At 41.3% G+C, this 144179-nt stretch overlaps 3 protein-coding genes across 5 annotated transcripts in view; all 3 read right to left on the reverse strand.

The window, feature by feature from the left end:
• Positions 1 to 9786: 9786 nt before the first annotated feature.
• Positions 9787 to 16769, reverse strand: THEM5 (thioesterase superfamily member 5). Its single transcript, XM_068537574.1, has 6 exons — positions 16647 to 16769; positions 15522 to 15723; positions 14162 to 14293; positions 10569 to 10686; positions 10152 to 10276; positions 9787 to 9833 (listed from the first exon to the last, which is right to left on the reverse strand). The coding sequence occupies exons 1-6, from the start codon at positions 16767 to 16769 to the stop codon at positions 9787 to 9789; spliced, it is 747 nt and encodes a 248-aa protein (XP_068393675.1).
• Positions 16770 to 27639: 10870 nt separating this feature from the next.
• THEM4 (thioesterase superfamily member 4) lies at positions 27640 to 73039 on the reverse strand. Of its 3 annotated transcripts, XR_011073413.1 has the most exons (7): positions 72822 to 73039; positions 64280 to 64421; positions 44614 to 44770; positions 43908 to 44018; positions 31469 to 31593; positions 30058 to 30255; positions 27640 to 28088 (listed from the first exon to the last, which is right to left on the reverse strand). XR_011073413.1 is itself a non-coding variant. In XM_068538200.1 (6 exons), exons 1-6 carry the CDS (start codon positions 72918 to 72920, stop codon positions 28048 to 28050), a joined length of 675 nt encoding a protein of 224 aa, XP_068394301.1. In that variant the 5' UTR covers positions 72921 to 73039; the 3' UTR covers positions 27640 to 28047. The 3 variants fall into 3 exon arrangements, 1 of the variants encoding a protein (XP_068394301.1); XM_068538200.1 differs by lacking the exon at positions 30058 to 30255; XR_011073414.1 differs by lacking the exons at positions 27640 to 28088; positions 30058 to 30255 and adding an exon at positions 31694 to 31908 and having other exon boundaries at positions 31467 to 31593.
• Positions 73040 to 142032: 68993 nt separating this feature from the next.
• The window catches only part of S100A10 (S100 calcium binding protein A10), a 10389-nt gene continuing 8242 nt past the window's right edge, over positions 142033 to 144179 (reverse strand). Inside the window, exon 3 of the mRNA XM_068540828.1 lies at positions 142033 to 142445. Coding sequence (XP_068396929.1) covers positions 142284 to 142445 — 162 coding nt within the window. The 3' untranslated portion in view covers positions 142033 to 142283. The remainder of the gene's footprint in view (positions 142446 to 144179) is intronic.

A 144179-nucleotide genomic window follows, 5' to 3' on the forward strand; every position in this document is an offset into this window, starting at 1 on the left:
CTCCTAAAGCCCTGACTGTTCCGCTCCCTGCGTCCCAGCCCTACAGCATCCCGAGTTCTGCAGCGCGGGCCCAGCCGTTGGGCCGCCCCTCCCACTCTCCACTCCCTTTCTCCCTAGGAAACCAGTGAGCACAAAGGCAGCATTGATCCTCTGCCACCCCCTGAGCTGACTCCGGGAGGCCCCAACGCCAGCGCGCGCTTACCGCAACCCCTCGCCGCACCTCAGGGAGCGCGATGTTCCGACTTTCTGCCTGGGAGTCTGAGCCCACGGCAGCAGGCTCGGTCAGGCGCCCAGAGTGCAGGCCTCACCGGTGGGCCGGCGACGTTCAGAGCCCGGAGGCGAGCAGCTTCCTCTCCAGCCTGCTACCCCAGCCCAGTCCTGGGAGGAGCTGGCAGGGGCCTCCGTTGCCTACGTACGACCTCTTTTCCTGGGTAAACACAGCTCTGTCTTTGCGGCCATCAGCCCGTCCTTCTTAACTCCTTCTTTCAGGTTGCTAGCAGCAAGCCAGCCCTGTGCCCTGGGGCCTTCTCTGCTGGGCCCTGGCTGCTTGGGAGTTGGGGAGGGCTGCAGTGAAAAGGGAGACAGCCATTAGTGGGCAGTGGCCTCCATCCCTTAATGCTACACTGGCCCCACCCAGCCCTCCTAGGTGAAAGCCACAGCCACTGCCACACAAGTGGTAACTTCTGCAAAGCCCTCCTTGCTGGAATCCTGCCTTGGCCCCCATTGTTCAGTTTTGGAGACATTCCAATTGCTCCCAGACAGAGTTATCTGTAGTGACTGGTTCTCTCAGTTACACTGGATCAGGGAAAAGGGACCAAGCTCGAAATTTCTGGACATGGAGACACTGAGGACAGAGCTGTTTCCATCAGCGAGTCAAAGTCAGGCTGTGCCCACCCGCCCCCCATCCTTGTCAGAAGTGTGTTAAACTGCAAACATGGAGGATGTCTCCCCCTTCCTTCCCCTCCTTGAAGGCAGATCCTAGGAAACACAGACCACCACTGACAAGATGAGACCATCAGCTGTACTCCAGGCACACTCACTATCCTTCATTCACTCCTTAGGATGTTTGCATAAGCTATTTCCTCTTCTAGGACCACTTCCCCTTCACCCTTCAGATCTGGAGGCCCTCACTGACACGCTCCCATTGAAATTAGGGGGTTCTCTTGTCTACTTTCACAGCATCCCATACTTTTCCTTTGTGGTACTGTTCACAGTTCTGTTTTGTTTTTGTTTGTTTCTGTGATTTATTTCTGTGATTATTTAATGTCCTCCTCCCTTAGCAGACTGTAAGCATCACAAAGACAGTGCTTAGAACAAGGCAGGTGCTCAATCAGGATTGTTGAATGGATGAATGGTATTAAGCAGAATTGTGTCCGAATTAGTTCATTTATCCCTTCATTGTGCTAAGTGCTGGGGAGACATAGAATGGGGAAGCAGACAGGCAATAATGACAGCAACAAGACAAATTGTGAAATTCAGGAAACAAGATGATTATTTTGACATCTGATACTTGAGGGTTTTGGGGGAGCAAATGTTTCTTTTATGGAGATCCCTGGCGGCACGCAGACCCTCCAGTCCTGTGGCTGCTGACTCAGCTCAGCCCTGGTGTCATTTCTGGGGAGGGTGGTCTGTGTGGAGTGCTGCAACCAAGAACTCACAGCTGTGGCATCAGTCAGGTGGGTTGGGGATCTGAGCTCTGGGACTTACTAGCTGTGTGACCTCTGGCCTGTAACGTAATCTCTCTGGGGTTCACCTTTCCCATCTGAAAAATGGAGAGAAAATACCTAACTCTCAGAGTTGGCATGAAGATTAAATAAGATCACAAGTGCGCATCAGTTAGGCTGACTTCTGCTAAAAGTACATGAAAAGAGAAACCCCACTTCAATCTGACTTGACAATAAGGACATTTTTGTCTTCTATGATAAGCAGTCCAGAGGAAGGGTAGGATTTAAGGAAGTTTGATTCTGTGGCTTCATTCATTCATTCATCCATAGTTATTGACTACTTACTATGTGCCAGGCACTGTATACTGCACTCTGGGGATATAGCAGTGAGAAAGCAGAGAAATCTGGCTAGATGGAGTTTATACTTTAGTGGGGGAAGAATGACCACAGACAAAAATAACTGGGTAAAAAATACAGTTTATTAGATGGAAATCACTGTTGGGGAGAAAATTAAATTAGGGGAGGATCGTAGAGGGTGTCAGGAGAGCATGCAATTTTAAATAGTGTGGTCAAAGATGGCCACCTTGAGAATGTAACATTTCAGTAGTGATATGAAGGAAGGAGGAAGGATATCTGAGGGAAAAGCATTCTAGGCAGAAGCAATGAAAATGCAAAGGCCCTGAGGCAGAAGTGTGCCTGGAGTGTTCAAGGAGGCAAAGAGGCCGGTGTAGCTGGAGCAGAAGGAGTGATGGGGAAGTGAGGTCAGAGAGAGCAGGGCCAGACTCTGTGGGGGCTTGTAGCATTTGTAACAATTTTAGCTTCTCCTTGTGGTGAGCTGAGGAGTGATATGACTTGACTTACGCATTAAAAGGGTTGCTCTGGTGGCTGCGTTGAGAATAGAATAAAAGGGGTAAGGCCATAAGTAGGGAACTCAGACAGGAGAATATTGAAATAATCTTGGCACAAGATGATTGGGGCATGGATCTGTGTTGTGGTAGTCAGTTTCTGGATATATTCTGTAGATAGAGTCAGTAGGATTTCCCGATGGATCCATCCCCATTTAAGAGAAAGAATTATCCAAGGTTTTTGGCCTAAACAACTGGAAGAATGGAGTTGCCATTTACTGAGAGGGGGAAATATCAGGAGCTCAGTTTTAGATCTATTAAACGAGATGTCTGTTAGACATCTAAATGGAGATGTTGAGTAAGCAGTTGGATATACGAATCCGGACCTCAGAGGAGAGGCCCAGACTGGAAGCATAAATGTGGGCACCAAGAGCAATGTAGATGGAATTTAAAGTCACAAGATTTGATGAACTGAAGGTAGAAAAGAGAAAGGATCCAAAGACCGAGTACTGAGTGCCCAACAGTTAGAGTGGGAGAGGAGGAGGAACCAGCTGTGCCAGATGCTGTGGGAAGGTCCAATAAAATAAGGACTGAGAGTTGACCATTGGATTTAGCACTGCAGAGTCATTAGTGACTTTGACAAGACCAGTTTCAATGGAGTGGTGAAGGCAAAAGCCTGATTGGAGTGGGCTTGAGAAAGAATAGAAGGACGAGAGCAAAGACAACTCTCTGGAAGAGTTTGCTAAAAGAGTAGGGAGAAGTGGGGCAGTGGCCAGAGAGGGAGTAGAATCAAGTGAAAAAATTTTAAATGACAGAAATATGGTATGTTTGCTGATGGGAAAAATCAAATAGGAAAGGAAAACTGATAATGCAGAAGAGAGAAAGGAGAATATTTGGAGCAATATTGCCAAGTAGACTAGAAGAAATAGGTGTCACGCATAAGAAATAGAGCTAAGGATGGTCCCCTGCCTGCTGTGTGAACAGTTCACCCACAGCTACTGGAGGGGAAGTAGAATAAATTGGTAGAGGTAGTAGGTGGAGAGATGTGGTAGTGGGAGCTTGCTCTTTCTGAATGCTTCTAATTTCTCAGTGAAACAGGAAGCAAGGTCTTTAACTGAGAGTGATGATGGGGGAGGAGGTGGTGCTAGGCGTTTGAGTAGAGAGGACCAGGAATGAAACAGTCACCTAGGAAAGCAGGAGAGTGAATGATCTAGGAAACTGCAGGATGACTGCTGGGCAGTATCACTAGGATGACTGCAGGGCAGTATTATGGGCCCACTTTAGGATAGCGATCTAGACTTTAAAGTGAGACCGGACAGCAAGGTTGTGTGGGTTTTCTCCAGCTGTGTTCAGCTGTGCAGTGCGCTGGGGGAAAATGGGCAGAGATTTGGATTTAGCCAGGATTATGCTCAATCTTTGACAGTTCATTTTCCTCCTTTCTCTTGCCTTCCATTTCCTTCTCTTGGTGGATATTAAATTAAGGATGCACATAAGGGTGTACAGCAGTGGGATTGAAAACTGACTGCAGATAATCCACAACCTGGCTGTATTAGTTGGGGTCTGGTGAGGAAAACAGCAGTTGCTAGATGGTTCAACAGAGGGAGTTTAACACAGGGAATTTGTTACCAAGGTGGTGGAAGAACAAAAAAGGCAAATAGGTAAGGCAATTATACTTCAATAAAGATGTTTAAAAAAAAAAAGCAAATAGGAAGGTGAAGGCTGTCTAGCAGGATCTGTAACCATGGAGACACAGCCACTACTTGAGTTGCCTCCCAAAACAGAGAAGGGGAGAAATACCCTTACATCTCTTTATTTCCCACCTTCCAGTCTGCCACCAGAGCCTTCCAAAGCCAGATGACAAAGGAGGCTGGGAAATGTAGATTGTAAGCACTAGCCCTCTGCAGTCTAAGGCAGAGTAGGGGAAGGGTGGGGATCTGAGAGCAATCAAGCAAATGACTGACACACTGGGTAGCCAAACAATGACATCAGACCAGGAACTTGGAGATCACCTCATCTACTCTTTCATTTTTATAGAGCAGGAAACAGACCCAAAAAGAAATGATGGCCAAACAGTAGCAGAGTTGAGACTAGAACCCAGATCTTCTATCTTAAAGAGCACTGTTCTTTCTTGTACCCCAGGGGTCTTCATAATTGAGCAGAGCTTCTCCCTTGAATGAGGACCCGGGATGTGGCCTCCTCACCTCTTCCAGCACCATTGCTGCCACTCAAGAACTATGTAGGTGGGCTTCCCTGGTGGCACAGTGGTTTAAGAATCTGCCTGCCAATGCAGGGGACACGGTTTGAGCCCTGGTCCGGGAAGATCCCACATGCTGCGGAGCAACTAAGCTCGTGCGCCACAACTACTGAGCCTGTGCTCTAGAGCCCGCAAGCCACAACTACTGAGCCCGCATGCTACAACTACTGAAGCCCGTGCGCCTAGAGCCTGTGCTCCCAAACAAGAGAAGCCACCGCAATGAGAAGCCCACACACTGCAACGAAGACCCAATGCAGCCAAAAATAAATAAATAAAATTTACTTTAAAAAAAAGAAAAAGAGAAAGAACTATGTAGGTGACCCATGGCCTTGACCTCCTTTTTCTCGCCAGTGCCATTGTAGAGGGACACTTAGAGGACTGGGCAGTACCGAGTGCTTTCCTGGGTTCAAGCCAGATGAAGAGACACAGAGGGGACAGACCTTTCCTCCAGGTCAGCAGGCAACTGCTACAAGACTCCCTGGGCTTTTCGGCTAAATTGTCCTGTGTCTTTGAGCGGTGGCCTCAGGCAGCATGACTTGGCCACCAATGCTCACTGCAGGTGCTGGCAGGTGATAGGGTTGGTGATATACTGTGTCTTGCAGCTCTGGCTCCTCACCTAGGACCCGTGATAAATGACCTAACTCTGCGGTCTTAGTTTCAGGAAGACCTTAGGGGCCCCTTCTTTAAGAGCTGGTATGAACTATTGATGTCCCTTGCCTTCTGGAACTGGTTGGTCTTACAATTGCCTTATTCACTCTTTGGTTTCTCTTGGCACTTGATTCAGACATTTGGAGAACACATATCCTTCAAGCAGAATAAGCTGATTCAAGCAGAATAAGCTGTCACATTTGCCTGGATGGCCTGTTGGATTCTACCCCATCTACCTATGTAGTAGCTGTATTCCAGATGAATGCACTACACATGGAATTGGTTTTTAAAGTGTGGAGGCAGAAACTCCCCTTGTTTCTGCCTAGAAAGCTGCAATACTTGGCCTCCTGGGAGAAGAGAGGCATCTGTCAAAGCCCTCGACACTAGAGAAGTATTCCAGCAGCTGATGACCTCATTCCCCTTACCAAGATCCCTGCCTGCCCACTTGGCCTTCTCCAGTCAAGGCTGACACTCCCAGCCTGGCTGTGGGGCCTTGACTGAGAGCCTCCTACCTCTGTAGATTTCCAGCTTTTGCCTGTTTCTGTTAGAAGCTGGCCCCAGTAGAGAAGTGACAGTGTGCATCCAACCTCTGAAATCCTCAACACATGACTTCCAAAGTCATCCTGGGTGTTGACATCCAGTTTCCAGACGAGAGAAGAGGGAAGCAAGCTGTACCTGAATTTCCAAGTACCACTGTTTTGGTTTCCTTCCTTTTTTTGACTGCATAGGAAGGATAGAACATATTTCCCTTCTTCTCTTGGAAGTGTTTAAATGAAGATTAGGTCCTTTTTGACCATGAATAAAGGACAATATGTTTTTGGTATGCACTGATTTAGACTCTGGGCTTAATAGGTTATCAAAGGCAACTGTGAAAGCACAGGAGAAAGAGTTTTTCTGTGAGTATATGGGGGAGGGCATAGTTGGCTGCCACAAGATTTCTGGCTATGGGCTCTAGTAAGTCTCCCATTTTTGGAGGGCACTGGATCAAGTGCCTTCAAATCCATGTCAACCAATCTTTTGCTTGTTATTCAAGACTGATGGCTTAGGAAGTGTGTGGTCTAGTTACTAGAAAGAGAACCTGATCCACCCACCTCTCCACCACTGCTGAATTTGTGTCCAACCCTCTGACCCTGTTCCATGCCACAAAAACTTCCTTCTCTCTGATCCCCTGAATCCCCAGCCCCGGTCCCAGGTCCTGGAATCTTAGCTGAGGCCTGAACTTGAATTCTTCACTTGTTAGGATGAGGGTTTGGACACAGACCCATCCCTCCTCTGCCTATCCTCCTTTCAAACTGAGGCAGTGGCTGCTAGCTACTTACCAAACCTATTTCTCTCTCTTTTTTTAAAAATTAATTAATTAATTTTTGGCTGTGTTGGGTCTTTGTTTCTGCGCGAGGGCTTTCTCTAGTTGTGGTGAGCGGGGGCCACTCTTCATCACGGTGCGCGGGCCTCTCACTATCGTGGCCTCTCTTGTTGCGGAGCACAGGCTCCAGACGCGCAGGCTCAGTAGTTGTGGCTCACGGGCCTAGTTGCTCCGCGGCATGTGGGATCTTCCCAGACCAGGGCTCGAACCTGTGTCCCCTGCATTGGCAGGCAGATTCTCAGCCACTGCGCCACCAGGGAAGCCCCAAACCTATTTCTCTTTCTTCTGCAACATATAGTTAGATCATATTTTCCAGCCAACCTCCCTTGCAGTTTGGTGGAGTCTTGTGACTGAGGAAACACTTTGAGGTTTGGCCCCCTAAACCTCCCTTGTTATTCTCTCTTCTGGCAACTGGATGTCAACACCCAGGATGACTTTGGAAATCATGTGTTGAATCATGCTTGTCAGTCAGGTTCCTGAATGACTGCTAGACACCAAAAATTGGACTTTGTGTGAGTGAAAAGTACAGTCTATTTAAGATACAGGTTAGATTATGGAGACGTAAAGGTTTATCTGTTTCAGCATTTGGCATTACCATACCTAATAATAAAATCCTTTATGACATGTCACTTGGAGCTCTCACTCTTTGGTAAAACTCCTCTAACCTTTGACCTCTTCCTGAACATCCCCTCCACCTACTGGCCTTGATGGAATCCTGCCTATCCCTGTGGAAGCTGCTCAGTTTCCCAGCCCTCTCCTCTGCAGGCCCAGAGGAGGTACAGGCTTCTCCTGGGTGGCCATTGCCTCCTCCAGTCCATTGTTCTTCCCCCTCACATCAAACCTTTCCTCCTTAGAAATGTGCACCAGCCATATTGCTCTTTTCCCTCCTTTACCACTGTGCTCACCTGACTCGTCCGCCATTGCCCTTGGGTCTTGCTGGCTGGTTCACACCTTGCTTTCACTCCAGGTTGGTGCCACTCCAGATACCTGCTTTTCACCAGCACCTGGGCCTTCAGCATGCCTCAGCCCACATGTACTTGGTCAGTTTGTTTTCCTGACCCCCACCGTGGCTTATCCAAATCATTGCCCTTCCTCCGGACCTCTTTCCCCACTGATGGCCTTGCCTCTTATTTCGCTGAGGAAGTCGAGGTGCTCTGGCATAAATCCCGGCAACTTTCCATCCTGCTCTGTACCCCCCACTTCTTCCTTTTGGTCTCAGAGTCATGTTGATGCTGTCTTGTGACTCCTGTCTCCACTTGTGCTCTGGATCCATCTCTAAGACCAGATAGCTGTTCTATTGGATGACACCTCTCTCTCTCCTAGGGTTTCAGCCTCTCTCCACTGGCTCCTTCCAAAGCAATTTATAAATATACTCAAATCTCTTTCTTTAAATAACATAACAACAACAACAACAACAAAATTCCTAGAAAGAATCATCTAGCTTCACTTTGTCATTCCCATTCATTTTTTCATCTACCATAGTCTGGATTTTGTTCCCACCTCCTGGCAAAGAAGACCACCACCTTCCTCTCTGCCAAGTCCAAAGGCCTCTTTTTAGTTCCCATCTACTTTGCCTTCTATTTAGCATTTGATACTGTTGACCTCGCCTTCTTAAGGATGGTCCATCCTGTCCTATTCTTGGCTTCTTTAGTGGGTTTTTGATTCTCTGCCCCAGCTTTAAGCCTTAGTGTGACCAAAGGTTCTGTCTTTGACCCCTTTCCCTGTCCTTCCTTTCTCTCCCACCCTGTCACTCTCACACCCCTTGCCTCCTCTTCACTTTCATTCTGCATAATCCACTCCCAGGGATTGCATGTCAGATTTTATATTGATGACTTACAAATCGAGTCAGTATGTCATCAATTCTGAGTTCCAAATTACAATATCCAGGGTCCTGCTGGTGATCACCATGTGATGGAAGTTCCATGGGCACTTCAAGCTCAATGCATGTGAAACTGAACTCATTATCTTCCCCCACCTCAAACCTGCTCCCCTGTGTTCCCAATGATGCCACCTGGAACCACCAAGCTGGAAACTTGGAGTCAACCTTGAAAGCTCCCCTTCACAGATCCACTACATACAATTAGTGGCAAAGTTCTGTACTCTTTTGTTTGCAACATTTTCCATATCTCTCATCTTCATGGCTTTGAACCATGTCAGGTCCTTCCTATCTCTAGTTTGGAGCCCTGCAAGGGTCTCCTAACCAGTGCTCCCACCTTCAGTCTTGCTGACCTCTTATTGCCACCAGAGTCATCTTTTGAAAAAACAAAACTTTATGTCACTCCCTAGCCCAAACACTTTAAAGGCTCCCTGTTGCCTACAAGACAAAGTTCAAGCTCCATTGCAGGGTTTAAGGAGCCTTCCATGGCCTGCACCTGCCCTGCCCCCTTCTTTTCCCTAGACTCCTGCCCCACTCAACACTTTTCTGTTCTCCAAAGTCGCTGTTGCTCTTTCATCCCTTTGTGCCTTTGCTCGCAATAGTCCCTCTGTTTCGAATAGTCCCCTGCCTGCCCGGTGGACACCACTTAACTTCTGAGACTCAGTTCAAGCACAGCTTCTTCTAGAAAGCCCTCTAGAAAGCCTTCTTTGATCGCTTTCCTAGAGTATAATTGAGCGCCCCCCCCCCTTGTGTCTGCACTGCACCCATAACCAGAGCCACGGTGGGGTGGGAGGAGCTGCTCCCGGCCCACAGTTGTGCATCTCAAGGCCAGGGGCCCTGTCTTTCATCGCTGTGTGCTTGGTGCCTCACCCAGTGCCTGGTCCCTGGCAGATCTCAGTACATCGCTTCTATGGTGCTGGATGGGAAGGTGGGTATGTGGAAGGCACTGGAAGGATTTTGATTGCCAACTGCAGAAGGGTCTTGGACTGCAAACAGGGCTGTGAGACTTTATTTATGCAAAGGAAAGTGCCTTCTCCCTCACTTCACCAGTTACTTCCCGGACACCCCTCGCTGCTCTGGGGTATGTCCCAGGTAGGCAAGGCGGTTGGCAGTAGGCTCTCCTGAAGGCATAGTGTCTAGTATTGAGATGAATCCTCTTCCAGCTGCAGCTGGAGGAAAGTGCCTGCAAGAGCAGGGGGAGCCAAGTGGTAGGAGCCAGAGCACAGATGGTAGGAGCTTGATGGGGTGCTCAGAGCATTTGGACCCCGTTACTCAGTACCTGGGTCCTCTCCTGTCGTACAGGTTGGGCCACTCACACATAGAAAAAAAAAATCCTAGTTGGGTTTTCCCTCACTTTGTCTGTGTCTCCTGCAAGTACCCAACCCCACTCTAAAAAGCTGGACCCCGGCTTGGGAGTGGATCCTTAACATTCCCCTTCTATTTGTTCTGGGTGTTGCGGTGGCAGGACAGGGCCTGGGGCTGAGGCTGAGGACCTTTCTACCTGAAGCTTTGGTGTAAACTGTCTGCTGATCCGCGCTCTGGGCGACACAGGATATGTAAAGCTTCTGGTCCTCAATCTTTTCCACGTCAACGTTCAGCACAGCCAGAGAGCCCACGTGGATCAAGCTGGGAGAGGAGGCGGCTTAGCCCCTCCCTCACATGAACCCCTGGCCGCCATCCCTTTACCTCTCTGTCCCCCCATCCTTCTCTTCATCCGACCCTGCCTCGAGGACTAAAGTGGCTCTGGGCTCAGGGCCCATCTGCCAGCAACCAGAGTCTGACAGCAGAGGTTGTATCCCGGCCGGGAACCAGAGGACCGCGTGGCTGGGGAAGGAGAGTGACAGGCAGGACTTCTACACCTCAACTGCCACGCATGGCTGTCCCCTCAACGGCCAACACCCCAAGGATCCGTACTTACTTTTTGAACGTGATATTGAGATTTAGTGTGAACAGCCCCTCTCCAGCCAGGTAAGCAGTTTTAGAGAAGGTCTCGTCTATCATGGCTGCCAGTGACCCTCTGTGGGCAAACCTAGGGGTGGGGGCAGGGAGCAAGGCCACAGCTGGAACCACCCCACCTCCATCTTTCCCCAGGAAAGGAAAGGAAACAGATCTGGATCCCGTCTGATCAAACCAGTCAAAATCAACTGATTTTTCTTCCACGTTGCTACAGCGTGTGTTAGCAACCACTGATACCGTGATTTTATTTCACCAGGAAAAACACTTTTTTTGCTGTTAGAGTTAATGGAAAAACCTTTTTCAGATTCATCAGCTAATTACTGGTGGCAACTACCGTAATTTGGAAAGGTGCACTCCTACAGGGAATGGAAAAGCCCCTGAACTTTTGGGCTTTAGTCTCTAAACCATGACCTTGGGCCAGCTCTCACCTCACCAGTCACTATGGCCAGTGCTGAGCCCACATTTTCAAGGTGGGTAAACGTGGAACTTAACTTAGGACCTATAAAGTGCTGATGAGATGATAGACTCCCGAGCAGTGCTGCCGGTGGAAAGCCGAGAGCCGGCTTCAGCAGGATGATGCCAACACGTGCTTTATGTACGGCACATAAAACTCTCATTCTCACTTGTGTAAGCTGACCTTCATGCCAAAGCTCCATTGCTGGCCAAGCTGGGGACAATAGAAAGGCACCCAGCTGGGGGCCATGCGACCACACCCACCTGGTTTGACTCCTTGCCTCCACCTTCACTACATGTTTGATCTTGTGCAAGTTGCTAAACCTTTCTGAGCTTTAGTTTTCTCACTGTGAATTGTGAATAAAAATAATTTCTATCTCATCAGATCAAATGAGGTAATGTTTACAAAACTTCTTGTACGCTTCTAGTCACCTCCCTCCCCATATTGCTTGAAGGAGGGGAAGAGTTGTTGCCAAAGAACCCTAAGCCTGCTCTTCCCTTGTTGTCCTCGCTGGCCAGGCAGGAAACCCATCCGCAAGTGTGTAGGTGCTGCAGGGTAGCTCTTGGTCAGCCAGAAGCCTACCCCGCCTCATTGCCTAGGGGCTGGGTGGGTACTTGTCAAGATAGTAGAAAATACAAATATTGGTCTCTGCCCCTGATTCCTGGCACAGAGTTTCTGAAACCCTCTATTTCCTGGGTGATAGGAGTGTCTTTTGTTCTAATGAGGTGACTCCGGGCCGGCTCCTGGTTGAGGGCTGGTCACCAGAAAGACCAAGCCATGATTGGAAGCTTGGAATTTTCAGTCCTGCCCCTGCCCCACCCCCAATTCTCTTGAGAAGAGAGAAGGGCTGAAAATGGAGTTAATGATTGATCATACCTATGTGTTGAAGCCTCCATAAGAATTCCAATTAGTATGGGGCTCAGAGAGCTACCAGGTTGGCGAACACACCCACACTAGAAGAGTGACGCACCCCAACTCCGCAGGGACGGGAGCTCCTGTGCTTGGGATTCTCCCAGACCTTACCTTATGGGTTTCTTCCACCTGGATGTTCATCCTTTATCATATCTTTAATAAACTGGTAAATATAAGTGTTTCTCTGAGTTCTGTGAGTGGTTCTAGTAAATTAATCCAACCACAGGAGAGGGTTCTGGGAACCACCAATTGTAGCCAAATCAGACAGAAGTTGTGGGTAACCTGGGGACTTACACTTGCCATTGGCACCTGAAGAAGGGTGGGAGCAGTCTTGTGGGACTGAGATTTTAACCTGTGGGATCTGACACTACCTCTAGGTAGACAGTGTCAGAATGTAGTTAAATTGTAGGACACCCAGCTGGTGTCACAGAGCATTGCTTGTTGTGGGGAAAAATCTGTGAACATTTGGTGACCAGAAGTGTCGGAAGGGAAGTGTTCTATATGAGAGTAAAGGAGACTCTCAGGAAAGACAGACGTAGCAGGGAAAAACTGGGTTTTTCCTTACCCAGGAGATAGACTGAACTGGGTTTTTCTAATTGGGCACTAATTTCTTCTCTGGACCCCCTCAGTCCTCTGGCCTCAGTGTTGGGTGGTCCTCCTCTGACTCCACTGCCCCACCTCCATGAGGCCCTAAATAAAGTCAGCCACACTCTGCCCTATCCCTGCCTTCTTGGGGGTTTTCCTCTTCAGAAGGGAGGGGACCCATGGCCTGGGTAGAGCTCTGACCTAGTCCCCCAGTGTCTGCCCGCACTAGTGTGGGAATCAGTGTCCCCACGGAAGATACTTTAAGGATGGCCAAGGTGACAAAGAGCTGCAGTCTGAATCCATGGCCTGTAGAGGTGCTGACATCTATTAAGCTCTTTGAATTCTGTTTAACTGCAATTGAGTCTCTCTCAGGCCTTGGGACCCTAAAGCTTCTCCTTCCCCCTCCTCCCTCTTCTCCCTTGCAGGAATTCTGACACCAACAATAGCATTCAGTGAGTGTCTAAAGCAGGAACAAGGATGGAGAAGGCAGACAACCGTGGACATGGTGACCCAGTATTCTCGGGCAAGAAGCTCAGGGCCAGCCTGATTTCCCTCGTGAATATATTTATGTCCAGTGTGAGTTCTTTCTTGGGTCTGTTCCCAGTTTGGAGGCAATGGAGTACAGTGGAAGAAGCAACGGACTTGGAGTCCCAGCTCCTGGATTAGAGTCCTGGTCCTGACCTTGATTGCCTGTGCTACCTTGGGCAAGATAACTTACCTCTGTGTGCCTCAGTTTGCCCATGGATAGAAGGTGAAGTTTGGATAGATGCCCTGATAGCTATATTGTGCTTTATGGTTTATGAGCACATACATATAGGCCCATAATATCATATCTATCAGCTATTCTGGAAGGTAGATATTATTGCATCAAGATTTAGGTAAGGAGGGCTTCCCTGGTGGCGCAGTGGTTGAAAATCTGCCTGCCAATGCAGGGGACACGGGTTCGAGCCCTGGTCTGGGAAGATCCCACATGCCACGGAGCGACTAGGCCCGTGAGCCACAATTGCTGAGCCTGCACGTCTGGAGCCTGTGCTCCGCAACGAGAGAGGCCGCGATAGTGAGAGGCCCGCGCACCGCGATGAAGAGTGGCCCCCACTTGCCACAACTAGAGAAAGCCCTCGCACAGAAACGAAGACCCAACACAGCCATAAATAAATAAATAAATAAATAAAATTAAAAAAAAAAAAAAAAAGATTTAGGTAAGGAGACCGAAGGCTAGAGGTTAAATTGCTTGCTCGGTGTCTCCAAGCAAGCCTGACAGAGCAGGACTGGAAGCCTGGCTCCTCATTCCAGATCCTGTCTTCTTCCAAGTCCAACACATCCTTCTCAAAGTGGCTTCTAAGACCCCTTCTTAGGGGAAAATTCCCAGACCTGAATAAGGAGGCTCTTTATTATCTGCACAGTGGGGACTGGACCAGATGACAGAATATCCTTCCAAGTCTGATACTGTGAGACTGGAGCCCAGAGCCTCCCACTCCCAACCCAGCTCCTTAGAGAGAGGTACAGATCCCAGAGCCTGGCTGCACCCAGTCCGTCTCCTGAGCCAAGCCCAGGAAGCAGCAAAGATGTCCCCACCCCGGGCCTGCCTGTGGCCTTACCCTGGGGGCCCTCCAGGTAGGGGCCTGGTTGGAAAAGACAGACGGACTTCTTCTTGGATGGGTGGAAAAAGATGACATACTCGTAGCCTTGTCCTTCCGTTTCGATACACCTGGTGAAGATGCGACAGTCACTTTTGTCTGGGGAGAGATGGGGAGTGACACAGCTGAAGAAAGGAGTGCGTGAGGGCATGGGGCCCAGTCAGGATGAAGGGCCAGTGGTTCAGCAGCATGGATGGAGCCCGGCCTCAGGTATAGGGTTGAGGAGAGAACCAGAGGACATACAGGCTCTGCTCTCAGGGAGCCTTCAATTGGAGAGCAAGGCACAGACCTGTCCTCAGGGCCCTCGGTCTGAGGGGGACACAGCCCTGTCCTCAAGGAGCCCTCAGTCTGAAGGGGATACAGCCCTGTCCTCAGGGAGCCCTGAGTCTGTGGGGACACAGCTCTGTCCTCAGGGAGCCCTGGGTCTTGAGGAAGAAACGCTCATGAAGTTCCCTGGCTGAGAGTAGATGTAGGGTCAGGGGCAGGTCAGACTTGAAGAGACCTTAAACATTGAAAATTAAAGTGTATGGCATTTAATTCACATATAATTCAAAATAACAATACTGAACAGAAAAATAAGTGCAGAAGAGTCCCCCAAAGTTCTGATTATTTTTCTCAAGGCGACTATAAGAACTATATCCTTTTTGGATGGAATCCAAAGTCTTCAAAAAATTTTGGTGCGCCTGCTTTGTTTTTTCCCTAAACCCAATGTACCACCCATTCATCGCTGGGCTGGAAGAACACATATGTGAATGAGAGAGACAAGTTAACACACACACGTGCTCACACGCACGCACACGCAGAGAGATCAAAGTGGAAAACTCTGTCACTCCGATCCGTGGGTGTTTCAGGAGAGCCTCTGGGCCTAGCAGAGCAGGGATGGTGTGCCGAGGTCTGCAGTGGGCAAGGGGGAGTCCTCAGACCTTTGTGGGGTGGGGAGGAGGACTTGGGATAAGGCTTGACAGTAAGGGAAGCAGCCCGGGTGAGAAGGCAGCGGGGCAGGGAGCTGAGTCAGCAGTTCTCCTGGGTGCAGTTCACCCAGAGTGGGTGCACTCTGGGCTGGGAGCAGAGGCAGCTGCTAGGGTGTGCTCTCTTCCCCTGGGAGGAAGGGAGCCAGGGGCCTGAGAGGATGCTTTTCTCATCCACCTGCCTGGGGCTGCAGTGGGAGGGGTGGAGTTAGCAGAAAAAACTTCTGGCTGAGAACTGGCCCAGAGCTTGTGAATTTCCTTCTTGAGCAACTCTGACCACAGGGAAAGGGGCTGGCTGATCTGACCCTGGTGGGCTGGGGTGTATGTGTGCCGATGGGCCCTCTCCGGCCAGGCCTTACCTGAGGTAACTGTTAACGCTAATGGGAGCTTGAGCCCCTGGATGTGGTTTCTGTTGGACTTGAAGGAGGGCAGTCTGATCCAGCCATCGGCCTTAGTCTTCTCCAGAAATTCGTGGTACAGGTTCAGCATGTCTGGACACCAGCTGGCATTGGGCAGGGTGTAATTCTTCAAATCTGTCTTCTCCTGACAGAATCTTGAGACCTGGGCAGGAAAAATCAGGGAGACTAGACAGCTTCCTGGGAGGTGGGCTGCTGCTTGGGCTTCGGGACCTGTGGGTAGTGTGCTCCTGGGTTCTTGGGCTCCTTAATCCCTTCCGCCAGTGTTGACTTGAGGGAAATGGCCCTTGGGGACTCCTGTGGGGTGACCAGGGAAGGGGACACTAATGTGCAAAGGAAGGGAAGGAAAGGCATGGGGGCTGACAGTTAGAGGCATGCTGCTCTGTGGTGGCGCATTAAAATTGTCCTGTTTTAAAGCCTGTGAGCTATTCTTTGAGGCTGAGAACGGCTAGTATTAGCCCCACCTTCCAGATGGGGAAACTGAAGAAACACGGCTAAGGTTGCCAAGCTTGTGAGTGTGCGAGCTGATGGTCAGACTAGAGCTCATCCTGAGACACTGTCTACCCTGGGGGTGTGACCACAGGTGAGGATCACTGCTACCACCCCCTCACCTCAGGGGCTACTCCAGCTCTGTCCATAGCCGTGGGCCTGCCCGGGGAAGGGGGGCTCCTTTGAAACCTGTTCTGGGCGCCCACAGTGGTGCGGTACCTTCTGTGGGATGAGGAGGAGTCCTTTGTGATGCCGGATGCTCACGCACCAAATGCACCCATGGGTCGGCCACACACAGGGTCCTTTGTCTGGGGGTGTCGCAACTCAGCTGCAACGGTCTGAGTCCCGTAGGAGGAAAGTGAGTGGTGGCCACACAAGATTCAGATCGGGAGGAAAGTCACCTGGTAGTCTTAGTTGTGGATCTGGGCTACTTGGTTTCCTTTGCCAAATCAAATAGCTCCCAACAAACTGCTCGCCTGCCCCGGCCACAGTCTGGGAAGAGGAGATTCAGGGTGCTCCCTACACCCGCGGCCCCCAGGAGAAGGGCTGCGCATCTGGCTGAGCGGGGCACTCACTCACCAGGGAGTCCATGGAGGATCCGAATGCTGAGGCAGGGCTGAACCTGGGCAGGATGTAGGGGCCACCAGGGAGGGCTCCGTGGTGGCCAAGTCTCGCTGCCACCTGGAAGCCTCTTCTTATCATGGCTGAGCGCTGGGATTGGGGTCGGCAGGGCTGCGGCAGCGAGGTGAGTGAGCCCTTTTCAGCTGCACCTTGGGGCTGTCAGGCCAGCCACCTCTCAGACAAGCCTCACTCTTCTCTGTCACAAGGCTTTCATTAGCAAGCTGCCACCGCAGATGATTAGGCAAGGCTGGGCTGGTTTGATACAACACCCATAGATGCTTGGGGACTTTACCTGGTCCAGAGTCCCACCCAGCACTTGGGGAGGGGCAGATGCTGCTTGGGCATGAATGCATAGCAGGACTGGCCCGAGTTCAGAAAGAAATATTTATTAAAGGAGCAAAAAAGTACATAATGAAATAGTATAGCGTATAGGAAGCTTTGGAGAGTTGCCCTGGAGTTTTTCTGGGGAGAGCCCAGTAATATTCCCAGAAAGATAAGGGAGGTCTAATCCTTGATTGGAGGCTACTGGTGGAGTGTCTGTGTGTGTTGGTGGAGTGTCTGTGGCAGGTGCTCTGCGGCAAGGCTCTGAAAGCTCTGGTATGATCCTGGGACTCAGAAAACCAACTCACAGCCCTCAGCCACTCCCTTCTTCTATCTCATACAGAGGGAAGCCCAGGCAAGCCTCCACCTGCTGGTCCCTGGTGAGGACTGGGTGGGGAGGAGTGGGGGGGGGGAGGAGGCCTTGGAAGGGGAGGCCAGAAAATCATTCAGGGAGGAAGCAGCTTAGCAAGGGCATTCTGTGCTTTGGGAACCCCAGGGAGGGGGTGATGGCAGCAGACAATGCTGGGAGTGAGGCGGGGAGTGGGGCAGAGGAGGCTTTGCTGATGACGAGCTTGGAAAAGAGCCAGCTTTGAGTGGGGGAGTGGGGAGGAGTGCTCAGTCAGCATCTGCGAGGGTGCGGACTCTTTTTGGTGGTGGTATTTCTTGCACTGAATTAAAACTGCCAGTTTTCAGCTAAAAGTCCCAGATTTTAATTCACTAGAATAAAGCTTATTCTAAAGGTCAGAACTATGCAAAGATGGAATTATAATGATGATGATGAGTTTGGTAGGTTCTGAAAGATCGTACTGATTTAATATGGAAATTTAAAGATTTTATCCCACCTTCTGTAGTTAGCTGCCCTAGAAGACGAGGATATAAATATTTTCCTCATCTCTTGTCAAGGTTCGAAGGAAACTTCTTCAAGGACTGGGGGAACCCAGTTTTTTGGTTGATTTAGTCTCTGGGTCTAATCATAAATATCTGAGTTAGTTGCCAACATTTAAAAACAGGGAGTTGGGACTTCCCTAGTGGTCCAGTGGTTAAGAATCCACCTTCCAATGCGGGAGACGTGGGTTCCGTCCCTGGTCTGGGAACTAAGATCCCACATACCATGGGGCGACTAAGCCCGTGCGCTGCAACTAGAGAGAAGCCCTCGCACCGCAACTAGAGAGGAGCCTGTGTGCCACAACAAAAGATCCCACGTGCCGCAACTGAGACCCAATGCAGCCAAAAATAATACTCTGGTGCCCACAGTGGGCCCTTTGGAAAGGAAAATATGTTGGAACTGATGAATCATTTGGCTCTACGCTGCTTCAGGGTTTTTGCTTTATCCAGTTTCTAAGGTTCTTGGTCTTTGCTGTGGGTGGGAAGTGTTAATGGGAGGCTGGGCCTCAGACTGGCCAAACAGGAGAAAAGGCTGTCTTCACCAAACCTGGGGCACCGGGTGGAGTTAAAAGGAGATGTTGCTAAGTACTCTGCCCAGAGGGGCTCTGGGTGGGCTGCTGGGATGCTCACCTGGGAGAAGAATAACACAGGGAGGGCAGGGCTGTGGCAGAAGACCCCATGCCCAGGGGAGCTGAGCAGCTGATAGGCAGCTGCTGGCTCCAAGTGCTGCTGCCTGGTATGGCCACTGGGCTGAAGGAGGGGGTCCCCCCGGCAGAGTACAGAGTCAGGGAACTAGGCCAGCCGAGGGAAACCTGAGCTCCTCCCAGAAATGCGAGAGCTCGCCCAACTCCTCAGCTGGAACTGATTTCCTATTTGTGAAATGCGAAGAGGCAGAGAAAGGCAGGATCTCTAAGCTCAGAAAGTGACAAATCCTGAAGGGGTGTGTGTGTGTGTGTGTGAGTGTGCACATGTGCGCTCATAGGCCTGGCCAGGCCTGCAGCTGAAATTCCCCCTTTCTCATACCCAATCCCTTGAGAGATGGTACCTTCAAAACCAATGGGACAGTCACATCTGTTTTCCAAGCATGGGGTACAAAGTAAGGTCACATTCATTTTATTTATTTATTTATTTAACATTTATTTATTTATTTGGCTGCGCCAGGTCTTAGTTGCAGCCCGTGAGATCTTCGTTGCCACGTGCGGGACCTTTAGTTGTGGCATGTGAACTCTTAGTTGTGGCGTGCGGGATCTAGTTCTCTGTCCAGGGATCGAAACTGGGCCCCCTGCATTGGGAGCACAGAGTCTTAACCTCCTGGTGGCACAGTGGTTAAGAATCCGCCTGCCAATGCAGGGGACACGGGTTTGAGCCCTGGTCTGGGAAGATCCCACATGCCGCGGAGCAACTAAGCCCGTGCGCCACAACTACTGAGCCTGCACTCTAGAGCCCGTGAGCCACAACTACTGAGCCTGCGTGCCACAACTACTGAGCCTGCACTCTAGAGCCCGTGAGCCACAACTACTGAGCCTGTGTCCCACAACTACTGAAGCCCGCCTGCCTAGAGCCCATGCTCTGCAACAAGAGAAGCCACAGCAATGAGAGGCCCGTGCACCGCAACGGAGAGTAGCCCCCGCTCGCCGCAACTAGAGAAAGCCCACACCCAGCAACGAAGACCCAACACAGCCAAAAATAAATAAATAAATTTTCAAAAAAGCATATTTAATGACTAACACCTGCCCCCATGATATCCCGAGCCCCTTTCTCCCCTGAAAACTCTGAAATAGGGTTTTGTTAACTGTTGAACTGGCTCAGGGGCCAAGTTCATGAGCCCTCCAAGTATAGGTGATGGTGACATCACCAACTGCTGCTAGGTGCCCAGGACTCCTGCTCTCTTCCTCAGGGCCATGGGCATCCTGGGGCTGGAGTATGTCCACACAGGATAATCAGATGGGTATGGAGTCAAGTCCCACGGCCCTGATGAGGTGGGGCGAGGGCCGGGTGAGAGCCATGAGGGCAAGTCCTCTTCAGGTTCCCAGGAGGAACCATGTCAAGCCCTGGGGCTAGGTGGAGGGAGACGCTCACTAGGTGATTCGGCTCCCAAGTGGCTCCTGGAGGAGGTTTTGAACACTGTCCTTCGCAGGGGAGCCTCCCAAGACTCTGCCACCTCCAGCCTCCATCCCTGTGCTTCCCAAACAAGGAGGCCTCACCTTTGTTGGGCCATTTCCCCTGCTACCCCCACCCCATAACCACCCTCTCCACCTCCTCTATCCCCAGCCAGCCCTCCAGACCTCCACGTAGTCGGGCAGGAGGCCCCTTTCTTCTCTGAATTCTTCCCTCTTTCACAAGAGTTCCCAGAGCTCTCAAAACCCAGCCAGAATGATTAGCATCCAAAAAAACCTGGTTCTTACTTCCCTGGGGGCTGGTAGGGCTCTGTCTTCACACTTCCGGGGGACTGAGGGGAAACACTGGCATTCCATTGTCTGAGTGCTGTGAAAAGATCAAGTTTCATATTAAACTGGCCTGACCATGGATTCCATCCTCGAAGCCAGGTTGTCCAGGAGCATCTGGCTCTGGGGCTCTGCCCTAGATTCTGTCTATTAAGACAGAGAAAAGGACCTATTGGGAGGTCTCTTCCTTCCTGTTGCTGTGGTTCCTGGCCTAAAGCAAGGCGGGGCAGCTTGGGACATGTGGCCTCCTCTCCTATCCACAGCTGGGCACCAGGCACTTGACACACGGTGTGACCACTGTTCCTTGGTGGCCCCGTCAGCAAAGAACAATGTTGTTACAACTCTGGTGTAGAGTTCCTTGGTGCAGAGAAAGCCTTTCTCCCTCCCCAGTGCCCTCTGCTAGGCTGAGCTGGCCTGGCTCCTGGACACTGTGGACCCCAGTGCTTTACTCCCCGCCCCGACCTTCGGCAACTACAGTTCCAGAGTTACCTGGCTCTTTTAGTGCCTGCACAGGCACACACACAGAGGCACGCACACGCACTCACAAACATACTATGCATGCCCACACGTACTAACATTCACATGCACACTCACACTCATACACGGATGTGGACATGCGTGTATATACTCATGCACACAACACACACATGAGTTTATGTGCACACATATATACATTTACACACATGCATGCATACTCGTATGCATGTATATACATTACTTGTATGCGTGTATTGTATATACAATACACACAGGTGTACACACGCAGCCTCACAAAAACACAAATATGAGCACACTCACATGCACATAGAGACACAAATGCACGTGCATGCATACACATGGCATAAGTATCCACATTCGCATACATGCATGCTCACTCACACACTGACTCACATAAATATCACACATGTACACGTATGCACATACACTCACCCGTTTACATATTGTGATATTGAGAGTTATTGCCCCACACATTGCTCATCATGGTTTAACGTTTTGCTTCTCCTTTAAAATGTGAAGATTCCAGCGAAGAGCCACTTCACTGGAGTGGCTCTTCAAAGAGCTTACTAACTGTAAGCAGTTAGTTATTTTACTACTTAGTTTAAGTGGGATCCTGAAAGTAGGTTTTGATAAGGAGAAGGAGAACAACCTTGAGTCTGAGTTTATGGAAGCAAAATTTCCCTGGATGCACAATTTTTTCAGGTACCCCCTCCCTGAAAGGGTGTGGCTGGACCAGACAGACTGACTTCTTCCTAGGTGAAGTTCAGAGAACCCTCAGACTATCTGAGTCTGGAGGTGCCTCTAAAGAGCCTTTGGTCTAATCCCCTCATCTTATAGACGAGGAAACTCAAATTCATTGAGATTAACCAGCTTCATTGATTGTACTTCCAAAGTATATTTTAATCCGCTTCCCTCCTCCATAGAATCAGATGAAACCTGGAAGGGCCATCTGCCAAGTCAGCATAGTTCTTTTACCAGAAGACAAGGAGGAAGGGATGATGGACAGACAAAAAACAACTGACATCCATGGCTGTATCTTAGCAGTAGTCCAGAAGTTTTTGCTCCAGAGATGAATAGAAGTAAACAAAGAGGTCAGTCATGATGGGGAAGGGTGGCCGAGGAGGCATGTCCCCAGTATGAAGATTGGTTTGGGGAGAGAAGGGATGAAATGGAGCCAAAGTAAAAGAAAGGAGGAGTAAAAGTGGCTCTCTCTCTACTGAGGCTCATTTAGAAGCACTACAGTTCAGAGGTTGTAACTCCAGAGTTCTTCAGAAATGTGGGAAAGTTTGTGGGGCACGTCACAAATGGCTGAGGATGTGGGTGACTTTATGGAAGCATTTCCACCCCCCCCCCCCACATTTTAGATATGGGTGAGGTAGATATTATTCCTGGGTCTTAATTTCAGTACTTTTCCTTTTATCACATTTATCCTTATCTGTGCAGGATTTATTTTTTTCCTGAGAACAATAAGTTACTTCAGAGGGAATCGACAGCTGGCCGAGTGCTTCTCCTTAGAAAATTTATTTCATTTGCATTCCTGAGTCAGCTAATGTGCATTTAGAGACAGTTAGCTACAACTCTATAACGTCTGTCCCCAGTCCTCTACACTTTTACTTACTTATTATTGTCATTATTTTAGAGGTTGTTATTTCTCTTATCCTAAATGGAAACTAATGATATCTACTATTAAATTTTGCCCTATTATTAAATTTTAACCAATTTCTTGATTGGGGTATTTATAAAGTATAAAGTTTTCAAAAATTCATATTTGAAAACTCTGGCCTTCAGACATAAAAGAAATGTCTCTTCCACCTCTGCCTTCTCCAGGATCTCTCACCAGGGCCTAGCACTTACTCCATCACACTTCTACACACTTCAGTGCCCAAGTCAGTAATCACAGGGGACAATAAATCCCAGTGTTGGAAGCTTGGGGATCTGGTCTGGAGTCAGGAGGACCCGGATGCAAATCCCAGGTTTGCTTCAGCTTCCTCATCTGTAAAACGGGAATAATCAGAGTATCTATTTCATAGGGTGGCGGTGTGATTTTGGGAAATTTACTTAACCTCACACAGTTTGCTGACCTGTAAAATAAGGCCATCAGTAGCATCTAAGAAGGAAAGGGGGTGAGGTAAATAATGTGTTTACACAATGCCTGGAAAATTGTAATTTTAAGAAATAGCTACTACTTTTTTTTCTTTTTACAATACTTGTACTGCAGTAGGCTTGAACCACTCTGGAGGAGACTTATGGGCCAATTCACCTTCGTTCACTCATGAATACAACCTCTTCATAGGCAGCCTCTGCTTGTCATCTTGAACATTGCTTCTCCCCTGTGGCAACTCAGGACACCATCAGCTGAGGAGGGCAAAAGCCTTGCATTAAAATCTGTTGTACATGTGCTTGTAAAGATTCTTTAAGGCCAGTGTAAATCACTGCCACCTGGAAGTTGACAGCCCTTAGCTTCTGACTCTCTTCCTTCTCCCTCCCCATTTGTACTTGGCTAGATTGCCATGCACCGGAAGCAAAAGACTGAGGGCATAAAAGGAGGTGAGTGAACTATCACAGCTCAAGTCCCGCTCTATCCAGCCCCAGAGGTGAATCATCCTTTTGTCTGCCGTATCCTACGTGTTAGTTACTTAGCCATTTCCCTAAGATTCACTGCCACAGTATCGCAGTGCTTGTGTTCCAGTAACCCTTATTTTATTTAAGAATGGCCCCAAAGCACAAGAGTAGTGATGTTGGCAATTCAGATATGCCCAAGAGAATTGCCAAAGAGACAGTCCTCTTTTAAGTGAAAAGGTGAAAGTTCTCAACTTAAAAAGGAAAGAAAAAAAATTGTATGCCGAGGTTGCTAAGATCTGCGGTAAGAATGAATCTTCTATCCGTGAAATTGTGAAGAAGGAAAAAGAAATTCATACTAGTTTGCTGTTGCACCTCAAACTGCAAAAGTTATGGCCACAGTGCATGGTAAGTGCTTAGTTAAGATGGAAAAGGCATTAAATTTATACAATAAGATATTTTGAGAGAAGGATATCACATTCACATAACTTTATTACAATATATTGTTATAACTGTTCTATTTATTATTAGTTACTGTTCTCTTACTGTGTCTAATTTATAAATTAAACTTTATCATAGGTATGTATGCAGAGGAAGAAACATAGTATATATAGGGTTCAGTACTATCCGAGGTTTTAGGCATCTACTGGGGGTCTTGGAATGTATCCCCCACAGATAAGGACTAGTGCTTATTATCTGTGACTGCTTTTGTGCTACAATGTCACAGTTGTGACAGACTGTATGACCTACGAGCTTAAATATTTATCATCTAGTTCTTTAAGATAAAGTTTGCTGACTTCTGCCCTGTTTAAATAACAGAATTGACTAGATAGAGTTGTATAAAGACGTTAAAGAAAAAAAAAAAAAAGACCAGTTTGTTCCTATTCCATAATTCCCTTCCTTCAGGGAAAGGGTTTAAATAGTTTTATTAAGATTTTGAGGTTAAGACGTCAGTGGGAAAACTTTCTGATTTCTTATTACTTTGTCAGATAACTAGGCAATTTGGTAAGATTCAGGTCATAGTACTGAAAGGTTTTTGAGAGTTAAAGATAAGTGGAATGCGTTTGAAAAATCTCTGCTATTGAGAATGGCTGTAGCCTAGGAAGAACCTGGCCGAGAAGGAGTAGAAGAAAAGTTTCATCTTAGAAGAAAACTTTGAAGTCTCTTGCTTGGGCAATTTTGATTTCCTCTGAGCAATAAATTAAACAAGATCTGCAAAATAAACACATCACAAACACAAAATTGATACATTTTCCAGCCCACTTAATTTTTAAACAATTAAAATAATTTTAATTTTATTATCAGTACAAATCATATTTTTGCTTTTACTAGAAACACCTTATTATAATAGTATTTTAAATGAGATCAATGAAACAGAATACGTCAGTCAGTTTTATCCTTGTAATGTGACTGACAAAGGACTCCTGGAATCTAAGTGACAGCTCTGCTGTTTTCTTGTGTTTGCTCTTCAAAAGTTTGCTTTATTCAAATTTGATTTTACAAAAGACCTATATTAGTACCTGTTTTCACTAACTGAAAGATACCTGAAGAGGATTTTCGCTTTTACGAAAAAAGTTGAAAAGCAAAAATAGCATTCAGCATTTTACAGCCAGCCTTTTATTTGTTTTGTTTTTAAAAATTTTCTTGGCTGCCGTGCTGCGCGGCATATGGGATTTTAGCTCCCCGGCCGGGGATTGAACCCATGCCCCCTTGCACTGGAAGCGCGGAGTCTTAACCACTGGACCGCCAGGGAAGTCCCTACAGCAAGTCTTTTAGATGCAGTGGGTACCCTGAGCAGCAGCGAGAGTGGCACTGCCAACTCCTTCCCAGGGAACTACACTCAGCATCCCAGCAACAAGCAGCCACAGCTTTGAACTGTGTCTGTGAGCATCTGTGCTTTATCTTAATTTATTAGCAAGATGTGTCCTTAGGTAATTGCTTCTTTGCTTTACACTATTTCAGTTTATGAAAGGTTTCATAGGAACATTATACTTTGGGATAATGGGGGAAACATGTACTTGCATTTTTAAAAATTATTAAAAAAAAATTATTTATTTGGTTGCACCGGCTCTTAGTTGTGGCAGGCAGGCTCCTTAGTTGCGGCATGCAAACTCTTAGTTGAGGTATGCGTATGGGATCTAGTTCCCTGACCAGGGATTGAACCCAGGCCTCCTGCATTGGGAGCACAGAGCCTTAACCACTGCGCCACCAGGGAAGTCCCTGTACTTGCATTTTTAGTATTACCTTTTTTAACAGCTTTGTTGAGATAAAATTTATTTAACATACAATTCGCACGTTAAAGTATATAATTCAATGCTTTCTGTATATTACATTAAATTTTAAAAGTTGTGGTAAAAAAATATAACATAAAACTAGCCAGTTTAAACACTTTCAAGTGTACAACTCAGTGGCATTAATTACATCCACAATATTGTGTAACTATCACTATTTCCAAAACTTTTTCATCATCCCGAAAAATTCTGTACCTATTAAACAATAACTCCCTATTCCTCCCTCTCCCCAGCCCCCTTTTAACCTCTATTTTCTGTCTCTATGAATTTGCCTACTCAAGATACTTCACGCAAGTAGAATCATACAACATTTGTCCTCTTCTGTCTGGTATATTTTGCTTAGCTTGTTTTCAAGGTTCATCCATGTTGTAGCATGTGACAGAATTTCCTTCCTTTTAATGGCTGAATAATATTCTATTTTATGGATTTTGCTTACCCATTCATCTGCTGATGGACACTTGGATTGCTTCTACCTTTTGGCCATTGTGAATAATACTGCAATGAACACTGGCATATAAGTACCTGTTTGAGTCCCTCTTTTCAATGCCTTGGGAATGGCTGGGTCATATGGTAATTTTATGTTTAGCTTTTCGAGGAACTGCCAAACTGTTTTCCATAGTGGTCGCACCATTTTATATTCCCACTAGCATTGTCTGAGGGTTATGTCAACACTTGTTATTTTACACTTGGGTTGTTTCCACCTTTTGGTTATTATGAATAATGCTGCTATAAACTTTTTTGTACAAGTTTCTGTGTGGACATATGTTTTCATTTTTCTTGGACATATACCTAGGAGTAGAATTCCTGGGCCATATAGTAATTCTATGTTTAACCTTTTGAGGAACCACCAAACTGTCTTCCATAGCAGCTGCATCATTTTATATTCTGACCAACAATGTAGGAGGGTTCCCATTTCTTCATATTCTCGTTGACACTTGTTATTTTCCATTAAAAAATTATAGTCGTCTCAGTGAGTATGAAGTATGGTTTTGATATGTATTTCCTTAATGACCAATGATGTTGAACATCTTTTCATGTGCTTGTTGGCAATTTGTATACCTTCTTTGGAGAAATGTCTAATCAAGTCCTTTGCTCATTTTTAAATTGTGGGCTTTTTTTGGGTTGAGCTTTAAGAATTTTTTATATATTCTGGATACTAAACCCTTATCAGATATATGATTTGCAAATATTTTCTCCCATTCTATAGGTTGCCTTTCTACTTTCTTGATAATGTCCTTTGATGCACAAAAGTTTAAAATTTTTATGAAGTCTTGTATGCTGCAACTTTGCTGAATTCGTTTATTAGCTTTAGTTTTTTTGTAGGTTCTTTGGGATTATCTACATATAGACCTTGCCCCCCCACAACCCAGCCCAATTCATATGTTGAAATCCTAATGCCCAGTGTGATGGTATTAGTAGGTGGGGCTTTGGGGAAGTGCTTAAGGTGGAGCCCTCATGAATGGGATTAGTGTCCTTATAAAAAAGGATCCAGAGAGATCTCGAGCTCCTTCCATCAAATAAGGACACGGTGAGAAGGTACTAGATATGAACCAGTAAGTGGGCCCTCACCAGAAGGTGACCATGTTGGCATCTTGATCCTGGATTTTCCATTTTAACTGTGAGCAATAAATTTCTGTTTTTTATAAGCTACCTGGTCTGTGGTATTTTGTTACAGAAGTCCAAATGGATTAAAACACTTAGGAAATGAATACAGGCTCCTTCCAGTGATGATATTACCAATACTGTGCTATTGGTAAGATACAATAACACAGCCTATGTTAAAATGGCACAGTAGTTTAATCCGTAGAATCCAAGACAACAGATGTGAGGTATCCAATCCTATAGGAACTAGTTGTGTTTCCTACTGTAGCCAAAAAGATTTGTTTAGATACAACAAAGCTGGTTTTGTAATTTATAATGCACACACACACAACACATACACATACACACATATTCGTGCACTCACATATTTATTCCTTCCTTTGGTTTTCTGGCATTTCCAAGTTTGTGGTAAAAGTTTCAACATGATTTTTTTCTCCAGAATGCAATGGATCAGACATCACACCTATGCAAACTTAAGGAGCCTATTCAAATTTTAGGAGAACCAGACACTTATCCAAAGGAGACAGAAAGAACTGCTGATACTCTCACAGGGAGTGTCTCTGTGTAAAAAAGTTTGGAAGGTGGAAATGGAGCTCCTGGAATTGTATTCAAAAGACTTGTTTAGGAAGGTCCGTGTTAGCAGGCTTCACCCGATGGGGGATTTAACAGTGGATGAGTAGAACAGGACTGAAGACAACTGCTTCTTCTGGAGGAGGGACAGCCTTACGCAGATTGGTGTGGAATTCACCAGAAGCTCTTTTATGTCAAACTTTTTTCAGGATCCAGCTTTATAAATAAGCCTAAACAACAAAGTAACAGAAGACGATTATAAGTCAACTGACTTCAATGTGATGGGACTTCTCTAAGTAGAAATACATATATACACACACAAAAGCACTTTGATTCATATTGGTACCTTCAGGATATCTGCCCACTCTCATTTTTCAGCCAAATTAAGAATCAACTTTTGGGGACTTCCCTGGTGGTCCAGTGGTTAAGAATCTGCCTTCCAATGCAGGGGACGCGGGTTTGATCCCTGGTTGGAGAACTAAGATCCCACATGCCACAGGGCAACTGAGCCCACGTGCCTCAACTATTGAGCACGCAGGCCACAACTAGAGAGCCCACGTACAGCAACTACACAGCCCACGTGCTCTGGAGCCTGTGTGACACAACTAGAGAGAAGCCCCGCTCCACACTGAGGAGCCTGCGCACCACAGGGGAGGGTCCCGCGTGCTGCAGTGAAGATCCTGTGTGCCCCAACCAAGACCCGGCACAGCCAAAAACAAATAAAATAAAAACAATAGAATTAAAAAAAAGAAAAGAACCTTAAGAAAATTTATAAAAAAAAAAAAAAAAAAGAATCAACTTTTGATTCTCACAATACTGTATTAGCTCTCCTGGGTAACCAGGTCCTCTGCCACTTGGTCATTTCATGGTTCATTACCACTCCCATTAGAGATAGTCAAGGAAGTGAAAGGAAGTAAAATTACAACTGAGCCGTCTGTTACCTTTATGATACTGAAAGGTTTAGTGAGACAGAAAGTATAAACCACAGCCTGGAATAGGATTTTTAAATTGACTGTGGATTCAAATTATTCATGATCTTCCTCCTGCTTCTTTTATCTATCATTCCTGCAAACAGCTGACACTTAAGGGAAAAATGAATTTCTTAAACAAGACACAAGAAGCTTTAACCATAAAGGAAAAAATTTAATAAATGTGATTACATTTACATTAAAAACTTCTGTTAATATAAAAGATAACTTAAAGCAAATAAAAGACAACTTATATACTAGAAGGAGATATGTGCAACTTATATAGCCAACAAAAAGATTCGTTTTATAAAAAATAAAAAATTCCTATAAATCAGTAAAAAAAAAAAAGAGGAAAAAAACCAATAAAAGAGGCTGAGAAATCAGGAATTTCACAGAATAGGGAACAAATATGGTCAATAAATATATGAAGAGATGCTCAGCTCCATAGGTAATCAGGGAAATGCAACTTTAGATCACACTGAAATACCATTTTATAACCATCTGATTGGCAAAAATCAAGAAATTTGACTTTACCAATTGCTAGAAAAGATAGGGATCAACAGAATATCATATATTGCTGGTGGGAATGTAATTCGGTACAGCTTTAGAAAACAATCTGGCATTTCCCTGTAAGGCTGAACACTCTTATACCCTCCAACCCAGAAATTCCACTCCTAAGTATATGCCAAGCTCTTGCCCATATACACCAGCAGGAGACATGAATAAGAATGTTCATAATAGCGCCATTCATAATAGTCAGAGGTCCACCATTAGAGGAAGAGATAAATCCATTGTGGTATAGTCACACAATGGAATATTATACTGCAGTAAATGAGCAAACTTCATAGCCAACAACATGGGTGAACTTCAGTAACATGAAGCTGGGTAGAAAAAAAAATATCAAGTCCCAGAAAAGCACATATAGCACAATCTCTTTTCTACAAAGTTCAAAAACAAACAACTAAACAATATATTACTTAGGCACAAATATATTCTTAATCAAACTTAAAAAAAAACCAATAAGGTATAAAGGAATGAAAATCACAAAATTCTAGATCAGTTACCTCTGAAGGAAAAACAGGAGGATGAGGTGCGGAAAAGTAATTAGGTAGGGATATAATATTATTAAGATTCTGGTTCTTGTTTGATTGTAGGTTTCAGGATGTTTATTATTAAATTAGAAAAATAATACATTAGTGAATGAGTAAGTAAAAGATGACCATTCACGTACCAATAATGGCTGTGTATCCTAAATCAAGGATTCTGAGTAACCGAAACATGTGCATCTGAGGTCCATTAAAATAAAAAATAAAAACAACAAAAAGGGACTTCCCTCGTGGTCCAGTGGTTAAGACTCCATGCTCCCAAAGCAGGGGGCCGGGTTCGATCCCTGGTCAGGGAACTAGATCCTGCATGCTGCAACTAAGACCTGGAGCAGCCAGATTAAATAAATAAATAAATAAATAAATAAATAAATCAAACAAAACAAAAAGCATTGGATATCTAAATTAGCTTGTCTAAGTCTGAAGCTACTGAAGGTGAGGCTTCCAGGACCCCTCACTTGCAAATGCCCTGTGACAGCTGACGATATACAAAGTTACTCATTACAACAGTATTTGCAAGAGCAAAAGACTGAGAAAATATCCATGTCCAGCCTCTCCAACTCCAATCCAACACAACAGGGCTCATTCTTGTTAACTCTTTTTCCATATCTGGAACTCCTCTGATGTGAGAAACCTGGCTCCCGTCACGGCTGCCAGCCTGTGCAGACGCCACCCTCTCCCTGTGGGCTCTGACACCCACGCTGCTCCCCATGTGGACTCCTTCCTTCCCATAGTTGGGCTCTGACATCCTATGCTGGGCCACTCCCCTGTGCAGACACCCTCCACTCCACTCAGGCTCCCAGACAGCAATGGGCTGTTGTAGCCACCCCTCCCTGTGGCTTCCCCCTTAACCCCCAGCCTACCATGCCCGACTCTACCTAATAGTTTTAGAAATATTTAGGAAGGAAGGAAGGGGTGAAATGGAAGGAAGAAGAAAAAGGCAAGAGAATGGGAAGAACCTCTCTATTTTTTCTACACTGATGATAAACACATTCACTGTCCTGTAGCTTGTGTTTTTCATTCAATATATAGTAATGATAAATAGCTCCATACCATACAAAAAGAGTTTCCTTATTCTTATTTATGGCACCACAATATTCCACAATATTTTTTATGGCACACACAATATAGTTTATGGATGAACTGTAGTCTCTTTACCTAGTCTCCTTTTGATAGATATCTATGTTTTGCCAATCTTTTGCTAGTCCAAATAACATTGCATGAGTAGCACAATTACTGGAACCCTAGAGCAACCTTACACGTTGTAATGTTGCACACATGTTAGCATACCTATGGGATAAAATCCTGAAAATGGGTCAAAAGGTACATGACTATAATTTTGAGAGATATACCAGCTCTCTACCAGCAATGAGTAAGAATACCTTTTAACTTGTTCTTTGCATGCAGGGAAATTCTTTGCAAGAATTTCTTGGCATGTATAGGTTATAAAACCAAACCAAAACAAAACAAAAAACCCCAAAACAAAAAAACCCAAAATAAATTAAACCAAACCTAAAATAGAAAGTGGCAGCTTCTTACCTGTTGCCTCTGAGTACAGGATCTTCTCATCAACACTTCGAACATTACAAGAAAGAAACAATTTCCTCCCCTCAATTTTATCAAGTTGGCTATTTATCACAACAACAGAACAAAGAGGGATAGGTCTGCAGAAAAAAAAAAAAAAAGAAAAAATCCAGCTTTTATCAGATTTATGTAGCATTGAGAGATGATCAAGTTAATGACAGGGGTGGAAATTTATGATACCTGGTATCAGCGGGTGCTGTTTTAGATAAAATGCTCCTAAAAGGGGTTGACACCACCAGTTGCTCACACCCCCTTCCTCCCAAGCACCATTGCTCTCAGGCGGCTCCTGGGCACCTGGTCCAGAGACTGCTGTTGTGGGTTAGGTTCAAAGAAATCACCAGATGATTCCAGCTCTGCGATGGCAGAGGCTGTCCCATCTGAAGGGAGCTGAAATCCTTTAAAGAAATGAAAACAGGACCATGGGATGGTCCCAGTCAGCTTCTCTCATTTTCTCTGTCATAATTGAAATTTCTCACCCAATCCCCTTTAGAGTAGCTGTCACTAGAAAGACACCGAATAACAAACTCCTGGTAACAGCTTAATGTGCTAAGTCAGTGCTGTCCAACAGAACTTTCTGTGATGACAAAAATGTTCCACAGCTGAGCTGTCCAATATGGTAGCCACAGATGCCTACTGAGCACTCAAAATGTAGTTATTGCAAATGACAAACTGAATCTTTACATTTATTTAATTTCTATTAATTTCTATTTAAATTTATATAGCTATATGTATCTAGTGGTTACAGTCACCTCCGGGAATCTTAGAGATATAGTACTATAATGAAAAAGGTATCTCTTTAAAGGTATAATTTTAGTTGGTAGAAACATAATGTAGAGTAGGGAGATGTGTTTTATGTTCCTATAGTACCATCATGTGGGTGAAGGAACTACTCCATGTGGAAAGGAAATTAACACTCTGATTACCCCTCTGTCCAGTTTTTGCTCCCAGTAGATTTTCCTGAACTTCTCGATGGAACAACTGAGCTTTGCCAATCCAGGATTTACTAAGACCCAGGGGACATTAGGTGTTCTTGCCTGCTCAGCATCTCCCTTTCCTACTAACACTGCGTCTTTCATTTATCCATCTGTCCTACCCCTCACCACACTCTCTCATTCACACACTTACATTCCCCTTTCTTTGGGGAATCACCTCAATTTTCAGCCCATGTAGGTTAACTAGAGTTGACAGCTGACTCTTACCCCCCATGCCCCCTGCCCCCCCCCCCCCCCAGTGACTGGTTGTGCAGGTGGACATGGGTTGAAACTGTCAATCCTGGAGCTTGTGCTGGAGCCCTTGGGGCTGGGTTCTTTTTCTGCTGGAGTTGCTAGGATTGCAAGATACAAGCCTGCCTGGTAGCTGTGGCACTACACTGGGAAAGGCTACCAGAGGATGAAGAAGACCTAAAGGAAACGTGTGGCTGAGACACAGGCACACATTCCTAATGGCATCATTGAATACCTGCACCCAGCCATAACTGTCTTCTCAACCATGTAAGCCAATATGTTCCTTTTTTCCTTAAGCTATTGTGAATTAAGAGATCTATCCCTGGGACTTCCCTGGTGGTCCAGTGGTTAAGAATCTGCCTTCCAACGCAGGGGACACTGGTTCGATCCCTGGTTGGGGAACTAAGATCCCACATGCCATGGGGCAACTAAGTCCACGCGCCACAACTACTGAGCCCGCACGCTTCAACTAGAGAGCCCGCGTGCTGCAACGAAAGATCCTGCATGCCGCAACAAAGATCCCACGTGCCGCATCTAAGACCCGATGCAGTCAAAAATAAAATAAATAAATAAATAAAATAAATATTAAAAACATTATCACCACCACTGATACATTAAAAAAAAAAGAGATCTATCCCTTACAATGAAAAATTCCTTGATTAATAAGAGAAAGAGAAAGGAGAAATACAAAATAATATAATAACTGTTTATAGAGTATAATTTTCTAAATGCAACTAATATTTAGGCACAGGTAAGTCTGATTGGCATAGAAAGCAGGCTTCAGATCATTTCATTTATCCAGTTTTGTTAGACAACTTACTTAGACTTGTGTTAAAGGCAAAAAAAAAAGATAATAGAGATAAACAAATTTTAAAAATAAAAGAGAAAACATACATATATAACAGAGAGGCTTAAAAAGCTAAATGGTGGCTCTTTGAAAAGGCTAATAATCTCTGGCAAAATAGATCAAGAAAAATGAGAGTGAGCATAAATAAATACTATTGGCACCAAAAAGTACATAACTACATACTTAACTGAGGTAAGAAAAATTGAGAACACTGTGAATAACTTCATGTCAATAAATTTCAAAACTTAGATGAAATGGAAAAGTATGCAAAAAAAAAATTATCGAAATTGACAAAAAAGGATTAGAAAGCCTGAATAGTTGAATAAAAAATACACTGAAGCCCTAAGAGGATAGAGAAGCCACACCCAGGAAGAAGCCCAGGTCTTTGAATCATTTCAGGGGTGAGTCCTTTACTAACTTTCACACACAAGACTATATGTAAACAAAAAAAGTCTATCGATTTAAGTAGGTAAAATGTAGGGTTTGTAATAGTACCTAGTGCTACCCCAACTAATTTACTACAATTTTTTTTTTAAGTCCTTATTTTTTACTCCTAGTTTAATGTGGAGAGAACTTGGCCTGTAAAATTTTGACTCTTTACAATATATTGAGATTTGATCTATGGACCAATCTATGACCAGTTTTTGTAAATGTTCCATGAATACTTGAGAAGAAAATGTATTTTTCTCTAATTACTAAATATAGGGGTCTACATATGTCCAATAAATCATACTTATTATCTTGTGGTGTTTAAATTTTTTTTTCTAATTTTTTTTTTTTGGTCTGTTTGATCAGTAATTGAGTGTGCTGGAATCTCCCACTATGAAAATGGATTAATTTCTTCCTATGAATCTACTAATTTTGTTTATATACCTTGAAGTTATTTTATTATGTACATACTGAATTAGAATTGTTACTATCTGCTGCTGAATTGAATCTCATTACTATGAAGTAGTCTTCTCTCTCCCCAATATTACTTTTTTGATAATTTATTATTTTTTCCTGATATTCCAGTTTCTTTTGACTAGCTTTTGCCTGGCATATTTTTTCTTCCATTTTCTGTGTCATGTTTTAGATGTCTCATATAAACAGTTTATAGCTTTTTGTATTTTAAAACTCAATTTTATAGTCCCTTTCTTTGAACTGATGGTTTGGTCCATTTACAGTTAGTGTAATTAGTGATTTATTAAGAGCTATTTCTACCATCTTATTTTGGTGTTCTATTTGACTCTAATGATGCTTTTTTCCCCTCTTTCTTGCATTTCTAAAAATTAAAATTTTCATTAATTTAGTTATTTGGTTTTTACTCTTCTACTGGTTAGGCTTTAATTATATGCACTCATTTTTTATTATTTTAATCACCCTCCCCACTGAAAAATACAAAGATTAATTATGTTCACCACCTCCCCAAACTACATACTATTTTTGTCCAGTATTTTAGCTGTTCTTTTTAAAATCCCCAGAATATAGCCATTATTACTATTTACATATAGACTTTGTTGAGATTTATGTTATCAACATATTTACTGATGTAGTTGCTTATTATTCTTTCTTTCATCCTCCTGCCTAGTGGCATTACTTTCCTTCTTTCTGAAGTATATCCCTTAGAAGTTCCCTAGGTATTGTTCTGCTGTTTGTAAACTTTTCCCATTTTTGTTTAAATAAAAATGTGTTTATTTTGCTTATTTTTGAACTTTAGTTTTGCTGAGAGCATGATTCTAAGTTACATGTTTCTTTCAGCACCCTGAAGATATTTTATTATCTTCTCACTTCCACTGTTGCTGATAAGAAGTATACTGCTTCTAAGAGACAAGACTACTCTGTTATGGGTACCCTGTCTTTTATCTCTGACTACTTTTAAGATCTCTTTGCCTTTAGTATCTGTAATTTCTCTATAATATCTCAAGATACAGATTTATTTTTATTTATCTTGCTTGTTATATGTTGTACTTTCTGTATCTATGGCTCATGACTTTCTTTAGTTCTAGAATATGCTTACCCATAATCTCTTCAAATACTAGATCTCTTCCATTCATTCTACTGTCTTCCTCTAGGACTCCAACTATAGCACATTAGGACTTTTCATTTGTCCTCTTAGCTTAACCTCTCTTGTTTTTCACCTCTTTTTCTCTCTGTGCTGAATTCAGGTTAATTTCTTCAGCTCTATATTTCTGTTCACTTTCAGCTGTGTTTAAATAGCCCTTTAACCTATCTACTGAGGTGCTTCTGTTTTTAAACAATTACATTTTCATTTCTAAAAGTTTTAGGTTCTGTGGCAAATCTGTTAATTTTTATAGTTTCTTGTTGCTTTCTCTTTTTGTGATTTCATCTTTTATTTCTTTAAACATCTCATACATAGTTCTTTTATACTGTGTATCTAATTATTGTGATATCTTAAGCCCCTGAGGGTCCAAGTCCATTATTTATCGTTTCTGCTGGTTCTCACTTATGGTGGTTTATTTCCTTACACATTTGGCACAGGATCTAGTTGTTCTGAACAAGGAATGTCCTTCAGAATTTCTTGTCTGCCCTGTTGCATGAAGAAGTCTAATTCAGACCTTCCCAACCAATATGCCATGAATGGGTTATAGAAATGTTGAGATATTGATCCTTTCAGCTGGCTAGCCACCACTAATCATTAGTTTCTTTGTCTACTTATCTTAATGTGCTAAGCACAAGGAAATAAATCAAGTGTGACATTTGGATCAGGGGGCTGGAAAGTATTTGGGATGATTAAGAAGCAGTTTTGCTTCTTAGAAGGAAGGTAAATTAAGACACCTGATGATTGACACTGTAAATTATCTTCAATTAAATTTTAATCCCAGTGGTTGTCTCTAGCATCCTGGAGGGCCAAAGATTGATTAGATTAAACATGTTTTTATTATTATTACTGTTATTATTATGAATCTAACAATCCTATACAAAAATATAGGGACTGATAAAGTTCTAGACTACTTACACAATCTAATAATGTAATGTTTTATTCTGGTCTTTAATCATCAATTAATAGAAGAGAATGGAGGTTGTGCATTGCAGTGAAGAGAACCAGACTTAGAGTCAGAAGACATGAGTTCTAATCCTGGCTATATTCTCTCTATCTATGTGACTTCAGGTAAAACTTGTTTTCAGTAAGTTTTCCAATTGTGGGTAACAAATGAATAGCTAAGTAACTGATTTATGTGAATAGTTTGTTGGATGAGACAAGGACTAGGGATAGGACCTGGCAAGTAGCATGTGCTCATACACAAACACAAGTTGAGCTAAATTGTAATCGAAATACTCTGCTGAGCTTGTTTTCAAATGAACCCCCTTTTTTGTTGAGAAGAGAGGTTGTACTGCATTCTTCACCTTTATTTGAACATAGAAAAATATTTTAAAAATTGTGAAATAAGGAAAAATGTTAAAACATAATTTAAAATATATTATTTATCATGTTAAGAAAGGCATTTCTAGAATCTAATTTTTAGTCATAAATAATATAAAATATTGACTACATGCAAGGATGACAATTTCTCCCAAATTAATCTTTAAAGTTGGGACTTCCCTCGTGGCACAGTGGTTAAGAATCCACCTGCCAATGCAGGGGACATGGGTTCGAGTCCTAGTGGTGGGAAGATCTCACATGCCATAGGGCAACTAAGCCTGTGTGCCACAACTACTGAGCCTGCGCTCTAGAGCCCGCAAGCCACAACTACTGAGCCTGCGTGCCACAACTACTGAAGCCCGCGTGCCTAGAGCCTGTGCGCCGCAACAAGAGAAGCCACTGCAATGAGAAGCCTGCAAGCTGCAAAGAACAGTAGCCCCCGCTCGCTGCAACTAGAGAAAGCCTGTGCACAGCAACAAAGACCCAATGCAACCAAAAATAAATAGATAAATTTATTAAAAAAAAAATCTTTAAAGTCAACATAACTGCTAACAAAATCACATTTTGCTTTTGGGTAGATTTTGACAAATTTATTCTAACTTTAATTTGCTTCACTCAAGTGATACAGAGAGGTGGTTGATGAGACATAGGGTTATATAAGAGAAAGGGGTACAATAACAGTCTGGGTGAGGGGTTAAAAATCTAAGGCACAACTAGGAATATGGGAAAACTACTTCAACATCATAAAGGCCATATCATATATGAAAAGCCTACAGCTGACATCATACACAATGGTTGAGAGACTGAAACTTTTCCTCTAACATCAGGAACAAGACAAGACTCCTACTCTTGCCATTTCTATTCAACAAAGTACTGGAAGTCCTAGCCAGTGTAGTTAGGCAAGAAAAAGAAATAAAAGGCATACAAATCAGAAAGGAAGAAGTGGGCTTCCCTGGTGGCGCAGTGGTTGAGAATCTGCCTGCTAATGCAGGGGACACGGGTTTGAGCCCTGGTCTGGGAAGATCCCACATGCCGCGGAGCAACTAGGCCCATGAGCCACAACTACTGAGCCTGCGCATCTGGAGCCTGTGCTCCGCAACAAGAGAGGCCACGATAGTGAGAGGCCCGCGCACTGCGATGAAGAGTGGCCCCCGCTTGCCGCAACTAGAGAAAGCCCTAGCACAGAAACGAAGACCCAACATAGCAATCAATCAATCAATGAATCTTTAAAAAAAAAAAAAGTACATGAATTCTTTAAAAAAAAAAAAAAAAAAAAGAAAGGAAGAAGTAAATTATCTCTGTTCACAGATGAAATGGTCTTATCTGTAGAAAACCCCAAAGATTCCACAAAAAAAATGTTAGAACTAATGAATAAATTCAGCAATGTTGCAGGATATAAAATCAACACACAAAAATCAGTTGCATTTTTATACACTAACCATGAATAATCTAAAAAAGAAACTGAGAAAACAGTTTCATTAAAAATAGCATCAATAAGAATAAAATACTTAGGAATAAACTTAACCAAGGAGGCAAAAGACTTGTACACTGAAAACTACAAAACACTGCTAAAAGAAATTAAAGACACAAATAAATGGAAAGACATCCCATGTTCATTGATTAGAAGACTCAATATTTTTAAGATGTCAATACTACCCAAAGCGATCTACAGATTAAGTGCAATCCCTATCAAAATCCCAATGGCATTTTCTGTAGAAATAGAAAAATCCATCCTAAAGTTCACATGAATCTCAAGGGACCCTGAATAGCCAAAGCAATCTTGAAAAAGAAGAAAAAAGCTGGAAGTCCCACACATCTTGATTTCAAAACATATTACAAAACTACAATAATCAAGACAGTGTGGTGCTGGCATAAAGACAGACATATAGATTAATGGAATAGAACAGACAGCCTAGAAATAAACCCTTTCATATATGGTCAAATGATTTTCTACATGTGACCAAGACCACTCAATGGGGAAAGGACAGTCTCTTCAAAAGTGGTGTTGGGAAAACTGGATATCCACATGTAGAAGAATGATCTTGGACCCTTACCTTAAACCATATACGAAAAATAATGTGAAATGGACTGAAGACCTCCATTGGGGAAAAGCTTCATGACATTGGGTCTGGCAATGATTTCTTGGATATGACACCAAAGGTACAGACAACAAAATAAAAAAATAGACAAATGGGACTACATCAAACTTAAAAACTTCTGTGCATCAAAGGACACAATCAACAGAGTAAAAAAGCAACCTTAAAAATGGGTTGCAAATCATATATCTGATAAGGGGTTAATATCCAGAATATATAAAGAACTCCTACAGTTCAACAACAAAAAACTCACAACAACCTGATTTAAAAAATGCTCCTTCAAGTGAAGGACTTGAATAGACATTTCTCCAGAGATGATATACAAATGGCCAACAAGCATATGAAAAGATGCTCAATGTCACTAATCATTCGAAAAATGCAAACCAAAGCACAGTGAGCTATCACCTCACATCCATTAGGATGGCTACTATTAAAAAACAAAACAAAACCCAAATAACAAGTGTTGGTGAAGATGTGGAGAAATTGGAACCCTTATGCATTGCTGGTGGGACTGTAAAGTGGTGCAGCAGCTATGGAAAACAGTATAGTGGTTCCTCAAAAAATTAAAAATAGAATTACCATGTAATCTAGCAATTCCACTTCTGGGTATACATCCAAAAGAACTGAAAGCAAGACCTCATAGAGATATTTGCATACCCATGTTCATTATAGCATTATTCACAATAGCAACCCAAATACCCATCAACGGATGAAAGAATAAACAAGATGTGGTATACACATACAATGGAATATTATTCAGCCTTACAAAGGAAAGATATCCTGTTATATGCTACAACATGGATGAATCTTGAAGACATTACGCTAAGTGAAATAAGCCAGTCATAAAAAGACAAATATTGTATGATTCCACTTATATGATGTAACAACAGTAGTCAGATTCACAGAAACAGAAAGTAGAATTATGGTTGTCAGGGGCTGAGGGAAGGGGGATATGTGAAGTTATTGTTTAATGGGTACAGAGTTAAAGTTTTGCAAGATGAAAAAGTTCTGGAGATCTGTTTCACAACAGTGTAAATATACTTAATACTACTGAACTGTACATTTAAAAAAGGTTAGGACAGTAAATTTTATGTTATGCCTTTTTTTTAACTAAAGCTAGAAATTTAAAAAATATTTTAAAAATATAAGGCATGAAAGATGTTAAATCTAAAGTATCAGAGTGAACTCATGACCTTATTAAACATTAATAACTTTCCAGCTCTGACACTGTAATGGCCTAGCAGCAAGGTCATCCTGCTCATCATGAGAATACATGTGGAACAATCTAATATTTTTCTGGTTTTTAGCACTATTCTTCATTAAAAGGAATCAGGGATCTTTGTAGACTAGCTATTCTATGTCTTGGCACAGATGTACTTTAGAACGTTGTTGTTAGAAGTAAAAGTAATAATAACAACAATGTTAATGATAAAAATAACAAGCAGCTAACACTTACTGAGTACTTGTTATGGGGCCAGATACTGTCCTAGATGCTTTGCATGGGTTAATTCATTTATTGCTCACAATGACCCTATGAGGTAGGTATTATTATCCTCTATTTAAAGATGAGGACATTGAAGCACAGAGAGGTTAAGTAACTTGTTGAAGGTCACACAGCTAATAAGTGGCAAAATGGGCCTTTGAACCTGTTCCAATGTCTGTCCTCTTAACTAGTGATTATACTGTCTCTCAGGAGACAAGAGTACTTAAAAGCTAGCACAAGAAGTCAGATAGCACAAGGAGTCAGTCTAAAGAGACTTCTATCGGCCAAATGTAACATAAGCATAGAAAAGAGGGTGATAATTATAGCTAACTACATTACGGAAAGTTCCTAATGATTCTCAAAAAAAGGAAAAGCTAGCTCAAGGAGTATAAAACCATAGCTATAATTCAAGGACGACTACGATAGGATAAGTTTAATTTTTTAAGCAGTTTACACATAGAGAAGAGTGTTGACAAGTAAGTGTTTCTTCTATGAAGTATGTATCTGTCTTATATGTATTTTACTCTGTAGAAGTAGTAAATGGTAGACACAGAGTAAGGGGTGTGTACAGGTAAGGTTTGGGGAGGCTGTATTCAAAGAATTATGCTCACACACACCATGGCATAAGCAAACCAATAGTTTTCTTAGCTGTGAAGTGTGGGTAGAGGTATGTAGAGGATACCTACATTCATCAAGGAGTCTTTCATGTGTTAGTCAAAAAGGCTTGAGAGTCTGCAAGAACAAGGCAAAGACTTGTACAACCCTTAGCATCTGCATCAGGGCTGTTACCTCTTATGTTCCCCCAAAGTGTGTGAGGTGCAGGTGAGCTGACAGGTGAAAAGAATATTAATGCACATTCAGCGGATTTACATCCATGGATGTATGCCATTTGGGGGTTCAAAGTCCTGCATAATCTCCATAAGAACCCCCAATAATCCCCTCCCCCACACCAATAGGCAGAGAACTGTGAGGAAGCCAAACAATTCTGGAAAATGCAAGAATTATTCTCTTAACAAAATGCAAGAATTATTCCCCTAACAGAAAGGACTGATTACAGAAAAGAACCAGCTAGAAAGAAGGTGAATGTCTTGCCCAGTTGAATATCACTGAAAGAAAACTACATAGTCACTTGTCCTATCTCATAAGAGATGTTACCTCTGCCAATTAAATGAGATGCATTTAATTGTAGGTAATCAGTAAACCAAGGCAGAATAAATATGACTAAGACAAGTAGACTTAGATACTAAATAAGGGGAAGTACTAGGTTGTAAGGACAGGTGTAGATTTGGAAAGTCCCCCTGACACAGCAAGGAATCCTCAACTCCAAGAGGAGCTCAGCCTCATGAATTCAGGCTCATGTTCCAATCATCTTCAAAGGCAAAATCCTGTCACATCAAGAATCACCAGGTTGACAGATTAGAACGTACAAATTTGGCTGATATGAGTTGGTTTCTTTACAGTCTGATACAATTACCATAAGCCTGGGGAGTTTATAAGAATGAGTTATTCTAACCTCAGGAAAATATAGGTATTGACAGCGTGAAGAAATTAATCAAACCCAGAAAAAAAAATTTAATAGGCTAAGTGTAGGTGAAATAATAAGTTTTGTAATCACTGAGATAATTTTGCTTAGAAAAAACTACCATACTAGGCTTGTTATTTTCTTTACTGAATTAGTTAAATCTGATTATGTTTTTAATTAATGCTTCAGTATTTAAAATAATTTATGTTGTATTATTTATAAGCATGGATTTATTAATATGTCTGTGGTTGTGTTAGTTGCTGACACTGAATTTATTTGAGGTGATAGTATTAGCAGTTAAGGGACCACTTTCCCAATCTCCCTTAATGCTAATGAGATTAAATGGGCGTGTTGTGTAGTACTTCCAGGAAGTCTCTTTGAAAGAGAGAAGACAGCTCTTCCCCCCTTCCTCAATCCTGCTGTGTAGGACATATGATGATGGCTCTTGCTGCCACTCTGGACTCTAAAAAAGATGAGCTACAAAGAGCCTGCATCTCTGGGAACCAGGGAGCTGCCATACTAGATTTCTTTCACATGATAAATTTCTATCTTAAGTTATTTTTATTTTGAAGTTACTAATATTGGCAGCTGGGGAGGAGGAAGTTAAAGCAGCTGGCCTCCAATTTATTCACTCTGTGTGTGTGTGTGTGTGTGTGTGTGTGTGTGTGTGTGTGTGGTGGGGAGCAAAGAGAAACACTCCTGGGGAAAAAAAGGAGGCAAGTGACCCTGTCTAATTTTTTCTCACTGGGCCTGCAGGTAAATAGACCAGGAGTTGACAAACTATGTTTCACTGGCCAGCTGCCTGTTTTGTAAATAAAATTTTATTGGAACACAGCTATACCCATTTATTTATATATTGTCTGTGGCTGTTTTTGTGCTACAGTGGCAGAGTTGACTAGTTGTGCCAGAAACTGTATGGCCTGCAAAGCATAAAACATTTATAGAAAAAGTTGTGATGACCCCTGAAATAAACTAATGATATTTGCTAGGGGGAAGAGTCCTTTTCTATAGAATGCCCTGAGTAGGATATGCCTGGCTAAGTATTACTTAAAGTATTCAATAAGTAAACCCATAATCTATGAAGCATGGCTCCCTGATGACTGCCACATAAGCCATACAACTCTCTGGGGTATAAAATGGAGATGTTCCTACATGCTTCCTACTGTGTGAAGTAATAACCCACAGAACCTCATTTGGAGATCTCTATTGAACTCTGTTCTTAAACTCTGTTCTGCCCTATTGCTCTCTTTCTCTGTGCCTATGCCAGTATCCATACTACTTGACTGTAGAGATATAGCTGCATAATTGAAGAATTAAATAAGCTCATGTTGAGCTTTGTTTTTGACAGATACCAAACTTTTCTTGCTGCCCTTTTACTTCTTTGTGTGAAGTTATGTAAAACTTATGTTTTGTTATGTAGTGGATGTTGGTGCTTCACTCAGATCCCCTTCAATCCTTTTTTCACTTTTGTTTTTTGGATATTTTTCTTAGAGCCTGCTTTGCTCAAACACAGTGAGCAAGAAGTACCTGGGAATTTATAGTCCCCTGGATAGCCTTTATCCTATGACGGAAGTGTGAGAGAATATGAGGACACCAGCTCCCTTGCCTGAGGTAGGGAAAATACTGAGGCACACATTTCACTCCAGAGTTCCTTCCATGATCAGGCTGAAGCTACCCTTTGCAGGACTGAGAGCCTAACCTTGGGTGGCTTCTTCCCCTTCCCTGTCCTTCTTCTCCTACACCCTAGCTAGTTTCCTCTGGGAGTACTTCCTTTCTTGCATAGAAATCCTTTTCTCAGGGTCTGCTGCTGGGGAACCTGACTTAGACACCTAAGAAGTAAAGAATACCCATGACTTTACCTTTTAAAATTGATGTTGAGATTGGCAGTCATGACAATTCCCCCAGGTATAGCTGCACACATACCAACAGTAGCATCAATCATTGTTGCAATGGCACCTCCATGAAGGAATCTAGTTACAAGAGGAAAAGAGAAATGTGTTCACAAGTTCTGAAAACAGCCCCTTAAGAGAGAAAAATTATCCAAGCCTCCCATATAATCTACTTCTGAAAGTTCCACTTAATTCATGTTCAATGTACTGAATGTCAAATTATATCCATGTTCTCACCTTCATTTTGTTCATAGCATAACACTGTAGTACTTGTAACAAAGCCAGAACCTAATGATAATCAGGTCACAAGTAAGCAAAAAGCTAAAATCCAATTTAGAAAATTTATATTATGTTTTTATTAAACTAACTATATACATCATTGTTTAAAAATTTAGGAAATGCAGATAAACAGACGAAAAAGAAAAAGAAATTAAAAATTATAAGGCTATCTAGTGACAAACCAATATTAACATGTTAATGATACTCTCTAAAATTATACTCTTTTGCCCTATGTCCTACACTTTTGTCATTTAATAATTTATAGTAAACATCTATCCATGTCAATAAATATATATCTACATTACCACTTTAATGTCTTCATTGTAGTCCATGGATACAGGGCGGTACTATAAGATAACAACCTGTTAGAGCCACATTTCTAGGCTATCATTCTTACCCAGGTACTCCTTGCAGATAAGGACCTCCTTGAAACAAGCAAACTGTCCTTTTCTCATCATCGTTATAGAAGATCACATATTCAAAGCCCAGGCCATCCTCATAGCCTCTGGTGAAGAGCTGGGCCTGTGACAGTTGTTCTTTCACAAGCTTTGAGTCTGTAAGGAAATGAAGTGGATGGGCACATGAGAAACAGGTATGAGAAAAATACCATGACAGAGACAAATATCTGTACCCTGCAAGAATCACAGGTCAGTGGACGATTGATTAAAATGCCAACCAGGTGCAAAACTGAAGGGGCTGGGAGGGTACCAAAGAAACAGAATACAGGATCTTTGCTCCAGTGGAATTAGTCTAACTGGGAACATAGTAAAAATAAATGAAATCAAAACAAAGTACTAACACATGGCAATCAGGAAATATAGTACATAAATACAAAGGGTATATGGAATAAAATAGTAAGGTATAGACAGAAATCCTTCTTAGAATAAGTGTGATTTAAATGAGATTTAAAGAAAGTGAGTAACGTAACAATAGAGAGGTTTTCCTTGCAGACATGAGTTTAGCCTGAGCAGAAGATAGTTATCATACTGAATCAGAAACAGAGGCAGGTCAGCCCAATATTCAATGTGATTATGACTCCTGAGTCTCCAACTCAGGGTTAGAACCATTAGGGTTCATGAAATCAAATTAGTGGGTTGTAGGCAGACTTTAAAAAGAAACTGAATGCTTCACATATATCCTGGATAAGTACTAGTGTGCTCATTTAGATATGTTTTTTCAATTATACAACTGTGCACAAGTTGTGTGTTCTGGGTTGTGAGTCAAAATGTAGGTAACTTCAAAATAAAGACTGAAAGCTACTGCTGTGGGAAGGGCATGTTTGTCCTTTCATACCCATTTTAAGATTTAATTCCCCAAACTCTTAGCTTTCTTTCACAGCTCATCATGATTTGCCATGTATAACGCTGATTCTTTTATTGATACCAAATTTACATTTACAAACTTGGAAAAGGATATGAGATGAGAAGATCTGGGAGAAGTGGGGAGGACAAGGGAAGATATTATTTAGGCCCTGAGCATCTGGGGGCAGGCACCCTGTCTCTTGGACTTTGTGTGCTCAACAACTGGCAGATAGGCACACACTATATGTGCTCTAGCAGTGGTTGAGAAATTGAACGATTTGGAGGGCCAAAGAAACTTAACATTGAGAATCAGTCTCATGGTACAGTAGAAAAGAACCTTGTCCTGGAAGTTGGGAAATTTTTCATGACTTAGCTTTGGCCTAGAACCTGCTCCCTTCTCCATACTTTATCCATACAGTGGGGGGATAAACCTAAATGACCTCTAAGATCTGTTCCAACTCTAACACTCTGGGACTTCAGGATAAGATAGGCATCAAACCCTTCTAATTTTTTAGTTAGGAGTTCAAAATTTCTGGTTTAGATTACTAAACCTTGAGGTTACCTCATAAAAATGGGAAAAATAAAGATGGTGGGGAAGTCTGTTAGAAATGCAGAATATTGGGCTCTACCCCTGACCTACTGAAGCTGAACCTACATTTTAACAAGACTACCAGTTGTTTCATATTCATGTTAAAATCTGAGAGGAACTGATCTTTTAAGCCATGGGATAACACTGAAGGTAGCAGAGGAGTAACACGATCAGATTTGAATTTTGAATCACTGCTAGCTGGACGAAAGGAGGGGGATAAGAAAGATGAGTGAGAAGATCACTGAAACGCTATAAAATCACAATCACCAAACTTTTCTGCTTGGTGGGGTGATTTTCTCCAGCTATGTTCAGCTATGTGAGGGCCTGAGCAAATAAGAGATGGCAGATGTTTAGATTCATCCAGGGCCGGGGTTTTCCTAGATAAGTACACTACAGAAGTTCAGATAAAAGAGGGCTATGGGGACAATGAGAAAGTAGAGGACTCAATGAACTGAAGGTCTTAATGAGGCCAAAGAATTTTTTCTGTGGGGGCTTTGAACAAGTAAGCTGGAAGGAAAAAGGTTGTGGTCAGAAAAAGGATGTCTAAATGTGTGGATTTGGAGGTTGTGCACTTTCTGAAGATGATAAGGCTCAAGATGTCCTCAGGAGTGCATTGCTGGGGCTGTGCAAAAGAAAGGTCATAGGTGATGAGAAGGTAAATAAACTGAGGAGCCATGGTGTGGATGGTGGGTTGCTGAGAATGGTGAATAGAGTTGGGTAGAGAGGAAAACAGTTAACCAGCTGCTGAAATACTCAACATATAGGGAGAGGTTGGTAGATGACAGCTACAAGAAGGGGAAGTTGAGGGTGATAAAGTCGGAAAAAGTGAGATGGTATAAACCTCAAAAGGAATGGGGGTTTTCTAAGAAGCAGGGGAAATAATAATTTGAAAGCAAGTATGGGTAGCAAGGAGGACCTCAAACTCCTCCCTCTTCTGAGAGGGTCAAGTTTCCAACAAGGGACGATAGTTAGGTTGGATGAAGGGATGAGCAGAAACATGTGGGAATTGAACCCTGGAAACTACTGACGTTTAAGGAGTGGGTAGAAGGAGAAAGGGAAAATTGGTCAGAGGTTTGTGAAAGCCAAGAGACAAAACATTTCAAGGAGAATGAGATTAACAGTTAGGTCCAGCACAGTAAGGGCTGAAAAATGCCCACAAAATACGGCAATTCGGTCGCTAGTGGCTTAAGTGAAGAAATTTCAGTAGAGCTATTAGAGTAGAAGCCAGATTGCACTGGGTTAAGGACACTCAATTAATTTTGTGATATGATAAATAGTTAGAATGGAATTAGTAACACAAATTACTAATTTTCCCCTTCATTCGTAAAAGAGAGTTAATTCTTATTTCTCTCTATATTGGTGGTTCTATAAAGAAACTTATGAACTCTACCATTTTTCTTGGTTAAGGTAGTTTTATTTTTGTTTCATTCATTTCTTTTTTTCTTTTTTTGGCTGTGTTGGGTCTTTGTTGCTGCACGGGCTTTCTCTAGTTGTGGTGAGCGGGGGCTACTCTTTGTTGAGGTGCGTGGACTTCTCATTTTGGTGGCTTCTCTTGCTGCAGAGCATGGGCTCTAGGTGTGTGGGCTTCAGTAGTTGCAGCACATGGGCTCAGTAGTTGTGGTGCGTGGGCTCAGTAGTTGTGGTTTGAGGGCTCTAGAGCACGTGAGCTTCAGTAGTTGTGGCGCAAGGGCCTCGTTGCTCTGTGGCATGTGGGATCTTCCTGGACCAGGGACTGAACCCGTCCCCTGCACCAGCAGGTGGATTCCCAACCACTGCACCACCAGGGAAGCCCCTGTTTCATTCATTTCTTCAGCAAATATTGAAGTATTCAGCAAATACCATGAGGAAACTGAGGCAAGAAAAGGTAGAGTAACTTGCCCAAGGTCACACAGCTTTAAGTTGTAGAACCAGAATTTGAACCCACTCACTATATTTCAACCATGAAATTAGTTAAGTCGTCAGCTTTTGGATGGCCTCTAAAGCCATGTGACTGAATGAGATTACCAACAGAGTACAGTGAAGCAAGGAGTACTAAGGATTGAGACATGGGGCACCCTAACATTAAGTTTGAGGACAAGGAGGAACTGGCAAAAGAAACTAAAAAGGAAGAACCAGTGAAGTAGAAGACTATGGTGTCCTGGAAGCCAAGTTCAAGGAGAAAGGAGTTATCAGCTGTGCCAAAAGCTGAGCAAGGTCATTGGTTAGCAACATGAAGGTCACCGGTGACAGTAGTTCTGATGGAGTGGTGGGAGTGAGAGTCTGCCTGAAGAGGTTTAAGAGAGACCAGGAAGAGAGAAACCCAGTTGTGGCATGTCTGTACACTGATGAGAAAGATCTAGCAGAGAGGGATATCCTTAAGTAGGCCAAAGGGATAGAATACAGTGCACCAATAGAAGGCTTGGCCTCTCATAAGAGTATGGTCAGTTCATTCATAACAGGAAAAAGCAGAACATCAGGCACAGACGCAGGGAAGAGGGTAAATGAGGTAGGGGTTGCTTGGAAATTCTCTTCTGATTGCTTTTATTTTCTGTGAAACAGGAGGCAAGATCAGCTGAGAGTGAGGCTTGAGAAAAAGAAGGTAGGAAATAGTCATCTAGGAGAGCAGGAGAGTGAGTAGACGAGGGAAAAATGAAATATGATTGTCAGGCAATGTTAAGGGCCTACTTGAGGTCATTAAAAAAAAAAAAATCACGGGAGTTCCCTGGAGGTCCAGTGGTTAGGGCTCTGTGCTCCCACTGCAGGGGGCATGGGTTCCATCCCTGGTCACGGAACTAAGATCCCGCAAGCTGCGTGGCGTGGCCAAAAGAAAAAAAACAAAGAAAAAACCCTCCAAACATCACAATCCCCAAACACCTACTAAAGGTATGTTTAGATGATTAAAAGACAATGAGTAAAATAAGAAACATCTGTATAAGCTTCATGCAGTCAGGAACCCCATCTATGTACTCAGGCTTGTTTCAGGAATGCAACACTTTGCACAGCACAGATACTCAACAGATAGTTGTTGAATGAATATATAAGGGACGTTGTGAATAAGAAAGCAAAAAGGTCTTTACAGGCTGACTCTAAAAATGAAAAATGTATATATATTAGGTATATATATAAAGTTCTTCAGTTAGGCTCAGTAAGTCAGCCACATAGGTGCAGAAGAGGGGAGACAAATAATTCAAATGAAAGCCACAGGGTGTTAGCTGACTGTCAGTCAACAGTGTGACATGGCTACCTACTTAGTGCTAATGTCTTACTCTGCATGGAAAGACCATAATTTGAGTTTCAATCTTAGTTCTGGGAAGCATATACTAAGGATCTGAGAAACTGGAACATGTCCTGGGAAAAGCAACTAGGAATGTGAAGGAGACTGAAATACCCTCTGGGAAAAAAGCCAGAAAACAACAGAGAAGATTGGCCTGGCAATGAGAATTGGCAGGCACACAGGAGTGAGATACATAGATCTGATTCCTAAATTCCAATATATATTGATATATTCTAATCCATATAAAACGATGCCAAATGAAAGGATTATACTTATTCTGTGTGTTCCTAGATGGTAGAACCAACTGAATGGATGAAAGTACAAGAGGTTATAGCTCAATACAGTTAGAGCTGTCCAAAATGAAAAAAGCACCCCAGTCCCAAGTACTCCATGATTGGAGGGGTTCAAATTAAGTCCAGATGACTGGCTGTAAGGTTTAAAATAGAAAGCAAGAGAAGACAGAGAAAGGTTAAGACTGTAGTTGTAGCTCCCAACCCGTTTTCTTTTTTTTTTTTTTTTAATTTATTAATTTATTTATTTATGGTTGTGTTGGGTCTTCGTTTCTGTGCCAGGGCTTTCTCTAGTTGAGGCAAGTGGGGGCCACTCTTCATCGCAGTGCGCGGGCCTTTCACTGTGGGGGCCTCTCTTGTTGCGGGGCACAGGCTCCAGATGCGCAGGCTCAGTAGTTGTGGCACACGGGCTTAGTTGCTCCGCGGCATGTGGGATCTTCCCAGACCAGAGCTCGAACCCGTGTCCCCTGCATTGGCAGGCAGATTCTCAACCACTGCGCCACCAGGGAAGCCCCCCAACCCGTTTTCTATTCCAAAACAACTGAGGTTAACCTTTTGCAAGGAAAATTTACATTTATAAAGGAAATCTCCATTTGTAAGGGTGTCTCCCTCTCAGTACCAGGAAGAGAAAAACAACTCTAAATCACAAGAGAATATTTTCAATGGAGAAAGCAGCAACTTACATCTTTTCCTGGTAATCTCCTCACAACGTCCCCTACCCCCAACACCCTCCTTTTGTCTTTAGCTGAAAATGGTATTTAAAGTGGTGGTTTAGGACTTCCTGGTGGCACAGTGGTTAAGAATCCACCTGCCAATGCAGGGGACACAGGTTTGAGCCCTGGTCTGGGAAGATCCCACATGCCACGGAGCAACTAAGCCCACAAGCCACAACTACTGAGCCTGCGCTCTAGAGCCCGTGAGCCACAACTACGGAGCCTGCATGCCACAACTACTGAAGCCCGTGTGCCTAGAGCCTGTGCTCCACAACAAGAGAAGCCACCGCAATGAGAAGCCCATGCACTGCAACGAAGCATAGCCTCCACTCGCCGCAACTAGAGAAAGCCTGCGCGCAGCAACAAAGACACAACGCAGCCAAAAGTAAATAAATAAATAAATTAATTAATAACAAAAAATAAACTGGTGGCTTAGGCTACCTCGGGGAGTTACTCACTTTTCCCTGGGTATCTCCCAGGTATACATGAGGTATATGTGCTAATAAACTTCTGGTTTTTCTTTTTTCTTTTTTAAAGAAAGCAACGGGCAGAAAAGAAGGCAGTCCATTGTTCCTCCCAATTCCTATATGAGGGATCTCCCTTTTTTTGTTGTTATTAAAGTGCATTTATTTTTTTCATAACATGTATCACCATCTGACCTACTTTGTTTTCGGTTTTTAGTGGTTTGTCTCTCATCACTAGAGTGTTCACTACAGGAGGGAAGAGATTTTAGGTAAAAAAAAAAACCAAGTAGAGCATCTTAAGCAGGTTCCTTGGTGTGTGTTTCTTCCCTTCCTTCTTATCTTTCTTCGTCCTACAAATATGTATAAGGCACTTACTATGTATCAGGTACTGTTCTAAGCACTGGAGATATAGTGGGGAATAAAACATACAAAAATCTCTGCCCTTATGAAGTGTCAACTATGAATTGGTATTTTCCATTGGCACTTGCCATCTACCTCTACAAGGATTAAATCATGTGCTGCTGCAGCTGCTGATTTTCGACACCCCCTGAAAGGAGTTCAGGGTGGAGAGCAGAAATGAGGCATCCTGTGCTTTGGGAAAAACTGGCAGAAAAGGTCTTCAGATAGTTAGATATTTTCAGGAGCCGATTTTATGAGCCCAATTCTTGTATCTCCTCACATCTAGAAAAGCACTAAAATCCTTCACGGTGACGTCTGCTCCTTGTGACTAGCAGTAACCTTCACTAGAGACTCGCTCGACTGCATGCATTCCCCCTCTACCAAAATCACATATATACTGATCTTCCTCCCCTACCTCTTTGGAGCAGTTTTTCAGAGTTATCTGAAATGCTGTATCCTGGGCTATAGTCCTCATTTTGCCCAAAATAAAACTTAACTCGCAACTCTCACATTGTGCATTTTTTTTTCAAGTTGACAGTTTTATGGCGACCACGAAGGGACCCAGAGTGGACTTCTCTCCTTCACCTAAACTCTACCAGGAACCGGAGCCTTGGTACCAGCAGAGGCCCCTTGCACCCATCCGCCTCCTTGGAAAGTCCAAATGAATTTGGGTAAGTCTCTTCTAGTTCTCGGATCTCCCGTGTTGGTTGATGATCCTGAGTTTTATTTGGCAGAGTAGCAGGTACCTGCCTCCTCCCAGTTGAAAGATACGGGGTGGGGGCCCTGGTTAAAAGATACCAGGGAAATATCCACCCAGTTGAAAGATACTGGGGGAGGCTCGGTTGAAAGATACCAGGGAATACCCACCCAGGTGAAAGATACTGTGGAGGGGGAGCTGGTTGAAAGATACCACGGTTTGCTCAGTTGTAGGAGACTGAGTGGTCTGCACTGAGTGGTTAGGTAAGAGGCTGATCTGATGCTTTTCCTCAGTTCAGCTGCCTTAATAGAATTTGTCAAGATAAAAGTGAAGATATTACATGAGAGTTTTGCTCCGAAGAAAGGGCACAAGACTCCTCCCGGCCTGTTCTGGCTTTCTCAGGTGACTGAGAAATTTACGGGAGTGGTGGAGGCACAGTCCTCATGCCATGCAGCGATCACATAGGGAAACCTACTCATTAATTAAAAGGCTTCCTCATCCAGGGGCATGCATAAGAATTGGCCATTCAGTGATTCGAGCACCCGCGGTGGCCTTAAGACCACTGAAGGGAGAAACTGAGACATGTTAAGAGGGCTGAAACAACTCTGGGGTGAGGCCTAGAGGAGCTAAGCTCACAAGCAGCACACTGGTCCACCACACAATTTCACTAGTAAATTTTATGCCTGACAAATTCAACTTAAAATGGGAGATAGAGCCTCTCAAACACAGAAACAAGGGGCATCAGAAAGCCAGCCTCTGACTAACACTCCAGGCAGGTTTATGTATGTACAAAACTCATATTTCCAAGTACCTATTTAATTGCAGAAATATACCAAAGGAGATCTCAACCTAAAATGACCAAATTGGGGTTCTTTTGATATTCCAAAATTAATATTTTTGCGCACACAGTTAGAAAAAAGCCAGCCATGAGGTCAAACAGACTGAATGGAATGCTTACTTTGATTGGTAACTAGAAGCTTCTAAAAGAGGAAATGATAGAGTAACTTCTTTTCAGGAAACCAACAATTAATTACTTGAAACTATATCAGACCAACTTTTCAAAACCATTAAAAAGAAAGAAAAGGGGGTATCTACGAAAATTATGAACCTTCAATTGTGCCAATTAAGTACCTAATGCCAGTCGAACGTTAACCAACCCCCATTTAATTCCCAACTAGTAGAGAAAGCTAGCTTGAAGGAAAAAAAAAACCCCAAAAAACAGAAACATATCTCTTCAGAATTCTGACCCTGAGGAACAAGTCCTACTAGGAGAACTTGATTTTCTCTCCCTGTGCCTTGAAACTAGGGCTCTCAGGAACAATTATCTTATATAGACCATGTCTAAGTCCTGAGTCTGAGGAAAATAACAGGGAACAAAGCCTTTAAAATTCTTTCTTATTCCAACTGTTAGTTATAAACTAGTGAGTTTTATATTTTGATATCTGATTCATGACTAAGTTTAGAAAATGAAGCTATATAGATCTCTCGTTGTGTCTGTCTAGATATATGTATGTCTCAGTATGTGTGTCTCTTTGGATAATGCTGCTGAGGTTAATTTGTAAATGACCTCTATTTAATTGGCTTAAAAAAAGTAAGCACTGACATTCACAGAAAGATAGACAAGATGAAAAGGCAGAGGGCTATGTACCAGATGAAGGAACAAGATAAAACCTCAGAAAAACAACTAAATGAAGCAGAGATAGGCAACCTTCCAGAAAAAGAATTCAGAATAATGATAGTGAAGATGATCCAGGACCTCAGAAAAAGAATGGAGGCAAAGATCAAGAAGATGCAAGAAATGTTTGACAAAGACCTAGAAAAATTAAAGAACAAACAAACAGAGATAAACAATACAATAACTGAAATGAAAACTACACTAGAAGGAATCAATAGCAGAATAACTGAGGCAGAATGGATAAGTGACCTGGAAGACAGAATGGTGGAAATCACTGCTGCAGAACAGAATAAAGAAAAAAGAATGAAAAGAAATGAAGACAGCCTAAGAGACCTCTGGGACAACATTAAACGCAACAACATTCGCATTATAGGGGTCCCAGAAGGAGAAGAGAGAAAGAAAGGACCCAAGAAAATATTTGAACAGATTATAGTCAAAAACTTCCCTAACATGGGAAAGGAAATAGCCACCCAAGTCCAGGAAGCGCAGAGAGTCCCATACAGGATAAACCCAAGGAGAAACACGCCAAGACACACAGTAATCAAATTGGCAAAAATTAAAAACAAAGAAAAATTATTGAAAGCAGCAAGGGAAAAACGACAAATAACATACAAGGGAACTCCCATAAGGTTAACAGCTGATTTCTCAGCAGAAACTCTACAAGCCAGAAGGGAGTGGCATGACATATTTAAAGTGATGAAAGGGAAGAACCGACAACCAAGATTACTCTACCTGGCAAGGATCTCATTCAGATTCGATGGAGAAATCAAAAGCTTTACAGACAAGCAAAAGCTAAAAGAATTCAGCACCACCAAACCAGCTCTACAACAAATGCTAAAGGAACTTCTCTAAGTGGGAAACACAAGACAAGAAAAGGACCCACAAAAACAAACCCAAAACAATGAAGAAAATGGTAACAGGAACATACATATCGATAATTACCTTAAACGTGAATGGATTAAATGCTCCAACCAAAAGACACAGGCTCGCTGAATGGATACAAAAACAAGACCCATATACATGCTGTCTACAAGAGACCCACTTCAGACCTAGGGACACATACAGACTGAAAGTGAGGGGATGGAAAAAGATAGTCCATGCAAATGGAAATCAAAAGAAAGCTGGAGTAGCAATACTCTTATCAGGTAAAATAGACTTTAAAATAAAGAATGTTACAAGAGGCAAGGAAGGATACTACATAATGATCAAGGGATCAATAGAAGAAGATGATATAACAACTATAAATATATATGCACCCAACATAGGAGCACCTCAATACATAAGGCAACTGCTAACAGCTCTAAAAGAGGAAATCGACAGTAACACAATAATAGTGGGGGACTTTAACACCTCACTTACATCAACGGACAGATCTTCCAGACAGAAAATTAATAAGGAAACACAAGCTTTAAATGACACAACAGACCAGATAGATTTAATTGATATTTATAGGACTTCCATCCAAAAACAGCAGATTACACTATCTTCTCAAGTGCACAAGGAACATTCTCCAGGATAGATCACATCCTGGGTCACAAATCAAGCCTCAGTAAATTGAAGAAAATTGAAATCATATCAAGCATCTTTTCTGACCACAACACTACGAGCTTAGAAATCAATTACAGGGAAAAAAACATAAAAAACACAAACACATGGAGGCTAAACAATACATTACTAAATAACCAAGAGATCACTGAAGAAATCAAAGAGGAAATCAAAAATACCTAGAGACAAATGATAATGAAAACACGATGATCCAAAATGTATGGGACGCAGCAAAAGCAGTTCTAAGAGGGAAGTTTATAACAATACAATCCTACCTCAAGAAACAACAAACATCTCAAATAAACAATCTAATCTTACACCTAAAAGAACTAGAGAAAGAAGAACAAACAATACCCAAAGTTAGTAGAAGGAAAGAAATCATAAAGATCAGAGCAGAAATAAATGAAATAGAAACAAAGAAAACAATAGCAAAGATCAATGAAACTAAAAGCTGGTTCTTTGAGAAGATAAACAAAATTGATAAGCCATTAGCCAGACTCATCAAGAAAAAGAGGGAGAGGACTCAAATCAATAAAATTAGAAATGAGAAAAGAGAAGTTACAACAGACACCGCAGAAATACAAAGCATCCTAAGAGACTACTACAAGCAACTCTATGCCAATAAAATGGACAACCTGGAAGAAATGGACAAATTCTTAGAAAGGTGTAACCTTCCAAGACTGAACCAGGAAGAAATAGAAAATATGAACAGACCAATCACAAGTAATGAAGTTGAAACTGTGATTAAAAATCTTCCAACAAACAGAAGTCCAGGACCAGATGGCTTCACAGATGAATTCTATCAAACATTTAGAGAAGAGCTAACACCCATCCTTCTCAAACTCTTCCAAAAAATTGCAGAGGAAGGAACACTCCAAAACTCATTCTATGAGGCCACCATCACCCTGATACCAAAACCAGACAAAGATACTACAAAAAAAGAAAATTACAGACCAATATCAATGCAAAAATCCTCAACAAAATACTAGCAAACAGAATCCAACAACACATTAAAAGGATCATACACCATGATCAAGTGGGATTTATCCCAGGGATGCAAGGATTCTTCAATATATGCACATCAATCAATGTGATACACCATATTAACAAACTGAAGAATAAAAACCATATGACCATCTCAATAGATGCAGAAAAAGCTTTTGACAAAATTCAACACCCATTTATGAAAAAACTCTCCAGAAAGTGGGCATAGAGGGAACCTATCTCAACATAATAAAGGCCATATATGACAAACCCACAGCAAACATCATTCTCAATGGTGAAAAACTGGAAGCATTTCCTCTAAGATCAGGAACGAGACAAGGATGTCCACTCTCACCACTATTATTCAACATAGTTTTGGAAGTCCTAGCCACAGCAATCAGAGAAGAAAAAGAAATAAAAGGAATACAAACTGGAAAAGAAGAAGTAAAACTGTCACTGTTTGCAGGTGACATGATACTATACATAGAGAATCCTAAAGATGCCACCAGAAAACTACTAGAGCTAATCAATGAATTTGGTAAAGTTGCAGGATACAAAATTAATGCACAGAAATGTCTTGCATTCCTATACACTAATGATGGAAAATCTGAAAGAAAAATTAAGGAAACACTCCCATTTACCACTGCAACAAAAAGAATAAAATACCTAGGAATAAACCTACCAAGGGAGACAAAAGACCTGTATGCAGAAAATTATAAGACACTGATGAAAGAAATGAAAGATGATACCAACATGGACAAGATATGGAGAGATATACCATGTTCTTGGATTGGAAGAATCAATATTGTGAAAATGACTATACTACCCAAAGCAATCTGCAGATTCAATGCAATCCCTATCAAACTACCAATGGCATGTTTTACAGAACTAGAACAAAAAATCTTAAAATTTGTATGGAGACACAAAAGACCCCGAATGGCCAAAGCAGTCTTGAGGGAAAAAAACAGAGCTGGAGGAATCAGACTCCCTGACTTCAGACTATACTACAAAGTTATAGTAATCAAGACAATATGGTACTGGCACAAAAACAGAAATATAGATCAATGGAACAGGATAGAAAGCCCAGAGATAAACCCACGCACCTATGGTCAACTAATCTATGACAAAGGAGGCAAGGATATACAATGGAGAAAAGACAGTCTGTTTAATAAGTGGTGCTGGGAAAACTGGACAGCCTCATGTAAAAGAATGACATTAGAACACTTCCTAACATCATACACAGAAGTAAACTCAAAATGGATTAGAGACCTAAATGTAAGACCGGATACTATAAAACTCTTAGAGGAAAGCATAGGAAAAACACTTTGACATAAATCACGGCAAGATCTTTTTTGATCCACCTCCTAGAATAATGGAAATAAAAACAAAAATAAACAAATGGGACCTAATGAAACTTAAAAGTTTTTGTGCAGCAAAGGAAACTACAAACAAGACCAAAAGACAACCCTCAGAATGGGAGAAATATTTGCAAACGAATCAACAGACAAAGGATTAATCTCCAAAATATATAAACAGCTCATGCAGCTCAATATTAAAAAAAAACCCTATCAAGAAATGGGCAGAAGACCTAAACAGTCATTTCTCCAAAGAAGACATACAGATGGCCAAGAACCACATGAAAAGCTGCTCAACATCACTAATTATTAGAGAAATGCAAATCCAAACTACAATGAGGTATCACCTCACACCAGTTAGAATGGGCATCATCAGAAAATCTACAAACAACAAATGCTGGAGAGGGTGTGGAGAAAAGGGAACCCTCTTGCACTGTTGGTGGGAATGTAAATTGATACAGCCACTATGGAGAACAGTATGGAGGTTCCTTAAAAAACTAAAAATAGAATTACCATATGACCCAGCAATCCCACTACTGGGCATATACCCAGAGAAAACCGTAATTCAAAAAGACACATGCACCCCCATGTTCATTGTAGCACTATTTACAAGAGCCAGGACATGGAAGCAACCTAAATGCCCACTGACAGACAAATGGATAAGGAAGATGTGGTACATATATACAATGGAATATTACTCAGCCATAAAAAGGAACGAAATTGGGTCATTTGTAGAGATGTGGATGGATCTAGAGACTGTCATACAGAGTGAAATAAGTCAGAAAGAGAAAAATAAATATCGTATATTAATGCATATATGTGGAACCTAGAAAAATGGTACAGATGAACTGGTTTGCAGGGCAGAAGTTGAGACACAGATGTAGAGAACAAATGTATGGACACCAAGGGGGAAGAGTGGCAGGGGTGGGGAGGTGGTGGTGGGATGAACTGGGAGATTGGGTTTGACATATATACCCTAATATGTATAAAATGGATAACTAATAAGAACCTGCTGTATAAAAAAATAAATAAATTAAAATTCAAAAAAAAAAGTAAGCACAAATCAAACAATTCTAAATACAAGAGAAATTAAGCTAAACGAATTTCAGGTTCATGTGAACTGGGAAATATTCAGTATTAAATAAATATCTGGTATTAATGTTTTAAGTTTGTTGATCTAATTAATACAGACATGGTTTTAGAGTCATCAACATTAAGTGTAATACTTTTATTGTACATAGGTGTAATATAAGCTAAATAAAATCTTGTTATATCTGTTACAAATATGTCAGCAGGGAAAGTAACTTGATGTGAAGAAACATTTAAGGAAAGAAAATGTAAATGAGATAGGAGCTTTTAGATAAACTCTATTAAGAATAATTATGCTTTACGAATGTCTATCTAAAATAGTCTCTCCAGATTCTGGTAACTTGAAATTGTAGAGTTGTGCTAAATTAAGTTAAGTGATGGAAGCTTATTGAATAGCTAGGTCATTCCCAAATAAAATAAGATACTGAAACATTAATTACTGAACCTTGGCTTCCTTTTACAGAGAAACAAAAGGTATTTAGGATTATAAATGAATATGTTTGGTGCAACATTCTCTAAAGAAAGCAAATGTTTTTACAAAATATCACTGGTATTTATGTTCACCAATCTATAGAATGCTAATGTAAAGGACAGTTCATAATTGCTTACTTCTTAGTTTTCACAAGAAATTAAGGTTTTAAGAGCTGAGGATTCTAATTTAAACATGTAACTAAAGCTAATAGAAATAATAAAGGAAACATTTCAGTATACAGTAGGAAAGTAGGATGTATGTTTCCAGTAAAGAAGTCATGAGGAATGGAATTGCATTTTATTAAGGGAAAAGGAAGTAGGTCTAACTTATAGCTGGCTGTTTCTGAATGGGAAATAAAGTGATGGATACAGAAAGTCATAAAAAGGTTTGTGGAAAGGGGACCCCGAGAAAAGAGTTTTGTGCATGGTCCGGATTGACTAAGGTTAAAATAAATTTAATTGAGTAAATGAATGTAATTTATTTATTTTTTATTATTTATTTATTCATTTATTTTTGGCCGTGTTGGGTCTTTTTTGCTGCGCATGGGCTTCCTCTAGTTGCAGCGAGTGGGGCTACTCTTTGTTGTGGTGTGCAGGCTTCTCATTGTGGTGGTGTCTCTTGTTGCGGAGCACGGGGGCTCTAGGCATGTGGGCTCAGTAGTTGTGGTTAGCGGGCTCTAGAGCACAGGCTCAGTAGTTGTGGTGCATGGGCTTAGTTGCTCCGAGGCACATGGGATCTTCCCAGACCAGGGCTCGAACCCGTGTCCCCTGCATTGGCAGGTGGATTCTTAACCACTGCACACCAGGGAAGTCCCGTAAATGAATTTTAAAAAGTAAGCGGGTGCAAAACTTGAATTTGGTTTTTCTCTCTCAAGAGGGTAAGATTTCTGATAATGTTGAAATGCCTTTGATAACAGATTTCAAGTTTCTTTACCTTTTAAGTGATCTGTTCTGTATTTGCCTTTGGAATCTTTTATTGTTACTTGGGCTAAGTGAATAACATTGTTTCACAGTGACTTGTGATCCTATCTGACTGAGTGTTCTAAATCCTTTCTGATATTTTTTGACAAAACTTCCTAAATCAAATTTTAATGACATTCTTTTGACCTCTAGCTAACTGTGGGATGCTTCAAAGGGCCCCTGATACATCCCAAAGAGAGATGTTAAACTAATTAGATTCATTTGGTATGTTAAATTACATGGGAAGTAATGTCAAATGAGTAATAAATCTTCTTAGGTTATATTGTATGGTAAATGTTACTAATAAATATATCCTAGAAATTATATGGAGTTCCTAAAATTCTGATATGTCCTGGTAAAATGTTATCAGTCATAATTCTAGTTATTATCTTAAAGTGTTGTATGTCACAGTGGTAACCAAGTTTCTTTGTTAATTGCATTGTAATCAGATTTTAAACGTGACTTAAGTTTTTTGTCATTATAGACACTTACGGTTTCACTCTAATGCCTTTGCAAAAATGCTTCCTCTTCAAGAAGACTTATAGAAAGGACTTTTGGATAAATACAAGTTTCTGACTTTCAGAACATAATGCTGAACTGGGTAAGAAATTGAAGAATTCTAATGAAAAACCTGATGGCTTCATAAAGCTGTTAACAAAAAGGATTAGTTACATAGGACTGAGTGAACTGGTGAATATGGTTATAAATTTTATGGTTTCTATCTGAAAAATTACTGGTTTAAATCTGTGTTTTCCAGGTGTAAGGAAAACCTTCCCCCAAACTAATTATGACTTATAGTAATTTGGTAAATTATACCTTTGTAAGCAGGATTGAAACATTTATCTTTGCTATCTGTCCCCTCCAGACACTGGAAACTCTCAGGTTGCCAGTAGCTTTTTCAGATAAATTAGGAAGGCTACCTCACTAACAGGTACAGAAAACTCAAGGTAATTTGGGACCTTGAAAAGGGAGGAATTCACCTAGATCTGTTAGGCGAAATCTGTGATAAGCCCTTGGTGACTTTCCTAGCCCTGAGAGGTATTTTAAAAGTCCAGCCTGAGACTCCTTATAAAAGTTTCAGCAAGCGAAAAGCCTATATGATCAATTATAGTTATATAAAGCATCAGGCCAAGTTTATTGAGACCAGATTTATTTTGCAAACAAATTAGTCTTAATTTGGTTATATTTGGTAGAAATGAGGGTAATTTTAGAGAGAAAAAGATGTTTCAATGAATGTTAAATCCCAGTTTTGTTAATGGAGGTCTGTATTTACTAAGACTCACTTCCAGGATAGCTCCTTGTTGTTATGTTATATTGATATAAAGTTAAATTGTATTATTAAAAGCACACTCTAAGTTTGTTTTTGAAGCTTATCTCAGTAATGTATCTTTGGATGAAGATCATTTGCCCCATGACCTGCAACCAGGGGACTATGTATATTGGAAAACACATCATTTAAAGGACTCACTACAACCCAGATGGAAAGGCCCTCACCAGGTACCCTTAACTAGCTCATGTGCAGCAAAACTAAAGGGATCCACTCTTGGATTCATACTTCCCACTTAAAAAGGGCTGCTGCACCAGACTGGTCTATAGAGAGGACTGCTGACCTCAAACTCACCTTAAAACACCGCTCAGAGGAAACTACATTCACACCAGGATGAGAAGAAGACAACATCAGAAGCAGACAGCTTTCACAAGATGCTGGACCTGATTCGTATTATCATTTATAAAGTTTTCTTGACTTCTCGCACCTTTGCATATAAATCAAATGTTTTCTATCATGGACACGATCCTATGCTAGTTTTAAAAATCAATCCAATTGTTGGATTTGTGGCCAATCACCTTTGTCTAGTACTTCTGGATTACCTTGGTGGATTTCTCTACTCCAAGGCTCTAACTGGATGGCCCTTAGGAAATTTATTTCAGAAGAAAGAAAGTTCAGGCCTGTTCAGGCTACTCTTGATATTACTAGATGGGATCCCCTCACCTAGACAGTTAATAATACCCGCTCTGACCCTGGCCATAAAAAAATGAATTTTCCTCTAAAGTTACTCAAGCTCAATCAGAGCAACAGCAAAATTTCAGCCAAGAAATAAAAGCTCCCGCAATTATGGGATGGATTTATGTGGTTAACACCAGGCTATGGTCATTTAAGTTTTAAGGCACCCCTTTATCTTGGGAACAATTAAATTATACTAAGGATAACCAGCGTAGTAACTAGGAAATTGGGCTGGGAGCCTTATGGACCGTGACAATATACCATTTCCCTGAAAGATAACGATTGGTACAGAACAGACTAAGTCAGGTGACCTGAAGATATACTGGGCTGCACCTAATGGAAGTTCTTGGCTTAATTCTCACCTATGACTTTGATAATATTGCTAGCTATGTTATTTGCATTTTGCCTGTTTTACAAGATTGTTTTTTCTTGCATTACCAAATGTGTGACCGAGCCTCCAACAAAAATACATAGTTTTATATGAGATCAATGATTGTAATACTGTAACTCTAGATATGGGAAGATACAACAAGAGGGAATTTTCCTGGACCATAACAGATTAGTAAGACAGGTGGTCCAGAGGCCTTAGTTACTGTTAAAAGACCTAGTCCAGTAATAGCACACTGAGTGGCCTATCAGCGAAATCTTCGCCAGACCTAGGAATGAGCCTTCCTAGCACCGTGGGACAAAATGGTCATGAAATGCCTCCCACATCATGGTCGAATTTATGACCATGAGGAGGCCCTGTCAACTACAAATTGGCACTTGCCATTGAAAATTACCATCTCCCTTTACAAGGATTAAATCATGTGCTGCTACAGCTGACTTTCAACACCCCCTGAAAGGAGTTCAGGGTGGAGAGCAGAAATGAGGCATCCTGTGCTTTGGGAAAAGCAGAATAGGTCTTCAGATAGTTAGATATTTTCAGGACCGATTTTATGAGCCAATTCTTGTATCTCCTCATATCTAGAAAAGCACTAAAATCCTTCATGGTGACGTCTGCTCCTCATGACTAGCAGAAACCTTCTGCAAAAAAAATATGTGCTTGATTGCATGCATTCCCCCTTCACCAAAATCACATATATACTGACTGACCTTCCCCCCTACCTCCCTGGAGCAGTTTCTCAGAGCTATCTGAAATGCTTTCTCCCAAGCTGCATTCTTCATTTTGCCCCAAATAAAACTTAACTCGCAACTCTCACATCGTGCTTTTTTTTTTTTAAGTCGACAGAAGCAAACACTCTAGTGGTGAGAGACACACCGTTAAATAAACACAAAACATGCCAGATGGTGTAAGTGCTGTGGAAAAAATAAATGTACCTTAATAAACGTATATTATTAAGTGAAAGAAAACAATCTGAAAAGGCTACATACTGTGTGTATTCTGGAAAAGGCAAAACCATGGAGAGAGTAAAAAGATCAGTGGTTGCCAAGGGTTCGGGAGAAGGAGGGACAGAAGAACAGGAGGAACACAGTGAATTTTTAAGGCAGTGGAACTATTCCGTATGATATATGTCATTATACATTTCTCAAAACTCATCAAGTATTACACAGTGAACCCTAACGTAAACTATGGACTTTAGTTAATGTATTAATACAGTCTCACCATTACAACAAATGTACTTTACTATCGCAAGATGTTAATAAATGGAGAGCTGGCAGAAGGAATTAAGAGGTATATGGGAACTCTGTTCTTTCCACTCTTTTTTCTATAGACCTGAAACTACTAAAAAAAGTCTATTAATTAAAACACACACACACACACACACACACACACACACAGGACATGAAGTGCAATGTGTATGTGTTGGAGATGGGGTAGTTTGCCTTGGGAGTTTAGAGTCTGGGAGATGAGGGGATGACTTGAGTATTCTGAGCTTCTTAGGGTGACAGAGCCATATACTGGGATAAATAGTAAATTGAGGTTAGTGATGACAGCCTCAAGACAGAAAGGTGATGAGAATGTGGTAGGGTGGAGGCTTTCTGGGGCCGCTTCCTGATAATGGTGATGATGATGCCATGGTGGGGGCATTCTTATTAATGGCAACAGACTTTATGCTCTCCCACAATCTGTGAAATTTATTGAGATTTCTGGCCTATAAAACTGGAGAATATAGCAAACCCCCTGCACTATCCTCCTTCCTTTTTCAAGTGGTAACAAGTACTTCAATCTGTTCTTAGTTTTATATTTGATATTTAAATATTCTTTATGGGAGTGTAGCTATTCCTACCAAGAAAATAGGTTTTGAAATCTTCACTCTTTTGAGTATATTTACTTTTATATGAAGGCAAACGTTCCCAGGAGCCGTCTTCACATTTCTTCATGAACTGGTCAAAGAGGAGTCTTAAGTCCTTGCTCCAGCTGGGGTTGGGGAGAGCATGGTCCTTAGGAATGACTTTCTCAGTAGAAAACCACCTCTAAAAGAAAGGAAAAAACGGAGAGTAATGGGAGGTACATCCTATTTCATAACATATTCTCTTATTTTCTAAGACTATCTTGCTGCTTTTCCTCTTCCCAAAAGCTTGTTGTTTTGAAGTGGAAACAAATTTCTAGGATCACCTGGTCCTCCCTCCTTGGGAGAATTGGGAGATTGAGAGAGGATAAATGATTTACTCAACGTCATCCAACTAGCCATTGGCAGAGTTGGTATTAAGCCCAGGTCTGCAGACCCCCTTCTTTTTTTTAAACCTTAATCAAGCACAGGTGAGCCACGCCAACTACAAACTGGCACTTGACGTCCACCTCTACAAGGGTTAAATCATGTGCTGCTGCAGCTGCTGATTTTCAACACCCCCTGAAAGGAGTTCAGGGTGGAGGACAGAAATGAGGCATCCTGTGCTCTGAGAAAAACTGGCAGAAAAGGTCTTCAGATAGTTAGATATTTTCAGGAGCTGATTTTATGAGCCCAATTCTTGGATCTCCTCATATCTAGAAAAGCACTAAAATCCTTCATGGTGACGTCTGCTCCTTGTGACTAGCAGTAACCTTCACTAGAGACTAGCTTGATTGCATGTACTCCCCCTTCACCAAATCACATATGTAGTGACCTTCCCCCCTACCTCTTTGGAGCAGTTTCTCAGAGCTATCTGAGATGCTGTCTCCCGGGCTATAGTCCTCATTTTGCCTCAAATAAAACTTAACTCGCAACTCTCATGTGGTGCATTTTTTTAGTCAGCAGCCAGCAACTGCTGATAAAGAGAGATGAAGGACAGACAGTTTTCCTCCATGTAAAAAGTGTTACCAGTGGGAAACACACAGGAAGCCAGAGCACAGGGGAGAGGTATTCATCTCAGATTGGGTATTCAGGTAGGGGTTCTTTGACTTGAATCTTCATTAGCCAAGCAGAAATTAGCCAGATAGAAAGAGTATTGTAGGCAAAGGAACACTGTGTGCAAAGGCAAGGAGGCATGAAACAGTTTTGAGGGGCCTTACAACAACCATATGAAGTAGGTACTAATTATTATCCCCATTTTACAGATGATGAAACTAAGGCCTCAAGGAAGCTTGGTATTGTTTCAGTACAAGGGGAGGAGCAGATGGCTGCAGAGACGTAGGCAAGGGTCTGATTGTGAGAAGCTTCCACACTAAGTTAACTGGTTTGAATTGCATCTGCAGTGCTCTCGGAGGGATTTTAAATAGGGGAGTGACAAGATCAGATTTGGCCATAATACGAAAGATAGTGGGAGTGATTTCAAGATTGGAATCAGAGGGCCCTGTCTAGAGGCTACTGGAATAACTCAGGTGAAAAATTATGAATGCATGAAGCATAACTTGGTGACTATTTGGATAAGGAGAGTGAGGAAAGAGGAAAAATGCAAGAGCCCATCTCAGGTTTCTGAACTGTTCAACGGAGTAGGTGACAGAGCCAGATGCCAAGAAAGAGAATACAAAGAAAGAGGAGGAGGGGGTTGGAGGGAAAAAGTTCTTGGTGTCATAATAACCACAGCTTCTACCACTGCTACTTCTCTGTAGCACTCAGCACTGCTACCACTCCAGTGCCCACACAGCAGGTGGAAAAGTACATGGGCCCTGGAGGACTTGGGGGACAAAGTGTCACCTACAAAAGAGCTGGACAAAGCAAATGCCCGTCGGCACCAGAAAGGAAAATCAGTTATTTTGACTTCTGCAGAAATCCTGGAACATTAAGATCACAGAAGCTATCAACTCTGTGGCATTCTACTTCCAGGCACCCTTATCAATTCATTCAGATTCAATGTACCTACAACACTTGGACTACACGCCAGGGTACAGGGAGGTGCTGTTATTGTGATGGAAGAACCAGCCAACCAGCCTTCTGCTGACCTCTGGGCTGGCTCTGATCCTGGCCTGATGGTAAGAATTTAGGGAGCCTGCCCCAAGAACTCTATGGAACTAAAAACTTCCTGGCTAACAAAAGGAAGTCTTGAATTCGTGAGGGGAAACATGAGTAGGGCTGAGACCACTCCACTCCCTAGCTCAGTATTTGTACCTTTGTTTTTTCCTATGGTTTTGGACTGGCTTATCCCTTCAGACTTTCAGCTCAGAAGATTTGGGAAGGGAAGAAAAGAAAAACAAAAATTTTTAACCCACTTATTATCTCTCCATCTTAATATAACTAATGGTAAAATTTTGATATATTTCCTCCAAGTTTTTTTTTAATTTAAATATTTATTTATTTATTTGGCCGTGCTGGGTCTTAGTTGCGGCATGTGGGATCTTTGTTGCCACGTGCAGGATCTTCAGTTGAGGCATGAGGGGTTGCAGCATGAGGGATCTTTTACTTGCAGCATGTGGGATCTTAGTTGCAGCATGTGGGATCCCGACCAGGGATTGAACTCGGGCCCCCTGCATTGAGAGCTTGGAGTCTTAACCACTGGACCACCATGGAAATCCCTCCTCCAAGTTTTTTTAACTACAGCTTTTCTTAATATACTTGTAATCTCAGTAAGAAATATAATTTTTCTTTTGCTTCATCACTTAAAATTCTTTAGCGTTCACTTTCTCATGCCCTTAATCTCAGCTATCACCATTTTCAACAGCAGAAAAATAGTCCTTTAAAATGATATACTATAATTTACTTAACCATTTAAATTGTACATGTAAATTGTTTCCAATCTTTTGCTGCTTTAAATGAAAAGGATCATTGGAACACTGCGAATATAGTCTTTTCTCTACTTTGGATTATTTCCTTAGAATCCGGTCCCAATCATATAGTTTTTCTTTTTTTCTCTTTTTATTTAATTTATTTTTCAAAGCTATTACTCATGTGCCTATTCTTGCCATCAAATTCCTGTATGCACTGATGGCTTTTTTTTTTTTAACATCTTTATTGGAGTATAATTGCTTTACAACGTTGTGTTAGTTTCAGCTGTATAACAAAGTGAATTAGTTATATGTATACATATATCCCCATATCCCCTCCCTCTTGCGCCTCCCTCCTACCCTCCCTACCCACTCCAATCATGTAGTTTTTAAAGTACATAAATTCTGGAAGTAACCTAAGACACACAATTAGTCATAAATTAATATGTATTGACTAATACCTGTCAATTAAGAGGTAGAATAGGATGTGTAAGCTTTGGAGTTGTGAATTTGGGCTTACCGCATCCATAGGTCTCATCTTAAATAGGGAACTCTAGGTTTGATCAGTTCTAGCATCCTTTCATGGACCAGTGCAACAGAGATAATAAAGGCTTTTAGGCATTAGAATGACTCCCTTGACCCTGGGCTCTCCTACCTGATTGTAACTTTCAAAGTCTGGGGGATTCAGCTAAATGCAACAATCTTTTTTTTTTTTTTTTCCCTTTTTTGGCACTGCATGGCATGTGGGATCTTAGTTCCCTGACCAGGGATCAAACCCACAACCCCTGCAGCAGAAGTGCAGAGCCTTAAACCACTGGACTACCAGGGAAGTCCCGCAATGAACTTTTTTGAGCCCTACTATATGCTCTGGTTCTGTGCCAGGAACAGGTAATACAAAGAGAGAAGACTTAGGCCCTGTCCTCAAGTGACTGCTGCCTCGAGTGTGAAAAATGTTACAAAAGAAATAGAAACAGACATAGAAGGAGTGACTTTCAGGGAAAACTTCAAAAAGATGAGGACTGATACAGTGATTTCTAAAGTATGAAAAGTTCACTAAGGAAAGAATAGGAGGGCTGCTCCAAGCAAAGGCACAGAGAGATGGGGAACTGCTAGGATTTCAGTCTTCATAGATGAAAGGTGCAAAGAGAACAGCAGCAAGATAGGGATGGCAAAGCAGAAGAGGGATGACACTACAGTGGCTCTTTGGCTTTAACAAAGGCTTAGATTTCATCTTCTGGGTTAATGTTTCCAAAGGCCAATAGGAAAGATGATTTTAGCTGGCACAAGGACAATGATATATGTATATTTAAATGAATATTATATCAATAAAAGGACATAAATAGCACATCACACTTTGGATTTCATAAATGTTATTGCTTAGGATGAAGCTAATTAAAGAAAGGAGTCTTTAAAGAATCATGAAGGTGGTACTTGAGTGGCAAAGTACTTTTTCCATTATGGGGAGGCTTAAGGAGTTTTAAGCAAAGCAGTAACATGAACTTAGGTTTTAGAAAGCTCTCTCTGATGTAAAGGATGAATTGTAAGGTGAGAAGCAATGGTAAGGAAACCAGTTAAAAGACTGTTGTAAAGGTCCAGGAGAAATGTGGTCAGAAGGTGAACTAGGTAGAGAGGAATGAAAAAGATTTAAGAGATATTTAGGATATTGGGACCAAGGATTGTGGCGTGGGTTTGATCCCTGGTCAGGGAACTAGGATCCCACATGCCATGCAGTGCCAAAAAAGGGAAAAAAAAAAAAAAAAAAAAGATTGTTGCATTTAGCTGAATCCCCCAGACTTTGAAAGTTACAATCAGGTAGGAGAGCCCAGGGTCAAGGGAGTCATTCTAATGCCTAAAAGCCTTTATTATCTCTGTTGCACTGGTCCATGAAAGGATGCTAGAACTGATCAAACCTACAGTTCCCTATTTAAGATGAGACCTATGGATGCGGTAAGCCCAAATTCACAACTCCAAAGCTTACACATCCTATTCTACCTCTTAATTGACAGGTATTAGTCAATACATATTAATTTATGACTAATTGTGTGTGTTAGGTTACTTCCAGAATTTATGTACTTTAAAAACTACATGATTGGGGTGGGTAGGGAGGGTGGGAGGGAGGCGCAAGATCATGGGGGAAGAGAAAGAAGAAGAGTTTTGGATGATTCCTGACTTGTGGTTTAAAGGTTAGAGTGGATAGAAGGAAAAGAAACAGGAGGTTTTCGTTAGTGTTCATGTACACGTCAGGAGGCGGAAAGTAGGAGTGAAACCATTAATTTTAGTTTGGGGCATGCTGAGTTTGGGACCACAGATGAACACTATGATGTTGTGAGAAATAAAAATGAAAGTTTCAGTCCAAGGAGATGAGAATTAAGAGATACTTGAAGTAAAGGCACCTGTAAATTCACAGCATGGACTCTGTGCACGAGGGATAAATGTTAGGGATAATCACTATTTTTTGTTGCCCTGAATAGAGGAAAGGTCTTGCTAGATCTTTGATTATGTATTTTTCAAGTGGGACTTAAGTTACAACTTTTTAATGTGTCTCTTTTTAAGATTAAGTTACTGAACCAAAAGAAGCATGATTTGTAAGCCCTGTAAATACTACTGTTATAAAGCCCGTAAATACGTTAATATAAATATTCTCAACATAGATTATAAGACACCAACATATTAAAGAAACGAATCTATCTTTGTTGTGAGATTAGCACAGGGCATTTTATTTTCCAAAGTGCACGATGGTACAGGATTAATAACCGATCTGCACTCATTATTCTTTAAAAGTAAGCTGGCACAGGCTCCTTCTCTGGGCTTCAGTTCTGCGGGAGACGCAGCAGAGCCCGCGTCGTCGCTTCCTGGCGAGCTTGAGGGGGCCACAGGGCCTTGTCCTACCGTAGTGGTCCGCCGCTGGCTCGCTGGTTCGGGAGCAGGGCGCTGCAGCCACCCCATCCCGGTCAAGGTGTTGGGTAAACAGAAGCCCCAGAGTATGGGGAGCCTGCAACCCTTCGCCTGGAACGGCGGTTCAGGCATGAACCGTGCTGACGGAGGATGGCAGCCTCCGGGGTGGAGAAGAGTGGCAAGAAGACCGAGAAGAAACTTGCTGCTCGAGAGGAAGCTAAATTGGCAGGCTTCATGGGTGTCATGAATAACATGAGGAAACAGTGATTTAAATCCACCACCCAACTATAGCTGAATCTACAGTCTACCCAGGGATTTATACCCAGGGTCAACTTGAAATCACGCTGGGAGGGACTGACTGCAGAACCTTGTTGACAAGCTACATAAATCCAAAGAAAACACTGTGTGATGTGATCCTTATGGTCCAGGAACGAAAGATAGCTGTTCACTGTGTTGTCCTTGCTGCAGCCAGTTATTTTTTAAACTTAATGTTCACAACTAACACGCTTGAATTAAAGTCCTTTGAAGTAAAACTCAGAGATGCTGAACCTGACATTATTAAATAACTTGTGGAATTCGCTTATAGCATTAGAATTTCTGTGAATAGTAACAACGTTCAGTCTTTGTTAGATGCAGCAAACCAGTACCAGATTGAACCTGTGAAGAAATGTGTGTTGATTTTTTCAAAGAACAAGTCGATGCTTCCAATTGTCTTGGTATAAGTGGGCTAGCAGAGTGTCTAGACTGTCCTAAATTGAACGCAACTGCAGATGACTTTATTCATCAGCATTTTACTGAATTTTATAACTGATGAATTTCTACAACTTGATGCCAGGTGAGTTACACATCTCCTCAACCAGGACACTCTAACTGTGAGAGCAGAGGATCAGGTATACGACGCTGCAGTCAGGTGGTTGAAATATGATGAACCTAATCGCCAGCCATTTATGGTTGACATCCTTGCTAAAGTCAGGTTTCCTCTTATATCGAGGAATTTCTTAAGTAAGACAGTAGAAGCTGAACCACTTATTCAAGACAATCCTAAATGCCTTAAAATGGTGATAAGTGGGATGAGGTATCATCTCCTGTCTCCAAAGGATTGAGAAGAACTGGTAGAAGACACAAGGCCCAGAAGAAAGAAACGTGACTACCGCATAGCCCTATCTGGAGGCTCCCAACCACAGTCTTGTAGATATTTTAACCCAAAGTTGAAAAGAGAAGTATATTCTGCACGAGCCTGGAAGTGAGACTGTAACTTTAGAATTCTCTTTTGATGTCTTTGTTCTTATAAATGGCCCATACTTAATGCTCTTTTGTATATTCAACCACAAGTTTTTAGACTTCAAGTGGAAAAATTTAAATAACTGAGGAAATAACTGCCAATAAAAATATCCTCATTCCATCAATTATTACTTATTCCCTAAAGCTAACACCATTAGAATTCCATTACAATGTTTATTAAATGTTTCTATTAGAAGTGCCAGTCTCTCCTTTCTTTTTGCTAAAAACTTCACCTTAAAATTTTTTAACCGTTTACTATTACTTATTTTAATATAAGTTGGTTCTTTATTATTTCTAATATTAAAACAATCAAGGAAGCTGATTTCATTATAAATTATTATTAGTTACCTTGACTCTCCCAAAGTGAACATTATTTCATTATTCAATTCAAGCAGACTGCTTAATAATAAGGACTATATAGAAATTGTTTTAACATTCTTGAACTTGGGACTTCCCTGGTGGTCCAGTGGTTAAGAATCTGCCTTCCAATGCAGGGAACACGGGTTGGATCCCTGGTCTTGGGGAACTAAGATCCCACACGTGGTGGGGCAACTAAGCCTGTGCACCACAATGAAAGATCCCGCGTGCCGCAACTAAGACCTGATGCAGCCAAAAATAAAATAAATCAATATTTAAAAAAAAATTAAAATTCTTGAACTTAACATTTTCAGAGATGTTAAAATGGTTTTAACTATCATTAAATGGGATCCACTTGTGTGTGTCCTTTACGAGTCCAAAATGATTATTTTCATTGAACTGATCTCATTCAGAGAGGACAATTTAAGCAGTACTACTTAATTGAATTATTTAGAATTAAGCCAATATCCCTATAAACTATTATCTTTAGATATTCCTTGGATATAGCTGGTGAGAGGCAGCAAATATGTGTATTAATTGCTGACTGAAAAATGATAAGACAGAATATCTTAAGTTTTTCTAGTAGATAAGTAAAGTAGTAGATAAACTAGTAGTAGAGAACTAGGATTAAACCCTTGTTAGAGACGTGCTCTTCTCCTGAGGGTATAATGTAATGGTTAGGAGGCAGACTGCTTAGGTTCAGATTCCAACTGTACCACGTGTTTTCTATGTGACCTTGCTTAAGGCACAACCTTTCTTTATTAATATTAGTAGCAGCTGTATTCCTTGACCTGCTGACATGACTCAAGCATCCTGCACACTGCTTCAAAACGGGTCACCCCACCTAGAGGGGGGGTGGGAGGGAGGCTCAAGAGGTAGGAGATATGGGGATATATGTATACGTATAGCTGATTCACTTTGTCATACAGCAGAAACTAACACACCATTGTAAAGCAGTTATACTCCAATAAAGATGTTAAAAAAAAAAAACCAACAAACGGCGTCACCTTCCTGTGCAGTTTCTTACGGCTTGAATCTCAGGACTGAAAGATCCGGTGACCCCGTTAACATTGATGCCTCTTGGAGCTGATGTTAGCTTTTATTCTGAGGTCAGTCGGATGAGGAAATGGATAAACAGCTGAACATATCCATATCACAGGGTTGTTCCTGACGGAAAGTCCCACCCCTCTGTCCACTTCCGCCGCCCCGCGCCCGGGACTTACCCGCGCGAGTACCGGGTCCTTCGCTGCGGGGGACGCGCCTTCCCGCCTGCCGCGCAGGGCCCGGAGCGTGCGCAGTGCCGCGGTGCAGCTCCTCAGCATGGCTCCGAGCGTGCGCGGGGCTCCAGCCGCCGGAAGCGCGGCGGCTGGCTCGCGGCCGCGGCAGAGGTCAATTCACCCAACCAGCCACCCAACGGCCCGCTCTTACTCTTTAACTTAGGGAAGCGGAGGGCGGGGCCTGGCGCGCGGGGTGGGGGCGGGGCGTGAAGGCAGCGGGGGCGTCGGTCTTTTCTTCCGGTTAAATCTTAGGCCCTCCTCGGGCGCCGGAGCCACTTCCGGAGCAAATGTCAAGCCTCGAGAGGGCGCCTGGAGCGGCGCGCGCGCGCGGCGCTGGCGGCTCGGCGGCCTGGGGAGGACGAGGAGGTCTGGGAGGGTGGGTCCGCGGCTACAGCTCACGGCCCTCAGCTCTTCAGCCCAGGCGGCCACGCGCTACTAATGAGGATTCAATGGCTTTTTTCCCGTCTCGCGCCGGCCGACCGAATTCTGTGCTCTCTGTTGCCTAGTAGTTCTCCCTCCCGCAGAAGACTTAAGCCGTCAGGTGGGTAGGAGCGCACACAGCGGATTGTAGGAATAGAATATTTTCTTGGAGGCCATGGACAATTCCATGGTTGGGATTGATCTGTAGAGAGACTTCTGGGTGCAAAGGACATACGCTTACAAAGCTACGTTCTCTACCTCTTGCGCCGCCCCTCCACACACACCCTTAAGGCTCCGGGCAGAGCTAAAAGTCCTGGAGTCTGGCTTTTTCAACTAGAAATCGTAGCAACACCTGACGGATGCATTCATCTCTTAGCTTTGGAGACATATCTGAGCTCCAAGTCCCACTCCACCACCTAACACCTTGTACGCTCTTTAATTGTACCTGGGCTCTTGTTTCTTCATTGTTGTATTAAAAAGAGTATATTAAATTTTACTTGTTGCCAGGATCTTCTCTTTCAGTAGGAGTCACCGAAGTTAGGAGTTACTTGAAGTTACCTTGTATTCATCTCAGAAAGAAAGTACCCCCAGGCCAGTGGTGTGTTGAAGGTGACTTGTACGGTCTCGTTAAAATTGTAAGTATTCCGCTAGCCAATCCTTAAACACTGACATTATTAAAATTTATATAAACTTACAATTAAGTAATATGAAAAAAATGAAGGTATTGTAATGACACTCCTCAGTCAGTCCCCAGCAAGTGTCCTTCTGACCGGTATCTTGGAGCCAGTAGGAGACCGAGTTTGGTTCGGACGCAAAGGAAGTCAGAGAATGAAGAGGTGGGAGTTCAAGCTCTCGATTAAGTGCTCGTCCCCAAAGGCGTTTGGCTGGGGCTGCTTTATAGGGTTCTTGTCAGCAGGGAGGGGCCGGCTCCACGCAGGCACCCCCCACCACCACCACCACGTTTGCTGCTCAAGGCTTCAGAAAGCAGTGTGTGGGAGGTGTGGGTGCAGTACATCTGCACTGGGCCTGCCCCTGCCATCTTGCATTGCAGGGGCCTGTGCAGCACTTCTGGACAGGGGCCCAGAGCTGAGGTGCCAGGCCCAGCCTTTTCACACTAGGAACTCTGGTCTGAAGGGCCTGGTGTAAGATCTCTGCGTGCAGCACCCTGTGAGCAAGTGAAACTAGACTAAGCACAAAGAAAAAGAAAAAGGTTAAACTTTGTCTTATTACCCAGATTCTATTTTTATTTCCCAGGAATTGTTAATGGGCTTGGCCAGTGACAGTATTAGATACTAAAAACTGTAACTACCTAATTATTTTTAGTGCATTTTACTACTGTATGTGCTCTTGAGGTTATTTATCTCTATCTCATTTGTATGGGGGGAATACTAGGCACACATCTTCCCAACATGGCATTTAGTCACATCACAGTGGTAGCTTAAAATTGGCTGACTGGGAGTATTCACTTAGATACTGCAAATGAGGGCCTTCCTTTCTTACCTTATTAAATATTTACCAATATACCACAGTCTTGGTCCATCCCGAGGTGAAGTTTTAAGACTCTTAATGGTTACTAGAATAACGGGTTACTAGAATTGCTTACCCCCAGCACATCATTACACAATATTTTCCCACCAACACAGCTGTGTAACTACTCACATAGTAAAGGTGGGACTGGAGGGACTATTATAAGGAGAGATTTATCAGAGATAAATAAACTTGGCTTTGGGCTTGGGTCTAAGTTCAGAGAGTCCCCTTCTACTTTTTTTTTTTGTGAGCAATTAGTATCAGATATTTTCCTTGATTACATGAACTTCTCCATCAGTTTGTCAGTAGGAAAGAATGCCTGGTGTATTTTTAACCCACCGTATTAACTGGGAGTAAGGGTATAGCATTCTGAGACAGAGGGAATTTGAGAGTTAAGGCTTGTAAGAGCGACTCAAACTGAAGATGATTTGGCATAAGGGGTGGCTGTTGATATTCTGTAATTTTAGGAGACTATCTCATGGCCCGCCTTCCCCCAACACACGTACCCTCTATCTCTAAGAGAAGTTGTCTTGTTTTCAATATAGTATTCCAGTTTCCTGAAGGTGTGGACGGTGCCAAATTGTCTTGTTAATTGTAGTACTTCTTTTAATAACTCACACACATTGCTTCAATACTTGTTTAGCATCAAGAGCCGGAAATATTTTTTGTGTTTATTGTCTTTCCATGTGGTGCATGCAGATAGAGGCACATTATAAAACAAACCCATAAATCAAGATGACTTCTGTTAGTGAATAAGAAGATAGGTTATACAGATAACTTAAAATTGTATATATGTACAAATTACAATGTAGCTAGAGTCCATCAAAACCCATAAATAGACTCCAGCCCTGCTAAGATTGTAAATGTACCAACAGCTCTTCTAGGTCAGTTACACTCAGTATAACTTTCAAATTTGTCAGGTAGTGGTAATGCATTTGGATCAGTCACCCACACTCTGACCTGGCTTCCTCACCAGGTATTTATCTGAGGTATTCATGTCGACAAATATGAAATGTCTGGCCGAGTTTGGAGGGAGATGGGGTGGATGACGGTCTAGGAATAGGATTGGTAGTCTTGGAAATGGAAGTTTTGCTTGGATGTTTGTGTGGCTTACGCAAATAATAAATTTTCATCCTTGTTTTTGAAAGAACTATGCTTTAATGAAATAAGCCAACTGTGTGAAACTTGTGTTTTCACCATTCTCCCTTAATACTGTAAACAGCTTTATAGAGGTTTAATGGGGGCATATAATAAACTGCATGTATTTAAAGTGTACAAGTTGGTAAATTTTGCTACATGTAGACACCTATGAAAACATCACTACAATCAAGATAATGAGCCTGTCACCCACAAGTTTCCTCATGCCCTTTGTAAACTCTTCCTCCCACCCTCAAGGCAAACACTGGTCTGCTTGCTTTCTTATTTTTAAAATAAATTTATTTATTTTATTTATTTTTGGCTGTGTTGGGTCTTCGTTGCTGTGCGCGGGCTTTCTCTAGTTGCCGCGAGCGGGGGCTACTCTTCGTTGTGGTGCGCAGGCCTCTCATTGCGATGGCTTCTCTTGTTGCAGACCGCGGGCTCTAGGCAGGCAGACTTCAGCAGTTGTGGCATGCGGGCTCCGTAGTTGTGGCTTGCGGGATCTAGAGCGCAGGCTCAGTAGTTGTGGCGCACGGGCTTAGCTGCTTGGAGGCATGTGGGATCTTCCCAGACCAGGGCTCAAACCCGTGTCGCCTGCATTGGCAGGCAGATTCTTAACCTCTGCGCCACCAGAGAAGTCCCTGGTCTGCTTTCTGTCACTTATAGTTTGCAATTTCTCACGTTTTAAATAGAATCATATAGTATATACTCTTTTTTAACATCTTTATTGTAGTATGGTTGCTTTACAATGTTGTGTTAGTTTCTGCTTTATAACAAAGTGAATCAGCTATAAATATACATATATCCCCATATCCCCTCCCTCTTGCGTTTCCCTCCCACCCTCCCTATCCCACCCCTCTAGGTGGTCACAAAGCACGGAGCTGATCTCCCTGTGCTATGTGACTGCTTCCCACTAGCTAGCTATTTTACATTTGGTAGTGTAGGTATGTCCATGCCACTCTCTCCCTTCGTCCCAGCTTACCTTTCCCCCTCCCCATGTCCTCAAGTCCATTCTCTACGTCTGCGTCTTTATTCCTGTCCTGCTCCTAGGTTCTTCAGAACCATATATATTTTTTTTAGCTTCCGTATATATGTGTTAGCATACGGTATTTGTTTTTCTCTTTCTGACTTATTGCACTCTGTATGACAGACTCTAGGTCCATCCACCTCACTACAAATAACTCAATTTCGTTTCTTTTTATGGCTGAGTAATATTCCATTGTATATATGTGCCACATCTTCTTTATCCATTCATCTGTTGATGGACATTTAGGTTGCTTCCATGTCCTGGCTATTGTAAATAGTGCTGCAGTGAACATTTTGGTACATGACTCTTTTTGAGTTATGGTTTTCTCAGGGTATGTGCCCAGTAGCGGGATTGCTGGGTCGTATGGTAGTTTTATTTTTAGTTTTTTAAGGAACCTCCATACTGTTCTCCATAGTGGCTGTATCAATTTACATTCCCACCAACAGTGCAAGAGGGTTCCCTTTTCTCCACACCCTCTCCAGCATTTCTTGTCTGTACATTTTTTTAAAAAATTAATTAATTTATTTATTTCTGGCTGCATTAGGTCTTCGTTCCTGCACACGGGCTTTCTTTAGTTGCGTCAAGCAGGGGCTCCTCTTCGTTGTGGTGCGCGGGCTTCTCATTGTGGTGGCTTCTCTTGTTGCAGAGCACAGGCTCTAGGCATGCGGGCTTCAGTAATTGCAGCATGTGGGCTCAGTAGTTGTGACTCGCAGGCTCTAGAGTACAGGCTCAGTAGTTGTGGCGCGTGGGCTTAGTTGCTCCGTGGCATGTGGGATCTTCCCGGACCAGGGCTCAAACCTGTGCCCCCTGCATTGGCAGGTGGATTCTTAACCACTGCGCCACGAGGGAAGTCCCACCAGTACCATACTGTCTTGATTCTTGTAGCTTTGTGACTAGTCTTGAAATTATTTTCAACTTTGTTCTTCTTTTTCAAAGTTGTTTTGGCTATTCTAGATATTTTGCAGTTCCATATGAATTTTAAAAAAAATAAATTTATTTATTTATTTTTGGCTGCATTGGGTCTTTGTTGCTGCGTGCGGGCTTCTCACTGTGGTGGCTTCTCTTGTTGCAGAGCACGGGCTCCAGGTGCGTGGGCTTCAGTTGTTGTGGCTCACGGCCTCTAGAGCACAGGCTCAACAGTTGTGGCACACGGGCTTAGTTGCTTTGCACAATGTGGGATCCTCCCGGACCAGGGATCAAACCTGTGTCCCCTGCATTGGCAGGCAGATTCCTAACCACTGCACCACCAGGGAAGCCCTCCATATGAATTTTAAAATAAGTTTGTCAATACCTACAAAAAACGTGCTGGCGAAGACCCAACACAGCCATAAATAAATAAATAAAGAATCCTGTCAAAAAAGGTGATGATTTACTTTCTAAAAAAAAAAAAACCAAAAAACCTGCTGGGGTTTTGAATTGACATCTTAGCATATTGAGTCTTCTCGTGAGCAAGTTATACTCATCAACAAAACTTTTCATGAACAGGTTGTATGTCTCCATTTATTTAAATCTTCTGTGATTTCCCTCAGCTATAATTTGTAATACAGGTCTTGTACATCTTTTGTAATATTTATCTTTAGGTATTTCATATGTATTGATGCTATTGTAAATAACGTTTAAAATTTCAATCCCTGATTGTTTATTGCTCATATATGGAAATACAATTACTTTTTAATATATTGATCTTATATCTGTAAACTTGCTAAACTCATTTACAAGTTCTAGTAACTTTTGTTTTTTTAAATTTTTTTTATATGAATTTATTTTATTTTTGGCTGCGCTGGGTCTTCGTTGCTGCGTGCGGGCTTTCTCTAGTTGTGGCGAGCGGGTGCTACTCTTCGTTGCAGCGTGCGGGCTTCTCATTGCGGTGGCTTCTCTTGTTGCAGAGCATGGGCTCTAGGCATGCGGATAGTTCTAGTAACTTTTGATTAGATTTCTTAGATTTTCTACATAGACGAACATTTTATCTGTAACTTTTTAATAGATTCCTTAGATTTTCTACGTAGATGATCATGTTATCTGAGTTTTACTTCTTCCTTTACTCTCTGGACAGCTTTTTTTTTTTGCCTATTGCACTGGCTAGAACCTCAAGTACAGTGTTGAATAGTAGTGATGAAAGCAGATATGCTTGCCTTGTTGCTGATCTCAGGGGGAAAGTATTCAGTCTTTCACCATTAAGTATGATGTTAGCTGTACATTTGTTGTATTGATAGATGCTCATTAACACATGGAGAAATCCTTCCTATTCCTCATTTGCTGAGAGTTTTTATTAGGAGTGGACGTTGGATTTAATCAAATGCTTTTTCTGCATCTATTAAGATGATCATGTCGTTTTTCTTTTTAAATTTGTTTAATATTGTGAATTACTCTGATTGACTTTGAATGTAAAACTAACCTTGCTTTCCCCAGATAAACCACATGAGGGATATTGGTCTGTGCTTTTCTTTTCTTGTAATATCTTTTTCTGGTTGTGATATTAAAGTAATGCTGGCCTTATAGAGTGAGTTGGGAAGTATTATCCTCTTCAATTATCTGGAAGAGTTTGTGTAGAATCGGCATTTTTTTCACAAATGTTTGATATAATTCACTAGTAAAGCCACCTGGGCCTGGAGTTTACTTTGTGAGAAGGCTTTTAACCATGCATTCAGTTTCTTTGATAGATGCAGGACTATTTCTACTGTAAGAACCTTGCAATATTGTAATTTCTTCTCTTCTGGCCTTTATGCTCTTTTTGTCATGCATTTTACGTTTGTAAATGTTAAAACCCTCATAGTACATTGCTATTTTTTTTGTTTAGGCAGTCATTTGTCTTTTAAAGAATTTTAAATAATAAGAAAAAAATCTTATTCATTTAACCATGTAGTTTTAATTTCTGGTGCTCTTCATTCATTTGTGGAGATCCAGATTTCCATCTGGTATCATTTTCTTCTGCTTGAGAACTTCCTTTATTTCTTGTACTGTGTGTCTCTGTGTGTGGTGTGGGGTTCTTCTAGTGGGTAGTGTGGTAATGAGTTCTTTCAGCTTTCATGTGTTTGAATATATCTTTATTTTGCTGTTACTTTTGAAAGATTTTTGTTGAGTATAGAATTCTGTGTTGACAGTTTTTTTTCTTTCAGTATTTTAAAGATACTGCTCTACTATATTCTCGCTTGCATTCTTTCTTTCTTTTTTAAAAAATTAATTTATTATTTTTATTTTTGGCTGTGTTGGATCTTTGTTGCTGTGTGCAGGCTTTCTCTAGTTGTGACGAGCGGGGGCTACTCTTCGTTGTGGTGCGTGGGCTCCTCATTGGGTGGTTTCTCTTGTTGCAGAGCACGGGCTCTAGGCGCGCAGGCTTCAGTAGTTGTGGCTCGCAGGCTCTAGAGCGCAGGCTCAGTAGTTGTGGCTTATGGGCTTAGTTGCTCCGCGGCATGTGGGATCTTCCCGGACCAGGGCTCGAACCCATGTCCCCTGCATTAGCAGGCGGATTCTTAACCACTGGGCCACCAGGGAAGCCCTCGCTTGCATTATTTCTGATGAGAGATCTGATGTCATCTTTATTTTTGTCTATGCGTGAGATGTCTTTTTTCTCTGGATGCTTCTAAGATTTTCTCTTTATCACTGTTTTTTTTTTTAAACAATTGGTTATGATGTGCCTTGATTTTTTTTTTTTTTCATATTTCTTGTGTTTGGGGCTCATTGAGATTCTTGGATCTGTGGATTAATAGTTTTCATCAAATTTGGGAAATTTTTGGCTGTTATTTCTTCAACTTTATTTTCAGTTCTCTCCTCTCTCCCCTTTCTTTTAGGGACTCCAAATACTTGTGTATTAGGCCACATAACATTGTCTCACAGCTCACTGTTGCCCTTTTCTTTCTTTTTAAGTTTCATTGAAAAGATTCTCTTTTCTGTGTTTCATTTTGGATAGTTTATACTGCTATACCTTCAAGTTAACAAATCTTTTTTTCTGAAATATGTAATCTGCTGTTAAATCCCATCCAGTGTATTTTTCATCTAAGACATTGTAACTTTTATCTCTGAAAGTTTGATTTGGGTCTTTTTTTATATCTGCCATATCTCTACTTAACCTATTGAACTTATAGAATACAGGTATAATAACTGTTGTAATGTCATTTTATGCCACTTCTAATGTCTGTGTCAGTTCTGGATTGGTTTCGACTGGCTGATTTTTCTCCTCAATATGGGTTGTGTTTTCCTGCACCTCTGCAAGCCCGGTGATCTTTATTTAGATGAGGAAGAACTGAATGCCAGACATCGTGAATTTTACCCTGTCAGGTGCCAGATAGTTTTGTATTCCTGTAAATCTTGAGCTTTGCTCTGGGATGCAGTTAACTTACTTGGAAACAGTATGATCCTTTTGAGTCTTGCTTTTAAGATTTGTTAGGAAGGACCAGAGCAGCGCTGAGCCTGTGACAAGGTTTCTCAGCCTCAGCACTGTTGACGTTTTTGGACCAGATAATACTTTGTTGTCCTGTCCACTGCAAGATGTTTAGTAGCATCCTTGGCCTCCCCTCTGGATGCTAGTAGCACCTTGCCTCTAGTCCTGACAAATCAGAAATGTCTCCAGATGTTACAGACATTGTCCCCTGGTTGGAGGCGGGGGAAGCAAAATTACCCCTGGCTGAGAACCATTAGTCAGGGGTTAATGATTTCCCACTACTGAAGAAAGACCTTTTTGATACTCTATCCAATGGCCTATGAAACATGATGTTTTCCAGTCTAAGCTGTTGGGAGCAGGCTCTCTTCCTGTTTACTCTCATTCTTTCAATAGTTCTCTCCTCAGCATCTGTGGGATAGTTTCCTCGCACAAAGGCACCAATGAATACTCTGAATACCCTCTGCAGATCTCCGGAGGTCTTTCTCTGTACAGGTCTGTCCTCTCTAGCACTCTGTCCCACAAACACTAGCCACCTTGGGTTCCCCATACTCTCAGCTGCACTTCCTCAACTCAGGGAGTCCAACAGGTTCACCTGAGTTCCCCTCCCCTGTGTGGCAGCCTGGAAACCCTCTTAAGTTAATCGTAGGGCTCTCTCCTCATTTGTTTCCAGTCTCTCAGGGATCACTGTCCTTCATTGGCTGATGTCCAGTATCTTGAAAATTGTTGTTTCATATATTTTGTGTGGTGGTGGTGTTTTTTGTGGGGAGTGGGGTGGGGTCAGTGTTCTTTAAGGTGAGAGGGTAAATCCAGTCCTTGTTACTGCATCTTGGACTACAAGTCGGTCCTTTAATTTTTAACCTCAGACTGGGTGCCTTATTTCCTGGTAAACTTACCCCCCCCCAACCCCGGTAAACTTTTACATTACTTTTTTAAAAACTGCAAACTTAGACCTCTTTATAAAACAGAAGTCAGAATGAACATGAACATATAAGCTATAGTGGACCTTAGATATTCTTGAGAGTTAAGTTTCAAGACCTTCACAAATCTCCAAAATTTCCGATATTACCATTGAGGGGGAGCAGAATATGTGACCCCAAAATATACCACTTTGGCATGTGGATTTTAAGTTGATGACAAACAAGGCCCAACAGACTCTGGAAGAGCTGTTTACCTTCCCCTCAACTGCCTAAAAGAATTTAGATTGACAGCAGGAAAAGAGCTAATACCAAAGATAACTTTTTATCAGAGAGACTTAGCTATGTGGTATGGCAAACATTTGTTTATCAAACATTTGCTCACCAAACATTTGCTCTTCTCATCCTCCTGTGAATTGCCTTCCTCCCATTTGAAGCCCCAGACCCTTACCCCTTCTTCTTAGCTGAGGGTGGCATATAAACCTCAATTGCCTGAGTATCTTTGGGGCTCCGATATGCATGAAATTTGTTTTTCTTCTGTTAATCTGCTTTATGTCAATTTAATTATTAGATCAGCCAGAAAGGAAGAAGGGAAAAGTTTTCCATCCCTACACCGTAATATACCATCTCTTCTAAAATTTAGTAATTTTATTAGGGAACCTGTGGTGATCCAGTGGTTAGGACTCAGCACTCTCACTGCCAGGGGCCCCAGGTTCAATCCCTGGTCGGGGAACTAAGATCCCGCAAGCCACAGGGCTCGGCCAAAAAAAAAAAATTTAATGAAGTATAATGGAAAAAATTTAAGAGGTACCTTAATGAACCATGAACATACATGAATTTTAAAAATTATTATACTTATTATGTAATGAGGGAGCCAATGAGATGTACAACTATTTTAAAGTAGAATTCAAAGAGCAGATACATCAATGCAATCACATATGCTAAAATGGATTTGTTAATACAAATATAAATTCACAAGGCAATAATTGCAAATTATTGCAAATACACAAGACAAAGTCAGCTACCCTCATCAGGAGTTATTTGCACTGTTGTCAATTCTCTGTGTGAACATACATGAATTGTGAGTTAATCTCAAATTTATATTTCCTGGTTATAAATCTAGGGATCACCCTTGACCTCTCCTTGTTTCACATTCCTATACCCCATTCAGTTAGCAGACACTCTTGAGTTAACCCTGTAAGCCAGTAGTCTTCACATTTTTGTTTTTTGCTAGAATAACCTGAAAATAATTTTGAAAAATTATGTGTTCTCATACATCTTAAAATTGATATTTAACTTTTTTCTCATAAACTTAAATAGTTATAAGGTTTATAATTTTTGTGTATTGTATAATGAATATGTACTTTAAATATACTTTTGTCAAAATCTTATGGCTGCATATTTAGCTCATTTAAGTTTTGGAAAATGTTTGCCATATGAACTAATAGGCAAAATCAGTCCTCATTGGAAAATCAGTCAGTGAAATCAATCTTTCTATTAGATAAAGTCTGTAATTTTTCGATTCAAATAATGGTGTTAATATGTATCGCTCTGATAACCATTTCACTTTTGAATTTTAAATTAAATTCGGAACCTTGCATTTATACGTAGCCTGGGTGACAGTAAGATGCTGCCTCATTTAATATTTCTTGCCGAATTTCTCTCTGATTTGTTATCACAGGACTCTTCCTCAGGAAGAACTTATTCTTGACTTCTTATCCCCGGGACAGTGCAGCAAAGTGAGATGCTGGGTAGGTGAGGGTACATAGTGGGAGAAGGGTGACTGTGAAAGGGGAAGTTGGAAAGCAGACTGCAGGCTAATTTTCAGACAGATACAATTCATTTACATCATTACTATTTCGGTGTAGTATCTAGAGTTGTTGTGTGGTTTCTTAAAATGATTTTCGTCACTTGGGGGAAAGGGAGATTTCTACCTTGGGTGGCCAGGTAGAAGGTGTTATCATTTCCCAACTATCATGTGCTCTAGCCATACAGGTCCCCTTTCAGCTCTGGGAACATCCCAAGCTCTTTCCTGCCTCAGGGCCTTCTTGTATGTTCTTCAGCTGGCAGTGCTCTTTCACCCCATTCTCTACGTAGCCAACTCCAACTAATCCTTTGCTGTCAGCATAATTGTCACTTTCTTAGTGAGGCCTTCCTTGGCTAGAGGGTTTACTATATGTCAGACACTATACTAAGTGCTTTACATACAATATTTTATTTAATCTGAATTAGGTCCTCATTAAATTCTCTCATAATGGCTGAAACTTTTCCTTTAAAGCACTTATTATAGTTTGCAGTTAAATATATATTTCTCTGCCTCCCTCAGGAGACTATAAGCTTTCTCTGTGTCTCTTTGGCTCACCCCTGCATCCCTAGTGTCTAGTACAGTAACTGACTGATCATGGGCACTCAGAAAATAGTTGTTGAATGAACAAATGCATGGGAAACATTTGGAAAGAGGGCTGGGGCTTTTTATTTGTCTCTCTGAACCCTCTCTCTTTAGGTTACCTCATCAATTCTCAATTTAAACACCATCCATATGCTGATGCTCCCAACTTTTTATCTCCAGTTCAAAGTTCTCTTTACTTAATCATCTGGATAATTGTGTGAAAGAACCATTATTATCCCTATTTTACAGATAAAACCCCTGGAGAAAATTACATGGTCCAGTGCCATCATCAAATGTAGGGTTTCATGGATGCTATAATGCATTCCTAAGAAGGTTCTACTATATCATTCTCATTACAGAGTGCTGGATCAGTCTTATTCAACATTACTTTCATTGAATTCAGAGTTAAAGACTCCCGTAAGATTTGTTACGTAAAGACACCTGGATTGGTTGATCCAAGCTGTTAGATAAAGATTCTGGTAATGAGTGAGGTCTGTTGTACTGGATAAGAAGCATTCTTTACAGAATTCTGATTTAACAAAATTGGTATGCCATGAGTAATAAAAAGCACCATTTATAAATACTTACAAATGCCCAATACAAATTTTAAGGCACCAACATGTACCTAAAACAAATCCACTTCTGTAGTTGTGGCATTACTATAGGCCATACTTCCTTTACTTTTGTATAAAACCATTTAGGATTAGACACTAACCCAAATGCCTTAAGAGTCTTGGAAAGGAAAGCTACAGGGGATTAACAGTAACACTGTCCCTGCATGAGTTACTAAATCCCTGAGCAGGTGAGGTCTGAGTTAAGTCTTGAGGGGCAGATAGGAGTTGGCCCAGAAATGAGGTAGGAGAGGACAGGACATTGCAGGTGCAGGGTGTCCAGGCGTCATTCTCCATGCCAGAGGACAGCATGGGGGTCACTCAAATTCAGGGAACTACCAACAGTTTCTGAGGTTTGAGCATGGTTAGGACAAGGGTGTAGGGAGAGACGAGGCTGGAGAAGCAGGTGGGGCCTTCAAGATCCTGAAGGATCATTACCACCCATACTGATATGCTGGGGGTTTACTCTGGGCAGCGGGAGCCAAGGAGGACTGTTATGTCCTCTGAGGGACATTATCTGATCGATATTTCAGAAAGATCATGATGGAGACTATTAAAATTGTACTGGAATCAGGAATACACTTGAGACTCGTGGGGGTGGGTTGGAGTGAAGGGATTTGGTAATGGATGAGACCTGGGGCATGGAGAGAGGAGGAGTCAGGGTGTCACTCGGTTTCTGAGCTTGGATGGGGGATGGTGGAAGGTACTCTTCAAAGTGGGAAAAGAAGTGTTTGGGGGCAGAGGGAAGAAAGGTGAGCTCTGTTTTAGAGATACCTGTGGAGATGTCCAGTGTGCAAATAGAAAAGTCAGGAATTTGAGAGAGAGACCTGAAAATGTCTTTTGATTTAATGACACAGAACATATTAGCGACCTTAGCAAATGCTGCTTATGTGACGTGAAGCTGGAGACCAGACTGGAGGTTGCAGAGGTATGAGTGGCATGTGGACAAATTCATACAAACAGGAATAGAATGACTGTTCTTTAGACACCTTACCCTGAGGAGGGGAGAGGGCAGCAGCCAGGGGTGAAGAAAGGATTGTTTTTTGAAATAAGGATTTTTCTTGCTTTTTTTTTTTTTTTCTTTAAATACAGAGAAAATATCAGTTGTACATGCTGAGAAAATTTAACAACACAGAAGTTATAAAAATAAAAGTAAAAACTTGTCAGCCTGCTTTTTGACCAGACTCTTCAGTTGTGGGCCTGGCATCTACCATTAAGCACTCTCCACTTCTGGCCCATTTCTGTTTAAACCTGTTCAAGCCTCTTTCACCCAAAACAACAATCAATAATTATAGTAGAAACCCTCACTCCTATACTACTAACCCATTGCTATCCCTTCTCTTTCTACCACGGCCAAAGTTCTCAAGAAAATAAAACAAACACATTTTTCAGCTCTTTATGTTCAGGCCCCAGGTACCGTTTGAATTGTCATCCACAACTACTAAATTTAGTAGATATTTGTCAAGCCTTGTCTTATTTAATCTCTTCACAGCATTTAATAGTATTGATTACTTTCCTTTAAACTTCCTTTTCTCTTGGTTTCCTCAACATCAACTCATCCAAGTTTAATTCCTATGTCTCTGGAAATTTGCTTCTTTGTGGAATCATTTACTTTCTTACTAAATTTTGTGACATCTGTCCTCTGCCCTCTTTTCTTTTCATGTGGCATGATCTGGCAACCTTAATTATTCTTTAACTACATTGTGGAACAAAATTTGCGTTCAAATCAGACTGTCCCTTCCTGACTGAATGTTTGGTTTTTTCAAACAATGACCAATTCTCCAATTTTCCGATACCAACTGGGTGTTCTATAATTTAATTCAATTATGACTCCAACTATCTGGAGTCAGTACAGACCCTGGATTAAGGGCCCAATCTCACAAGACTGCTCCCACTTCAGATGCCAGCTGCAAATGGGGTGCCCAGGTTATCGCCACTTCTGCCTGGCTGACTGTAAATCCAGGGATTCTCATGTCCCTCTCCCTGTACCCCCCACCCCAATTCAATAATTCACAGAACTCAAGAAAGCATATAGTTTCCATAACAATTTTATTATAAAGGATATATAACTCAGGGACAGCCAAATGTAAGTTCTAGGGTAGAGGTGAGAGGGTGGAGGGGCATTGGTGCAGAGCTTCCATGCCCTCTAGCATACTACCCTCCCAGCACATCAAGTTCACTAACTTGGACTCTCCCCCAAATCTTGTCAGAGTTTTTATTGAGGTTTCATTATGTAGGCACAATTGATTAACTCATCGGTCACTGGTGATTGAATTCAATCCCCAATACCTCTCCCCTCCCCAGAGGTTAGGGGGTGGACTGAAAGTTCCAAGCCTCTAATCACATGGTTGGTTCCCCAATCCTGAAGATAATCTAGGGCTCTGCCCTGAGTAACTTCATTAGTATAAATTCAGGTATGGTTGAAAAGGGCTTGTTATGAATAACAAAAGACTCTATCACTCAGGAAATTCCCTTTATGTCTGGGGTATTAGACTCTCTTAGATCTTTTTCCATCTCTGGCTGTTCCTTCTGTCTCCTTTGAAAGTTCATCCTCTTTCATTAAACCTTTAAATGTCGGCAGTCTTTAAGATGTGCTTGATTCATTCATTCATTCATTGAGTTTATTCAATAAAGTGTTTATTGAACATCTACTGTATATCAGGTTCTCTTCTTAGTGCTAAGGATAGAGCAGTCAACAAAATATACAAATATTTTAAAAAAGTCATTTATGGGGGCTCCCCTGGTGGCGCAGTGGTTAAGAATCTGCCTGCCAATGCAGGGGACGTGGGTTCGAGCCCTGGTCCGGGAGGATCCCACATGCCGCGGAGCAACTAAGCCCGTGCGCCACAACTACTGAGCCTGCGCTCTAGAGCCTGTGAGCCACAACTGCTGAAGCCCACATGCCTAGAGCCCGTGCTCCACAACAAGAGAAGCCACCGCAATGAGAAGCCCATGCACCGCAATGAAGAGTAGCCCCCGCTCGCCGCAACTAGAGAAAGCCTGCACACAGCAACAAAGACCAACTCAGCCAAAAATAAATAAATAAATTAATTAATTGAAAAAAAAATCATTTATGGATGTTATGATGCATTCCTTAGAAGGTTCTGCTGTATGGTTCTCATTGTAGAATCTGGCCTGGTCTTTCTCAACATTGCTTTTGTTGAGTTCAGAGTTAGAAGGTGATCAGAACTAAGGAAAAAGATAAAGCAGGAAAAGCTGATAAGGAGTACTAGAATGGGGATTGGGTTACAATTAAATAGGACAGTCAGGGTAAGGCCTCCCTGAAAAGATGACATTTTTAACAAAGACTTGATGAAAATGGGGGAGCTAGCCATTTTCGTATTTGGGAAGATGACAAATGCAAAGGCCCAAGGTGGGCATATGCCTGGTTTTTCAAGGCATATCAAAGAGGCTACTGTGTCTACATCAAAGTGAGTGAAGTGTATGGAAAGAACTAGTGAAGGCCAAATTATGTAGCGCTTTGTTGGTCATTGTAAGGATTTTGGCTCTTACTCTGAATGAGATGGGGCACCACTGGAGGGTTTTGAGTAGAGCAGGGACATGATCTGACTTACACAAGCTAACTTAACAGTTACTTTGGCTGGTAGGTAGAGAAGGGACTGAAGGGGTGACTTTCTTCCCTGTACCCCCAAGCCAATTTCTTTCCTATCCCACTTTGGAAAGCAGTTTCTACCATCCAAGCCCAGAAACCTGGACGGCATCTGACTCCTCCTTGTCTCCCATGCCTTACATCCAGTCAGTAACCACTAATCAGGGAGACCAGTTAGGAAGTTATTGCAGTAGTCTAGATGAGGGAGGACGTTGGCTTGGACCGGGGGGTAGTGATAGAGTTAGTTATTCCAGATGTAATTGAAGGTAAAGGCAACAGGATCTGCTGATGAATTACAAGTGGAATGTAAGAGAAAGAAACAAGTCAGGATGATACCAAGGATTTTGGCCTAAGCAACTGGAAGTATGGGATTGTCCGCAGTTGAGACGGGGCAGGCAGTAAGGAACAGGTTTAGGGAAGAAGATCAGGAATTCAGTTTTGGATGTATTAGGTATGAGATAGACAGAAAGACCCATGCAATAGAATAGAGTGCAGATATGTGGACATATGTGGACACCTGATTTACAATGAAGGTGTCATTGCAATTTGGCAGAGAAAATATGGTCTTTTTAACAAATGGTGCTGGATCCATTGGATGGCTGATGAAAAAAAATGAGCCTTGACCCTATTATATCGCATGCACAAAAATCAATTCCAGATGGATTGTATATATAAACATGAAAGGTACAACAGTAAAACTTCTGGAAGATCTTCATGACTGTAGAGGCAATATTTCTTAACAAAATACAAAAATAGCTAACCATAAAGGAAATATATTGATAAATTGAACTTCATTATAGTTAAGAATTCTTATTAATTGAAAGATACCAGTAATCATGAAAAGGCAAGCCTCAGAATGGGAGAAGATATTTGCAAAAACACATATCTGATGAAGGACTTTAAGTATAAAGAACTCCTACACACCAATAAGGAAAAGTCTAACAACACACATAAGACTTGACCAGGCACATCAAAAAAGAGGATATCCAAATGATTAGTAAGCAAATAAAAGGGTACTCAGCTTTCTTAGTCATCAGGGAAATGCAAACTAATAAGTACACACCTATCAGAATAGCTGCTAAAAAACCCCTGACAATACCAAATTTTGATAAGGAAGTGGAGAAACGAATCCTCATGCTCAGCTAGTAAGAGTTTAAATTGACAAAACCACTTTGGAAAACTGTTTGGCTGTATTTACTAAGGCTGAACATATACACTCCCTATGACCCAGCAGTTCTACTCCTATGGTATATACCTAACAGAAGTGACTGAAAGAGGCAAGGAAAAGAATGTCCATAGTAGCTTCTTTTATAATAGCACTGAAGTGGGAGCAACCCAAATATCCACCAGCAGTAGACCGGAAAAGTTGTGGTAAACGCATACAGTGTCTTTACTGCAATGATGAAGAATAGACCCAACAGCCTGGTCAATCTCATAATATTGAGAGAAAAAAGCTAGGCACACAAGGGTATATTTAGTTTCATTTATACAACCTTTGAAAACAGGCAAAACTAAAATGATAGAACTCAAGACGGTTTTACCTCTGGGGAGGTAACACCATTGTTGATAAGGAGGGGCACAAGGGAATCCACAGGATGCTGGTAATGTTCCACTTCTTGAAATGAGCAGTGGTTACATGGGTATATCCATTTGTATAAACCCATTGAGCTGCACGTAAGATTTATATCATATTCTTAACGTCTTGCAGCTCATTTTGAAATAATAGGTTACAGTTTTGGTCTGTTTTGTGGGTATGTCTTTCTGGATGCTCTATTGTTTGTAGGGATATTATTCTGTTCCTTACTCTTTTTTTTTTTTTTTTTTTTTTAACATTGTGAGAATTCAACCTAAATCCTTTTTTGTTGTTGATTTTTATGTATTCTTACTGAACTTTTAGAGTGAGGCAGGAAAGCTTTTTATAACTTCACAAAGATCCCTCTGTGTTTTGGTATAATGTTAAAAATATGAAGCCTGCTTTCTGAGATTTGTGGGATCTGTTCTTCCTGGACTTTGATCAGGACCTTGCCTCTCTCTTGTCCTTGTCCTGCTCAATTTTGATTCTACTCCCTGCATTTTCTCTCCAGCAGGGGGCCCTGTTCTGGAAGGAAGCCCTGGGAGTTGAGTTCTGAGAGTTCACAGGGGCCAAACTGCCCCAGCCTCCTCAGTCCTTACTGGGTACCCTTTGTACTCTCCCAGTTTCACCTGTGCCTTCTGTACCTCTTGCTATTTTGGAGTTCTGTTCTCAGGTCCATCATACACTGCCTCATTTCTTCCTTCTTCTCACACATGCTGATACAGTGCAGGTTTTGTGACTGTTGATTTGTCCCTGCTTGCTTTCATTTGGAGGTTCATGGGGATACTTTATCATTAAAGCTTTACTGTGAATGTCCGTAGGGTTTAGTTTTGCTTTCTAGTTGCTTATCTGTTTTTATGTGAGGATTCAGGGATTGAAAAGCTGTGCTGCTGCCACTGCTGCCACTATCTTCCCAGAATCTCCTGTATGTATACTTTAAATTATTTATTTATTTTTGGCTGTGTTGGGTCTTCGTTTCTGTGCGAGGGCTTTCTTTAGTTGCGGCAAGTGGGGGCCACTCTTCATCGCGGTGCGCGGGCCTCTCACTGTCGCGGCCTCTCTTGTTGCGGAGCACAAGCTCCAGACGCGCAGGCTCAGTAATTGTGGCTCACGGGCCCAGTTGCTCCGCGGCATGTGGGATCCTCCCAGACCAGGGCTCGAACCCGTGTCCCCTGCATTGGCAGGCAGATTCTCAACCACTGCGCCACCAGGGAAGCCCCTGTATGTATACTTTAAAAAGACTTTATATTTTAGAGACGTTTTAGGTTTATAGAAAAATTGAACAGAAAGTACAGAGAGTTCCTATATACTCCCTCTCCTCCAGTTTCTTCTACTATTAACATCTTGCATTAGTGGTACATTTGTTATAATTGAAGAACCAGTAGTGTTACGTTAACTGAAGTCCATAATTTACATTTGTGTTCATCCTTTACGTTGTATAGTTCTATGGTTTTTGACAACTGTGTAATGTGATGTATATTATATTTCTATAAGAGTTAAAAAGCGGAATCACCCTCCGCTTAGAAGCAGCTTACCTGTTTCTGGTACTGAGACCTTAAGACATGGATTTATACAGAGGTTCTCATAGAGGGGATTCTATTCAATATATAATGAAGCAAATAACATTCTCAAAGACAGCAAAAAGTCTCTCAGGGGCTCTACCATGTAATGTCTCTCAATATAAGCAATGGCACTGAAGTCCAGTGAAAGAAATTCAAGGCGAATGGAAGAGACCCAGCAGGGGAGGCAAAACAGTATAGTATATGTATACAGCTTTCTGATAATCTGGCCTAACTCAGAGGGTAATGTACAAGCATACCTCATTTTATTACCCTTCACAGATATTGTATTATTTTTTTTTACAAATTGAAGGTTTGTGGCAACCATCTGTTGAGCAAGTCTATCGGCGCCATTTTTCTAACAGCATTTGTTCGCTTTGTTTCTCTGTGTCACATTTTGGTAATTCTTGAAATATTTCAGACTTTTTCATTATTATATTTGTTATGGTGCTCTATGATCATTGATCTTTGATGTTACTATTGCAAAACAATTATGACTTGCTAAAGGCTTAGATGATGGTTAGCATTTTTTAGCAATAAAGTATTTTAAAATAAAGGTATGTACTTTTTAAGACATAATGTTATCACACATTTAATAGACTACAGTATAGTGTAAAAATAACTTTTATATGCACCAAAAAATTCACGTGACTTGCTTTATTGTGATATTTGCTTTATTGCAGTGGTCTGGAGCCAAACCCACAGTATCCCTAAGGTATGCCTGTTCTGAGACTTATGTATACTTTAGGTAATCCTACATAAAAATTTTGATAGATACTGAGAAGCAACAGCAACATTATAGAGCTGTTTGCTTATTAAATATTCCTTCTCCAGTGCATGCCATTTTTTAGGGGGCTTGAGAAACTATAAATCTGGATTTTTAGGCTGATATTCTATATGGGGAGAGGTGGGCTTTAAGCATGGTTAATAGTCCACTGACAGCTGTGATATCTTACTAGTTGTGGAGACATGCATTGGGAATAACACCAGATTCCTTATAGCATTTTTATTACCCTCTTTTTGTGTCTCTGTGTGGAACTGCTTACAGCTATATGTTCCATGAAGTTTGTGGTTTTAATCCTTCCACTTAGGTTATAGTAACTCTGCCTTCCATTTCTTTCTTAAAATTTTTTTCCCCTTTCATTTCTTTTAAAATTACCTTATAGTATCACTGAGCACACACAAAAAGAACATCACAGAATTTGCTGACAATTTTGATCAATATGTTCTCACCAAAATGCACATTAACCTTAATAGCCAAAAAAGTTTCCTATTGATGCTGGAACAAACAAACAAACTTAGTGGCTTAAAATGACAAAAATTTATTATCTTATAGTTCTGGGGGTCAGAACTTTGAAATGGGTCTCATGGGGCTAAAATCGAGATGTAAGCAGGGCTGGAGGATTTGCGGGAGAGTCTGTTTCCTTGCCTTTTCCAGCCTCTAGAGGGTGCCCTCATTCCTTGGTTTGGGCCCCCAGCCAGCAATTGTATATCACTCCAACCTCTCTTTCTGTTATCACAACTCCTTTAACTCTTCTGCCTGCCTCTTTTACACCTTAAGGACTGTGTGATTACACTGAACCCAACCAGACAATCTAGGATCTCAAGATCCCTAACTCAATCACATCTGGCAAAGTCCATTTTGCCGTGTGGGGTAGCATATTCCAAGGTTCTGGGGACCAGATGTAGACATCTATCAGGACCCACTATTCTTCCTGCCACAAATACATTTAGATAATTATCTATTTCTTCCATTTACTTTTTAAAAATTGAAACATAGTTGATTTACAATATTATATTAGTGTCAGGTATAAACATAGTGATCAATATCTTTATAGATTATACCACATTTAATTTTTCCATCCTGAATCTTCTGAATTTCTGGTCAGTAAAATTTTTGGTAATTAGAAACATCCTTTGAGTAATTAGGAAAATTTTATACATCATTATTTCGTAATATACTTTAAGGCTATTTTTCCTCAATAAGCTAATAGGTATGTTTATCTCAATACCTAATAATAGTTTGTACCTTTAACTGATGACCACTGTCTTATTAGGGGCTTAGAAGAACTTCAAAATTTAATCTGCTGGGCCTCACACAGAGATAGATTTCTCCATTATTTAACCTTTTTGGTTTCCAAATTGGGTATAAAAGAGCCAACAGATATATAAAATGAGATCTTGGCAACTCTTTCCTCTTCTGTAAAAAGAGTGGTAAGATGCTCCTCTTGTATTTCTACAATTCTTATATCCATGGCAGGACTAAATATGCTAGAGGATGATGAAGTATGTTTAGCGATTCAAACTAGCTCAGAAATTACCACCAAGAATACCCATCTAACTAGTTCTCCTTGAAACCTGGACTGCAGTGCTTGTCACCATCAAATCTTCTGAAATAACAGAGGGGATAGACTTTTGAATTGTTACTTTTGGGTGCTCTGCCAGTGTGGCTGTGCAGCAGACACATGAAGAGTGGCTAGAGCAGTGCCTATGTCCTCCCCCAGTGGGATTAAGGTCAGAGAAAGCAGGTGCCAAGGCACAGAAATCTATTGTGTGAAAAGTCTGTAGGTGGAGGCTCTGCCAGCTTTCTAGGGCTGCAAGACGATAGCACTATGAGCCCTGGAAAATGCGTCACACGGAGGACAGCGCTTTCTCACAGGGGAGCTGACAGCTGCAGGTAGCAAGGGCTCTACCTCTAGAACTTCTCACTTCAGAGCACAAACCACAGAAACTACAACCATCTTTAGCGTGGAGGAATAGGCGAAAAAACAAAAAAATAAAAAAGAGAGAGGAGAGAGGGAGGAAGAATAAAGAACATAAGACTATTATTTACATTTCCTTGGTTTCTGGTATGACAAGGGATATAGAGCTCTTAATATAATATTTCAATATTTTTCTCTTTGGAATGAGGTAATAAAAGCTACCACTTACTGAGGAGCTACCAGGTACTAGATATTGAATGAGGCACTTTATACCCATAATATCTCACTTTATCTCATAGCAACTGATAAGGTCTGTCTTGATATCTCCATTTTAAAGGTGAAGAAATAGCTTCAGGAGATTAATGAACTTTCCCAGGATCACACAGTAAGTTATAGAGCAGGAATTCAAACTCAGGTCTTTCTGACAATATAAATCATGGTGAAGTATCTCATTTCATAAATATGGGGAATTCCAAGGCATAATCTCAGTATCATTCCCAGAAACATACACTTGTTGAAGCCTGTAGTTGCTCTCTCTCATTGCTGGACCCAGGTTTCTATGTAAAGATTAAGTACCATCTGGTAAATCACATTAAAAAAGAAAAGAGAAAGAGCAGTTAGACTTGAGGACCTGCAGGGGGCATCAGAGGACCACTGAGCCTTGGGACTCAGCACAATTCAGAAAGAAGCCAAAGGGCACTGTGACTAGGGGTGTGGCTCTGTGTGTGGGGATGAGGGGCAGGAATAAAGTGAAATGAAGCTGACAGATGGAAGGAGATGTCTCACTTTGCATCCTGCTGTTTTCCTACCACATTTCTGTTCCTCTTTTTTTACATTTTTTGTTTTGTTTTCATGCTCTTTCAACTTTCTTCCTAATCCTGTCTACCATTAATTGCATTTTACTCTCCTCCCTATTTTTTTCCCCTTCCCTTTAGGTTATTTCTCTCTCTCTCTCTTTTTTTTTTTGGCCGCAGCTGCAGCTTGCAGGATCTTAGTTCCCCGACCAGGGATTGAACCCGTCCCTGGCAGTGAAAGCACCGAGTTCTAACCACTGGACCTCCAAGGAATTCCTTTTCTCTTATTTTTAAGAACCTCAGATTTGTCTTAAAATGTACTCATTTAAAATTGTCTCTACACATGTAAATTATAGGTAACACTGGACTTCCCTGGTGGCGCAGTGGTTAAGAATCCACCTGCCAAACCCACGCACATATGGTCACCTTATCTTTGATAAAGGAGGCAAGAATATACAATGGAGAAAAGACAGCCTCTTCAATAAGTGGTGCTGGGAAAACTGGAGAGCTAGATGTAAAAGAATGAAATTAGAACACTCCCTAACACCATATACAAAAATAAACTCAAAATGGATTAAAGACCTAAATGTTAAGGCCAGACACTATAAAACTCTTAGAGGAAAACATAGGCAGAACACTCTATGACATAAATCACAGCAAGATCCTTTCTGACCCATCTCCTAGAGAAATGGAAATAAAAACAAAAATAAACAAATGGGACCTAATGAAACTTAAAAGCTTTTGCACAGCAAAGGAAACCATAAACAAGACGAAAAGACAACCCTCAGAATGGGAGAAAATATTTGCAAATGAAGCAACTGACAAAGGATTAATCTCCAAAATTTACAAGCAGCTCATGCAGGTCAATATCAAAAAAAACAAACAACCCAATCCAAAAATGGGCAGAAGACCTAAACAGACGTTTCTCCAAAGAAGATATACAGATTGCCAACAAACACATGAAAGAATGCTCAGCATCACTAATCATTAGAGAAATGCAAATCAAAACTACAATGAGGTATCACCTCACACCAGTCAGAATGGCCATCATCAAAAAATCTAGAAACAATAAATGCTGGAGAGGGTGTGGAGAAAAGGGAACCCTCTTGCACTGTTGGTGGGAATGTAAATTGATACAGCCACTATGGAGAACAGTATGGAGGTTCCTTAAAAAACTAAAAATAGAACTACCATACGACCCAGCAATCCCACTACTGGGCATATACCCTGAGAAAACCATAGTTCAAAAAGAGACATGTACCACAATGTTCATTGCAGCTCTATTTACAGTAGCCAGGACATGGAAGCAACCTTAAGTGTCCATCGACAGATGAATGGATAAAGATGTGGCACATACATACAATGGAATATTATTACTCAGCCATAAAAAGAAACGAAATTGAGTTATTTGTGGTGAAGTGAATGGACCTAGAGTCTGTCACACAGAGTGCAGTAAGTCAGAGAGAGAAAAACTAATACCGTATGCTAACACATCTATATGGAATCTTAAAAAAAAAAAAAGGTTCTGAAGAACCTAGGGGCAGGACAGGAATAAAGACGCAGATGTAGAGAATGGCCTTGAGGACATGGGGAGGGGGAAGGGTAAACTGGGACGAAGTGAGAGAGTGGTGTAGACTTATATATACTACCAAATGTAAAATAGATAGCTAGTGGGAAGCCGCCGCATAGCACAGGGAGATCAGCTCAGTGCTTTGTGACCACCTAGAGGGGTGGGATAGGTAGGGTGGGAGGGAGATGCATGAGGGAGGAGATATGGGGATATATGTGTATGTATAGCTAATTCTCTTTGTTATAAAGCAGAAACTAACACACCACTGTAAAGCAATTATACTCCAATAAAGATGTTAAAAAAAAAAAAGAATCCACCTGCCAATGCAGGGGACACAGGTTCAATCCTTGGTCCAGGAAGATCCCACGTGCTGCGGAGCAACTAAGCCCGTGCGCCACAACTACTGAGCCTGCGCTCTATAGCCTGAGAGCCATAACTACTGAGCCCATGCACCACAACTACTGAAGCCCGTGTGCCTGGAGCCCATGCTCTGCAACAAGAGAAGCCACCGCAGTGAGAGGCCCGCGCACTGCAATGAAGAGTAGGCTCCGTTTACCACAACTAGAGAAAGCCTGCGCGCCGCAATGAAGACCCAACCAAAAAAAAAAAAAGGTAACACAACAGCAGCACCGACATAAATAATTACTACCAAGAGAGGAGAATGCTAAGTGCTAGTAGGTGCTCATTGGGTTTTTTTTTGGGGAGGTGGGGGAGACACTGAATTAAAATTGAATTGGGTAATTCACTGGCAGTCCAGTGGTTAGGACTCCATGCTTTCACTGCTGGGGGCCAGGGTTTAATCCCTGATCAGGGAACTAAGATCCCACAAGCCACGCAGCGCCACCAAAAAAAAAAAAAGAATTGAAAGTAATAGCAATACCTATACCTTAATTTGGAAAAAAGGGAAAGTTTAACAAAGGTGCTTTGAATTGAGATACATTGAGATTGTGCTTTCTCTTACTGTTTTAGAGAAAAATTTTCAGTGATATAACCACATAACTGCTTCCTGCAATCTAAAAAAACTTATGGACTCAGGCAACCTAACAAACACATCCATGAAAGGTAGTAAGCATTAAATTCTATTTAGACTCAAGGACTTACAGACAGTTAAAGATGAATGAGACCTCAGAGAGCATCTAGTCACCCCCTTTCTCTCCTGCAGTGACTGTGAATCTCCTTGAGACCAAGGACAAGGTCCCATTCTTGACTCCATAAAGCCTAGCCCAAACCCTTATCAGTAGCAGGTGTTCTGTAAATACTTGAATGAGAACACTTGAGGCCCAAAGAGATGACTGATTCTTATAACTCCATACAGCAAGTCTGTTGTGGAGCCGGACTCAGACGGGCGTCTCCTGACCCTTGCTCACTGGTCTAGCTTGTCCATCTTGAATCACTGCAGCACCACCTTTGCACTCACCTGTCCACCTGAATTTAAAACCAGCTGTGGGCCGTGTGTGTGTGTGTGTGTGTGTGTGTCTGTATTCTGAATTCCGCTTTTTTCATTTAATAATATTTTATATTTTCAGGTGTATTGGTTCTCTATTGCTGCTGTAACAAATTACCACAAGTTTAGCAGTTTAAACAACACAAGTGTACTGTTATCTTACAGATCTGTAGATTAGAAGTCCAACACGGGTCCCACTGGGCTAAAATCAAGGTGTCGGCAGGACTGTGATCCTTTCTAGAGGCTCTGTGGGAAAATGTGTTTCTTTGCCCTTTCCAGCTTCTAGAGTCTACTCACATTCCTTGGCTCATGGCCCTTTCTTCCACCTTCAAAGCCAGCAATGTTGCATTTCTCTGTACCTTTCTTTAATCACATCTTCCTTGACTGTCACTCTTCTGCCTCCCTCTTCCACTTTTAAGGACTCTTGTGACTACATTGGGCATACCTGGATAATTCCTAGCTTAAGGTGAGTAACCTTAATTCCATCTGCAACCTTAATTCCCTTTTGTCATGTTATCTAACATATTTTTATGTTCTGGGGATTAGGACATGGACATCTTGGTGGGGGGCATTATTCTGTCTGCTACGTCAATTACCAACATAGCTGACCTACTTAACATCTATTGACTAAAGAATTTGTTGTTTGCATAATCTGTCGGTTAATGAATTCTCTTTTAATCATGGGCTCTGAGTATGGTCCTTCCATCACTTATGTGCATCCCCTTTCATAACAAATACTTTGTAATGATCCCTTTACTCTGCTGAAACAAAATTCATAGATAATATAACATCTATATGCATAACTTAAAAAAAAACTAACATCCAAATAGTCATGTAAAAGAGAAATAAAAGAGAAGTAATTTATAACAAAACACTATCAGTTCCAATATGTAATTGCTCAGGCATAGCTCCCTTAGAAGACATAATGATGCAATAAGAATCTTGCAAGTACACATAGAATCACTGTGATTGCAATAGCTGTAGATACTGGCTGATACAGGTATGCTGATGACTCAAATTGTTGTTGGTCATCTAATTTCACAAAATGTGAACACTTAGGAAGGTTCTGAATAACATGAAGTTTAGCTTCACTTGATTTACATGATAGTTGCATTCCTGGAAAATTCAGTAATATTTAAGCTGTATAAGAAATGCTTTGCATTTATATGTGAAATGAAATTAGGCTCCAGGTTCAGATAATCAAAGTTTTTTTACCTACATGAAGACTGGGAGGATATATAAAGTTGTGTAGGATGTGGGACCGTTGACCATTGCACTGACCCATGAATTGCAGAACATCTAGTATCTAACGCCAGCCCTAACCCTACCCAATGAGTGCTGGCAGTGCTTGCTAATCATTGTGACAACCATGCCAAAACATAACAAAACAAAACATCACACTTGTAAATTTCCCAGGCTAGAGGTGACATCATCCTTGATGAGAAACACTGGTTGATAGGGTCAGCGTTTTTGAGTTACCAGTGATTTTCATTGGGAAAGATGATAATAATAAAGTTGACATTTGTTGAGTGCTAATTATGTGCCATCCACTGTTCTAAATAAATATTTAATCTATTTAAACTCATTTAATCCTCACAACAACCCTGCTAGGTAGGGTCTATTATTATTCCCAATTTACAGATAGGGAACTTGAAACTTACTAAGTTTAGGCAACTCATTCAAGAAAACCTAGCAAGGGAATTCCCTGGTGGTCCAGTGGTTAGGACTCTGTGCTTTCACTGCTGAGGGCCTGAGTTCAATCCCTGGTTGGGGAACTAAGATCCCACAAGCCGCGCTATGTGGCCGGGAAGGAAATAAAAAAAAAAAAAAAAAAGAGAGAAAGAAAAAAAGAAAAGAAAACCTAGCTAGTAAGTAAAGAAATCGGAACTCAAACCTGGGCAGTCTGATGCCAGAGCCTGTGTGAGTAACCATTGCACCCCACTGCTTTACGTCAGAAGCTGGTCAGTCTTGTATCACTTCTGCCCAAATAATAGTGATTCCATTATAATTTATCAGTGTGTCCTAAACTAATCTGACTAAGCCTGCTGCTGGGGAAATTGATCAAGATATTTGACTCCCTTTCTAGCTGTCCTGCCCCATTTCTCACTTATACATGCACACACACGGCAGTCACATTTTTTTTTTCTTTCCCTGTGGCTCACTGGAAGGAATGATGATATCAAAGCTACTGCAGATCTCTGAGCAATGGTAATGAGGACTGGAGAAAATGAGTCAGGAGCCATTCATTGGAAAGATCGTGTGTGTGTGTGTGTGTGTGTGTGTGTGTGTGTGTGTGTGTGTACTGTATTTTCACTACAGATGTAGTAACTTGGTTACAGTTGCTTGGTAACTATTCACCGTTATACATAATTTTAAAAAATTGAAACTGGTTCTGGTAAAAGTCTACACGGCTTTTTCCACCACTTTTACAATCTCTAGTTCTCACTACTGTCATGGGAAAACAAAAAGCTAGTAGCTCCATGCTTTACCTTTCCCCTTAACTCCTCTTTTGGGTTTGGCAGCCACTCCTAACACTCTTTATGCCAAATTTTGCAAGTTCAGACATTTGAATGCATGGCATGGAATTGCTTCACAGTAGCGTTTTAGATTGCTAATTTTAGATATTTGCTGGCAAAACTGTAACACTGCTAACACTGCAAAACTGTAACACTCCTTCACTGAAGGAGAAGAATTAAATACATTTTGTATTTGGGGTGGTCAACATCCTACCACACTGAATTTGAATGTAGTAGTACCCCTAGTCTGAGAGGTGGGCCCAGTGGAATCCCAGGACTTTAGGCCCGAGGTGCCAGTAGAGCCCCACTCCTCAGCTAGAGTGCATGGCTGCCCCGTGACAAATCCCCAAGGTGTACTTGCTCTGGGACCTTGGGTAGGTTACTCAAACTCTTCAAGACTCACTTTTCTCATCTGTGGGTGGAAATAGTACTAGTCTCTAACTCAGTGTTGTTGTGGGGGGTGAAATGAGATGATGGGTGTACAACAGCCAGGCCCGTGGGTACCTAAGCAAGTAACGTGGGACAGTAACGTGGGACAGTAACTTAATATCATGAGGGCTCCAAGGTCACCAGACCTTTAAAGGTGAGATGCAAATGTTCAGGGGGTGTCATTAGTGGTCAGAGGTTATGAATTACATATTTGGTCACCCATGCAGTCCCTGAAAAACATTTTATTAATTTTTCAACTTTAAAAATCAGGAGATTTCATACAACAACCTGAATTTCTGGCTTCTCTTGAAAATGTGGGAATGTCTGAAAATCTCCTGCCATCTTTCCTACCTGGTAGCAATAAACCTGAACTGAGATGGGGTTGTACCCCCAGGCACTCTCTCTTCATTTGTCATCTGCCAGCTCCAAGGCATTTGAGTTAGCTGCTACCTGTTATGCAGACAGTCTTAACCAGTGCATGTACCTAGAAACAGTAATAGCCATTGTGTGTCCAGCCCTTCCCACATAGAGGAGCTGGGAAGCAAGAGCCCAGTCAAGCAAAGTTACTGAAGGTCACATCATCTAAGAACTCCTGTAACTGAACTGGAGCATCAGTAATCTTACTAGTATTAGCAGCTTTAGGCCCATTCTTGAGAAACATTTCAAGCTAGTGGACAAGAATCTATTTACATGCCCGTCACATTGGGGTATTTAGCTGGAAATTCAAAAGGAAGTTCTCGAATCAGGAGAATGGCTCTGGTCAAATAGCATTTATATGGCCTGTCTTTTTCCCTTTTCTAATACATCTAGACAAAGCCTAGTTTTGAAATACTCCAGGATGCCTCATTGATTTTGATGGGGGAGGGGAGAGTGGGAAAATAGGACATTCTCAAAATACTCTTAAAACATGATTGATAGACGTCCTTGATGTAACTAAACACTTCTGCCGTAGAGTGTGAAATGAGAGAAGTGGCAGTAAGCAAGGGGCAATTTGGGGCACTTTGGCACTTTATTCTCCTCATGAGTACCTGCCACAAGGCCCTGCAAGTAAATAAGTAAATATGCAACCAGGTCAAATGATCCTTTTTGCTATGGCAAAAGAAGCTGCAAGGTAAGTACCCATGGCCCCCCACTGCCCCCCTGACTGATACCTCTAGATCCCTTCTTTTTAGGAATTCTGAGGAAATGTGGCTGATGGCAGCTTGCACCCCTCTTGCTGAAGGGTATTGTGAGTTAAAACAATGGGGATTGGGTCCCCTTCCTCAGAGCTGGCCATCCTTGCATTAGTGGATTCATAGCAAAGAAGAAGGTGGCCTTATGGTTTGTTTTTCTGAAATCCGTCTGACCCTACCCGACTCCCCTTCAGACTTGATCCAGGTGCTTGGTTGGGACTGTGATCTGAGTTACAGGATTTTAAAAAGTGACTGTGCTTGGCTTTGCCCTGTTAGGGCTCCGGTATTCTGGGGAGGCCCCTTTGGCTGTAAATACTTCAGAAAAACTGAACATGAGGAACATAGAGACAAATTAGATAAATCTGAAAAACCCCTTTTTATATAGTGGCCTCCCAGTTAGCAAGCAAACTGACTTCCCCCACAAAGCATATTTCAGAGGTCAGACTGAGCTCAGGTAGAAATTAAGTAAGCTCAACTGAACGGCAAGTTCTTAAATCTAAGATTGAAATGTGTGGCAGGATGTCCAGGAAGCACCTGGCATGAATTAGTTTCTTTGATCCTCACAATCACCTTAAGAGGTAGGAACTATTACTATCCCCTTATTTTGAGTAATGAAACTGAGGGACAGAGAATAAGGTAACTTGCCCAGTCCCAGAGCTAGTAGATGGCAGAGGTAGGGGATGAGCCCAGGCAGCCCCACTGCAGGGTCCGCACTGTGACGGTGAGATGAATTTCTGGCAATCACAGGTTGCTGACCTCTCTGGGGCAGGCCTCATAGTGACAGGCTGGTGCACTTGTTTATTGTGGCATAGCCATTTAGCATCATGACACAGCATAATGCCATAAGCCCACAGGGACTTCATCTTACCTTTAATGACCTGAATTAGGTCTAAGAAAACTGCTAGCCAACAGTGACAGAATACTTAAATCACTTCAATGCCTTAAAAAGTGATTACATTTAATTCTCTTTGCTTTTGAATTTAGGTTCAACCAAATCTCCACTCTTAGCTGCACATTAAATGAATGTGGTCACTGCCTCCCTTTTCATCTTCTCAAATAATGGCTCTGGACCCAGAGTTAATAGCCCTTTCCTCAGTTCAAGCAATTCAAGCAGCAGATGGGGGCATCCTGGCAAATAAGGACATTTCTTCAGGGCATAACGCTGTCCTTGGTGTCCCTGATGACCCTCTGTTGGTAGGATAGGTTCTGTGGGTTGTGTTTCCAGTAATGGTGGTGGACTTGTGCTGATCTGTCCCCAGCAGAACACCCCTGTGATGAGGGCTGGGATTTGTGAGATGCCTGGCCAAAGTGGGCCAAATCTGTGGTTGTGGAAGAGTGAAGCTGCCTGGTGTAAGGAGGAATTTAGGTTGATTGGCACCAAACACAGAACTTTCTCCATGCATTGTGTGTGGAGCATGTCCGTCCTAGTCAGGTCTCTGCTGTACCACTTCTTCCGTTTTTTGCTTATTTATCAGTTAACCTTCAAATTAGAAATCCATCCTGTTTTAGTCTTTAAAGCCTTGATATAATTTGACTTTAGTTGGGAAAACAAATAAACCAACAAAGAACACAATCACACAACTTGTGAGGCTCCTCCCCTCCTATAAGCTGTGGTGATCAGATATAGCTGTTACAAGTGTGGGTCCTTGGATCAGGCTGCCTGAGTTTGGATCCTGGCTCTGTAACTTACCAGTTGTATAACCTTAAGCTCTGAGTGTCTCAGTTTCTTCATCTGTAAAACAGGAATAATAATAAGTGAGAGGATTAGGGTGCCTCATAGTAAGACCTCAGTAATTATTATCTCTATTTCCCATCTTCCTCAGGTCGTTCAGTGTTGTCTGTGACAAAGTTAAAAAGTTATTTGTTTTGGTAACAAAAAGTTAATTGTATTGTTTTGGGTCTCCCTCTTTTTGCCTCTTGCACTGCTGTATGACAACTCTCTCATACCAAATGGCCTCTTCCTGTGATTAATATTTCAAATCTATAACTAGTCAAATAAACAGATACAAAAAATAAATTAAAAAGCGGTAGTACTTAGTCTAACCACACCCAAGTGAGGGCAGATGCTTGGCTGTTGCCATGGTGATGCACAGTATTTTGTAAAACACTTGGCCTGGGGGACAGGTGATGAGTCATACTCATGGCTGGGTGGGGAGAGGGCAACTGCTTTCAATTAAAACCGACAGCCAGACCAATAGCTGAGTTGGGAGACTCCCGTGTTTCCTGCAGTAAATCAGAGACATCTCAGGTCTGGGGGTTTGGTTGTACACATGGTTCATTCGTCGTGTGAACATTTTCTCCTCTTTTCTTCCTCTGGGTAGAGGGAACTATAGATACCCTTTTGCTCTTCCACGTATATCAAGAAACTGCAAACTTAGTTCTGATAAAAATAAGGTCTGTTTTCCTGTGCAGTCCTGACACAACTAAACCTAGAAAAGGCTTTTTTTGTGAGCTGCTTCTTCGCTCATTCCCTGTCTCTTCACACATACTCATTGTCCATAAGTAAGGCATGCTGAAATGTGTTATTCAGCATTTTCTTTTTAGTAGGAGTTAACCACACGGGAGGACATTTTTCAGACAGAAGTGTTCGAACAACTACAGGCATTGTAATTTCAGGATGGAAAATCTGTACCAGATATGACTCCTCTGGAATTTACTATCTGGCTGAAGTCAGTAAATCAGCATCAAGCAAGCTGAGAAGCAGAGTGACATGCTATCCCCTGATTAGGATGTGCCATGGGTCTCAAGTGGTTAGTCCTGATTAATATTGCTCAATTGTCATTGATCATCCGTAGCATATTGGGCAGGAGCAGAATTTACATATGCCCTCTAGGTCTTACTGAGCTGTCATCATGCCCAAGGTACCAGGCTAGGCCATGAGCAGAGATGTAACCACTCTAAAACACAGCTCTTAACCTTCTGAGAGTTTCTAATCTAGGTGAGAGAAGACAAAAAAAGCAGGAAAAAATAATTAGCAATAATATGATGCACGAGGTAATATAAAATGAATAGTATCAGCAATGGGTGACACATGTGTGGAAGAGAGAGAAATCACCATGGGTTGTGGTCAAGGCAGGTGGGATTTGAGATGAACCTTGAAGGATGGGTAGAGAACGGGGAGAGGGCACTCAGGAATGGGAAAAACAAGAGCAACATGCAAAAGTCGGGTCTCAGCACTGGAACTTGGTCTAAGAAGGGATGTTAGCACAGGCCTAAGGAGGGTCAGAAACTGAGGACAAGACAAGGCATAGGTGTGGGGTGTTATTAGCCTATAGTGGGGGGGTGGGCGGTCAGCAGCACAGAGCCTAAAGATTGTGGAGCCAAACAAAACCAGGAGAGACATGTAGAATCCAAAGGAGGCTATTTAAAAATTTGTGAGTTATGGCCTTGCCAAGAAAGGAAAAGATGAGAAGAATACAGAATTTGGTTGACTCAAATCATGCAATAAAGCACAAAAGTTTACAATGTAATTCCATTAGGATCAGAAGATCTGATGATATTACAATGACTTGAGAGCCAAATGGAAGGTCTCATTAATAGAAAAAAAATTAAAAGTAAAAGCAAAATATACTAAATCTACAAAGTCAATTTTAAATTACTTAAGGGCATTTAATTAATTTGTGAAGGCACACCTTAAAAGTGATTGTTGAATTTTGCTTGATTAATAACTAGAATATGAAGATTTATACTAGAAATACTAGGCTTTAAATTTTAACTTTAATAAACCAAATGTTAATCTTAAAAATCAAAGCATCTGCAAATAATTTTTTCTGTGTACAACTGGACACCAACAACCTGATCTTGGTGTGGGGCAGGTTTCAGTAGCAGACCTTCTGGGGAGGAAGACCGTGGCTGCTGCTGAAGAGCAGGGATGGCTGCAGGCCCAGCACAGCGTGGAGGTGTCCATGGTAGGCCAAAGGTGGTTCAGGCGGGCAGGTGGTGAGCACCAGAAGAGGGCTGTCAACCATTGGGATTGAGGTTTGGGGAGGGACTTTAGTCCCTGGAAGCATGGAAAGGAACAAGATACAATGACAGCATAGGATCCCGGGCAGGAAATGGAGTCAGCTGTCAGACATTCTAAGTGGCAAAAGGTCTTCTCCCACAAGGTAATTAAGCACAGGGAAAAAGAGAACTTCTTATAAGGAAGAACATGTGGAAATCTAACTAAATATTTTGCTTTTGCTTTGTATCTAATGAAACCCTATGTAACCATGAATAAAACTGGTACTGGTCTCTTTGTTATACTGGACATTAATTATCATTAATCTGTACCTTTAAGTAGAATTCAGTGTGCGCTGAGATCGGGCCAAAATTCAGAGGCTTGATGTAAAGCACATTAGAACAGGAGAGCTTTTAAAAAATAATACTGATTTAGGTCCCACTGCTGACCAATTGAATCAGAATCCCTGGGGTGGGGACCTGGCATCACTGTTTTTTTAAAAAGCTCCCCCCACGATTTTATGCACATCCAGGGCTGATTTTTTGAACCACCAGTGTGATGGAAACCATGTTCTGAACTGGAAGCTGAAAGACTAGTTTTAGAGTCCCTGGTCTGAAATAGCTCACTGTGTATCCTTAGGGAAGTCATTTTAACTCTCTGGTTATCTGTTTACTTCACTAAATAAGATTGGCCCCTAACTAGTTCCAACATCCTGTGATTCACTGAGGAGAAACTGCCTTCTTCATTAGCTCAGATACTGACCTGTCCACAACCACAACCCAATGGCCCACTCATTCTGGAAGAGCTTCACACTGGAAAGAAGATGCTTGCAGTCACTCCAGAGGCAGGCAGGGCTGGTCAGGAAAACAAATGAGAAAAGAAACAAATAATAGGAACAACAAAAGCAGACTCACCTTCCCTTGGCTTGCCTGCATCCTTGTTTCTAAAGTAAACTTGAACAGGCAAAGAATAATTAACTCTCAGGAAGCTTATGTCTTGTGTTAATTTTCTGTTGTTGCTGTAACAAATTACCACAAATTTAGCAGTTTAAACAACACAGGTGCATTATCTTACAGTTCTCTAGAAGTTTGACATGGTTTCACAGGGCTAAAATCCAGGTGTCCACAGGCTGCATTCCTTTCTAGAGGCTCTAAGGGAAGACTTGTTTCCTTCCTCATTTGGGTTGTTGGCAGAATTAGTTCCTTGCTGTTGTAGGACTGTGATCCCTGAATCCTTGCTGGCTGTCAGCTGAGGACTATTCTGGAGACAACCCGCATTCCTTGACTCATGCCCCCTTTCCTCCCTCTTCAAAGCCAGCAATGGTAGGTTGAGTCCCCCTTACCCTTCCAATCTCTCCTTCTCCCCTTTCTTCTCTCTAATCTAGCCAGGAAAGTTTCTCAGGACTAGTGTGATAACATGGAACCCATGCAGATAATCCAGGATAATCTCCCTATTTTAAGGTCCTTAACTATAATCACATCTTCAGAGTCTCTTTTGCCATGTAAAATGACATATTCACAGGTTCCAAGGATTGGGATGAGGACGGCGGGGGTGGGGCGGTGGGAGAGCATGGGGCGAATAAGGCATTTTTCTGCCCACACTATGCCTCTAGGTGAAGATTTTTTAAAAAGATAGGAAACAGGAGTGGGAGTTTGTGGTATGGGGTGGGTCTGAGTTTTATTTTCAGAATCACTGCCTACTGATCCTGGAGGGGATGAAAATATTTATCTGATATAAATGGTTTCCCAGAGTAGGTAGAAGGGAATCCCAGACACTGAGAATGATAGGTCTTGTCTTTCTTTTTAGTTCAGGCATAAGGAAATAGCATGTGCAATTCTATTAGTGTACATTCTTTGAGAGCAGGCATCAGGGGCTAAAAACACCCTACCTTCTGGGCAGAGCTTTTCATCCCTGTCCCATGGAATTCTCTGCTTTTCTAGGGATCCTTTTTAGAAAGAAGGTCTGACCCTGTTGGTTATGCTTAATTTGCTTCCAGTTCATCTTCTTTAGCACTAACAACATCAAGGAATGGAATTTGGGGCATTGACAAAATGAATGAAAGAAGCTTCAAAAAAGATGAAAATAATTTCTGTTTTTCAGATCCTCCATATATTTAGGATCTGAACTCCAGGTTAGATGGCTTTGAACTCTTAATACAGGAATGGCGAGGATCTATTTGTTCAATAAGTATTTATTGGGTGCCCACTGAATACAAGACACAACAAGTCGAAAGATCTCTGAGAGGAAGAGGCAGGGCAGTGTTCTAATCAAAACAGGCATGGAGCCAACTCTGTGTTCTTGTGAAAGGACTGGCCTTGTTGACTTGCAGTGTGTGCACCTCCCACAATTGTTTAATGGAAGAGAGGACTCTGAGTCTCCCCGGAGTTATGTCCCTTAATTATATAGTCAATTAATTATTCAAAAGATTGTTTCCACTTTATAGCAGGAGGAAAAAAGATACAGTCTTTTGACTTTTTCTTAGCTTTCTTAGGAACATTTTTTCCTGGCACACTCTGGCAGAGAAAGGAAACAGGTTTGTTTTGAAGAGGATGGAAATATTGCATTCCAGTGCTTTCTACTCTGGTGGTTGATTCTGATAAGCGGAATTTGGAAAATGTTGCTGGAAAAAAATGATTTTTCCTGATCTTCCATTGAAATGTTGTGCATGACTTTCTCTACGTTAATTTAATAGTGTCTTTGACTTGAAGGATTTCAGTTCTGGATATTGCAGTGTGCCAGAGTGGGAAAAGCACAGACGAAGAGAGACAAACGGGCCTAGATCGAAGCCAGCCCTGCCACTCCTGGGTTATATCTTATTTTGTGGGTCACTTAATCTCTCTAAGATTTTGATTTCCCTGTGAGGGAAATGAGATAACATCCACCTGTATTAGCCAGGGTTCTTAGTTTATAACAACAGAAACCAACTACACATTTAATTGCACACTTAAGCAGATAAGGATTTATTAAAACGGTATTGGATAACTCATGGAGTCTCGAGAAAGGAAAATGCATAGGAACAGGAGGGGCCAGGCAGCTGCCAGGACTACAGGGGAAGTATGTTACAAATACTTCTCCTCCACAGGTGGAGACAGCAGTAGTGTCCTAAAGCTAGACACTGATGCTGCTGACACTGGACACTGGATGTTATATGGTACCTTTGCCCTCTCTGCTTATGGAAACTCAGGATTGCTGCCCCCCTGCCCCGCCACCGAGTCAGTGGATTCTCTGCAGTCTCTAACTAGTGTCACTAACTTCCAATTCAATGTTTGGGGCAAGGTGTGTCTGCTTGGAGAACTTAGGTCATCTGCTATTCTCTAGCAGTGAAGGAATCTGGGAAAGCAAGTATGTAGTGTTTCAGCTTTCAGTAGAGAGAGGTGGGCTCTCCCCATTCACCCAAACTCGGAAGACTGGAAAATTTCCAAACACAGGAAGAGCATCCATATGCCAGGTAACCCAAAGAACCCCCACAAAAAACCAAAAAACACCCCCTACTGGAGTCCATTCCATTGGTAGCCCAACAGTGACCTACCTCCTTTTCCCTATATTTATACTTACAAAAGAAAAAATTTCTACCACTCAACCTAATGCAACTATAATTTGTATAATTTAAAATGCTTTCACTTTTCCCCCAAGGGGCGTACAAAAGTCTCATTTGTTCATCTCCATATTCAAGATCTGTAGGTGGTGTCCATTCCTTCTTCAGGTCTAGCATGATCCCATCTCAATGTTCTGTAATATTGTAGACTGAGTTGTAAAGTTAATCATAACCAACATACCCTATGTAAGAGAGAGAAAGAGAAAATTAGTTTAAATATGTATTTACATATATATCATTGCAAGAAAGAAACTATGGATAAATGCTATATTCCATGCTACTGCATCAGGTCACAAGGCCAAAGTAAGTATTTGACTTCCCTCCTTCATTCCCCCATTCCACATCCTTTTATCTTGGCAGACTGATGTTCTTTATACAGTGGTGGTGTGAACCAAACCTCCACTCCTGGGGATCCAAGCCCTTGGCAATCCTATCTGTATCTTTTCATTCTGGTCATTGGACATCATGGCAGTACTAGGAGTTACCCCAAGGATCTCCTGCATCCAGCCATCCTCTTCCCAGCCTTATTATATGGCAGCATCCCAATTTCCTCTTAATATTCAGGGTCAACCATCTCTAACAACTCCGTAACAAGCAGAAAGCCGTTTCACCAGTGGCATCAGGAGTCTGACCTTGTAGTTGGCTCTTCAGGGCATGTTGAGATCTGCTCTGGTCAAAGGCTCAGGACAATGAATGTCGGTGTGGGTCAACTGATAGGAGATGAACTGGCTTCCCCTTGTGCAGTGATGGCAGAATCATCAGGGGAGGCTGTAACAGTCTCATTGGACAAGGAGGGAGTGGTGGCTTTGGTTGCTTAGGAAGATTCAGTGAGAGTGAGATTTTTGAGTGCTCTGAGTAAGCCAAATGATACCATATTTCCCAATTCCAGTACAGATATACCTTGGAGATATTGTGGGCTCAGTTTCAGACCACCGTAATAAAGCAAATATCGCAGTAAACTGAGTCACACAAATTTTTTGGTTTCCAGTGCATATAAAAGTTATGTTTACACTATACTGTAACGTGTGCAATAGCATTATGTCTAAAAAAACAATGTATATACCTTAATTAAAAAATACTTTATTATGCGGGAGGGAGGAGATATGGGAACGTGTGTATATGTGTAGCTGATTCACTTTGTTATAAAGCAAAAACTAACACACCATTGTGAAGCAATTATACTTCAATAAAGATGTTTAAAAACAAAAAAACAAAACAAAACAAAAAAATACTTTATTGCTAAAAACTGCTATCATCTGACAATGCAGTGTTGCCACAAACCTTCAATTTGTAAAAAATGCAATATCTGTGAAGTGCAATAAAGTGAAGTGCAATAGAACGAGGTATGCCTGTACTTGGAGTTAAATTATTTATGCTCAGTGCCCTGAATCTCACACAAAAGGTCTTGCAAGGCTATGAATTGAACATATAATTTGGTGACCCACAGAATCAAACTTTGTGATTTTTTTGACTATCTCAGTCTTGTGGCCGTAAAAGATAAGAGTTTTATATTTATTTTTTAAGCATTTAAAAAAATTGTGGTAAAATACAGATGAGAGCTTTATTTTTTGAGTTATATAGTTTTGGATTTCAGTCTATGTTGTGCAGGTAAAATGTAGGAATTTGTGCTTATTATTGTCTTTGTTCTGTCCAGTAATATTAGAAGAAACCACTCTACTACACAGTCCTTGGAATGGAATTCCCTGTACTGTTCCTATTGGTCTATGATTGTTTTGGCCATCATATCTTCCCTGCTTTGGTTCTTTATGCCACGTGACCACAGGTAAGCATTTAATTAGCAGAGATTCTTCATAGTTCCTGCTTCTCTGGGTCACTAGCTTCTGATTCATGTCTGGATCTGTCTGTCTGATAGGTGGCCCAGGTCTCCTGCTAACTTCCTAGTTGTAAGGGAGTCTTAGAAAATGAGTACCTGGCTTTCCAGCCTTTTAGAGGGAGCCAGACTGCATCCCACAAGACTCCTAAGATAGAGAATTCCTCAAACACATGCAGGGAGTTCAGATGCTGGGCAGCCTAAAACCTGTCCAGGGTTTACTGCAATTCCTTATGAGGTTGTTAGGGAGATTAAAAAAGATGATATATATAAAGCATCTAACATAGTACCTGGTATGTATTACATCTCAATCAATGTTATTTCCTAGCATCTCCCTGGTTAATAAAATTAACAGGACTGTGAAAATATAGTTAGACTCAAGCATTGAAACTATGATGTATGATTTATATCAAAGTTTAATAGGCAGGCTAGAAAAGGTTATATTAAGGCATTGTCTTCTGATACTTAGAAAACTTCTATTTTTGGTATAAATATTGACATTTTAATTGAGGAAAAGTGTGAATATACTAGTCCCTCAGCATCCATGGGGGGATTGGTTCCAGGACCCTCAGCGATACCAAAATTTGCAGATGTTCAAGTTCCTGGTATAAAATGGCATAGTACAGTCGGCCGTCCTCATCCAAGGATGCGGAACCTGCGGATACCAGAGGGCCGACTGCATTCAACTTTTTCTCTAAAAAGTTCTTTAATAAAATCAGTTCACCTATTTTTATCTGGTTCTTGTTATTATAAAGAAGATTAAAAATTAAACAAAATTGAGTCCATCTTCATCCATAGAAAGTTGTTTAGACTGGACATAGATTCTGTATTGCGTTGATTTCTCATTGGACAGGAACTTGTTCCTGCTTGCTGTTCCATCTGGGTGTCTGAGTTGGTTTTGCGTGTTTGGTTTAAATTTATGAATATGTATGAAAGGATTAGTAAAAATGAGAAAATACTGTTTTGACCTCCTAGCCAAATCTGAAATCAGAATGAAATTGTTCATGAATTTTCTAGTCACAAGCTGCATTGAAATTAGAGGCCCCAGAGGCATATTTATTGGCTTGGAAATATTATCTTCATCTGTTGGCTTCTGTAAGCAGCAAAAGAATGTCAACACTGAAGATTTACTTTGCATGACTTGTGATTCCTTCACATGTATATACATGCATTAATTCATTCATCAAACATTTATTGAGCTCCTAGTACATATTGGATATTTTGTAGACTCTGAAAACACATGAAAAGACTTGGTCCCTGAACTTAAGGAGTTCACAGTCTAAAAGGTAAGGTAGATGTTTAAAGCAAGTAGTTGTAGTGTAGTATGATGGTCCATGTATGTACAAGAAAAGTGGTGGCTCAAAGGAGAAAATGGTTAACTATAGTTGGGGCAGGGTGGGGGATGTGGATTTGCAGAGAAAGAGGGACTTGAACTGAATCTTGAAGAATAACATAAGGGTGCCCTGGGAGAAGGGGAGAGGGCATTTCAGATAGAGGCATGGCATGTGCACAAGCTTGAAGGCATGAAGTTGCCTGATGCTTTGGGGAACTGCAGGTAGTTTGGAGCATAGAGTGAGAGAGGGAATGGCAGGGGATGAGATTGGAGGGGTAGGCTGAAGCCAGACCTTGGCGGGCCTTTGATGCCATGCTGAGGAATGTACACTTCATCCTAAAAGTACTGGAGAGCCATTGATATGATTTAAATGGGGCAGGTTTGAATTTAGAACAGTGACTCTGAAAGGCAACTGTATGATCAATGGGAAGTGGAGATGAGGGTGGAACAGAGTGAAATTGGAGGCAGGGAGATCAACAAGGGCAGAGAATATTGCGATGGTCCCTGTGAGAGAAGCTAGCAATGTCCATCTTTGACTCTGTCTCCGTTCAATACGATGAAGGTATTGGAGCTGTAAACTACAATTCAGTTTCCTGCAGCAGGTGGCAGAGGCAGCTAGCTGACCGCCAAAGATTTGTGTTCCCCTTCCATGGCCTAGGGCAGTTGTTGGGAAGCAGATGCCCAGCCAGGAGCTACGTTAGCAAGTCCCTGACCTTGCATCTTGGTGGGGACATGTGACTGGTACTCACAGAGGAATGTAAGTGGAAGGGAAGGTATTTACTTCAGGGCCAAGGCACTTAAATATCAGATGTGGGCTCCTTCATACTCTCTGTTTTCCCTCTTTCTCTCCTCCCCCTTGTTGACTGAAGTCCCTGAGTTATCACTTGAAGGAGAGCTGCCAGGCCTGATTAGACTTTATTGTGCTGTTTGATGCAGCAGTTAACCTACTCTGATACAGCCTCTCTTCTGTTGCCAGATTACAGAAATTTGTTATTAGACTTTGAGGACCTGTTGCTAACTTATTAAAGCTAACCGTAAATCAGTTCATCCAGTTATGGATTATTTTGACAGTGATACTATCCAAAGACCTACATAATCTGTGTCCTATTTATTGAAAGCTATTTTCATGATTTCTGGAGTTGGTGGTTGGTCCATTCTGTGTTCCACAGAGTGTCTCAGGTGACAACCAGAAGGAAGTTGAACCATAGCATCGTATGCTGCTTCTCTGAACTGTGTCTTGCCAGTTTGGCTAAGTTATACTGTGACTTGTTTTGAGCACTGCTTCAAATTCTTTCCTTTTCATTTCCACAAATATTTTTTGGCAACTATCATGTGCCAGGCACAGTCATAAAGTTTTGCTTTGGGCCTAGAACTGTGCTAGATTGTTCTGGTGCAGTAATGAGCAAGTACTCCTGAAACTTAGTGAGTGCTGAGGCAGAGAATTGAGAAAACTTTTACAAAATGATATGATAAGTGCTATGTTTGGGAAGAACAGGATGTCCTGAGAGCAGATAGAAGGAACACAAAACATGAATTTGGAAATTCAGGAAGGCTTCCTGGAGGAAGTGACATTTAAGCAGATATTTCAGGGTTGAATAGGAACTAGTCAGATGACGAGTAGGAGATAGAGTGTTCTAGGAGAAGAAAGATAGAATGTGCAAAGGCCTAGAAGAGCAAGAGCATGAAAGGAGCTGAAAGAAGGTCTACACACCTTGAGAACAGAGTGCAGATTGGGAAGTGGTAAAGGCTAATGTTGGAAGAGGAAGCAGGGCCCCAGTGATGAAGGGAATTGTAGACCGTGTAAGGGCACTATCTTAGGTTGGGGTACCCTGAAAGCAGCAACTGAGGCAAGGGTTTGGGCAGAAGTAGTTTATTTGGAAGGTGGTTCCAGGAAGCATGGTGAAGCAATGAGGAAGTAAGACAGAGAAGGAAGAAAGCTTGTAAAGGCTGTATTAACCAGCAGGGTACTGCTCTGGACAGCTGAAGCTCAGTGCCACTGGAGACCCCTGAGAGACCGTGTAGGACATGCCTCTTAGTTGTCACATTGATGTGAGGAAGGAGGCACATTTATCCAGCACTCTTGTCCCTCGTCGGTTGGAGGTTGCTCCTGGGACCTGCCCCAGCTTCTCAGAGAATGCCCTCAGGCAGGCTGAGAGGCACAAAGTCATTGCCTGCATGGGAGCGGTCTGTAGGTGATAACCGGGGTGGGCCAATGGATTGTGAGCAGGGCACTAACAGCAACACCTAAGTGTCTAAACGTTGCCCTAAGAACAAATGGAATCAACTGCAGGGTTTTCAGGAATGCATTTTAGAAAGCTCACTTTGGCTGAATGGAGAGGGTTGATTGGAGTGGGGCAAAACTGAAGTAGACAGATGAGTTAAGAGTTACTTTAATAAAATTGCCCTTCTGCTTCAATAAGCCCAAGTGACTTTTTATTGTTTGAACCAAGAACCCCCAAAAGGTCAGCTTTTTATTTGTGGGGTGGGCTAGTATAGGGAAAATGATGAGTATAGGTTTTTTAAAAATTAGACTTTATTTTTTTAGAGCAGTTTTAGGTTCAGAGCAAAATTGAGCAGAAAGTACAGGGATTTCCCATATACCCCCTGCCTCTACCCACACACAGCCTTCTCCCCCTTTATTAACATCCCCCACCAGAGTGGTAAATTTGTTACAGTGAAGAGCCTACATTGAGGCATCATTACCATCCAGAGTCCATAGTTTACATTACAATTCACTGCTGGTGTCGTACATTCTATAGGTTTGGGAAAATTTATGATGACATGTATCTGCCATTATAGTGTCATTCAGACTAGTTTCACCACCATCTGTGCACCACCTGTTCATCCCTCCCTACCCCTTAGCCCCTGGCAACCACTGATCTTTTTACTGCCTTTTCTAGATATAGTTGGAATCATACTGTATGTAGCCTTTTCAGATTGCTTCTTTCACTTATATGCATTTAAGTTTCCTCTGTGTCTTTTCATGGCTTATAGCTCTTTTTGAAATAAATAGCTAAATAATATTTCATTGTTTGGATATACCACAGTTTATTTATATATACACCTACATCTTTGTTGCTTCCAAGTTTTGCCAGCTATGAATAAAGCTTCTATAAACATCCATGTGCAGGTTTTTATGTGGACATAAGTTTTTTCAACATGTTTGGGTAAATACCAGAAAGCATGATTGCTGAACTGTATATTAAGAGTATGCTTAGTTTTGTAAGAAACCTCCAAACTGTCTTCCAAAGTGGCTGTGCCAGTTTGTATTCCTACCAGCAATGAGTGAGAGTTCCAGTTGCTCTACATCCTTGTCAGCATTTGATGTTAATCAGGGTTCTAGATTTTGGTCATTCTAGTGTCTATGTAGTGGTATCTCATTGTTGTTTTAATTTTCATTTCCCCAATGACATATGATGTGGAGCACCTTTTCACATGCTTATTTGCCATCTGTATATCTTCTTTGGAGAGATATCTACTAAAGTCTTTAGCTCATTTTTTAATGGGCTATTTTTTTTTCTTACTGTTGAGTTAAAGAGTTCTCTGAATATTTTGGATAACAAATATTCAGAGAACTCTTTAACCGCTCTCTATATGCTTTAACTACTCTTTATATGTCTTTTGCAGATATTTTTTCCCAGTCTGTGGCTTGTCTTTTCCTTCTCTTCTCGCAGAACAGAAATTTTTAGTTTTAATAAAACCTATCTTATCAATTCTTTTTTTCATGGATTGTGCCTTTGGTGTTATCTAAAAAGTCACCACTAAACTTAAGGTCATTAGATTTTCTCCCATGCTATATCCTAAGAGGTTAATAGTTTTGCATATTACGTTTAGGTCTGTGATCCATTTTGAGTTAATTTTTATGAAGGTGTTAAGGTCTGTGTCTAGATTTAATTTCTTTTGGCATGTGGATGTCCAGTTGTTCTAGCACCATTTGTTAAGAAAATTATCTTTGCTCCATTGTATTGCCTTTGCTCCTTTGTCAAAGATCAGTTGACTATATTTATGTGGGTCTATTTCTGGGCTCTCTTTTCTGTTCCATTGAGCTATTTGTCTATTCTTTCACCAATACCACACTGTCTTGATTAATGTAGCTTTACAGTAAGCCTTGAAATTGGGTAGTGTAAGTCATCCAGCTTTGTTCATCTCCTTCAATATTGTGTTGGCTATTATGTGTCTTTGCCTCTCCATATAAACTCTAGAATCTGTTTATATCCACAAAACAAATTTCTGGGATTTTAATTAGGATTGCATTGAATCTATAGATCAAGTTGGGAAGAAGTGACATTTTTTCTTTCTTCTTTTTCTTGAAATATAGTTGCCTTACAATATTATATTAGTTTCAGGTGTACAACATAGTAATTTGATATTTGTATAGATTATACTACATACAAAGTTATTGTAAAACATTGACTATATTCCCTGTGCTGTTCATTACATCCTTGTAAGTTATGTATTTTACACTTAGTAGTGTGTACCTCTTAATCCCCTTCACCTATTTTGCCCTTCCTGCCACCCTTCTCCTCTCTGGTAGTCACTAGTTTGCTCTCTGTATCCTTGAGTCTGTTTCTGTTTTACCTGTTCATTTGTTTTATTTTTTAGATTACATATATAAGTGAAAACATACAGTGTTTGTCTTTCTCTGTCTGACTTATTTCACTAAACACAATACCCTCCACATCCAGAAGAACTGACATCTTGACAATATTGAGTCTTCCTATCTGTGAATGTGGAATATTTCTCCATTTATTTAGTTCTTCTTTGATTTCTTTCATCAAAGTTTTGTAGTTTTCCTCATATAGATCTTATAAATATTTTGTTAGGTTTATATCTAAGTATTTCATTTTTTGGGGGGTGCTATTGTAAATGGTATTGTATTTTTAATTTCAAATTCCACTTGTTCATTGCTGGCATATAGGAAAGCAGTTGACTTTTCTATATTAACCTTGTATCCTGCAACCTTGCTATAATCACTTATTAGTTCTAGGAGATAGTTTTTTTTTTAACATCTTTATTGGATATTAATTCTAGGAGATTTTTTTTTAACATCTTTATTGGAGTATAATTGCTTTACAATGTTGTGTTAGTTTCTGCTGTATAACAAAGTGAATCAGCTATAGGTATACATATATCCCCATATCCCCTCCCTCTTGCGTCTCCCTCCCACGCTCCCTATCCCACCCCTTTAGGTGGGCACAAAGCACTGAGCTAATCTCCCTGTGCTGTGTAGCTGCTTCCCACTAGCTATCTATTTTACAGTCGGTAGTGTATATATGTCAATGCTACTCTCTCACTTCGTCCCAGCTTACCCCTCCCACTCCCTGTGTCCTCAAGTCCATTCTCTACATCTGTGTCTTTATTCCTGTACTGCCGCTAGGTTCATCAGAACCATTTTTTTTTTTTTTAGAATCCATATATATGAGTTAGCATACAGTATTTGTTTTTCTCTTTCTGACTTGCTTCACTCTGTGTGACAGACTCTAGGTCCATCCACTTCACTACAAATAACTGGATTTCATTTCTTTTTATGGTTGAGTAATATTCCATTGTATATATGTGCCACATCTTCTTTATCCATTCATCTGTCGATGGACACCTAGGTTGCTTCCATGTCCTGGCTATTGTAAATAGTGCTGCAGTGAACATTGTGGTACATGACTCTTTTTGAATTATGGTTTTCTCTGGGTATATGCCCAGTAGTGGGATTGCTGGGTCATATGGTAGTTCTATTTTTAGTTTTTTAAGGAACCTCCATACTGTTCTCCATAGTGGCTGTATCAATTTACATTCCCACCAACAGTGCAAGAGAATTCCCTTTTCTCCACACCCTCTCCAGCATTTATTGTTTGTAGATTTTTTGATGATGGCCATTCTGACTGGTGTGAGGTGATACCTCACTGTAGTTTTTTTTTTTTTCACACACACACACTGTATTTTATTTTTACAAGAGATAAATAGACTGACACCAAGCATTGTAAATGGATGACCACAACAAAAGCAACAATGATTGCAATTACCAAACATGAAACACACTCATACTATGTCATAATATTGACATTCAGTCCAGTAATCCTCCACTGTAACAGCTCCTTTACTTTGCAGTGAAAATTGATTTGTATATTCTTTGCCTCTGAGTCCTTGTGGGATTTTTTTTTTTTTTAAATTCAAACAGAAAGTCACAAAAATTATAATCATCCTCATCAGTTCACTCAGTCCCATGTAATTAATTTTTTTTTTATCTTGATCTTTTGTTAGCACTTTTATGAGTTCATCAGTTTTTCATTAGAGTTCTGAAAATGCTTATTCATTCAGTTCAGCAGTACAGTTACCAGAAACCTGTACTTGTCAGAGTCTTTTCTATGAATTCCTTGAAGATGAAACCCTTTTATAGGAACATATTTGCAAAAGCATCAGAGTACACCCAGAACTGTCTGTAAATGACAAAAGACTTAAAAATGACCACGGTTAAAGATTTGATGAAAGTTCATAATAGTGCAATTGGCAAGGAAATTTACTTTTTTCTGAGATATACATTTTAAAGTAATAACTAGAATTATGACTTATAACATTATACCAGAACATGTAAGATTTTTAGAAATTTCATGTAATGTCTGAAACATTTATATTAACATATTTCCATACAGATAACCCAATGTAAGTTTAGTATTAGTTGTTTTATTTGTTTGTTTTTTTATACTGCAGGTTCTAATTAGTCATCAATTTTATACACATCAGTGCATACATTTCAATCCCAATCGCCCAATTCAGCACACCACCATCCCCACCCCACTGCAGTTTTCCCCCCTTGGTGTCCATATGTCTGTTCTCTACATCTGTGTCTCAACTTCTGCTCTGCAAACCGGCTCATCTGTACCATTTTTCTAGGTTCCACATACATGCGTTAATATACGATATTTCTTTTTCTCTTTCTGACTTACGTCACTCTGTATGAAAGTCTCTAGATCCATCCACGTCTCAACAAATGACTCAATTTCGTTCCTTTTCAGGGCTGAGTAATATTCCATTGTATATATGTACCACATCTTCTTTATCCATTCATCTGTCGATGGGCATTTAGGTTGCTTCCATGTCCTGGCTATTGTAAATAGTGCTGCAATGAACATTGGGGTGCATGTGTCTCTTTGAATTATGGTTTTCTCTGGCTATACGCCCAGTAGTGTGATTGCTGGATCATATGTTAAGTCTATTTTTAGTTTTTTAAGGAACCTCCATACTGTTCTCCATAGTGGCTGTATCAATTTACATTCCCACCAACAGTGCAAGAGGGTTCCCTTTTCTCCACACCCTCTCCAGCATTTGTTGTTTGTAGATTTTCTGATGATGCCCATTTGAACTGGTGTGAGGTGATACCTCATTGTAGTTTTGATTTGCATTTCTCTAATAATTAGTGATGTTGAGCATCTTGGCCATCTGTATGTCTTCTTTGGAGAAATGTCTATTTAGGTCTTCTGCCCATTTTTGGATTGGGTTGTTTGTTTCTTTAATATTGACCTGAATGAGCTGTTTATATATTTTGGAGATTAATCCTTTGTCCGTTGATTCATTTGCAAATATTTTCTCCCATTCTGAGGGTTGTCTTTTCGTCTTGTTATGGTTTCCTTTGCTGTGCAAAAGCTTTTAAGTTTCATTAGGTCCTATTTGTTTATTTTTCTTTTTATTTCCATTACTCGAGGAGGTGGATCAAAAAAGATCTTGCTGTGATTTATGTCAAAGAGTGTTCTTCCTATGTTTTCCTCTAAGAGTTTTATAGTGTCCAGTCTTACATTTAGGTCTCGAATCCACTTTGAGTTTATTTTTGTGTATGGTGTTAGGGAGTGTTCTAATTTCATTCTTTTACATGTAGCTGTCCAGTTTTCCCAGCACCACTTATTGAAGAGACTGTCTTTTCTCCATTGTATATCTTTGCCTCCTTTGTCATAGATTAGTTGACCATAGGTGCGTGGGTTTATCTCTGGGCTTTCTATCTTGTTCCATTGATCTATGTTTCTGTTTTTGTGCCAGTACCATATTGTCTTGATTACTGTAGCTTTGTAGTATAGTCTGAGGTCAGGGAGTCTGATTCCTCCAGCTCCGTTTTTTTCCCTCAAGATTGCTTTGGCTATTTGGGGGTCTTTTGTGTCTCCATACAAATTTTAAGATGATTTGTTCTAGTTCTGTAAAAAATGCCATTGGTAATTTGATAGGGATTGCATTGAATCTGTAGATTGCTTTGGGTAGTATAGTCATTTTCACAATATTGATTCTTCCAATCCAAGAACATGGTATATCTCTCCATCTGTTGGTATCATCTTTAATTTCTTTCATCAGTGTCTTATAATTTTCTGCATACAGGTCTTTTGTCTCCCTAGGTAGGTTTATTCCTAAGTATTTTATTCTTTTTGTTGCAATGGTAAATGGGAGTGTTTCCATAATTTCTCTTTCAGATTTTTCATCATTAGTGTATAGGAATGCAAGAGATTTCTGTGCATTAATTTGTATCCTGCAACTTTACCAAATTCATTGATTAGCTCTAGTAGTTTTCTGGTGGCATCTTTAGGATTCCCTATGTATAATATCATGTCATCTGCAAACAGTGACAGTTTTACTTCTTCTTTTCCAATTTGTATTCCTTTTATTTCTTTTTCTTCTCTGATTGCTGTGGCTAGGACTTCCAGAACTATGTTGAATAATAGTGGTGAGAGTGGACATCCTTGTCTCATTCCTGATCTTAGAGGAAATGCTTTCAGTTTTTCACCATTGAGAATGATGTTTGCTGTGGGTTTGTCATATATGGCCTTTATTATGTTGAGGTAGTTTCCCTCTATGCCCACTTTCTGGAGAGTTTTTATCATAAATGGGTGTTGAATTTTGTCAAAAGCTTTTTCTGCATCTATTGAGATGATCATATGGTTTTTATTCTTCAATTTGTTAATATGGTGTATCACATTGATTGATTTGCACATATTGAAGAATCCTTGCATCCCTGGGATAAATCCCACTTGATCGTGGTGTATGATCCTTTTAATGTGTTTTTCGATTCTGTTTGCTAGTATTTTGTTGAGGATTTTTGCATCTATATTCATGAGTGATATTGGTCTGTAATTTTCTTTTTTGTAGTATCTTTGTCTGGTTTTGGTATCAGGGTGATGGTGGCCTCATAGAATGAGTTTGGGAGTGTTCCTTCCTCTGCAATTTTTTGGAAGAGTTTGAGAAGGATGGGTGTTAGCTCTTCTCTAAATGTTTGATAGAATTCACCTGTGAAGCCATCTGGTCCTGGACTTTTGTTTGTTGGAAGATTTTTAATCACAGTTTCAATTTCATTACTTGTGATTGGTCTGTTAATATTTTCTGTTTCTTCCTGGTTCAGTCTTGGAAGGTTATACCTTTCTAGGAATTTGTCCATTTCTTCCAGGTTGTCTATTTTATTGGCGTAGAGTTGCTTGTAGTAGTCTCTTAGGATGCTTTGTATTTCCGCGGTGTCTGTTGTAACTTCTCCTTTTTCATTTCTAATTTTATTGATTTTAGTCCTCTCCCTCTTTTTCTTGATGAGTCTGGCTAATGGCTTATCAATTTTGTTTATCTTCTCAAAGAACCAGCTTTCAGTTTTATTGATCTTTGCTGTTGTTTTCTTTGTTTCTATTTCATTTATTTCTGCTCTGATCTTTATGATTTCTTTCCTTCTGCTAACTTTGGGTTTTGTTTGTTCTTCTTTCTCTAGTTCCTTTAGGTGGAAGGTTAGATTGTTTACCTGAGATTTTTCTTGTTTCTTGAGGTAGGCTTGTATAGCTATAAACTTCCCTCTTAGAACTGCTTTTGCTGCATCCCATAGGTTTTGGGTCGTCGTGTTTTCATTGTCATTTGTCTCTAGGTATTTTTTGATTTCCTCTTTGATTTCTTCAGTGATCTCTTGGTTGTTTAGTAACGTATTGTTTAGCCTCCATGTGTTTGTGTTTTTTACTTTTTTTCCCCTGTAATTCATTTCTAATCTCATAGCGTTGTGGTCAGAAAAGATGCTTGATATGATTTCAGTTTTCTTAAATTTACTGAGTCTTGATTTGTGACCCAAGATGTGACCTATCCTGGAGAATGTTCCGTGCACACTTGAGAAGAAAGTGTAATCTGCTGTTTTTGGATGGAATGTCCTATAAATATCAATTAAATCTATCTGGTCTATTGTGCCATTTAAAGCTTCTGTTTCCTTATTTATTTTCATTTTGGATGATCTGTCCATTGGTGTAAGTGAGGTGTTAAAGTCCTCCACTATTATTGTGTTACTGTCGATTTCCTCTTTTAGAGCTGTTAGCAGTTGCCTTATGTAGTGAGGTGCTCCTATGTTGGGTGCATATATATTTATAATTGTTATATCTTCTTCTTGGATTGATCCTTTGATCATTACCTAGTGTCCTTCCTTGTCTCTTGTAACATTCTTTATTTTAAAGTCTATTTTATCTGATATGAGTATAGCTACTCCAGCTTTCTTTTGATTTCCATTTGCATGGAATATCTTTTTCCATCCCCTCACTTTCAGTCTGTATGTGTCCCTAGGTCTGAAGTGGGTCTCTTGTAGACAGCATGTATATGGGTCTTGTCTTTGTATCCATTCAGCAAGCCTGTGTCTTTTGGTTGGAGCATTTAATCCATTCACGTTTAAGGTAATTATCGATATGTATGTTCCTATGACCAGTTTCTTAATTGTTTTGGGTTTGTTTTTGTAGGTCCTTTTCCTCTCTTGTGTTTCCCACTTAGAGAAGTTCCTTTAGCATTTGCTGTAGAGCTGGTTTGGTGGTGCTGAATTCTCTTAGTTTTTGCTTGTCTGTAAAGCTTTTGATTTCTCCATCAAATCTGAATGAGATCCTTGCCGGGTAGAGTAATCTTGGTTGTAGGTTCTTCCCTTTCATCACTTTAAGTATATCATGCCACTCCCTTCTGGCTTGTAGAGTTTCTGCTGAGAAATCAGCTGTTAACCTTATGGGAGTTCCCTTGTATGTTATTTGTCGTTTTTCCCTTGCTGCTTTCAATAATTTTTCTTTGTCTTTAATTTTTGCCAATTTGATTACTATGTGCCTCGGCATGTTTCTCTTTGGGTTTATCCTGTATGGGACTCACTGCGCTTCCTGGACTTGGGTAGCTATTTCCTTTCCCATGTTAGGGAAGTTTTCGACTATAATCTCTTCAAATATTTTCTCTAGTCCTTTCTCTCTCTCTTCTCCTTCTGGGACCCCTATAATGCGAATGTTGTTGCGTTTAATGTTGTCCCAGAGGTCTCTTAGGCTGTCTTCATTTCTTTTCATTCTTTTTTCTTTTCATTCTTTTTTCTTTAGTCTGTTCTGCAGCAGTGAATTCCACCATTCTGTCTTCCAGGTCACTTATCCGTTCTTCTGCCTCAGTTATTCTGCTATTGATTCCTTCTAGTGTAGTTCTCGTTTTAGTTATTGTATTGTTCATCTCTGTTTGTTTGTTCTTTAATTCTTCTAGGTCTTTGTTAAACATTTCTTGCATCTTCTCGATCTTTGTCTCCATTCTTATTCCGAGGTCCTGGATCATCTTCACTCTCATTATTCTGAATTCTTTTTCTGGAAGGTTGCCTATCTCTGCTTCATTTAGTTGTTTTTCTGGGGTTTTATCTTGTTCCTTCATCTGGTATATAGCCCTCTGCCTTTTCATCTTGTCTGTCTTTCTGTGAATGTGGTTTTTGTTCCACAGGCTGCAGGATTATAGTTTTTCTTGCTTCTGCTGTCTGCCCTCTGGTGGTTGAGGCTATCTAAGAGGCTTGATGGGAGGCTCTGGTGGTGGGTAGAGCTGAGTATTGCTGTGGTGGTCAGAGCTCAGTAAAACTTGAATCCACTTGACTGTTGATGGGTGGGGCTGGGTTCCCTCCCTATTGGTTGTTTTGCCTGAGGCAACCCAACACTGGAGCCTACCTGGGCTCTTTGGTGGGGCTAATGACAGACTCTGGGAGGGCTCACGCCAAGGAGTACTTCCCAGAACTTCTGCTGCCAGTGTCCTTGTCCCCACTGTGAAACAGAGCCACCCTCTGCCTCTGCAGGAGACCTTCCAACACTAGCAGGTAGGTCTGGTTCAGTCTCCCCCGGGGTCACTGCTCCTTCCCCTGGGTCCCGTTGCGCACACTGTTTTGTGTGCACCCTCCAAGAGTGGGGTCTCTGTTTCCCCCAGTCCTGTCGAAGTCCTGCAATCAATTCCCACTAGGCTTCAAAGTCTGATTCTCTAGGAATTCCTCCTCCCATTGCCAGATCCCCAGGTTGGGAAGCCTGACGTGGGGCTCAGAACCTTCACTCCAGTGGGTGGACTTCTGTGGTAAAAGTGTTCGCCATTCTGTGAGTCACCCACCCAGCAGGTATGGGATTTGAGTTTACTGTGATTGCGCCTCTCCTACCATCTCATTGTGGCTTCTCCTTTGTCTTTGGATGTGGGGTATCTTTTCTGGTGAGTTCCAGTGTCTTCCTGTCAATGATTGTCCAGCAGCTAGTTGTGATTCTGGTGTTCTCACAAGAGGGAGTGAGAGCACGTCCTTCTACTCCGCCCTCTTGGTTCCTCTCCCCCTCATTGTAGTTTTGATTTGCATTTCCTAGGAGATTTTTTAATCAATTCTTTTGGATTCTCTACATAAATGATTATGTCATCTGTGAACAAAGACAGTTTTACTTCTTCCTTCCCATTCTGCCTATCTTTTGTTTACTTTTTCTCTCTTATTGCATTAGCTAGGACTTTCAGTATGATATTGAAAAGCAGTGGTGAAAGGGGACATTCTTACCTTATTCCTGATCTCAGTGGGAAAGCTACTTGTTTCTCAGCATTAAGTATGAAGTTAGCTGTAGGGTTTTTTGGTAGATGTTTTTCATCATGTTGAGAAAGTTCCCCTCTATTCCTAGTTTACTGATAGTTTTTATTTCAAATAGGTGTTGGGTTTTATGAAATGCTTTTTCTGTATGTGTTGATATGGTCAAGTGATTTTTCTTATTTAGCTTGATTTGGTGGATTACATTATTGATATTTAAAAAAATTTTTATTTTATATTGGACTATAGTTGATTTACAATGTTATGTTAGTTTCAGGTGTACAGCAAAGTGATTCAATTATACATATACATATATCTATTCTTTTTCAGATTCTTTTCCCATATAGGTTATTACAGAGTACTGAGTAGAGTACTGTGCTATACAGTATGTCCTTGTTGATTATCTATTTTATATGTAGTACTGTGTATATGTTAATTCCAACCTCCTAATTTATCCCTCCCCCCCACCTTTCCCCTTTGGTAACCTTAAGTTTGTTTTCTAAGTCTGTGAATCTGTTTCTGTTTTGTAAGTAAGTTCATTTGTATCATTAATTGATTTTATTTAAAGGTTTTTTTTAAATTAATTAATTTATTTTTGGCTGTGTTGGGTCTTTGTTGCTGCGCATGGGCTTTCTCTAGTTGCGGCGAACGGAGGCTACTCTTGGTTGCGGTGAGTGGGCTTCTCATTGCGGTGGCTTCTCTTGTTGTGGAGCACAGGCTCTAGGCTCCTGGGCTTCAGGTTGTGGCACGTGGGCTCAGTAGTTGTGGCTCGCGGGCTCTAGAGCGCAGGCTCAGTAGTGGCGCGTGGGCTTGGTTGCTCTGTGGCATGTGGGATCTTCCCAGACCAGGGATTAAACCCATGTCCCCTGCATTGGCTGGCGTATTCTTAACCACTGCGCCACCAGGGAAGCCCCATATCATTAATTGATTTTTGAATGCTGAATCAACCTTGCCTAACTGGGATAAATCTCCCTTGGTCGCTGTGTATAACTCTTTTTATACATTGTTGAGTTTGATTTGCTAATGTAAGTGGCCTTTGAACAATGAGAGGTTTAAGGGCACCCTCCCCACAGCCAAAAATCTGTGTTTAACTTTATGGTCCACCCTCTGTTTCCATAGTTCCACATCTATGGATTCAATCAACTGCAGATCATGTAGTACTGCAGTATGTACTTGTTAGAAAAAAAATTCATGTGTAAGTGGACCCACGCAGTTCAAACCTGTGTTGTTCAAGCGTCAACTATATATATATTTTTTTTTTTCGTCAACTATATTTTGTTGAAGATTTTTGCATCTGTGTTCATGAGATATATTGGTCTGTAGTTTGTTTTCTTGTAACGCCTTTGTCTGATCTTTGTATTAGTGTAATGCTTGCCTCACAGAATGAGTTAGGAAGTATTCTCACTGCTTTTCCATATATAAGAGATTATATATAGAATTGGTGTACTTCTTTAACTGTATGGTAGAATTCACCACTGAAACAATCTGGGCCTAGTGCTTTCAGATTATCTATTCTTCTTCTGTAAATTTTGACAGATTGTGTCTTTGAAGGAATTGGTCCATTTCATCTACGTTATCAAATTTGTGGGCATAGAGTTGTTTATAGTATTCCTTTATTATCTTTTTAATGTCCATGGGATCCGTAGTGATGTCCCTATTTCATTTCTGATATTAGTAATTTGTGTTCTCTCTCTTTTTTATTTTATTGATATTTTCAAAGAACTAGCTTTTGGTTTTGTTGACTTTCCCTATTGATTTGCTGTTTTCAATTTCCTTGGTTTCTGCTCTAAGTTGCTGTCTTCTTCTTCTTTTTTCTGCTTACTTTGGATTTAATTTGCTCTTCTTTTTCTAGTTTCCTAAAGTGGAAGCTTAGGTATTTGATTTTTTTTGGCTGTGTTGGGTCTTCGTTGCTGTGTGCAGGCTTTCTCTAGTCGCGGCAAGCGGGGGCTACTCCTCGTTGCGGTGCACAGGCTTCTCATTGGGGTGGCTTCTCTTGTTGCAGAGCATGGGCTCTAGGCATGCTGGCTTCAGTAGTTGCAGCACGTGGGCTCAGTAGTTGCGGCACGTGGGCCCTAGAGCGCATGGGCTTCAGTAGTGGTGGCACGTGGGCTCAGTAGTTGTGGCTCACAGGTTCTAGAGTGCAGGCTCAGTAGTTGTGGCACATGGGCTTAGTTGCTCCGTGGTATGTGGGATCTTCCCAGACCAGGGCTTGAACCTGTGTCCCCTGCATTGGCAGGTGGATTCTTAACAACTGCGTCCCCAGGGAAGTCCCAGTAATTGATTTTAGAGCTTTCTTCTTTTATAATATATGCATTCAATGTTATAACTTTCCCTCTAAGCACCGCTTTCACTGCATCCCACAACTTTTGATAAGTTGTGTTTTTATTTTCATTTAGTTCAAAATATTTTTAAGTTTTGCTTGAGATTTTTTCTTTGACACGTGTTATTTAGATGTGTGCTTTTAATCTCCATGTTATTGATTTGTAGTTTAATTTCATTGTGGTATTAGAACAGACATTGTATGATTTCTATTCTTTTAAATGTGTCAAGGTATGTTTTATGGCCCAGGATATGGTCTATCTTGGTGTATGTTCCATATGAACTTGAGAAGAATCCAACTGCTGTTGGATGAAGTAGTCTATAGATGTCAGTTATATCCAGTTGATGGTACTGTTGAATTCAACTATGTCCTTACGGATTTTTTTTCCGCTGCATAATTGAATACAGTGCTACTATTATTATTTTGAACAATCTATTTTCTGTTAGATCAATTAAGAATAAAAAAAATAAAAGTTTTAATTTTACCTTCACTTATTCCTTTTCTGATGCTCTTTCTTTCTTATGTAGTTGCAAATTTCTGACCTATATAATTTTCCTTCTCCCTAGAAAACTTTTTTTAAAAATTATTTATTTATTTATTTGGCTGTGCCAGGTCTTAGTTGTGGCACACGGGATCTTCATTCATGTGTGTGGGACCTTTGTTGCAGCATGTGGGATCTTTAGTTGCAGCATGCGGGATCTTTAGTTGTGGCATGCATGTGGGATCTAATTCCCTGACCAGGGATTGAACCCAGGCCCCCTGCATTGGGAACGTGGAGTCTTAGCCCCTGGACCACCAGGGAAGTCCTGAGAAGTTCTTTTAACACTTCTTGCAAGACAGATCTACTGGCAACAAATTCCTTCAGTTTTTGTTTGTCTAAGAAAATCTTTATTTCTCCTTCATTTAAAAACATTAATTTATTAATTAATTAATTTTTGGCTGCGTCGAGTCTTTGTTGCAGTGCATGGACTTCTCATTACGGTGGCTTCTCTTGTTGCGGAGCATGGGCTCTAGGTGCATGGGCTTCAGTGGTTATGGCATGCAACCTTCAGTAGTTGTGGCTCATGGGCCCTAGAGTGCAGGCTCACTAGTTGTGGTTCACGGGCTTAGTTCCTCCGCGGCCTGTGGGATCTTCCCGGACCAGGGCTCAAACCCATGTCTCCTGCATTGGCAGGCAGATTCTTAACCATTGCACCACCATGGAAGTCCTCTCCTTCATTTTTGAAGGGTAATTTCACAAGATACAAATCTCTAGGATTTTTTTTTCCTCTGAACACTAAATATTACACTCTACTCTCTTCTTGCTTGCATAATGCTGGGTGTAATTCTTACCTTTGCTTCTCTATAGGTAAGGTGTTTTTTCCCTCTGGCTTCTTTCAGGATTTTTTCTTTATCTTTGATTTTCTGTAGTTTGAAAATGATATGCCTAGGTATAGTGTTTTGGGCATTTATCCTGCTTGGTGTTCTTTGAGATGCCTGGATCTGTGGTTTGGTGTCTGACATTGATTGGGGGAGTTCTCAATCATTATTGTTTCAAATATTTCTTCTGTTCTTTTTCTTCTCCTTCTGGTATTCCCAATATGCATGTGGTACACCTTTTTTAGTCGTTCTGCAGTTCTTGAATATTCTGTTTTTTTGGACATTTTTTTCTTTGCTTTTCAGTTTTGGAGGTTTCTACTGAGACATACTCAAGCTCAGAGATTCTTTTCTCAGCCATGTCCAGTCTACTAATAAGCCCATTCAAGGCATTCTTCATTTCTGTTGCTGAGTTTTTGATCTCTAGCATTTCTTTTTGCTCTTTCTTAGAATTTCTATCTTTCTGCTTACATTGCCCAGTTGTTCTTGCATGCTGTCTATTATATCCATTAGAGTTCTTAGCATATTAATCATAGTTGTTTTAAGTTACCTGTCAGGTAATTCCAACAACACTGCCATATTTGAGTCTGGTTCTGATGCTTGCTCTGTCTCTTCAAACTGTATTTTTTGCCTTTTAGTATGTCTTGTAACTTTTTCTTGATACCCAGACATGACATACTAGGTAAAAGGAACTGCTGTAAATAGGCCTTTAGTAACAGTAGTGGTAAGGTGTGGGGGGAGGGGAAGCATTCTATAGTCCTGATTAATCTCAGCCTTTTGGTAGGCCTGTGCTTCTAGACTGTGGACTTCACACATACTTCTCCGTTCCTCCCTACCTCCCTTTAGGTGGGACAAGGTGGCTACAGTGGGCTGAAGTTTGGTATTTCCTTCTCCCAACTGTGGAAGACTAGAGCCAGCTGGAGTTGGGTATTTCCCTTGCCTCAGGTCAGTTAGGCTCTGATAAAACCCTAGCAAGTTCTGGTTTTAATAGTTTCTTCTGAGGACAGACCTTGTTAAGAAAAACAGAATGCTCTGGAGTATTTCATAATGGTTCTGTTTCTCTTCTCCCCGCTGGAAGCACTTTGGGATTTTTCTTTAATAGTCACTGTAAGAACCTGGTGGAACTTGAGGAGCTAAACTTTTTAGAAGTGTGGGGGCCTCCCTGGAGTTTTTGTCTTTCAGACTTGCCCACATTGAGCCTCCAGTAATTTATCAGTTACAGTTCAGATTTCCCTACTCTGACACTGATTCTTATGGACGTTTCTGTTCTAGTGGGTTGTGATTCTTTATATTCTCCTGTTGACCTATCCAATTTGGGGGGCAGTGGTTTTCCCTGTGACCTCACTTCTCCCATGGATCTAAGAAGAGTTTTGATTTTTCAGTTTGTTCAGCTTTTTACTTGTTGTTAAGGTGGAGTGGTGACTTCCAAACTTCTTACATGCCAGACTGGAAACTCATAACTGTAATTTTTATGTTGAGTTTGAGAAGCCTGTGGAACATCCAAGTGGGGTTTTTACAATATTGATGGTAACTGAATGGGAGAAGAGGTGTGGTGAATGAAACTACCCAGGGCAGAGTTAATGTGGGAAGAGAAAAGGGCCGAGGCAATATCCTTAAGAAAGATCAACATTTAAGGAAGAAGAGATGCCAACAAGGGAGAATAAAAATAAACCTGAGAGGCAGGAGAAAAATCGGAAGAACGAGACCTTGTGGAACCCAAGGGGAGAATGTTTTAAAAGAAGGAATAGCCAACAAGAGTGAATCCTGCTGAAAGGTCAAATATATTAAAGGCTAAAAATTATCTATTGGAGGGAGTTTTTTGGTAGTTTAGGCGAAACCATTTTCAGTGGAGTGGTATGGACATAATATAGAGCAGAAAGAATTAAGAAGGAGGAGGTGAGGAAATGGAGATAGCAGGTGAGATTAATTTTTTTTCAAGAAATTTGTGGAATATGGATCTGAGGGAGTATTTTTTTCTTCTAGTAGGAAGATTTAGGCATACATAAACACTGATGGAAATGAGTGGAATGAGCTGGTAGAGGGAGTGATGGGAAGAAGGTATAGAAGAGAGTAGATGACTGGTGGAGTGAAATCTCTTAGAAGTCAGGGAGGAGCTGAGAACTAGAGCACAGGAGGAGGGATTAACCTTAGGGGGAAGAGAGATGTCTGGTCTATTTGAAAAGGAGAAAGGCAGGAAAGAATCAGTGTGGGTTATATATTATGGCATTTAGTCATTACAAAACTCCAGGGATGGATATTGTTTCCCCCAATTTTCAAGTTACCCGGCAAAGTTAGATAACTTGCTCAAAGTCAAAAAGGAGAACCTAGGTCTTCTGACCCCTAGGTTGCTTTGAACCCAAACTGTGATGCTCATTTGCCTGCAGTATTTTATAAGCTTAAGTTCCCCATAGGAAGTCCCCTGAAAATGACTAAAATGTAGTTATTCCCTTGTTTTATGACTTGATAAGCTAGAATGGAAAGAGTTTTTACTGGCACAAATGTGCGGTGTCATCTGGTAGAGATCTAGCAGAAGAGGCTGCCCTTAATTAATGTTTGACCAACTCAGTATCAAAGGTCTGCCTTTTCTTCCTGAGCAAGACTTTGCTAGAATAAACAACCTTGCTTCTGCCTCTGTGTATGGCTGAGAAACACCAATATGCATATTTTATATAATTATCTCCTTTATTCCTCCTAACAATCCTGCCACTTGGATATAATTGGGTCTGTGTTACAAATGAGAACAAACTGAAGCTCAAAGAGGTCAAGTAACTTGCCCAGGGCTACAGAGGAGGTGGTGAAGTAAGAGTTGAACCCAAGTCTTTGTGACTCCAAAGCCCTTGCTCTTTCAACAAAGCATTATTTTGTGTAGCTTGAGGGTAGGGAGGGACCTGCTGGTTGGAAGATGAATTATGTGGCTTTATAATATCCCCTGGCATATAACTTGTCTACCAGGATTTTGTCTTTCTCCTTTCAACTTCCTAAACTTAAACTGAGAAAAAGTTGCATGACTAATAATAGTCAATATTTATATAGTGCCAAGCATTGTTCTAGGTGTTGTAGACATAATAACTTAATCCTAGAGCAACGCTTTGAGGTAGGTTCTGTTATTGTCTCCATTTTACATAGGAGAAAACAGAGGGACAAAGAGACTGAGTAACTTGCTCACGGTTACATAACCTGTAAGTAGCAAAGCCAGAATTTGAACCCAGAAGATCTGGCTCCTGAGTGTGGACTCTTAAACAATGATGATATTGCCCTGCAGGCTGGGATTGTTGGTCTCTAATGACGAGAATAACTAGACTTGAGTCTCAAATCTGTTTTTCTGACTTCGTCCCTGTCTACTCAATAGTTATTTGACTAAAGGCATAGACTTTGGAGTCAGACCTAGGTATGAATCACAGCTCTACCACTTAAAAAGTTTTGTGACCTTGGACAAATTGCTTAACTTCTCTGCAGCTCAGTTTCTTCATCTGCAATGTGGGGACAATAAGAATACTCAACTCAAAGTGTTGCTGTGAGGATTAAATGAGATAAAGCATATTAAGAGCTCAGCAGAATGCCTGGCCAATAGAAAATGGGCAATAGGTGGTACCTATTCTTATCAATATGTCATAAAGTTGACAGTAACAGGCAGGATTTGAGCACAGGTCTGCTTGACTCCAGAGCCCTAACGTTAAGTACTGTACCAGGTACCTCCCAAGCATTCTCATCACAGGGCTGGCAAGTCCCTCTCCCAGGCTTCCGGGATGTTGTCAATGGACCTCTCAATCTTCTGTCCACTCAAGCAGCTCCTCTGACCCCTCCCTCTTCCTGTTCCCACTCTGATGAGTGGTCAGTGCTGAGAAGACAGAACCAGGCCCAGACTGAGAGTTGGAGGCCAGTGAAGGAGGGATAAGAAGGCAAAACCTGGTCCATGAAGTGTAAGTGGAGGCCACAGGAGGCGCCAAGGTCACACACCTGACCCACAGCGTTGCTGACAGATCCCAGCAGGGAATGTGCAAAGTCTATGGGCTAATGTCAGGTCAAAGTCAGGATTTGGTTTAGACAAATCCTCGTATATAATGATTCACTGCAGTTGGGCTTCTTTTGGAAGTCTGCCACCCCAGCCCCCAGCCCAAGGGGTCAAGCTTGCATAGATTTTGAAGGTGCAACTAATACTTCTATTTTCCATCCATTTTAATGGGTCATTGAGTCCTGTTACATTTTTAAAATACTTTTGTTTGTCATCTGTGACCTGAGAATGCCTGGTGGGAGTGGTGCTCCCTAGGAGACTGCAGTCGTGTAGAAGGTTCTAGATTTTTCAGGGTGGTCTGAGAAAACATAGATTAGGGAGAATCTCTGTTAAGGAAGGAAGTCAGTATTGTTAGCATGCAAAGTGTGGGTGTGCCTCAGTCCTAAAGTTGGAGCAGGGCGGTAAATAAGAGCATAAACAAAGACGTCAGACATGGGGGAGACAGGAGAGTGAAGGGCCCAGGGTAAATGGTGGGGGTCTAAAGGTAGAAGGGGTGTGAGGATGCTGGAAGCTTGCCACGTGGGGCTGTTTGCATTGCATGGGGTGAGCCTGGCTGCCCAATGTGGGCTTCTCAAGTGGGTCCTCCAAACTGCTGGTTATAGCAGAGGAAAGTGAACACCTGCCTCGTGTGTGTGTGTGTGTGTGTGTGTGTGTGTGTGTGTGTGTGTGTGTGTTGTGGGGAGGTATCCAAAAAGTGCAGCCAAAAGGAACACCCTGTAGGAGGGAATTTTCTTAGAAGTCCTGTGTTTTATGCTGAAGATCTGTTTTAATATAAAATTGTTTTAAATGACACCATTAAGTAAAGTGGGTGCTCCAGAAAAGTGCCCCCTACTGAGGCTATAACTTGAGTAAACTCTGTCATTGACTCTCACCCAAAACCCCCTGGCCACAGTGTGAAGAAGCACAGGCTTAGGGGATCCTTAGCAGATCCTAATTATCTGCTGTTCATCGTATATATTTGGTGTGAAGAGTGGCTTTTGAAGAATAAGTTCTTCTTCAATTCCAATACCCATCCTTGCTTTCGATATCATTCTGTCTGTTTGCATCCACCTCATCCTTACATTCTTGCCTCGAGTACTCTAGTCCAAACCTTAACTTATCTTACTCAGATTATTACAATATGCACATAAAACCTTAAGAGAATAATGTGAAGCTTTGATTATTAAAACAATACATGTTTACTAAAGACAGGAAAGTTCTTTAAAATATTTTTTAAAATGAATTATTTTTTAAAGTATAATTTTATTAATTTTTTGTGTCTCTACATGGACTCAAATTCTAATGATACAAAAGGACACATAAATATTCTCCTTCCCAATTCTTGTTCCTGCAGCCATCCTCTTCTTTCTGGGAAGCATCCAGTTTCATCAGTTTCTTGTATATTCTTTTTGGATATGTTTTTTGCATATTTAAGTAATTATGTGCTTACATTCTCCCCTGTCATTTCTTCACAAATGGTCGTTTAATAGACATATAGACAGACAGACGCACACTCTTCTGTACTTTTTCACTCTAATACTGTGTCTTGGAGACCATTCCAAATCAGCACATTGAGATCTCCCTCACAGCAGTCCAGTGAGCAGTAGACTTGATTGGTAGGTCTCTAGTCTCTCCCACATCTGTTACTTGTGTCGCATTAATTGTGCTGAAATACCACTACCTTGCTCAACACCTTGATGAATCCTACCAGCGGCCCCCACCCCCCATTAGCCGTGAGGAGGTCCGTGCCCATCTTCCATCTGACAGCACTCCCATCCCAGGTCACAGCCCTGCCAGGCTTCTCATTGCTCCTTCTTGCCTTTTCCACGTTTTCTATGTGTTCCTCTCTGTTCTTCCCAGCCTTCCCTGCCCAAAGTGGACCTTCCTCTCAGTCCTTTGTGGCCAAGATGCTTCCTCCACGAAACCTCCAACCCTCAGAGCTAACACCACTGATGCTATTTCTTTACCTCACACACTGTCATGTATTGTGGCTGTGATATGTACAGCTCTTGTTCCACCAGACTGTAAACTCTTTGCAGGCCAGTGACCACATTTTCTGTGTCGTTTGCTACTCCTGCAGTGCTTTAAATCACGTCGTTGAAAGGAAATTTTAACATTTGTAAAATTTGTAAGAATGCCAAGAAACCTGGCTCTGTGCGCTGACTCACCCAGGATTGGGTAGGACAGAGCAGAGTCTTCCCTGCCGAGACCAAAGCTGAATCATCTCCCTCCTCCTTCTAGAAGAACAGGCTTGAGGCTAAGTGCTATTAATGCTCATCAGAGCCTTGATGGATATGCCTAGAAGAGCTTGAAAGGGACAGGCTGAACCTTTTCAGGAAGAACCCGAAATGCAGGGGCTGCTCATTGGTTAGCTGCTTTGGGTAACATGACAAATAGGATTTTTACATTGAGCAGTAGAAGTTCTGTGTCTGGAGAGCTAATTGAAATTATTTTTCCACCTTTGGTCAATCTTATTGAAAGGATGATGTATAAATGTTAAAGAAAACTTTAATAACACGACCATTTTTACTTTTGCATAACTCTTCCAGACTTCACCCTAAAAAAATATAGGATAGGGACTTCCCTGGTGGCGCAGTGGTTAAGAATTGCCTGCCAATGCAGGGGACATGGGTTCGATCCCTGGTCCAGGAAGATCCCACACGCCACGGAGCAACTAAGCCCGTGCGCCCCAACTACCGAGCCTGCACTCTAGAGCCCTTGAGCCACAACTACTGAATCCGTACGCCTAGAGCCCGTGCTCTGCAGCAAGAGAAGCCATCGCAATGAGAAGCCTGCGCACTGCAACGAAGAGTAGCCCCCACTCACTGCAACTAGAGGAAGCCCGTGTGCAGCAACGAAGACCCAACACAGCCAAAAATAAAATAAATTAATAAATTAATTTAAAAAATATATATAGGGTAGCTACAGTTGGAGTGAACATACCATTTTGCAGGTAAATGGGACTCATGGTGGGAAACAAGGTGAATTCGTGTTCCATGGAGGCAGCTTTCTCACCCAGACCTTATGGCTCCATCATCTTGATTTTCTCCCTCTCTTGGTTTTGGCATGACTTGGCAGAGGTCAATTTTTTTCCTTCCTCCTCTGTTCTTAGAGCTTCTTAGAAAGACAAATAAGAATCCCCACCCTGCTTTATCTTTTGTAGCTGGAATGTGACTGGAATGTGAAAGCTAGAGGAAAGTGGGTAGAACATTCACAAGAACACATTTTCTGCTGATTACCTCCTTTTAAACAAGAGGCTCATCTCTGTCTCCCAAAGGAGTAGAGATAACTCAAACCTTAGATTTGTAGAGTTTTTAATCCAGTGACCTCACCCACCACACTTCTCATATCATTTACTATTTCCCAGTTATCATTCACTTATCACCTCCTACCTTTCCTGTGCGACCTACATGCACTTCCTTACGTGAATACACTCCATTCTAGCCTGCTGGACTGTGAAAGGCCTCCCAGGTGTTCTTTGTCTGGATATTACTTTGTGCTATCATTACCATGTCCAGAGATGCACCAGGGAAGAGCGGTTAAAACCTTAGATGGTCTAGGTTCAAATTCTGCCCCCACCACTTATCAGCTTGGTACCCTGGTCAAACCACCTGTAAAGTAATAGCACCTACCTCATAAGCTGGGAGGAGCAATGAGTTAATATTTGTAAAGCACTAGAACAGAACCTGGATTGTAGTAAGAACACTATTATCCAAACTTCTTCTACTCTTTGAAGACCAGATAAGATCCTACCTCTTACACAAAACCTTCTCTGACTAGTCTTGCCCAGCCCACAATGATTTCTTTTTTTTTTTTTTTTTTTTTTAGTATAAACAAGGTCAATATTTTATTAGGGACATAGTATAATGTAATTAGGACACAAAGTCATTCTTTTAGACAAGCAGAGGTGGCATATTCCTGGAGGTGTGCAAGATCTTCCATTCGGGGACTGAAAAGATATGTTAGGACTTACCTATCTAAAAAAAAAAAAGGAATTAATCCTTAATATGCAAATGGACCCTGGCATCTTTGGTTAGTCCATCTGTCAATGGACACACCACAATGATTTCTTACTCTTTTGAATGTTATAACATGCAAATAGCATCTTGACACAACTGCAGAATGGAAAGAAAGAAAGAAAGAGAGAAAGAAAGAAAGAAGAGAAAGAAAGAAAGGAAAGAGAGGAAGAAAAGAAAGAAAGAAAGGAAAGAAAGAAAGAAAAAGGCAATATCTGAGTTCAGATCTTGTCATTGTCACTGTGGGACTTTGAGGGAGTTACTTGAGTCTTAGTTTTGTCATCTGTAAAATGGATATTATAATGCCATAAGAGGGTTACTGTGAGGACTAAATAAGATAATGCTTAAGAAGTATCTCATACAGGTCTTGACTCATGGTAGATCCTCAATAAATACACATGCCCTTTAAAAAAATATTATTTAGAATTTTGTTTCCCAGATTGCGAAAGTAGAATTATTGTAGAAAATTTAGGTAACTTAGCAGTGTGTAGAGAAGAAAATTAAAATAAGCTCATAAACTTCTTTTGGGAGACAACAATTTCCCAGGCCAGTAACTCCTACCTTGGAAACTAAAACACACGTGGGTGTATTTTCTTTGGTCTTTGTGTGTGTATGCAGACACATATTTTAAAAAGGGAGGAATCCCATTATATACCAATTTTGCTGTCTGCTTTGCTTTACACAGACAATTCCCCATCTTATTTAATATTCTTCAGTCATGGTTTTCATGAGCCATATAGTATCCCATGTGCATCTACACTTATTTAACCATAACCGTATCATTGGACATGGAGGTTTTATTTGGGTTTTAACTATTCTAAAGAATGCTGCGTTAAATATCTTTGCATATGAATCTTTGTCACTATCTTTGATTACTTTGTTACGAGAAATGCTTAGGGATAGAAATATGGGATCCAAGAAAACACATCAGAGGATCCTGGTACCTACTGCCAACTTTTGCCTCCTCCAGGGGTTGTATAAATTACATTCTTATCAACAGTGACCAAGGGTGCCCATCACATCTCACCTTTGCCAATCCTCTGTTGTGTTATTTAACTTTTTGTCTGTTTTATCTATTCACTTGCAACCCGATTATAATCTCCCCGAGCAGGCCCTGTTCTGCTTCTTTATATCTGCCACAGAACTTTGCTTAGTGTCATTCATATAGTCGCCCTCGTAAATATTTGCCAAATGACTGAATTTCTATTCACAACTATTCCTCTGTGGTTAAGAGCCAGAGAAGTTACCTGAACAGTCACTTTCAAATTGGTCGAATTGAGAGAGAGGTTTATATACTTGCCCTTGGTCTCCCACTGAGATGAGTTGGATAGAAAAGTATTAAATCACAAGTAATTGGCTCATGGTCAGGCTCCAAGAGAGAAAATGAGGTGTTTTTCAGGGTCAGCTCTGCAGCACGTTTGAAACTGGCTTTCTGTGCTGTTAATCGTTCTTCCTTCACAGCTGGGTGTGGGGAGGGGCAGGATCTGCTTATACAACTCAGCCCTGTAGCAGAATGAGTGGAATTTTCCAGATGGTTCCTCTTGATGACTGTTGGCATAATTGCAGCTTTGCCCCTGGGAGCCATTAAGCTGTGGCTCCGAACGGCTGTTTCAGCAGGTCAGATTTTGGGAGCCCTGTGTTTTCGTTGGCATGGAAAGCCGTGTAGGATTTCAAACCATAAATAGCCTTTTAATTTTCCTTGTACTAGCTCCCTACTAAGTGCTTCGAGCATTGGGGCTAAGGTGAGAAAAAGTGTGTTATTGTCCACTTTCCCTCTCGTCTCCTCCCAGCCCCAACACACACACACACACACACACACACACACACACACACACACACACACCCCAAATACAGTGACTCAGATGATTCCCTGGCCAGAGTATCTGAGGCCATGTTCTGGGAATAATACGTTGCTTTAGAAATTTTTAGACTCTACAAATCCACTGTGAAGATGAATGATACTTCCTCTCTCCTAGCCCCAGAGCCCTCTCTCCTGGGATAGTTCTCTTTCTGTTTTCAGGTAAAGAGGCTTAGAGTGTGAAAGCTTGCTATGGATTTGGGGACATCTGAGCCTATAATATCCCTGTGTTACAATTTCGCCTGCCCATTTGCAAACTGAACACCAATTTTATAACACCCAGTAAACACAGTTGCCCCAGGACGCAGGTGGTGTAAACTAAAACGGTAAATTTGGACTGATACACATTCTCATGTAGAGAGAGTTTGCCTTACTGGGATGGGCCAGTTTGCTTCTCTATTCCCTGTAGCTGTCAGAGGTTATCTTTTAGAGTCTCGTTTCCTTAGAGCAATAATCTCTTTAACATACAGGTTGGAAGAGTTCTCTTATTATTTTTTTAAATTAATTTTTATTGGAGTATAGTCACTTTAAAATGTTGTGTTAGTTTCTGCTGTACAGCAAAGTAAATCAGCTATATGTATACATATATCTCCTCTTTTTTGGATTTCCTGACCATTTAGGTCACCACAGAGCACTGAGTAGAGTTCCCTGTGCTATACAGTAGGTTCTCATTAGTCATCTGTTTTATACATAGTAGTGTATATATGTCAATCCCAATCTCCCAATTCGTCCCACTCCCCCTTCCCCCCTTGGTATCCATACGCTGTTCTCTATGTCTGTGTCTCTATTTTTGCTTTGCAAATAAGTTCATCTGTATCATTTTTTCTAGATTCCACATATTAGCAATATTATACGATATTTGTTTTTCTCTTTCTGACTTACTTCATTCTGTATGACAGTCTCTAGGTCCATCGGAAGATTTCTCTTAGAATTAAGAATTGTCACTGTGGCAGATATGGTGGACCAGCATGCCAACTCCTAGTGTGTAGAGGTTGGAAAATGTAAAACTTTATTTCCCAGACTCCCTTGCAGTTCAGGTTTTGATGTGATTGAGTTTCTGGTAATGAGATGCACTTCTTTGATACTTGGATGTGGGAACCAAGTCATGTGTGGAAAGAGGCAGGGTAATGGGTACCCATATTTGGTAGTGTGGACTGTGCTATGGGTTGTGTGGTTCTGGAGCTGCTAGCTTTAGCAACGGCTTCCCAGTTCAGCAGGCAGCTTCCTGAGCCAGCAGTTCCCTTGGGGGCTGAGTTCTATGGCATGGATTTGGGAATCACTCCTCGAGTCAGTTCTTTAGCTAGCCAACTCCGCTCCTCCATTTAATATCTTGCAGTAAATCCCTCTCTTTGTAAACCTGCTGATTGATATAACTCTATAGCTGCAAAGCTATCTGTTAACTATAGCTAACAAGATAAGTTGTCTTACCTTGTTCACTTGTTGGCTGAGACAAAATAAAATGGTTGGAATTTTATCTTTGGCCTTGATTTTATTACAGATATCCTTTCCCCAAAGATAGTTTTGGACTATCCTATTCCCTTTTGCATGCTTTTCCTTGTGATGGTGGATGACCTTATATTGAACTTTCCCCCAGAGTTATATTGATGTTTCCATCTTCATTGACCTATTTAATTGGGACAATTTCATGTGCCAATTAATACCTCATCTCTCTATAAAAATATAGAATATTGTATTATTAATAAGCATAGCTATTTAATAATAGCTATGGAATGCATATCTGCTGAAGCTTGTAACAGACACAGAAAGGGCTGGGAGAAACATTCTGCTATTTATCAAGACATAAGTACTGGCATTTCATTTTCAACAAAAAAGCACTACCCCATTATATTATAAATCATGGCTAGCCTATTTCCTGACATCTTAGTACAATCATGGCATCTCATGACAGCTAAAAAAATGTTAACGTTATATTGTTAGAGGCATCACACTAGACTCTGATTTTGATTAGTTGTCTTATGGAACTATTCTTACCCTAGTTTGCTGAAACTTTGCTATGAGAAATGGACTCAGACATCTCAGGCATACAAAGTGCTGGTTGGAAAGGCACTGATTTAACTGGGCAGGACTATGCCAGGAATTATAAAGGTGGAATATACCCTGAAGTGCCTTCTTTAAATCCTTGGAGTTGTTGTCCTTCAGCTAGGAACAGCTACAGGGCAGATCAATTTGAGAAGTTAGACTCCAAGCCTGAGTGGAGAGTGCTTTCCCATTTTGCAGGTTCTGTGGAAAGAGCTCTGCCTTGCACTAGATGCTTAAGGGCATGTGGGCTCTTTGTGAATGAAGCAGGGAACAAACATTTCTGAAGAAGAAAAAACATTCTGTCTCAAATTCAGAACTAAAAAAGGAATTTGTTTATTGAGGGCAAGGGGATGCAAGCAATATAAAAATCAAAAGCTTATCTGGCTTTAATTGACTCTTCTTTCTCTGCTTCTCAAGGTGGAGCTGGATTTTATTTGTACATTTTCTAAGGGTCCCAATCTGCTCAGGAAATCCTTATACAGGGGTAGCTGTGGGGCAGATTCCTTAAGTGACCCTTTACGAGAATTCTTATCAGGGTGGGAGTAATTGCTCAATGCTGCCTACTTCTTTCCCCTCTGCTTCATGTGTACTACAAAATAGTCATTGCATGCGATGGTGAGCCCAGCGATTAGTGAAAAGAAGCTCTGGAAGCCCACTTTGCCATCTCGGCACTGGTCCAGGTCCTTCATTATTTTGTCCACAGCCAGAGGGTCTTTTTGATTCTGAAAAAAAAGGACAGAGGCAAGAAATACGAGTCAATGGTTGCAATGACGAGCTTCTTTGATTTGTACTGCTGACAGCTATATATATAATCTCCTAATTATTTGAATTCTTGCTTTAGGTCATAGTGATCTTTGGAGGTCATCTAAATGTATTTTTCTGCTTTGAGTAAATTTCAGTAAATTTCAGTAAATTCATATTTATTTCAAGCTAGGAAAGAGGTTTCCATGGCATTCTTTTATATAACTCAGGGACTAGAAACAGCCTATTTCTAGAAAGAGGAGATTCAGTGCCAGAGAAGGGAGACTCATGACTCTGAACTCTCAGTCCACTTAGAAACCAGCATGGCCTTCTGACATGCTTTACTTACAGTCCAACTGTTACCACAATTTTCAAAATCACAAAATTCTGTCTGAGAACCACCCCAAATTCCCCCATTTTGTAGTTTAAACTTATATTCTCTTGACAAACTCATTCCTGATAGCATGGTCAAGTCCTTAAAGAAGGAAACTCCTATGAAAGACCTCATGCGATTATTTAGGGAGTAAATTTCAGATCATTGTCCTATGGATTTTAAAGAGGTGTTAATGATGCCCTGGGGTGTGTTAGGTTTAAAGAGTTCAGGCAGATGGTCCTCATTTCTTGGCACAGCTGAGGCCAGTCTAGGGTGGCTTCATATCATATTAGCCAGGTGACCTTGAGTAAGTCACACAGCTTGGTGGGCCTTCGTGTAACAACTAAGAATTGAGGTTGGACTAGAGCGTTTCTAAGATTGCTTCTGTTCTTAATAAGTTGGTCAATCTATGCCATCCTCTACTCTTTGCTGGACGTACTCTTTGTTTTACACTGGATGTACTTCAAAAGCAGTATGTGTGATGGAGTTATAAAACTCCCCATGATTCTCAATGCCTAGCATGAATACATGGAACTAAGATGAGCAGGTAAGATCCCCTTTGTTTTTTCTTTTACTCTGTTTTCAAGGTGATTGGCTTGATCACTCCTTTTCGTAGTGATGATGCTTAGAAGTGGGAAAGTGTGGTTTCTCCTGTAGGGTCCATGCCATCAACCAAAGGGAAATATGGCCCTTTACAGGTGTTAAAGGACTCAGGTAAAATATTTATGAATTCCATTGATTGTATAGATGAGTGAGGGAACTGATACTCAGTGTCTCAAGTGTGCTGGATGTTTATAAACTGCACTCAGAAATCCCTTAAGGTAAAGCAGCAGCATTTCCTACACGCCCTAAGCAATCAACTATAACCTGTCTATGCAGCTACCTCTGCTTTTGGTGGGTTTCAGTTAATTATGGCCTTAACCCCAGCTTCCTGGCTGTGGTCAGAAGGAGTGAAATTTGGATGATGTAAGGGGTCAACTTTAGAAACAAAACGATCTGTGAATGCAGCGAGTGTGGGTGTGCTTGGAATTATGACCGCATGCTTAGAATAAATTATACTGCCATGTTCAGTACTCGGTACTGAACACTTTATGTTTATCAAGCCACAAAGCCTGTAGGGAGGAAGGATCTTCGTCTCACATGATATCATCCTGGCTTCTAACTTATGCAACAACACAAGTGTTTAGAAGTAGACCGAGAACACCTTTGTTTGTGTGATGGGCAGGTTTACAATGAGCACATTTTGTCCTTGAATTTTATGCTTGCCTGGAAGGATCACAGAGAGTGAATGTGGTCTTGGAGATAATCATGTCCAGCCTCTCATTTTCCAGAGGCAGGAACT

This window comes from Eschrichtius robustus, chromosome 3, assembly GCF_028021215.1.
Source record: "Eschrichtius robustus isolate mEscRob2 chromosome 3, mEscRob2.pri, whole genome shotgun sequence".
NCBI lineage: Eukaryota > Metazoa > Chordata > Mammalia > Artiodactyla > Eschrichtiidae > Eschrichtius > Eschrichtius robustus.

Bases quoted from the DNA above. Each gene is read 5' to 3' on its own strand.
- THEM5 (XM_068537574.1), bottom strand. From the start codon at position 16,769: ATGATAAGAAGAGGCTTCCAGGTGGCAGCGAGACTTGGCCACCACGGA. The intron at 14,294-15,521 runs GTAAGGCCTGGC...ATCTCTCCCCAG, and splicing joins AGCGTTAACAGTTACCTCAG to ACAAAAGTGACTGTCGCATC. The intron at 9,834-10,151 runs GTAGAAAGGTCC...CTGCTCTTGCAG, and splicing joins AGTTTACACCAAAGCTTCAG to GCACTTTCCTCCAGCTGCAG.
- THEM4 (XM_068538200.1), bottom strand. From the start codon at position 72,920: ATGCTGAGGAGCTGCACCGCGGCACTGCGCACGCTCCGGGCCCTGCGC. The intron at 44,771-64,279 runs GTAAATATACTC...ATTTCCTTACAG, and splicing joins ACGTTTGCCTTCATATAAAA to ACTCAAAGCTTGTGAAAGAA. The intron at 28,089-31,468 runs GTAAGAAGCTGC...TTTGTTGTTTAG, and splicing joins CCTGTACTCAGAGGCAACAG to GCTTATTTATAAAGCTGGAT.